Source organism: Coffea eugenioides, chromosome 10 (genome assembly GCF_003713205.1).
Source record: "Coffea eugenioides isolate CCC68of chromosome 10, Ceug_1.0, whole genome shotgun sequence".
In the NCBI taxonomy this organism is placed as follows: Eukaryota; Viridiplantae; Streptophyta; class Magnoliopsida; order Gentianales; family Rubiaceae; genus Coffea; species Coffea eugenioides.
In genome coordinates, this window is record NC_040044.1 from 7284686 (window position 1) to 7426800 (window position 142115).

The 142115-nt window shown below is 34.9% G+C and overlaps 14 protein-coding genes and 1 pseudogene across 25 annotated transcripts in view; 7 read left to right on the forward strand and 8 right to left on the reverse strand.

Annotated features, from left to right (window-relative positions):
* Nucleotides 1-3848: 3848 nt before the first annotated feature.
* On the reverse strand, nucleotides 3849-8719 carry LOC113749857 (amino acid transporter AVT6A-like). The gene is made up of 5 exons (XM_027293725.1): nucleotides 8272-8719; nucleotides 7687-7839; nucleotides 6699-6902; nucleotides 5189-5654; nucleotides 3849-4605 (listed from the first exon to the last, which is right to left on the reverse strand). Exons 1-5 carry the CDS (start codon nucleotides 8687-8689, stop codon nucleotides 4467-4469), a joined length of 1380 nt encoding a protein of 459 aa, XP_027149526.1. The 5' UTR covers nucleotides 8690-8719; the 3' UTR covers nucleotides 3849-4466.
* Nucleotides 8720-10809: 2090 nt separating this feature from the next.
* On the reverse strand, nucleotides 10810-12956 carry LOC113749412. Its single transcript, XM_027293144.1, has 3 exons — nucleotides 12498-12956; nucleotides 12287-12373; nucleotides 10810-11225 (listed from the first exon to the last, which is right to left on the reverse strand). Exons 1-3 carry the CDS (start codon nucleotides 12918-12920, stop codon nucleotides 11076-11078), a joined length of 660 nt encoding a protein of 219 aa, XP_027148945.1. The 5' UTR covers nucleotides 12921-12956; the 3' UTR covers nucleotides 10810-11075.
* A 1113-nt stretch (nucleotides 12957-14069) lies between these two features.
* Nucleotides 14070-14181, forward strand: LOC113750933 (annotated as a pseudogene).
* Nucleotides 14182-22025: 7844 nt separating this feature from the next.
* LOC113748892 (squalene monooxygenase-like) lies at nucleotides 22026-26176 on the forward strand. Of its 2 annotated transcripts, none has more exons than XM_027292480.1 (8): nucleotides 22026-22618; nucleotides 23384-23495; nucleotides 23668-23842; nucleotides 24116-24284; nucleotides 24435-24656; nucleotides 24805-25080; nucleotides 25357-25635; nucleotides 25748-26176. In XM_027292480.1, the coding sequence occupies exons 1-8, from the start codon at nucleotides 22355-22357 to the stop codon at nucleotides 25850-25852; spliced, it is 1602 nt and encodes a 533-aa protein (XP_027148281.1). In that variant the 5' UTR covers nucleotides 22026-22354; the 3' UTR covers nucleotides 25853-26176. The 2 variants fall into 2 exon arrangements, with proteins under 2 accessions (XP_027148281.1, XP_027148283.1); XM_027292482.1 differs by having other exon boundaries at nucleotides 24435-24653.
* Nucleotides 26177-27807: 1631 nt separating this feature from the next.
* On the reverse strand, nucleotides 27808-34183 carry LOC113749646. 2 transcript variants are annotated; one of them, XM_027293466.1, is made up of 8 exons: nucleotides 34062-34183; nucleotides 33763-33936; nucleotides 32957-32998; nucleotides 31608-31736; nucleotides 29603-29838; nucleotides 29333-29369; nucleotides 28434-28491; nucleotides 27808-28318 (listed from the first exon to the last, which is right to left on the reverse strand). In XM_027293466.1, the coding sequence occupies exons 2-8, from the start codon at nucleotides 33925-33927 to the stop codon at nucleotides 28239-28241; spliced, it is 747 nt and encodes a 248-aa protein (XP_027149267.1). In that variant the 5' UTR covers nucleotides 33928-33936; nucleotides 34062-34183; the 3' UTR covers nucleotides 27808-28238. The 2 variants fall into 2 exon arrangements, with proteins under 2 accessions (XP_027149267.1, XP_027149266.1); XM_027293465.1 differs by having other exon boundaries at nucleotides 33763-34183.
* Nucleotides 34184-39165: 4982 nt separating this feature from the next.
* LOC113749429 (probable pectin methylesterase CGR3) lies at nucleotides 39166-44305 on the forward strand. Of its 6 annotated transcripts, none has more exons than XM_027293169.1 (8): nucleotides 39167-39242; nucleotides 39344-39387; nucleotides 39502-39659; nucleotides 39746-39785; nucleotides 40862-40900; nucleotides 41612-41986; nucleotides 42627-42682; nucleotides 43689-44305. In XM_027293169.1, exons 3-8 carry the CDS (start codon nucleotides 39522-39524, stop codon nucleotides 43839-43841), a joined length of 801 nt encoding a protein of 266 aa, XP_027148970.1. In that variant the 5' UTR covers nucleotides 39167-39242; nucleotides 39344-39387; nucleotides 39502-39521; the 3' UTR covers nucleotides 43842-44305. The 6 variants fall into 6 exon arrangements, with proteins under 6 accessions (XP_027148967.1, XP_027148968.1, XP_027148970.1 ...); XM_027293168.1 differs by having other exon boundaries at nucleotides 39168-39242; nucleotides 39510-39659; XM_027293170.1 differs by having other exon boundaries at nucleotides 39183-39242; nucleotides 39339-39387; nucleotides 39510-39659.
* Nucleotides 44306-49678: 5373 nt separating this feature from the next.
* LOC113750311 (1-aminocyclopropane-1-carboxylate synthase 3-like) lies at nucleotides 49679-51653 on the forward strand. The gene is made up of 4 exons (XM_027294306.1): nucleotides 49679-49825; nucleotides 50233-50364; nucleotides 50464-50624; nucleotides 50729-51653. Exons 1-4 carry the CDS (start codon nucleotides 49679-49681, stop codon nucleotides 51651-51653), a joined length of 1365 nt encoding a protein of 454 aa, XP_027150107.1.
* Nucleotides 51654-57674: 6021 nt separating this feature from the next.
* On the forward strand, nucleotides 57675-60764 carry LOC113750094. 5 transcript variants are annotated; one of them, XR_003464625.1, is made up of 6 exons: nucleotides 57675-57919; nucleotides 59534-59650; nucleotides 59858-60071; nucleotides 60148-60229; nucleotides 60333-60445; nucleotides 60537-60764. XR_003464625.1 is itself a non-coding variant. In XM_027294030.1 (5 exons), exons 1-5 carry the CDS (start codon nucleotides 57899-57901, stop codon nucleotides 60362-60364), a joined length of 462 nt encoding a protein of 153 aa, XP_027149831.1. In that variant the 5' UTR covers nucleotides 57675-57898; the 3' UTR covers nucleotides 60365-60764. The 5 variants fall into 5 exon arrangements, 2 of the variants coding, with proteins under 2 accessions (XP_027149831.1, XP_027149832.1); XR_003464624.1 differs by having other exon boundaries at nucleotides 59534-59646; XR_003464626.1 differs by lacking the exon at nucleotides 60148-60229.
* A 5281-nt stretch (nucleotides 60765-66045) lies between these two features.
* On the forward strand, nucleotides 66046-76227 carry LOC113748885 (CSC1-like protein RXW8). Its single transcript, XM_027292472.1, has 12 exons — nucleotides 66046-66261; nucleotides 66816-67244; nucleotides 69566-69712; nucleotides 70620-70683; nucleotides 70797-71006; nucleotides 71794-71973; nucleotides 72971-73269; nucleotides 73657-73948; nucleotides 74347-74625; nucleotides 75398-75631; nucleotides 75716-75896; nucleotides 75986-76227. The coding sequence occupies exons 2-12, from the start codon at nucleotides 66964-66966 to the stop codon at nucleotides 76054-76056; spliced, it is 2238 nt and encodes a 745-aa protein (XP_027148273.1). The 5' UTR covers nucleotides 66046-66261; nucleotides 66816-66963; the 3' UTR covers nucleotides 76057-76227.
* LOC113748886 lies at nucleotides 76109-79375 on the reverse strand. Its single transcript, XM_027292474.1, has 3 exons — nucleotides 79273-79375; nucleotides 76876-77298; nucleotides 76109-76793 (listed from the first exon to the last, which is right to left on the reverse strand). Exons 1-3 carry the CDS (start codon nucleotides 79312-79314, stop codon nucleotides 76557-76559), a joined length of 702 nt encoding a protein of 233 aa, XP_027148275.1. The 5' UTR covers nucleotides 79315-79375; the 3' UTR covers nucleotides 76109-76556.
* Nucleotides 79376-84791: 5416 nt separating this feature from the next.
* On the reverse strand, nucleotides 84792-86158 carry LOC113750312 (transcription factor RAX3-like). Its single transcript, XM_027294307.1, has 3 exons — nucleotides 86023-86158; nucleotides 85748-85877; nucleotides 84792-85584 (listed from the first exon to the last, which is right to left on the reverse strand). Exons 1-3 carry the CDS (start codon nucleotides 86156-86158, stop codon nucleotides 84792-84794), a joined length of 1059 nt encoding a protein of 352 aa, XP_027150108.1.
* A 6117-nt stretch (nucleotides 86159-92275) lies between these two features.
* On the reverse strand, nucleotides 92276-97560 carry LOC113749504 (branched-chain-amino-acid aminotransferase 2, chloroplastic-like). The gene is made up of 10 exons (XM_027293262.1): nucleotides 97212-97560; nucleotides 95896-95969; nucleotides 94744-94915; nucleotides 94479-94655; nucleotides 94227-94358; nucleotides 93996-94094; nucleotides 93515-93631; nucleotides 93149-93244; nucleotides 92857-92969; nucleotides 92276-92617 (listed from the first exon to the last, which is right to left on the reverse strand). The coding sequence occupies exons 1-10, from the start codon at nucleotides 97278-97280 to the stop codon at nucleotides 92503-92505; spliced, it is 1164 nt and encodes a 387-aa protein (XP_027149063.1). The 5' UTR covers nucleotides 97281-97560; the 3' UTR covers nucleotides 92276-92502.
* Nucleotides 97561-110425: 12865 nt separating this feature from the next.
* LOC113750058 (homeobox-leucine zipper protein HAT22-like) lies at nucleotides 110426-111668 on the forward strand. The gene is made up of 3 exons (XM_027293976.1): nucleotides 110426-110878; nucleotides 110993-111072; nucleotides 111221-111668. Exons 1-3 carry the CDS (start codon nucleotides 110426-110428, stop codon nucleotides 111516-111518), a joined length of 831 nt encoding a protein of 276 aa, XP_027149777.1. The 3' UTR covers nucleotides 111519-111668.
* A 6014-nt stretch (nucleotides 111669-117682) lies between these two features.
* LOC113750892 (homeotic protein knotted-1) lies at nucleotides 117683-123033 on the reverse strand. The gene is made up of 5 exons (XM_027294833.1): nucleotides 122611-123033; nucleotides 122393-122518; nucleotides 122149-122284; nucleotides 118005-118258; nucleotides 117683-117886 (listed from the first exon to the last, which is right to left on the reverse strand). The coding sequence occupies exons 1-5, from the start codon at nucleotides 123031-123033 to the stop codon at nucleotides 117683-117685; spliced, it is 1143 nt and encodes a 380-aa protein (XP_027150634.1).
* Nucleotides 123034-140896: 17863 nt separating this feature from the next.
* The window catches only part of LOC113750050 (endo-1,4-beta-xylanase 1-like), a 5911-nt gene continuing 4692 nt past the window's right edge, over nucleotides 140897-142115 (reverse strand). The window contains exon 8 of the mRNA XM_027293966.1: nucleotides 140897-142115. This exon is cut by the window's right edge and continues 105 nt beyond it. Within this exon, the coding sequence (XP_027149767.1) occupies nucleotides 141105-142115 (1011 nt within the window). The 3' untranslated portion in view covers nucleotides 140897-141104.

Consider the following 142115-nt stretch of genomic DNA (forward strand, 5'->3'; position numbering starts at 1 on the left):
TCAATATATATGTGTTAGGTGTAGATTAAGGACATTGGTGCTAATTGGTCATCGTATTCAAAAGCTTAATCATCGAGTACAACTGGAGGGTCGATTAGGAGATCAAGATTATATTAATGTCGGTGCACTAATTAATTTGGCCAAACCATTATTAGTTTCTTTTAAACTGCATTTGCTTACAGCCCGGATGGGGCTCACAGGCCAATGCCCAGACTACATCTTTTGGAGTCTCTTAATCATTAGAGCATAGTAGTTGAAAGAGAAATGTACCCTCTTAATTGAGCAGCTTTTATTCGTCTAAATCTTTCATTATACCATATGAAGAAGTATTTCGTTTAATCATGTAGGATGATTCATGAACAAGTTCATAAATTATCACTTAAATCAAATTATTTCATGGTAAACTACGTGTGATAAAGCTAAAAACATTATTAACTTCGGAGATAATTGTAGCTTGAATGTGTTGTGCTTGAATCAATGTGACCTGACCTATCGCAGTGTGAATTTGAGGAATTAATTAGTACTATTTGTATATGCCTAAAGGGCTGTCGGTGACAATAAAGTTTGTCATGTTTAAATGGAAGCATACGTGTGCAACTTCTTGACGCTAGTGTGATGTTTGCTTCTTTTGCTACTTAATTGTTTCTCTTTCTTGAGCTCGGGGTGTTAGGTTGGATGGCTAAAACTTGAAAAATCAAATCATGCTTCAACCATTTTATCAAATATAAAATAACCCTAATAAACCAACCCAAAATTGTTACTCCTAAAACATGATGATGGCCATTTTGTTTTCCAAAACGTTTGATGCCTCCTTTCCTTTGTTCATCTTACTAATCAGGCCGGAAATTTGGTCATCTCAAAATCAGAGATGAGTCAGTCTACTTTATTTCCACAGTTTATCATCACGGTTAGTCCAGAGAATCTTTTCCATTTACAACGGGAGAGTGTACTAGATGAGGATAGAAAAGATTTTGGTCCTTTGTCAATTGTTTGGCAGGCAAGTTTTTTGCTAAGTTTGTCTATTACAAGTTTTTTAAAAATTTTAATTACAGTAAGATCAAAAAACTTCTTAAAGTTTTTAAACTATATACTTCAAAATGTTCAAAAATTTACACACTTAAAATTTTTTTTAAAAAACTTCTACAGTAAAATTTTAGGTTGTGTTTGGATTGCATTTTCCGTCATTTTTCATGGAAAAATTACTGTAACGATTTGATATATGTGAGGGAAAAAGGTGATAGGGAAATGTGATCACGGAAAACGACAATATTTTCCGACGGAAACAAGCAATCCAAGCATGGCATTAGACAAACACCTAAAAAACTCACTTGGCAAACGAGACAATTATTTAACTATTGTCTGGAAAAGTGCTTATATGGTTACATGTTTGAAAGAAGTACTCTTAACATTTTTCAAAATTGAGTGGTCTAAAGCTTCCTGGTAGAACCATTTCCAAAGGTGATTTGAGAGAAAAAGGGGGCAAAAAAAAAAAAAAAAAAAAGGAAAGAGAGACAGCATTAGAGCACTTATTTTCCTGTGCTAAGCAAGAAAAACCTGATATTAGACTAGACGTATTGAAAGTTACCTGAAAATGGAAGCACCATATCATGTGCGAAAAAAACACAGAAAAAAAAAGTTTACAATTATTAATGGCTTTGGTCTTTTTAGGTTTGGATTCTAATTCTCATTCTCCCTTCCTATTTGTTAAATTCCACTCTTTTCCTACTTTTTTTTTAAAAAAAAAAAAATCTGAATTCCAAATCCATGACCTTAAGGTCCTTAACTAAAAGGTTGAGGTGTAAATGAGTTTAATCAATTTGTCTAATTATTTTAACAAGCTTAATAATTTATTTTAATTTAACTTATTTATTTACCGAACTAAGGTTAAATGACACTTCTATTTAAATTTGAAAGTTATTGAATGTAAACTACTGTTTAATTTTAATTTGATTAATTGATAAATTAAATTTGAAAGAACTCTAATCAAGTCGAATTCGATTTGAGTATCGAATAATTTGATTTATTTTCCAACCCTATTTAAAAATATCCCCGAGTATGATGTGTCCATTACGGTTAATACGTACTTTTGTTTCTTTCTTCTCGAGGAGCCCGCCAAGCTGTAATTAAAAATCAAATGTCAAACCTTCCTCAGGTAGCGCCAGGTGCAACGGATTGATATATAAGGCCTAAACACGGTTCCCACTAACTATAATGACTTTCCAACAACACTTCCATGTGTCTCAAGCCTTCTTCATGATTTTTCAATATACCAACGAAATCTTTCTTTCTTTATTGTGTTTCTTTCTTTTCTTTTCTTTTTTTTTTGGGGTCAGGTGAAGTCATTTCTTTCGAGTTTTGCCGACAGGCCCATTTTGTATTTTGTTTAAAAAATAATTCTGATCAGAAAACAGGAAGCAAATTAATTTTGTTTAAAATTAAGTGGCCTAGAATAAAATTTTGTATGGATTCTCTGTTCCATCAATTCCAATAACGAAAATGATGGTTAAAATGTCAACTGCACGGCCTTTTCTAGGAAGTCAGGCAGAAAAATTAGCATGTGTTTAGGCAGTTAACAAGGTCAATGAGATTTGCACATCAACTTCAGACGAATCTTATAAAAGACTAGTGATTATGAAGAACATGATACCATAAAATGGGACATAATTAATGACGGACATTAAATTTCACACCTCAATTGTCCAGCTGCTGAAAAAGCGAGCTCAACCTCCCTGCAAACTGCATTAAAACGTAAAGCATGATTAGTCCCTTTATTGTTTTTCACATTTATATTAATACAACGAGAGAAAAGGGATTAGGCTTCGATAATGCGAGAACAACTATTTTCTTGCCAGAGCATTTTTTTCCTTGTAGAGTAAAATCTCTCCAACGAGAAAATAAGTGCTCTAGCAGCATCACCAACCTATTTCTAAAAGACTAGGCACTCACCCAAAGAAGTTATAGAATTCTGCCAAGTAAATCTACGAATAAATTTGATGCACTTCACATAAATGCATTTGGGCTGAAATCCAGTTTTTTACAAGTTACAACATTGATTTGTTTAACCAACGGAAAGTGGGTTTCATGCTTTGTTTGACAACAAAATCAGCGCCTGAACCTACGATCAGGTGTACCATTTGGAATCGCGCCTTCTTTAAAGTCGTCAAATATAATGCCCTCAAGAATAATTAAAAAAAAAAAGATCGTCAACCATATAAAATCCCATTTCCCCAGCTATGTCCTATACCATTCAGACAGTTTATTTACAATAATAATTTCTAACTGACCCTTAGTCACTCGACACTTGAGAAAAGAACGACGTGCATCCTCGTTCACTATTGTTGTGTATTGGACCACATCTTGAATGTGGAGGTTGGAAGTTAAAAGAAAAAAAAAATGGTCCCAGAAAGAAAAGGTGAAGAAACAAAGTCAAAACGATGCCACTCGAAATAAAGAAACATACGTCAGAATCGTGCAATGCATGATTCATGCAAACATGGTTGGTAAATGAGGAACAAAACATGTCAGGATTGAAATACCTGTTTGTCATTTGGCACACACATTAATACCTGATACGGTTCAGTATCACAAGCCTTCCAAGTTGAGATTCATTAGCCAAGAACAGTACATCATTGCCAGGAAGAGATTTGCAGAAACAAAGCCTAATGTCTACAATAGGTCAGATCTGCAGATGATACTTGAGAGAATCACTTCAGCAACGATTAGTGCTCATCTGACTATGATTTGCAGAATTTATAATTGATACAAACCTGACTTACTTAACCAAAAAAGAGTAAAAAAATGTTTACGACATTAGGAGCAACAGAAATAACTCAAGGCATCAGACAAAATGTTCAAACAGGTATTTCATCGATTTACATGAAGACCACAATTAACTAATAACTATAGCTCATGGGATTCCTTTGATTTGCATTTATGACGAAAATGGAGCGTGTAACAACAACATCACCCTACTGGGATTCTGCAGAGAGAAGTTTCATCTGGGAAAGATAATCCAAGAAGCAAACCCGTGAAGCTCAGATTTTTCTAATTTTTCTACATGAGTGAGAAAAAACTATGAATTTTCGCCCTAAACTGGTTAACCAAATGTACAGATTAAGAAAATTGATTACACTTCAAAATTTTAAAAAAGCATCTATGGATGGCTGCCCAGCAATTCACCCTACATTTGAATTTTATGAGCCACAGCATCTCCAGAACCAAGACAACACACCCAACTCAGACTGTCCAAGAATCGCTCATTTCTAGTTGATTCTGGGATTCTTTAGTCCTTTAAACGTAAATTAAGGCTTTCATTTTCTCAGGACTCAGATTACCAAGTAGTGTGGCACCGGAAGTACAGGGCAAATACAATCGATGAACCTGATAGTTAGTCTTAAACAATATCTGTAACCCTCTCCATGTCTTCACTGCATGACAAGTCTCCTATATCCTCTCTTCTTTTCAGGCTATGTATCAACTCCTCTACTGCTAATAAAACTGCTGTAGATGTCACTGCAGATAGCCACACTGCTTGAAGACACAGCCAGGAGTATCATGACCCATGACACAAGCCTGTCATTCTTGGTCGCAATGCCATGAGTATCTCTGCACAAGCATAACCACTTAACATGAAAATTCGGAAACATAATACCAAAATGGAAGAATAATAGTTGGCAAGTGATGATTGCAAGCTGAGAAAAAAGGAGAGAATGTTTTTGAAAATTTATCTGTACAACATAGTGTCAGAAAGGTAATGTCTCCTTGTGTCCAATCTGGAACTAACAGTTAAGGACAATAAGTATCCTTCTTTGGAATGGAATTACCGATTTAGGAACATATATAACAAGTGGAGTTGAGTTTAAACAAGCTCATCATTAATTTTACAACCCATCTACATTTTGAACATTCCTAATCTTCTGTTTTAAGCCGACACAAATGACAGGCATCTAGCTAATGTACAGCAGAACTGAAAGCAGAGGAGCAACAAAATACAGTATTCTATCACTTTCAGTCCTGCAGATGTGGCAATTTAAGAAAAATCTATCAAATTATATTATTTATTTATTATTATTTTTTAATCTGTACCGAGCGCATAGCTTGTATACATAAAAACAACTAAGAGAATAGATGTTAGCATGCTTCTTAAGTGTATAATTCATATAATGGAGACCATTAACTCTGTACTCACCTAAGTGCAATGGCAGCAGGAAATATGTAACCAACAGAGACTGTAGCTGTAGCTCCAGTGAACTGAAAAGCATCCCAGATGCTAGGTACACAATTGGCTCCCACAAAGATGAAACTGATTAAGGTTGCAGTAACTGAGAAGAATCTTCTATTATCATAAACAATAGGAATTGCATGATGGAACACAAGGCCATCAACGTTGAGGCGAAGTGAAAAGAATACAATGGGAAATACAAGCATCAGGTGAACTACATAGCTCACTCTCACCACATCATTAAGCAGTAAGCCATATGGGATCCCAAGACTGCCATCAAAATTGGAGAGTATATCATCCATTGTCTGATCTCCAAAGAGGAGAAATCCAAAGAAGCTAGTTGCTAAATAAACAGATGTACACAAAGTGATTGACGTCCTGACTATAGACTTCATCTGTGCGGAGTCTTTTAGCTCATTCTCTATGGGATGAACTGTAACACATGTACAGAGAAGCAATCAGCAAAAACCAACTAGTGGCAAGAGAAGAAAAAGCACTTATAATGCAGCAGAAAATCTCAAACACTCTAAAGATGATAGTAAAATCAATTTCCAGGATCACTTCTCGAGCTCTATTAACTGGCACCATGCCTTGATAGCATTGATTGCACGACCAGGATAATCTCCTCATTTCCACCATGGTAAGTAATAAATTGCCAAAATCAAATTCATACATTTTCCACCCCAATATTTAAGAACATCCCAAATAATCCAACATTCAATCTGCATACACTTAAAACTCCCCCTATTTTCTTTTTGCTTAAAGCTTTCCCCATGTGATGTTTAGAATTACACATTGCAAAGAAAATCACTTAATTGCCCCGGATTTAAACATTTTCCAGCATAATCATTTATGCATAAGAAATGTTTCTAAAACACATGAAGTATCCTTGTAAGAAGGCCATCACTCAGACAAGATAACACAAACATGATGAGGCATTTCCTTGAATTATTAAATAAAAACACAAACCACATACATATTCCAATTTAGACCATACATAAACACACCGGGTACATCTACTGTGACATTAAATTACTTTAAAACGTTTGTAAGTTGTAACAACTTTCAAAGTACACATGATACCCATAATTACACTTCTTAATTCATCATAGATGATAACAATTTTCTTCTCAAAAAACATCAAGGACTATAAATTTTCATTTTGAAAAATCATTAGTTAAAAGTTCCAGACACATCTACACTTGACAATGGCAGTAAAACTATGCAAATGACGAGTTAGAATTGCATAGTGCTATTCTTATTTCAACTTTTCAGTCACTAATATGACTATTTGTAAAGCATTCATTGCCAACACCAAAAGGCTAAAAATGGACTATTTAATTGGAAGAGTTAGGCAACAATGATATGCTTTTCTCCTGCAAGACACCCAAATAAAATACACAAGCGAGTTCCTTGTGCAACAGTAAAATTAAGTAAAACACCATTGTGATTAAATAGATTAAAGACCAGAACTTACCATTGTGATGACAAATATAGGCAGTAACAAGTACAGGAACAACGGTGAAAAGCCTCCAAAAAGATGCCTGATCAACAAGTTTTGGCATCAAACGTGGTATTCCAATGCTGCCATTTATCAGTTTAATAATGGCTATTCCTGCTGTGATCACCACAAATACAACAGCCAAAGCCACCGACAAAGCTGATGTGTATCTCAGTGAATCTAGTTAAGGAAATTACTAATATTAGCCAATGGTGATAAGCTAGCATGTATATCAAAGAATCTAGCTGGTATGATGCTTGTTAGATGATCATGGACAAAACTAAATGCTTGAGCAACTGCTAATCTTCTACTATGTTTACAAGAAAAGTTTATACCAAATAGCCGAAGTTGTACTACTATCTTACCCAAATAAAAGGATTAAACTCAATGGTAATCAAAGGAGTGCAACTAGCGATATGCCACAATCTCAATCCTTTCAGATTAAACTTGGGATGATTTTTTCTCTTTTAGGCTCACAGAGTTCAATAAAGGGTGATTGGATCTTAACCTAGTATCTCTTGTTTTCACACTTCATCTCAATTTAATTAAATCTCTTCAACAAAGAACAAGCTTTAGATTGACTCAATTCAGAGGGATAATACTACATTTCATTGAGGAAAGAAAGGTCAGTTAGATGGGTATTAACTCCATGGGTAAAGTTTTTCATAGGAGCTTTTTCTCCAAACCAAAACGATATATTGAATATAATGGATCCCAAGGGGTTTAACATTTCTAGATAGCTAATGAACCACCATAACTTTCAGAGACGGGTGACACAAAATGAACAACATATCTACACAAATTGGACTATCACTTGAATGTGTGTACGCTGTGATGTAAAATTAAACAAGAATTCAATATCAGGAAACTTCTACAAAACCAGGCACATAGTGTGAAGTTATTATATACAACTCAAAGTAGAAATAGTAAGATTATAAGACGGGAAAGAGTTTTGGATGCTCACCAACACGCTTGAATGATATCAAAGGAGCAAAAACGAAAAGGGCTGTTAGAAGCAGCACGAAAGATCGTCTAGTCCACCAATACTGACCGAACCATTCTTCCATTACACCTGAATGATGCACCCCATCTGACGTAGACCCTGATAGCACATCACCTGTCACCAGAGACAAAAGTTACTTCCCAAAGGATTCTTCGTCATTCAGCATGTAGCACTAATATTATTCCCACTAGGACACCATCTACAGTTGCACTTACCTCATCCTCACCCCAGCAAATACTGCCCCTGGTCTACCAGGGTGGCACACCTAACATAGCTTAGCTCAAATTGAGCCTCGTAAAATTCAACGCCACCAAAATTCTAATCACAAATTGATGAAAACATATCATACTTTATCCCAGAAGGCAAAAAAATGAAAATAAAAACATCAGTTTGCAATGAAATTGGATTTTCTCCCAAAAAAAAAAAGCAACTTCAGCTCATATTAAAACCTAGCTGAAACCAATGTATGTAAGCCCATAAAATTAGATAAGAAAAGCCAAAAAAGGAAAAAAAAGAACAAAAATGATTGGAGCTTAGGACCAATACCTATGATAATCATGTAGACAACAAGAGTGCCGACGTTGTTAATCACAATGCAGAACTGAAGCAAAGTCCGGCCGGCGCTGCCGAATGCATCGCAGGCTAAGCCGGAGTAAGAGGTGGCTTTGGAAGCTTTACTAAACCTTAAAATAATCTCAATAGACTTTTCCGTCAACATTGCAGCGAGAACGATGAAGATTAGCCCCGGGAACATCCCTAATTGCTTCAGCGTTTCGGGAAGGGCCATAATTCCGGCGCCGACGATGGTGGTAGAGAGATTGAAAACGGCGCCAGAGAATGAGGCCCCATCGACGTCAAAGCTGGCGACCTCGTGAAATTCCCCATCGCCGTCGGCAACACGCTTGCTTGGAAGGAGGGGCGTTGATTTAGGGCTCCGGCGATACTTGCGATCGACGTAGGACATTCTCGTAAATTTCTGGTTAGAATTTGTCAGATTTTGTTGGATTGATCCGATTGAATATATCAAACGAACGTAGACAGTGGACGAGGCTCTGTGTTATGAGTTTACGCGGGAAGTAACGTGGACGTGGAAGCCAATTAGATGGTAACAAATCGGCGATGATGGGACCCGAAACTGGCCGTTAGGACATGGACTTTTCCTGTGTCTAAACTCTAGTGTATGAACTATGAAATGAAATGTCTACCAACATATTCTACAGGATAATAATAATCTTGCCAAATGTTAAAAGAGTTTGTTCTTTCCTTTTTTTTTTTCATATCCCCAACTGTCATATCAAAATTTGAACTCTGAACTTAATTACGAAAAGAATTTAAAAAATTCAATTTTAAACCTGACAGGTAGGGGTGGCAATTCGGATCCAATCAGGTTGGCAGGGTCGAGAACTTGACCCGACCCGCCAAAAAATCTGTTGACCCGAACCCGACCCCGTCAACCCATGACGGGTCAGTATATCTGACACGAACCCGAAAATTTTGGATTGGCGGGTCTACCCGAAAATTAATTTTAATTTATTAATTTATCACTGTAAATTCTAATAAAATCAATTTCTCACAAAGTTAATTACATCATCAAGTAATAAAAATTTAAATAAATAATTTCAAATCAAATCCAAAATAAATTAAACACCGTAAAAGTGTTTTATCCCAAATCAAATATAAAATAAATTAAAACGAATTATATTATTTGTCCAAATATAATAATTTTAACTTCACACAAGGTAAATAAATTCATTTAGAATTAAGTAATTAATGTCTTTGAAAAAAAAGAATGATTTAGTTTAGTTAGATAAAATAATTTTTATGTTTATTAAATTATTTTTAATTTGTAAACGGATCATATCGAGTCATATTAGGTCACCACGGGTTGACCCGAAATCGACCTGTTTTCTTTTCGGGTTCGATCCGATTCTGACCCGAACCCCCAAAACTTCAACCCAAACCCATTAATTTCGTGTTAGGTTCGTGTCGTGTTTTCGGGTCGTGTCAGAAATTGCCACCCCTACTGACAGGAGTAAAATTTCTAAAAACCTTCCCTAACTATTGGACTATTCCAAGACGTTAATGATGTTAGGAAGTAAGATAAATGAAAATCATATCCCTTCTTTTGGATAACTTCTAAATTTCCTTTTTCCTTTTCCAGCAGAGAATACTTCCAATTCAGAAATCATCCGAAAGGGCGTACAGTGTATTTTGATTAGTGTATATAATAAGCTTTTACCGATTGTTTTTCATTTTCGATTTTTACCATTGGCGCATGGATTAGATAGATAAAATATTAAGTACTCAGAAGAAGTAAATTATATTTCCCTCTTTTATCCATCATAAAAACATGTGACCTTTCTGACAAGCAACTTTGAACTAATACTGAAATCAAGTTTTGCATCTTTTTTCAATACAAAGTTAGGTCTGCTTAATCAAGTGCAAAGAGTTGCCCAAAGTTAGGTAGATATTTTGGCCAAAAGATTTCTTTCCCAAGCTAAACAGCTTCTTCACCAGACTTGCATTTCCAACCATTAACACAGGAACTAGGCATATGACAGCTAAACAAGTAGCCCCACCCTTTTGGCATTGCCAAAAAAGGTTCCCTTTTAGCAGCTACATCTGCTAAAAAGAAATGATCGAAATGAACTGGATATTGCAGATTGAAGCCAATCTAAATCGTATTAGTTTTATACTCCATTTATTGGCCCCCAGTCTAAGCCGAAAATAAGCAATAGCCCGCTAAGCTACACATATTTGGGTAAATGTATAAGCGATGGCCCAGGCTAATAGTAGTTAATGCATCCGCGACCTCAAGCAAGTGCAACAAGTCTCAAGCAACCCCCTCGTTCTAAAACCTAGTGTTCAGGTTGGCCGTGCTTGTATCAAAGTCTAAAATGAGCAAAGATAAATGCCCCTATCAGTTTAAAACTGCTCTGTACTCAGCTTGTCTGCGCCTTCATCCTTGCATTATGAGGCAATAGGTCATCACGCTCGGAACGATAATCAAAGATGACCAGTTGAGAGTTTGGAAACCAGTAATTATCACCTTACTTTGTAGATTCCACCCCAATAGAAGACCCAAGAGACCACAGAAATTAGCAGTAGATTTATGAGCATTGGTCAGGTTTCTCATATTAGAAGACTGCACAGGAATGAGTCCAAGACCATGATGTCAACCTGAGGCAGAGCAAGATAGACCAAACTGTACCAAAAATTGTCTTGCAATAGACATATTCCATGGGGAAGAAAACCCAAGCTGCACATTACTAGAGTTACTTGGGTATAACGCAGTGCAAGAATTAACTTATGTGCTAGTTAGTGCCAGAATCGGACTAGTTAGTTTCCAATCACCGCTTTCTCTTTCTTTTGGAATTCTTGTCTAAGTCAACCTCAGCAGGCTTTGATGATAAAGCTTTTGACTTGGCAGCTACAGAAGCACTCCACAAAGCCCTCTCAACATCTGATGGTGTGAATAGGTCCTCCTCGCTCGAAAGTTCCTAAGAGCAATTTTTCCATAGATTGCATCAAACAACAAAGATGCAATGTCAAACAGAAAGAGAATCCAACTCACGATAAGATAGCAGTTTGGCTAGGACCAATAGCGCAGTTCAGTCTATATCAAGTCATTCATGTAAACATCCAAATATCAGATATCAAAGTAGCTACATCAGCATGCAAGAAGTAAATAGATGATACACCATCCTTCATCAGGAGTTTCACCTTTCAAACAAGCCATCAAAGATGGTATCAAAACTATGACCTCTAGGCCCTAATGCAGCATTTACCCCAGCCCCTCACTACCCCAACCTCTTCCTGTATATTCTGGGCTGCCATTTAGGATGATCAATTCTGAAGGCTAAAAAATTTTCTGGCAATGTCTTTAAGTGATTGAACCTAGTAAACATTCGAGAAGATTCAGATACCCTCTCTGCCCAGAGATCCAGGAAGAATAAATTGAATTGAAGGGAAAGATGTTCAAGCACATAATTATATTAATAGTAATTAAACATGTAAAAGCACTAGCATTACCGTCGACATAAATCAACTAGTCAAGATGCCAGACGGTAAGCAAGGCCTTCATATTAAAAAAACACTCCAGCACCACAAGGTGATGATTGCAAAGACAAAAATAAACAAATAAATAAAATCATAATTTTATGATTATATTGCACCAAATCTGAAGCACAAGCCACGGGAAGAATCAGTTCAATATGGCAATGCAGGGCAATTGGCAATGTGCATTGTGAAGTCACATGACCACGATGCAGCCAAGTCGAAGGAATCGCATCAATCAGCAAAAACTAACTTGTTGACGAAAATATGTTTTTCTAGAATGCAGTGAAAAACATTTTTTTTAAAAAAATAGATGCAGTAGATAAATTAATTGCAACTGAATAATTTTGAATTCTCATCATTTTCTATAACAGGATACACTTGATACCAAAAACATCCGGAAATATATTAGTTAGCTGCAAAATTCAGCTCGAAGTTGCAATAACAACAATCTCTGATTAATAAAAATAAAACACATAGAAAAAATAAATAAATTCAAACCAACCATTGCCTTGGCTTGTAACTTCTCCACAAAAACTAGATAACTCTTCAATGTATAGTCCTTCGTGTTACCAATTGCTGCTTCCATCGCCTTATTCAACCACATTCGCAGCCACCCAAAAAACAATAATTAATTAATTTACATAAAATGTCTCCTTTATTACTATTATTATTTTCAAGAAAAATAATTCCACAAATTCTCTGAATTTTTGTACCTCGTCGGACATGAATGGAGTAATATGAGGAGCATAGGCAGCGAGAATAGCGGAGGCAGTGGCGGGGCCCACGCCTTTCAAGACGGTGAGCTCCTTAACAGCTTTAGAAACGTCCGGCAACGACTCGAACGCTTTTCGCGAGGCTGATTTGACAACGTCGTCGTTCAGCGAAGAAACGAAGTCCAGCAGCCTGGGCCTCCATTTGCCCCTGCTCAGCTTCCACTGCATTAATTTTGAGAGTTCATCAGTCGTTATATATGGAGTAGGGTTCCTCTGCTTTACCAGTACCGGAAGCTCGTTCCTGTAGAAATCGTCGAGGGAAATAAGGTTTGGTTTGTTTAGGGATTCGATGCTGGACTTGTAGGACGACAGAGCCGCCTTCCATGAGCTTATGTCCGAGCATTTCAACTCCATGGCTGCCATCAATCTGCAACCTTTTCTCTTTTTTTTTTTTTTACGCCATTTCAATTCACAGTTTTTGACTATATTCCTTGTTTGAAAGCGTCCGGGCAGAGTCAAAGACCAGAGGCAACGTCCTAACGGCGTCGTTTGGTTTCGAACATTATGACTTTTTCTTACGTCCAAAGTTTGGATCCAGTGGCGCGGAGGGAAAATAAGAATTCCTTATTCAGCGGGCTTTTGGAATAGTTTGGATCGAAGCCCATAAAACTTAATGGGCTTTTCCTTTCAACATCTACATTTGATCAAAGCCCATTTAAACTCTTGTCTTTTATTAAAATTATACGCGCATAGTATTTCACTCGACGTTCTGTCAATTGGATTGTAGAATTCCCAAGTATTATTCATTAGATTTTCCATTTCCTACGTTTTATTCTTTTTTTTTTTTTTCTGACGGAGGGAGTATCCGGGTCATCGGGTAAACTGGACTCGACTAATCCTCCACCAACACGTTAACCATGGGACTCGAACCCTTGCGGGAGATTGGACAATGGCTCTTAAGGAAGATGCCATGACCAAACGAGCTGTCCATGAGGGGCTCCTACGTTTTATTCGTTCACCAAGTATTATTCTTTTTCATATAGCATACAGCATCGAAAGTCTGTCTGTGTGAGCAAAGTTCAAGATTGTCCCGTGATTTTATGATGATTTTAACATAGATCGCCTAAAATCCAACAATTTTCACAACTACTAGCTCAAATTTGTAATTAAGTTGTTAGTCATAGTTGTACTTCATTTGTTTTTTTTTTTTTGTACGAAAAAGTTTGGATGGATTCGACTCTGGTCATCACTACGGGTCAAGACATGCTTCCAGGATCATAGATCACTTATAGATGTTCTTACAAATCGTCCACTAATACAACCATTACATCGATGATGGAATTCGAACACGCGACTTTTTTGTAAGAAAATAATCTGTTCTTTTCAACTGAGCCAATTTGTGTTCGCGTACTCCATTGGTTATTTTGCTGCAGTAACATGCATAAAATCCAAAGAATTTTGCTGCAACAACAGCCGAGTCCCAAGTCCCGACTCAACTATTCACTCATTAATTGCATCATCGGGATACAATTTATTACTTTTGTAAATTTCTAAAATGGATTAGATTAAATATGTCCCTCGGGGTCGGTTCGATAAAATTGGGACGAAACAGACAAGATCAGCATGGCCCCCCTGCACAAGGATGACATGCACAAATCGAAGATCAGATTAAATATGCATTTTTCAGAAGAACAACAAACAAGCTTGCATATAGAAACTTCGCAGTACAGGTCGTCCCTGTATCGAATCTTTTCATGGAATTATGTGAGAGGTACCAGTTATTGTCTTCGACTTTTAAGCTTATCCAGGCCTATTACGCGACATAAAAGTCATCACTTGTGGTACAATGTCTTATTTAGACAGTAAATTTTGTTAGTCTACGTGATGAATCTCATGCAAAACCCTGTCCAACCTAGAGATGCAACTGGATATGTGAGTACATTGTATACATACATTGTATGTATGTGTGATTGTGTTCTTCTAAGTTAAGGTCCGGTACATTGGTTAAGGATAACCCAACCATAAGATTCCTTTCATCGCGAAACCATCATTAATATACAACCAAGAACAAAGATACACGGTATCCTTTTTTTTTTTTTTTTTTTTTTTGAGAAAATGCCAATTTATGGGAAGATACTAATCAGTTACAAAAATAGATAATAACATAATCAATCATGCATGTCGGTCACCTCACTGCTCCGAAGAGCAAAATATTACCCGATTAACATTTTTTTCCTTCACATAAAATTAATTCAATCATGGCCAAAGACGTCATATCAATAAAGGATATATTAATGGTCTTATTGTACAAGGAATGAACTAGGATTCAAAAGCAAGAACGGTTGTCAGTTACAATTGTTCCCAACAATTCATTAGCTCCAATTTACCAAGAAGGCAAAATTTGAATTATAAAGATCAGAATACGTAAAAATATATAAATCGTTTACACTGAATTATAACTTGTTGAAGTGTTCTTATACTACTGTTACAAAATGATTACATTAGTAACCTTTCCTGTCTGTATCCTAAATGAGCTCTATTTATAGGGCCATTACATTTTTTTTTTGACATACTATGTTACTCTGCAGGGAAGGGGGAACTCGATTGACTTGTATAAGGGGGTTTGTGCAAGGGACTTGAGGGTGGGCAGGCATGAAAACTAAAGGGGTGTTTTGATACACTCTTCGATTTTTTGAACGGTAAGATGTGAAGTTTGAATATCTGACCTCCATATTGAGTTTCCATGAACTCATGTTCATCACAGAGGACAAATCCTTTTTTTTTTTTTATTTTCTAGTTTGGTTAAAAAAAAAAGAAAGAAAAAAGATGACGAGGACGACAACAAGAAGCCTTGGCTAGCCAGTTTTGCAGATTATATGTCCTTGCAGCCATGTATTACATGGATGAGGGGCAGGAGCGGTCATCAGATGGACCGCTCCTGAGCTATTCACGGTCAAGATTTGGCCAAAAAAAATTATACGATCCAAATTACTTTTTGTACCTCTTTTTTAATAACGTGTGTGGGACTCACAAAAATTTGCACCTGCAACCGCTCTGCCCGTGGTCCGTAATACGGAGAGAACTAGAGGATCTCTGTGCGCCTTCAACTGCGGTGTTGCAGAGTGTCATTAATGAACAATGATGCATGCAATAGCCTGTTGTTACGACTTGGAGGGGAATTAATGGAGACAATGCTAATTGGCAACTTTTAGTGCTGTCCAAAATAGTCTTAAGTGAGTTGATCACAAGTCGAATCAACTAGTTAAAACTTATATATTAAAGGGCGTATAATAATGTACTGCTGTGATCTAAACGTGAAAAAATCACTCATTTTAGCTCTCTTGGCTCAATTCAATCATTCCTTAAATAAATTGGAGTAGAGTAGGAGTAAGAGCAATACAAAAATTGATGATTGATTAAAAATTTTTTTGATCAAAAGATAATTTTTCTGCTACGTAAGCTGGTTGTTATGCTGAGTGTATTCGCCTTAGGAAAGCTGCTCATTTTGTACATTTATATGGTCTCCCTTTAATATAGCATTTTAGGTTCACCTAAAATAATGTCATAACAATAATCAAATGAATGAACTTTTGTCCTCTCGAAATATTTTTGTCATATCCAGACACATTTCTCTATTCCTAAAGATATCTGATAATCATTTATTTAATGTTATAATTAGAATGCCAATCACAATACTGATATGCTTCTGAAAATGTTTGTGGCCAATGAGATACTTATACAATATCTTTAGATAACCAAAAAAAAAAAAACAACATGGTTGCACCACACCGTCTTCTTCATCTACCAACCATAAGTTATTCACATGAAACTGTGCCAACAACCAAGTGAAAGTCTTTTGTTTTTTCTTTTGGTTTCTGTGGCTGAGGAAAGGGAGCTTTTCTCGATCGGGGCGACATTGTGGAGTCCATGTGCACCAGATATGGAACAGGGTAGACCACCTAGCTAATACCTGAAACTCTCATTCCCTCTTCTTCTTCTTGATAGTTGATAGTACTAGTTGTCATTTCTCGATCGTCAATGAAATTCACTTTATGGGAAAATCGTTTAAAGTAGATTTGAGGATCCCTCACGTTCATTCAGTTCGTGAATCGTGAGATGTCCAAATTAACTCTGGAATCGAATTTGGCATCATTCTTCATTGTCCTTATCTTGAGCAGAGTAGACTAGACAATATGATTATGTACGAGTCATCAAAACTATTGCGGGTAAATTGATGGCGATGTAATTTTCAGCAAGAAAGGTGTAATTTACTTTGACTGTCAGCATCAATTGGGGTTACAATTGTCATTCAAATTCGCCATGCAAAATGTGAATCACGTTTTTATAAAGCTTCTTTTTTTTTTTTTTTTCAATCGTATTTATCTACTTTAAACCTACTCCTAATCGATTTTAAGGGAAGGGTCCAACTAACCGTACGGAGGAATTAACGGGAATTGAATTACTATTGAATCAGACGGATGCATTACGCACTCGTATGAATTTAAACCATTTAAGTGTTAAAACACATACTATGGTAAGTGATAGGAGATAAGATTTAAATTCTTAATCTTCCATCCTACTAAATCTTAAAGATTTTGTTGGTGACCAACAGCCATTACTGTGTTTATATAAAGCTTCTACGTACGCATGACAATTATTGGATTGAACGTTGCAAAGGAATTGTGTGTACGCCCGTAGCAAGTCACAACTACGTGCATGCCTCAAAACGAAGAAACGACATCAAAGTTTCAACAACAAATGCAACGAAATTGGCGCCGGACCTTGAGTCGAATTGATTAGGCCATGTGCAACCAACGTCCATCAATGATGGTGGCGTACATCCAAAACGACTCCTGCTACATAGCCGCCCCCTTCTCCCGGACCAAAGAAAGGTTTGAAGATGCTCGACCAACGGGAGAGGAATGAAAGGAACGGTTTTTTTTCTTTTTCTTTTTCACATGAGTATAAAGTAAGTTATTATTAGTCAAGAAATATTTATTGATACGTCGTTTTGCAAAATTTCGTAGGCTAGTATCTAATCTAGCTACAAGCTAGTAATATTTAAACCCATTTTTCCATTCCGTCCCCTCTCCATTTTCAGATGAATTGTCCTATCCGACATGCGTACGTGAAAAAGTAAAGTTTAATACACTCAAATCGTTATGGGGTCGAGTTCGCACATGGTTGTAATGGGCTAATTAATCTCAAATTAATTCTGATTTTTGTAAGAGCTGATTTCGAAAAGAAAAGCAAATATCTTTGAACTTATGGTTTTGGTTCCCTTTTTCTAAGTTTATTAAAAAAAAAAAAAGTCAAAATATTAAATGAAAAACAGTTGAGACTATCACATAGAAATGTTATAAAAATTAATTAGAAGTTAAAATTAATTCTTAAAAGGAAAAATTAGTGGAGAACAAAACTAATGTCACCTTTAGAATTGACTATAAGCGCGAAAAAGAAACGTAATACATCTTCTGATCCACGTCCCTCAAATGACCATCCCGCTTCCCATATGCTCCTTGCGTGCTGCAGAAAAGGTCCGGTAGTTGGATATTTCTTTCTCGTCAATTGACTATATATTTTGCTGCTGTCCTAAATTTCTTAGTTATTGGGTGGCTTTTATCAACCAATGAATTTGTAGTTGATGAAGTAAAGTTCAAGCGCAAGAATAGTAGGGACAACCCACAATATTAATATTATGGGGCTGGCATTTTTCCAGGCTGCTCGATCAACTACTTAACCCTAGATTTTGGTTAAATGTAGAAAATGTTTGACATTATTTTCGTGTTTGCAGATTCAAGAAAGTCTTCAACAATGTCGTAGATCGTTTTGATCTGATCCCTCAGAGTTTGATATAGCCGGTTTTTCAAGCTATATGATCTTCTTCTTTTTCTTTTTTTTTTTTTTCTGCTCTGGTCTGATCCAACAGTGGCTATGTCTTTGCAACTTCTTGTCATTCTTGGGTTGTATCTTTGTCGAGGATGGAAGACTTGTCATTCTTGGGTTGTATCAATCAATGATCAGTGTGTTACTTCATTCCCTTGGTAGATGTATAACATGATATTTCCATCATTGGTTGGGTTTTCAGCTGAAGTTAACTTTCAGTAATTCCATTAATGCCTAAGTCGTAGCTGATGATGACCTAAATTATTTGAAGAAGAGATCATGTTTCGTCTGCTAAATTGCATGCTCGCAAGGTTGTAATTTGTGAAGTTTACAAAGGGTTGGACCAGTAGTAATTATAGTAGTAGTAGTAGCGGCAGTATTTGCAGTAACAATAGCAATAAATTGAGTATTATTAGTAAATTGACTCGACGAAAAAAAATATGAAAGCGGCTCCGTGGGCACACCCACGAGAGATGAGGGCAGGGGGATTGGAATCTGCGGATAAGGCGGCGGAGGTCGGAGGAGTTCTCTTACGACGCGGTGGGGAGGATCTCTTGTTCCATTGTCATTCCTAACTTGATGCATGGAAGAGCTCTAAGAGACTCTCTGACTAGTTAGATTAAAGTTCAGCGGTTGCCTTCTCCAAATGTGTTGAACTATTGAGACCAAAAAAAAGTATAATAGGACCGAGTGATTTAGATAGAAAATTATTTGGAATAGTTTTTTGAAAAAAATAATGTAAAACATTTTTAATGTGATTATTTGGAATAGTTTAAATTGTATGCAACCAATTGAATCTCTAATAGTAATGATGATGCAAATTTTGTTATACAAAAATAAATGTAATTAATTCTATGAGATATATCAAATATTAATATTTATAATATTCTACAATAGCAATTTATTTTATAGATAAATAGTAAATTAATATTCAGAAATTTGTAAAATAGCAATTTATTTATTCTGCAATGGTAAATTAATATTCAAAAATCGATTGGGTGTGATAGCACTATTTGAAATTTGTACAGATAAATAATCAAGTGATTTAACTAGTATCTTTATAACAAAGTCATCTTTTACTAAATCACTTCCTTTCATATTCATCCACCACCACTTGCCAGTCACCTCGTCACCAGTATCTTATTCGATTCGAAGTATTTTTAAATTTTTTTAAAACTTATGATTGTTTTAGAGTATCACTAATTAAATTTATTTTTCTAAAACATATCATCTAGATAGTATTATAATCGTAAGTTTTATTTGTGCACGATAATTCAAGAGAAATTGGACGAAACTCGATTGAACTTGGTCCCCTTCCTCCGATTAATCTCCATGTTTAGACATGAATGAAGATCATCAATTTGATTGCGCACGAATGGTTTCCATCATCTACAAAAGTGTTTTACTTTCTTTTTTTCAGATAATTGGTGACACTTGCGGTCGAGGAAGGAACGACAAAAGCAGCTGTGGCTTTACACGCTTTGGCGCTGTCGAGCACTCATTATTGTATTACCGTTCCACGAGGCCAATAAAAGCGTTTGACTGGGACCAAATACGCTTTTAACGGCTCTTTCGTTATTTTATGCCTTTCTGAGCCACGAATACAGAAAGTTCCAAAACCAAATCAACGAAAGTTACGTATTCTCTTAAAGATTACTCATCCTTAACTAAAATTTTTTTATCTTTTTATCGTCACATAACGTACAACACAATACACCCAAAGAGCACCCAACACTTTTAACTCTTACATTTTTTAGCTTGCCATCATACGATTAGAGCTGTTAAATGGAACGAACAGCTCGAAAGCTCGATTGAGCTCGACTCGACAAGACTTGACCTCGACTCGTTAATTATAGTAAACGAGTCGAGCTCAATCTCGAGATATACTCGTTTAATTAACAAGTCGAGTAAGCTCGACTCGTTTGTTATCTGAGTAGCTCGATTAGGCTCGATAACTAAGAATATATATATCATTTCACAATTCAAAAGTATAAAATTTAAAAATTTTAGGTTTTTATTGGGGTTAATTTGCACGAGTTAATGCAAACTCGGCTCGTTTGTGATAAACGAATCGAACTCGAGCTTCCATTTGGCTAGTCGAGTCCGAACACATTTCAAAGCTTGTCCGTCGAGTGTGTGGCTTTACACTATGAGTATATTATATACAATAACAGAAAAAAACTCGTGTCACGAGTAAATATTTAAAGTTTATATGTGATTATATATTACAAATTAATCATTCTTACATTATTACCGTGTTGTATACAATAACAAAAATTGACTCGTGTCACGAATAAATATTTGGAGTTTATATGTGATTACATGGTTTGCTTATATGTGAGTGCCTTTATATCTTCAATACCCTTCTAAGTTCTAACTTGATTTCATCTCCAGAACACGAAATTTTAAATGGAAAAATGAGTGCAAAACAATTGTTGCAATTCAACCCATTCAGCCAACCAACTCTCTCTAGAGGAATTGGCCATCACATTAATTGTGAGGTGAGAGGTTAAGAATTCAAACATTGCATCCCATCAACATGTCTTTATATTAGAATTGTTATAAATTTATACAAATATGTGATGCATTCGATCTGATTTAATGGTAATTCAGTCCCTATCAGGTTCCTTGGTTAATGTTAGGCTAAATGCACCGTTACCCAAAAAAAAAAAACATTTAGACACATGGTAGATTTATGAAAGCACCGACGTGTTTTATAATTACTGGACAGAGGATTCTAAGTGCATTTGACTCCCTGTCAAATTGAGATTTAGTTTACTACTGTTAACATCGATTAATCATTTTGTGCATGCCGCCTGTCATGCTTTCCCCAACCCCACCAAAAAGCAGAAGCCGAGAGGGAAAAAAATGCTTCAAATTTTTGTATTTTCACGATTGATTGGTCGTAATCACTTTCTTAAAATTTCAACAACTTTTCCATTTTATATGAATGATTAAAGCTACCTTTATATTTGAATAATCGATAAAAGCATATATATATATATATAAAGCACTTTCATTCGGACATGAGTGGCATATATCCGTATTTATGATTGAGCCTTAAATTTCAGCTTTGTACATGTTCTGTTCTCGTTTGTTGTAAATTTGTAAAAGTTAATTACTGAGAATAATTAAAATCAGCTAAGGTTGTTCTCGAGTAAATTCTAGATTTTATTATTTTGTCATTAGAAAATCTAAAACTTAAATGAATAAATATACAAGAAAAATCAAGTAAGTATCCTAAATAAGTATCTAAAATTAGGTGAAACAATCGCACGAGAACAGGTCAATAAAGAAATTGTAATAGCTCACATAAAATCTACGTCCCAACCAACTCGAAAGTATGAATTCCCTTAAGAGGAATGGCACATCTTTTTTTTCCCCTCCCACCCTTCCCTCAATCCATTCTCATTTTCTACTGTCAGATTCAAGATTCGAATTCTAAATTTAACAGTGGAAGGGAATGGCACAATTTTAAATCTCTTGTGGATCAAGAACAAGAGATATTTGCACGGCAAAGGAAGAAATTGAACCACACTAAGAAGAGAGAGAGTGACGAAGAAATTGTAGTGTGTGGTAGGTTGGAGTTGGGCCCTATAAAAAGAGTTGGGGAGCAGCGTAAATCCTGAAATGTCTCGGGGACACAACTCAGCAGCCTCACACAGTCACACACACTTGGCGCTTGGCTGCATTGTTCCCACATAACCCCAAAATCGCCAGCGAAGCATTTAGTGGAGAATATATTCCGGAGAAAACACATTTAAACGATCAAATAAAAAAATACAAAAAATACAAAAAGATACAAAAATAAAAGCCAAGCACCGTTGCTTTCTCTCCATTAGGGAGAGAGAGAACAGAAAGCAAGCGAACAAGAAAGGGAGAGTAGGCCGCGGAGGAGGCTGAGGACTGTAACAAAAGGAGCAGAGACGCCGTTTTGATTCAACGTCGTCGGCGGCATTGTTGTAATTCTCATGGATCAATATGTTTGGGAAACGATTTTGGCGGTGGCGTTAGGTTTTGTGGCCGTGTATGGAATTCTGGCCAGAAATGCTAATGCTCGCCGGAAAAGTTTTGGTAAAGGTGGGGCGGAGGATAGGGAGCCTCGTGCCACCGCCGCCACCACCCCCATTGATGGTATATTTAGATCCAAGAACAACGACGCCTCCGACGATGCAGACGTCATTATCGTAGGCGCCGGCGTCGCTGGCGCCGCTCTCGCTCACACTCTCGGGAAGGTAGTTTGAAAATTTTCCTCGTCTTCGTCGCCTTATGTTATAGAATTATTGTTATATATGTGTGTGTGTGTGTGTGTGTCTGTATATAGTACTGCATGAATTCAGCGATTTTTGTAATGAGAGTTTATTTGAGTGCGTGTTTGTATTTCAGGTGAATAAGACTGTGATATTGATGACAAAAATGCATGTTAAAAAAAATGAATGAAATAGGAAAAGGAAGATTATAGATTGATCTAGGAGTTGCGTTACTTTTTTCTTTTGCTTTTTTTTTTCGTGCTGTACATTTAAGAATCTAAACACTAATTGACTATATTGTTTATTAACTAATTTTTCTGTTGATGCAACTTATCTAATAGTAGTGTAATTTTTTTTAAAAAAAAATTATTTGTTTTTCAGGTGCGGCCGTTGTCAATCTCATTTTACGGGTTTAAATCTGGTTTTCTTCTTTTCATTATTCGTTTCAATTTTATTGATGTTTGGGCTTGTGATCAGCGTTGTTTTGCGAGTTTAACTTAGCAGGACAAAGCCTTCTTTAGGTTTGAGATCACATCTATGATTGTTGATTATCACATATTTGCCATTTTGTGGTCTTCTGTGCATGCGTGACGTCAATAGGTTTTTGTAAAGCTTAATTATATTTCTTACTGTGGTCCTTTTAAAAAAAATTGGATGTAAAACATTGAACTTTGAAGTTTTGTCATGGGCTTAAAGGAGGAAGTAGAAAATTACCTATTAAGCATATTCACTTTTCATATTGGCCTGCAGGATGGACGTCGGGTGTATGTAGTCGAAAGAGACTTGTCAGAGCCTGACCGGATTGTAGGAGAGCTGCTCCAGCCGGGCGGCTATCTCAAGTTGATTGAACTGGGACTAGAAGGTAAAGTTTGCAGAACTAATAGAAAAATGTTGTCCTGATATTGAATTGATTGTAATGCTTTGAGCTAAGTAGGCTCAACTACTGCAACATTTGACATTAGAAGCCTCATCTTTGCCCATTTAGTGTAGAATTACTGAAGCAGATTCTTTTTTTTTTTTAACCTCAACTACAGATTGTGTGGAGGGAATTGATGCACAGCGAGTCTTCGGATACGCTTTATTCAAGGATGGTAAAAGGACTCGTGTGGCTTATCCCTTGGAAAAATTTGACTCTGATGTTTCTGGCAGGAGCTTTCACAATGGCCGTTTCATTCAACGCATGCGAGAGAAAGCTGCATCTCTTCCCAAGTATACTCTACTCTTGCTCTTGTACTTGGTGGTTGTTTAGTATGTTTCCTGCAGTTTTAGTCATAAAGTTAGAAGTGGCAATTTCTGTATGGCTGATTGAGGATACATGCGCTTTAAATTCAACAAGAATCTTTAGAAGATCTGAATACATGAAAAATGATTTAGTTAAGTTGGTGGCTGATAGCACGGAAGCATCTTAGTATCTTAGAAGTCTTTTTCACCCTTTTTTTATGGTTTTTTACTTTTATGGATCTGATTTTAAATATCATACAGTGTTCGCTTGGAGCAAGGAACAGTGACTTCTCTTCTGGAAGAAAAAGGGGTTATCAGAGGCGTGCAATACAAAACAAAATCTGGTGAAGAATTGATCAAGTATGCACCTCTCACTGTTGTATGTGACGGTTGCTTTTCAAATTTAAGACGCTCTCTTTGTGATCCTAAGGTGTGGATGGCTTAGAAGCTCTCTTTATTCTCATTTAGTTATCAATAGCTGATTAGTCTTCTCTGTCTTTCTCATACTGTGGATTACTTGAGGACAACAAATCAAGTTGGTTGGTGTTTTACATTTTTCGAATACTGATGTCTCTGCCAGGTAGACGTCCCTTCTTGTTTTGTTGGCTTGGTTTTGGAGAACTGCCAACTTCCTTTTGCAGATCATGGCCATGTTGTTCTAGCAGACCCGTCACCTATTTTGTTCTATCCAATCAGCAGCACAGAAGTTCGCTGTCTGGTTGATGTACCTGGTCAAAAGGTACCATCTATTTCAAATGGTGAAATGGCCAAATATTTGAAGACAACAGTGGCTCCACAGGTAGCAGTAGGATATAAAGTTTGAATTTTATTGCTGTTATTTTTTTTGGGTGTACAAGCTTCAGTCTACTCTTATCACAAGGAACAATATGCTATATAGATTGTGAAACTTCTATCATCTAACTATTCACTTTCTCACCATCTTCTTGTAGGTCCCTCTTGAATTGCATGATGCATTTATTGCTGCAGTTGACAAAGGAAACATTAGGACCATGCCCAACAGAAGTATGCCAGCAGCTCCTCATCCTACCCCTGGGGCTTTGCTATTGGGAGATGCATTCAACATGCGACACCCTTTGACTGGAGGAGGAATGACAGTGGCTCTGTCTGATATCGTTGTACTACGTGATCTTCTCAGACCTCTTGGCGATCTGAATGATCCACCTACCCTTTGCAAGTATCTAGAATCATTTTACACCTTGCGTAAGGTACATTTAATTAAGTTCAGGACTTGTTTTGGTCATCAATATGGAAAACAATTGAGCAATATTGATCCAATGAATATTGAGTCTTTCCATAATATTCAAATTTTTCCTTAGTGATTTGATTTTGACATTGAACAGAGGAAATGCATTTTATGACGTTTTCATGCATTTGTCTTCCCACACCCGAATTTGAGTTATCCAATTTTTTTTAAAAAAAATTGAAATGATTGTCTTGTTAGTTTTATTGCTTATATCCTCTTTCAATGTTTTTGTTTGCAGCCTGTGTCAGCCACCATCAATACGTTAGCTGGTGCCCTCTATAAAGTGTTTTGTTCATCTTCTGATCAAGCAAGGAAAGAGATGCGTCAGGCATGCTTTGACTATTTGAGCCTTGGAGGTGTTTTCTCAAATGGACCAGTATCTCTACTTTCTGGTCTGAACCCTCGCCCATTAAGCTTGGTGTGCCATTTCTTTGCGGTGGCGATATACGGTGTTGGCCGCTTGTTGCTGCCTTTTCCCACACCTAAGCGCATGTGGATTGGAGCAAGATTGATATCAGTGAGTATCTGATTCTTTCTGTCATTAATTTCTCTTAATCGATTAATATATCTGATTGAAAACTATTTCTATTCTGAATGCCATATTCTAAATTTCAAGCTCACCTCTGCAGAGTGCATCGGGAATTATTTTCCCCATTATCAAGGCTGAAGGAGTGAGGCAAATGTTCTTCCCCGTTACCGTTCCTGCATATTATAGAGCACCACCTGCTAAGTGAGGTTGTCCAGCAAATGCTAAAACACTAAACTCCTCAATTGCAATTATCACATTCAAGTTTGTGTCTGCGTTTGCAATCCGATGTTCAAAGTTAGTGGAAAGCGGATGCTTTTATAAACTGGTGTGAATTGTGATATATTTTTTGCTCCTAGGTCTTTTTGTATCTCATTGTATTTGTCCTTTTTTTTCTCAACCGTCTCAAGTAAACAGAATTTTTTTTAGTGTTTTTTGGTTCTCTTTGGCGATTTAATTGCTTTGTAAATAACTGGGATGATGTGAGCTTCATTCAGATTGTAGTGTGAAGAAGTGAAAATTTTCCGAGTCACTGCAATATTAGTTTTAGTAATGAGATTTTTCTGATGGTTAGCTTTGGAAAGCAAACGAGTATCAACTTTCAAGCTAATAGTCTGGGATCACATATTATTCTTTCTGGGGAGTTACTAGGGTAAAATATAGAAACTCCCTTGAGGTTAAGCGAATATATAGAAAAATCCCTTATAATTGGAAACAAAAAAAAAATTATATTGATATATCCATTATACCCTTTGAGTTATAATATAAAAAAACTCCATGTGATTAAGCAAACCTACAAAATAAATTTCTTATGATTTCCAATCATACAATCTGGTATCTTGTGATTTGAACTAATCTGAAAAATCGACAAAAATCACTTAAATTAACAAGTTTGAGGTTGCATGACATGGAAAATAATTTTTTAAATCAAAATTTTAGCTGATATACCTATTAAAACTCATAAAATTTTCAAAAACAATCCAAAACTCCTAAATATAACTCACGTTATTTCTATACACAAATAAAATAAATAAAAACTTCCAAATACAACTAATCTTATTCCCATGCACAAAATAAATAAATAAAAGCAACATATAATCATAAGGAGTTTTTCCGTAAATTGGCTTAACCATAAGGGGTTTTTCCATAAGTTTGCTAAATAGGATGGTTGTTAGAAAGTCTTTTATTACTTATATATAGTAGGGTAATTGTGTGTCATTTCATCCACCTCCGTTAGTTTTGACAATTTCTGTTACTGTTTCAAATTAATTTAAATTATGAGAGACTGAAATGTATGATTTGAAACTATAAGAGATTTTTCTATATGTTAACTTAATCACATGGAACTTTTTTGTATTTTACCCGAGTTATTAAGATATAATAGACGGAGAAAAGCAGATCGATGGTTTTGGCAATGAAATTGAATATAATCATGTCACACAATTTAAATTATCAATTCTTGATAGGTGTCTAGTGAGCGCTCATTAGTAATTTAATAGTCTCATAGGTTAATTCGATCCCAATAGTTTCTTGTCAGCTTAACACATTGAAAGTTTGGCATTTCTTCACTCTGTTTAATTCAAAGGGCGATGGACGGAGAGGAAATGCGATGGTAACGACAGAGACAAGCAGAAAAACCGAGGATGTACGCACGGCTAGTAATTGAATAATTGAACTGTACCTTTTCACGCTCCCGTGAGGCTGTGAGCTTTCCCCATTTGTAGGCATTATTACATGGTCAAAATCATGTCAATCCTCTTGTTTTTCCTTGGCAAATTTTAACGTTTTTCTGCACTACTAGTTGTCCAATCTTTTATTTTCTTACCAAACCAAAGAAAAGAAGAGAGATCTATAGCTGTAGGTTGATTTCCTTCCTCTCGTCTTCTCGCTGTTCACTTCCCAGTTCTGAGTTGTCATCTCACCATACCAAAGATTCGAAACCTTAATTCCCGTCGCTGAAAAAAGTATACCATTTCTTACCATATTGTTCCAAATAATTTCACGAAATCAATATTAATCTTGAAAAAAAAAACCAAGAAAGCCAATATGCTTCCTGTCCATAGAAAAGACCAAGAAAAAAAAAAATAGCCATACCTAGAGTCAGCCTCGCAGTATGCGCACCTAATAAAGGGGACATATGCAGCAGACAGTAGTTTATAGAAGTAGCTCTTTCATTTCATTCGCGAATTCTTATTTAATACTTCAAATGAATGAAAACAACATATAGTACATCATAGAAGAGCGATCGCCAACTTCTTGTTCCTATTCCTTGGACGCTACTGGATAAAATACTCAAAATTGTTATTTGGATACATGTACAAGTGAGTGAGCATACGATAAGAGACTTCTAACCATCGAATTGTCGATTAGATAGGGGATGCTGTAGGCATAAGCAAGCTCTGTCTGAGCTTTGTAGAGGACAACCAAAAATTTTGTCGGACTTTTCAAATCCCAACTGGCCGCTACAAGTGAAAACCAAACGCTGACGGCCTCCGTCATGTATGAAACCTTTTTACATTCTTCGAAAATACAATTGGCAGAGTATGGGAAGGTGAGATGCAGAGACACCCAACCAAACTAGTTCAAATCTTTCGTCAGTTCTTCTTGTTATTTCTTTCCGTCTTTATAGCCTCATAAGATATCATAACTTCCTTAAACTTTGCTTCAGCAAGCTCTGCAACCAAAGAGGAACATTAGAAGTTAGTCCACAGGCAAGAAAGTAACCTAGCTAAATGTCATACTAGCCCAGAGATATAAATGTGCGATTGAGAAGAGTCATGATTCCATACGTTGATTATCCTGATTCTGATCAGGATGAAACTCCATTGCTTTCGCCCTGAAAGCTGACTGCAATGCAAATAAAAGTGAAGATACATCAGGTCAACGTTTTCAATTATTTAATAACCGACAGAAAAAACAAGAGCAGGAGCACATAATTATGATAGTTACGACCGATAGCTTTATGACGTACAAATACAGTTTTACAATCGTGTCGAGTGGATGTTGCCTATGAAAGTTTGGAGCAGCTATAAGAGAATGAACTCAGTCCATCTAACAGAAAAAACAGGTTTACATGTACCCTGATGTGAAAATGATTGCGAGTCGCAGCTAGTATCCATGGTTCTCAGCAATATTAGATCGTATAACATAAAACTACAACTGCCACGTTCAACAATTACACAACTTCAAGAAAAAGGCATCGTGAGAATCTACTGTAGCTTTAGAATAAGAAGAACAAATTAAAGAAAGTGAGGAATTAAAATTCGATTCCAGATTATCCTTTTGTTCTTGTGAAAAGAGGGGTGTTTTTAGCAGATGTAAATCTATTTGTGTTCAACAGAATTGAAGAACTGGTCTACATTTTATAGATCAGATTGGTTACCTCCTCTCTTTTTACCAATACATAGTTGTCACTGAAGTTCCTTTAATTTCTTCCTTCTACCCATAAGGAGAAATACAAGGAAAAGAATTTTCCATTTATTCTTAGCCTCACTTCTTTTCATTTATGTATGTATAACTAAGGGACAAGTTAACATCACCCCTTCACCTTCCCATATAGTTTTGCTAGCAAACTATGACTCAAACCATCACTACATGCTTAAGGAAATACAAAATATCAAATGAAATATCATATGAAGATAAAATGGTAATCAGTTATGTGCAATAATAGCCACAAGGTAAATAGTACCTTTATCTCGTCATCTGTGTATGGTTTTGCTCTTGCCCTGTTGCAAAGGAGACAATCCATGTGTCAAGTCTCACACATTGAGTCTTTCCACAACATATAAATTAAAATTTCCTACACTAGCCAGAATAACATGTTGTGGAAATGAACAAAACCATTCTAGAGGATATGATCTGAGAAAACAAATTTTTGGCCAGGATAAGAAAGAATTTAAAAGTTAGCATAATAGCTTCACTGACAAAACAATATCTGATATGTAATACAGATTGTCACCTGTCAAGACCTAAGACTGAATAGTGATGTGATAATGGATAGCTTGCACTGGCCCGAGGAGCCTCCCTGAATTTAGCCCCTTGATCTCTATATGATGTATCGCCCTTCCAATACCAGTCATTTCTCTGAAAATGCTGGTGATATGCACCCTGACCATTTTCTGCCCAGCTCTCGTAACTCCTTTTATACTTATTTCTCTCTCTATTGAAGACACTTTGCATGCGTCGAATCCGCTCCTGGACAGATCAACCATGAAGCAATGAGTTGCATATGGCCGCAAACTTCCAACAAAATTAGGAAAAAAGATTTGTCTGTAACCCTTTAAAAAGAAGCTTACATGCTGCGTCACATTAATTAGAGGATAAGTCCAGATCAACTCAAGTTCTTTTGGAAGGCAACAAGAAGGTTGTATCCATATTCAAAAGGTCAAGGCTCCGTTTGGAATAGCTGTGTTTGGGGTTGTTTTTAAAATATTTTACTATAGCAATGTATATGAAAAACTTTTACCGTAGATGTTTTTGGTGGTATTTTTGAAATATTTTGGGGATATTTTTAAAGTTTAAAAACTTTTAGTGTATTTTTTAAAAATTAAAATTACCACTCACCACCGCCACCATCGCCACCCCCTCCCTCCTCCTCTCTCTTCCTCCTCCTCCCCCTTTCTCCTTCCCTCCTTCCCCTTCGTCCTCCTTCTACCTTCCCCTTCCCCTCCCTTTTCCCGCCACAACCCTGCCCAATCTAGGCACGGACAGCACGGGGAGAGGGAGACGGGAGGGGCGGGGGTTGTGGCGGGAAAGGGGAAGGGAGGAGGGAAGGTGAAAGAAGGGAGGAGAAGAGGAGGAAAAAGAGGGTGGGAGAAGAGAGTGGAGTGAAGGGGATGGGGGTGGGGGTGATAGATGGAAGAAGAAAATGGTGTACATTTAATTTTTTTTTGTATAGTTGGAGTTGTTTTTGATATACTGTATGGATGTGGTGTTTTTAGAGTTATTTTTGTTTGTGTATTACTGTAGCATTGCATATGAAAAACTTGTTGTTCAAGGTAATTGCTTATCAAAATATTTGTCAAATAAGGCTACAAAGATAGACACTTGATGTGGGCAGTCAATTGCTTATTCACAATCCACTGAAAAATCCTGCCTTTGACAGCTTCTCTTTCTATCAGAAGTACACATCCTGCTTTCTACCCATAAGAGACAAATCACACATAGTGACCATCTCTAAAATCAAGTTCCTTGTTTACTCCAAAAGATCCATTTCAAGAAGACAGGCTAATACATGCTTAATGTCAAGTATTATCTGGAGATGATGACAAGCCAAAAACAACAGTGACTACAAACTTTTAGCCACTTCAAAATGCAGTGATACATGTCTTACGGTTCTTAGTTTCTTAAGCTTGAAATTTTGGTGACGAAGTAACATAATCATTTCATTTTGCACCAGATGTTCTCTTGTAAGATGCTTATATGAAGAGTGGATTTAATTGGAAGAGCAATTCTTAAGGAATTAACAGAGTTATCATAATCAGGTTCCACAAAGACATCTGTTCAGTCCTTTCAATCAGAATGGCAATTTATAACTTTCATGTCATCCCATCTGAGTCAGATATCTCAAACTTGTCATATCATGCCAGTAATATGGGTTTAACGCTCTCATGCAACTAGCCAACTAACATTCAAAACACCCCCCCCCCCCCCACAACACTCTTCCATTGATATGAAATCACAAGTATTACATGCGTGACCCATACCATGGGACAAAACCATTTACCTTCTTTAGAGAGGAAACCAATGAAAATAAACAGAAGCACCAGAATAGTCATGTGTGTAAAACAAATGCACAGAATGTAAAGAAAAACAACATTATCATCTTCATTAAATTGAAAAAAGAGTTGCAGAAAATTGTCACATCAAAACGTTTCCAAAAAGGTCAACAAAATTGTAAACATTCGTCTGCTTCCTGAAATGAGATGACTATTAAGCATTTGAAAAAGGAAGATGAATCTCACCACTCTCTCCATTTCTTCTTCATACTCTTCCTGCATCCTACGGTTGTATCTTTTCCATGCTTCCTCCTGAAAACTTGTCCTGAAAGTTTTACCAGAAGCACTTTTCCATGATGCTTTTGACCTGGTCAACTTTTCAGAACGACATCATCTATCATCAGTTCAACATGCCTTCATGTTTTCTGTTCTATGGCATTATTAGCGAGAAAATCCACCATTGAAGAATCTTAAGAATCAATAACTAATGTGTTCAAACATCAAACAATATGCCAAAATGTGTTCAAACATGTTCAACATGCTTTCATGTTTTCTGTTCTATGGCATTATTAACCCAGTTTCCAGCACACATGTCTTCAAACGTCAAACAATATGTCAAAATATTTACCAAACATAATTCTTTCTCTGCTCTCCCATCAGTATTGGGAAAACTTATTCACAAGTCAAGATAAAGTAACTGTTGCAAATATTTTCAATTTTTATAAATTAAGTCACCAAGCAAAAGCTCGGTAAAATACTTAACAAAAATTGTTGCAGACATATATCTGCGAACTATATTCATGTTAGACCATTCAGCCAGGAATTGCAAAGCTAAAGGCTTCCGTAGTATATTTCCTCCACTATCCAAGAGAAAAACTAATTGAAGGACACGAGCGATTTTTTTTTTCTTGTCAAAGAGGTACACAAGCATTTAATTCATCAGTTTCAAAGATTTGGGAGAGAGAGAGACTTTAATTCCCTAAGGAATGGGAACTAAGCAGCAAGAAATTGAACAAGTAAACAATTTTTCCCTGGCCTAGACAAATTAAACAATTTTTGCAAGTACATCAGCTTGTAGCATTATCATCAACTTCAGTCACCTGTTTAACAGTATCAACTTAAAGAGATGTGGTGCCAAAAATCTAGTTCATGCACCAGATCATATTAATTAAATCTCACATTTGAAATAATTAATATTTACATTAAGTTTGCAGCTTCGTTTTCCATATGTGCCCCACAATCTCCACTCTCCCAGAACCACACCTCCCACAGAGCTATGGCCCACTCAAGACCAGCAGTCCTAAAACTTGGAATGCTCTATTCTTGTTTCCATTTTTGTTTATTTCAGTCTAACTTTCTTATAGGTGCAAAGTTTCCTGTTCACCTTACTCTACCAGAAAAGCAGAAATATTTTATAAAAGCTGAGCATCTGCACATCTCACCATGTTATTCATAAAAGAATTTACAGAACTGGAAAGGAGCATCATTCAAAGCAACATGACATCATCATAGAAACTGAAAAGTAATTCTATAGTGATGCTAAGACAGCTCATCGCAATCCCCCAACAGGAAACAAAAAGAGCACCAGTAACTACCTGAGAGTAAACCCAATCAACAGATCTTCGCAATTGAGTAACCTGCAAAAAATTGCAACTGGTGTGATTCATCCACCAGAAATGGACCACAAAGAAACACCACCTGAAGATCTACTAGCACAAGTTTTAGCAGAAACAACAATCAAATACATTTTAAAAATTCAATGAAGAAGAACATAAATCGAGTTGTAAGTCCCTGACATCTGCTGAAAACAGTAACGGATCAGATGTATCACTCCCATCTAACATCTAAGGCAATCAGTCTACTTCTTCAGCATTACTTCAACATTTAATCTCAACCATCCATCCAAAGCAACAGATCATTCTACTTCCAGATTCCACAAGTGTGTCTGGGCTTTACCAACTGTTCAATGGCCCCTTCGCAGAGTTCTTCTGAACTTCTACAATTACCCGACCAAACATGAGAAAATTCTCCCCATACCATAAACACCACCAAGAACCGCGCAAGGAAATCAAACCTTTAATTTGGTCCAACTCAATTCTAAGACAAGTAATTGCTAAAATCATTTCTTCATCAATAGCACTTCTCATGTATTAGTTTAAGTACAAATGCTCAACTAACAGATATTTCTCCAACAACTAATATTAGCAAAACTAACTAAATCTCTTCCTACAAAGTTCCAGTAATAATGTGCGGGAAAAATATCATCGGAAGAAATAAATGCCAACTAAATTGTGTACATAATTCATTGGAATTAACCTAAAGTATTACAAAAAAACACAACTTGCACAATCAAAACGAGAAAATTGAAAACTGTAAAAGTAATTAACCAAGAGAAACTTACGGCAGCGGTGGTGGCGGTGGCGCCAATTAATCCGAAAAGTAGAATTCCCCATATTTTCATGTCTTTTTCACTATCTGGAGAATAACCAGGTCTGCTTGGTTGCTGCGGCCATGGATTATTAGGTTTAGGATTTTTATCCGCAGCAGCATCATCTTCCTTTGCCATCTTTATCAACTTGTAGAATGAAATTTGGGATTTTAGCTATCCAGAACCTGGATTCGTTTATTATCTCTTCTTTCTTGAAATGACGATTTGGACTTTGTCAAGTTGCAAAACAGCCTTATTAAAGCGTAGATTACCTTATTCCTCTGTGGATTGAAGAATTAATTGGGAAAAAAGAAATAGAAAAGAGCTCTGGGGTCTGGTTCTGAAGAATTTGAGAAGACAAATGACTACCTGAAGAAGGAGATCGTAAATTCGAAAAAAAAATGGAGATCGTAATTCTTTTTTTTTTTTTTGTATATAACATTTACCTCCCTTGAGGTTTGACCAAACTACTAAATAAACCTTGCAGTTTGATCCCCCCCCCCCCCAAAATATGTAACAGCGTTGAAACTCCACTAACTCATATACCGAAAGGACAAAAATGCCCTGACCTAAAATATTTGAAAAACAAAAAACTAAACATCATAATTTAAAACAAAGAAATGTGTAAAAGGAAAATCCAAAAAAAACATAAATTAATAATTTAGGAAAAATAATAGATACAAAGAACCAATATATTATTATTAAAAACAACTACATGAACATGTATACAACAACATAAAGGGGAAAATGAAGAAAGAAAGACTAAGAAGAGACAGGAAAAAGTAAATAAAAAATTGCCTAGGAAAAAGTGAAAAAAAGGGGAAAGAGAGGAAAAATGAAAAAAAAAAAAGTATGATGAGACAAAATTGGTTTCCTTTTCTTCTCCCATTGTCGATTCCAATTTCCTCTTCTTTCATCACACCAATGGCATTACCAACAACCACCAGACCTTAAATTATTGATTAATTTGTAAGTCCATCGCCACTCTGTCCAACGAAGACAAATTGTGATTAAAATTGAGCGCAAAAGTCAATTAAATTACGGGAAAATCAAGAATAAGCTCCACTCAATCATTGAGATTTAACCCAAAAAGAAAAATCCATGAACAAACCACAAAAGATGTTTTCTCTTTCCCTAAAATCCCAATTCGCTGCTTTCAATAGTTTCTCCTCCTTCATGTGCTCAAAAATCCCAAAAATATATTTAGTTTGATCTTTAATTTCTTTTTTTGGCTACTTGTGTGCTGATGAAAGGAAAGAAAGAGACTAACAAGGAAAGTTGATGGGAGCAGATTGATCATATAGCAAAATATGCATAAAAATGATCATTGTGACGGTCCCACGAGTGGAGAAATAGAGTAGTGGCGGTAGAAGGAAATTCATTGTTGGAACTAGAGAGTTCCATTAGATCCCCATAGGCAAAAGAACAGTGGCTAGCTTTCAATCTTATACCTCCAGTTCTTATTGGAGCTCCATCAAACAATGACATTTTTTGAGGTCTGGTTTTTTATTGCTAGCAATAAAAAAGAAAAATAATTTTAGGTTACAGGGGTACTTTAGGATTTCCGTTAAATTTGGTGGCATCGTTAATAGTTACAGAGTCAACATCACGTGACTAACTGTGGGAGTGTTTCTGTTATAACTTTATAATACTTAAGGGTGTTCTCGCAGTTTAATCAAACTACAGGGACTGTTTTGTAGTTTGATCAAACCCCAAGGGAGGTAAATGTAATTAATCCTTCTTTTTCTTTGTTTATGAAAAGGGCATTTTGGGCATTAAACAGGGTAGTCTACATGTTTTGGGCCGTGTCGATTCTGCCAATTTTCAAAGCGTGATTTAGGCTAACACGATGCATGGGCCTGCCTTTCATTGTTGTTACTTTTCTTTTTGTTAAAAAAAAATTACTTTTCTTTTTATTAGGGTTAGTTTCATTTATTAATTAAACGAAAATCATAATTTTATCTTATAGTTTTTTGAAGCTAAAATTTTGTCCTATAGTTTGCGTTCATTGTTTTATCTCACTGTTAGCATTCCATCCATGAAATTAGGTCGTGATTGCATATACATATTTTCGATCAATAGTACGTGGCAACTAACTAATGGTCAAAAATGAATTGGGTGGTGCGGAGGAGAAAATATAAGTGAAAGATCTTAAATTCAAGACCTTCCACTTACATTTAAAAAAAAACCCAACTTATCAAAGGTAAATTAGCCACTTAAAGGGATTTAATCCCTATAATTAAAAAATTGCAATACTATGAGGATCGATTAGATAACTAGTTTCATCCCATTTCGGTTCCCCTCCCTTGTAGCCCAAGGTAGTATTGGTAGCATAAGATAGTATTGATATTGCCAATTGTTAAAAAACAAAAATTATGTGGTGTGGATTTCTTCATCTACAGTATTAAAAAAAGTCAACAACTAAATCTCATTCCATTTAGAAGAACAAAACTAGAGGTGGCAAAATGGCGGGATTTGCTTGGGTTTGAGATGGAACCGAGTCATATGAGTTTGGACCCAACCTTACCCATATGTGTTTTGGGACTAATTTGGGCGGGATCCTGGGATGGGTTTAGATTGATCCCGCCCAATACCCAAATCTATTTTCTACATATTTTTTTCCTTTAATTCATTTTTTATTTTTTATATAATTTTAATATTTTTGACTTATTAAATTTCTTTTAGTTTTATTAAATAAACATGCAAGTGCTTTATACTCAGGATTCCCGCCAAAAATTGGATTAACAAATAAAGAAAAAGATAGATATACAGCCATATTCCAACATATATCAAGATGACCAAGATATTTAGGGTGTTGAATATTTATTCTCATCATTTTCCAAGAATGACAGGTCTAAACTGACTGAAATGCTGGAAATTCTTGTGGATAATGACTAGGAATACTACTAGATTATATTTGCTGGTGTGACTATAAAAATTGTTAAAGATAATTTTTGAATTTAAGACTCCGTTTGGATTGACTATTTTTTCAAAAAATAAAATTTTCAAATACAATGTTACAGTAATATACAATAACTCAAAAAACATCCCATCCATATTAGTATATCAAATATTTCAAAAAAAATTTATAGTAAAAATTTTTCATATACACTACTACAATAAAGTATTTCAAAAACACCCCCCAAAAATAATTAATCCAAATGGAGCCCTTGCTATTTGAGCCCAATGGGTACTCAAGTATTTCCCAAAATTTCCCATCAATTAATGGGTACAATTGGGATTTGTCCCATTTTAAACCCAATATCAAATTTTAATACCCATCCCGCCCAAAGTTCCTATGGGTATGGGTAACCCATTGGGACTTGGGACAAATTGCCACCTCTAAACAAAACTAATGAAAGTCAACTTACTCATATGAAAATGCACGCTTCGGTACCATAGTTGTCAAAATCGCGATCCGGATCGTAGGATCGTGCGATCCGGATCGTACGATCCTACGATCCGGATAACCAAAATCGATCCGGATCGTATTCAGAGTCGCAAATCATATTAATCTATGTAGGATCGCGTAGAATCGTAGCAGGATCGATAGGATCGTACGATCCTACAATTTTTTTGTAAATTTGTGAAATACGAAGCTCCATTTTGCAAGTAAATGAAAATATTTGTGGTATATTTGTAATTTATCAAAGAATTGCAACCTTTAATTGCAAATCCGATCCTGTGAAACTAAAATCGATCCTACGTAGGATCCCGATTTTACAAACCTTGTTCGGTACTTGTTTAGGTAATTAGCTTTTATTGATCCTTGAATGAGCACTCGTTGATATTTAAAAAAATAAATAAAGTAAGTAAAGTATATAAATATAAGGCAGTGTAATAACTATTAGTGTATGCATTTAAAAAATAGATTGAACGTAATTTAAGTGATTGATTTGGAGCACCCATGCAAAAAATCCTAGTAAAAGCAAATGAAAGTCCTTGTTTTCAAGAGTCAGCTTGGTGATTAATTGGGTAACTAGTTTTATATATACGTTAATTGGCTATATCAAGAGCAAATGACAATCTTTGTCCCAAGATTTATACTTAAATTGGCAATAATAAGAACAAACAAAAGCCTTTGTCTCCAAAATTTAGTCTCGTTTAACAAATGAGCTTTTTTTATATTTGTTTAAAATTTTACTGTAACTTTCTATAAAAATTGTAGAATTTTTTTTTAAATGAAAAACTTTTTTTTTTCTTTCCTCTCTTCTTCTTCTCCCTTCCTCCTCCCCCGCCACCTCTCCCTTCCCCCCGCTAGAAATTGCAGTAGAAACAATTATTTTTTTTTGCTTTATTCTCTCTTTCTTTCTTTTCTCCTTCTCCCTCTCTTCCCCCTCCCCCTCCCCCAGTCACAATTTGGTTGTGCGACCGGGGGAGGGGGAGCATGGCGGGGAGAGAGAGGGGAGAAGAGAGGTGGCAGGGGAGAGGGGCGGGGAGGGGAAAGGAGGAGGAGGAGGGAGAGGGAGAGGGAGAAGAGGGAAAAAAAAGTTTCTCTCTGTCGGCGCTAGAAAAGGTGTCGATCAGTGTTGGCTAGCGGTGAAGGTGGTGGTGGATTGAAGTGGGGAAGAAAGAAGAAGAAAGGAATAAGGGAAATGTGTGTTTTTGGTATTTTAAAATGTGTAGTTTAAAAACTTTTGAGAAAATTTTTGAGATTATGTAGTTAAAGTTGTTAAAAAAACTAGTAGAAAACAAAACTTGGACAAAAACTCATTTGGCAAACAAACCCATAAATTGGTATCCAACTCAACTTGCGGAAAGATTAACGAATGATCATGAGGTTTTACCTCAAGATTTTTCGTTTACCCTTTTTCCTAGTAAAACTTTGGAGAATGCATTATAAAAAAAATCTTCAAGCTATCAGAAAACTCATTTTTCTAGTAGATATGGATAAAATTTCTTAAAATTTATATTAAAAAAAATCATGCCATCTAAACCAGCAATTTCTATTTTTGTGTAGTAATTGAAAAATTAAAATTGAGTACTTTAAGTTAAATATATAACTCAGTCGATGGTTTCTCGTAAATTACCGGTGCCTAATGCATACCCAATATGTGTGCAATCAAAAAATATATTTACGGTCATATGTTTTAAATGAAATTTTTATTACTGAAGCAAATTTTAATCTTTTAAATATTTTCATAAAATAATTTTATATTGATAGTTATAAATTATAACTTATAATGTTTAGGGGTAGTTATGTTGAACATATATTTAAATAGTTAAAAGTAAAAATAATTATGAATAATTATAGATCATTAAAATAAAAATAATTTTTATAAGAATAAAAGAGAAAGTTTATAAAGCCGCAATGTTAACTTCAAAGCCTTTTCATATACTATAGATATAACTCTCAGCGTAAGGGTGTCGGCGTACACTATACACAACTACACAACCGTCAAATAACAGGCAAAACCGCGCCATTTACAGCTAATCCCCTCTTTCCACAAAAAGTAAAGTCATTTCTCCTCCCAATTTCTTCCATCCTCCCCCAATTTCATTCATTTTCCTACTGAACAAGAAATCAAGTCCAACGCCATCGTTGTCAGGGCAGATCTAAACAAATGCGGATGAGGTTGATTTAGTTGCTTTTATCAGGTACCAATTAATTAATCATTTTCGACCCAGATATAAATCTTTCGGATTGGTTGAATAAAATTTATGCATGCTGAATATGAAGAATTCCTGAATAATAGTAGCTAATTGGTTTAGGTGTTTAGGGTTTAAGAATTATGGCAATGGCAATGTCAAGGAGGCCGATAAATCCATCTAGACGAGTTGCAGATATTGGAGGAGCTTCTCCAGTTCCAACCTCACTTCATTCGAAATCTCGATCTTCACCATTTCTATCTCTTGGACTTATTGTCGTGGTAATGTTTATGCTAGATTCATTGTTAATTCTCCATAAATACTTTACTTAATCTCATTTCTTGTTAAATTTGATTTTTATTTTCAGGGAGCAATCCTTCTTATTGGCTATTTTTATCGTGGCTCAGGTCCGTTCGACTCAGTTTCCATTTGTAACTACTTGGTATTTTCTTTAGTTGATAATTTTTGCGTATAAATTCACCATCCCATAGCCAAAGTAGCTAAGTTTTATTTGGAAAGAAAAAATATGGAGAATGGTGCAGACTTTGGCAGGCCAGATTATACTTCCCTAGCCAGTAGCTGGAACTTATGCTGATTGAAAATCTGGAAAGAGTAAGGAATCAATATAATTAAGCGTTATTACTGTCAAATAAACAAGTGTGGTTTCTGACCTTTCTGATATCAGTGACTGTTAAAATGTGGTATTTTGTGATTTCCTCTAAAGGCAGAGTGAAATGCCTATACCCCAATTGGAATTCATGAGTCTGTGGTAGTACTAAACCTGGAGATGATTAATACAAATTCAAATCAATCAGGGGTTTCTTAGAATAAGTGAATAAGTGACCTTTGTTAAGGGCACTATACCTTGGACACAAAAGTTAATGCTAATCACTTTTCATCAGACACTTCGGTTTTCCTCTTCCTCAATGCTTGGACACAAAAGTACTGTGTTAGAGTCAATGAGCATCTTTTCTTCTTTATGTATCCATATTATTCCTGAGAGCTCTCCCTCATCCATTTCTTGTCTAACATTTGAAATTAATTGTATGTTGCATCCTATTTCCTTACTGAATTTTAACTATATTGCTAAGCATGCCCCTGAGACAAACACAACGTATATTTTGTTTTTCTCCTTTATTTAAATGTGGAACATTAATTTGTTTCCACTATAAGAAATTGTGCCTGATTTTATGGGTTTCGATAGTAAGCTGGAGTATCTACTCTGATGTAGACTATGGAAGGTGCAACTATCTAAGTTGGTACTTGGTTTGCAAAGTTATTTTGACTTTGCAAAGTTATTTGTTTCCACTATGAGAAATTGTGTCTGATTTGATGGGTTTCGATGGTTACTTGGAGTATCTACTATGATGTAGACTATGGAAGGCACAACTATCTAAGTTGGTACTTGGTTTGCAAAGTTATTTTGACTTGCTGCATTTACTATCCACTTGTCTATTCACTGAGAACCTATTTTGCCTGACAGGTGGCTTTGGTCATATAGGAGCTGTCAGCAGGGTTCAAGGTAATTCATCTCTGATTCATTCACTTGAGTTCTGGCTTTATTTGTGTGTCCTGTATAACTTTTTCAATTTGCCAGTCTTGCTGGTTGATACATGGAAGTTAAATGTAGACTTGGCTTACATTATTGACGAGAGTTGAAAGCTTTGGTTGAGACTAGAATTTTGAATTGTCTGTCTCCTAATTCCTAGAAGATCTCGGGGTTATGAAATGGATCTAAAATATGTAAATGGCTCCTTGTTTTGTGCTTGAGGTCCTTGAGTTGTCATCTGATGTTAAATCATGAACCATGAAAATTTTGAGTTCTAGACCTGCTTCTTGTTGGTAACTAACTAGATGATGGGCCGTCTTTATTTTGGGTAAACATTTAAACAATTAAACATGTGAAATGATATTGGGAGTGATGCTCTTCAACAATAGAAAATATGCAAGATTGGTTCATTAACTACGAAAACTGTAGCCATTGTGGAGATCTGAGCTTTGCATAATAAACAGTCCCATGCATAAAAACTGCCTAAGTTGTTGAGGCTATCATAACAGTTAATCATTTTATCACTTATGCAATTCTCTAGTGATTCACTATTTAGCATGTTGACTGATTAAATTTTATTTTTGATGCTTAGAGGTGGAGACCCCTATCTGAAATTAATATAGATGTCAGTGTTTGACATGCAGTCTTCCATTTAAAAATCTTGGACTTCTTTATTATGTGCAGGGGATTTCTCATGTACTACAGAGGTTCAACAGGCGATTCCTTTTCTGAAGAAAGCATATGGTGACAGCATGCGCAAGGTGTTGCATATTGGTCCAGATACTTGTTCGGTAGTTTCCGCACTATTAAGAGAGGAGGATACTGAAGCTTGGGGACTGGAGCCATATGATATAGAGGATGCTGATCACAGTTGCAAGAGTCTTGTACATAAGGGTCTTGTTCGTGTGGCTGATATCAAGTTTTCTCTTCCATACAGGGCAAAATCATTTTCTGTTGTGATTGTCTCAGATGCACTGGATTATTTGTCCCCAAAGTATCTGAATAAAACCCTTCCTGAATTGGCAAGGGTATCAGCTGATGGACTTGTTATTTTCACTGGTAAGTTGAGGTTCTGCTACATTTCGCTAGTTCCATAAAATTGTTAAATGTTCTGGGAAAGGTCCTTTTTTACTTTTCTACTAAGTTCCCCTTATATTGTTTTTCATCTACCTTTATTATGCTTTACTTTTTACCTTTCCTTTTAGATTGTAAGAAATCTTAATCCTTTTAGGTGAGAATTTTGTGATCCTTGGGAATAATTGGGATAGAAACCAAATGCTGCGATATTGTGCTTATTAGATGAATACAAAATCTGCTATCTTTTAATTTATTTTGAGATTTTTTGCTGAAATCGAAGTCAGTATTTCTTTTCAAGAAGTTTTCTGCAAATATTTTGTTGCCTTTGCTGGTCATTGGTTGGGATTGTTGCTATTGGTGTCTTTCCTCCTATGTTGATCAATGTTTAGAAAGATGCAGAAAACAGTCTCATTGCCACTGTCAGTGGAGCATAATTGCCATTATGTTTTATGGAATTAAAGAAACATTACATCAGTTCCGGCAAAGTGCATGCAATTATTTGGGATTGGAAAAGAGAAAGCAGGCTGTGAGACATTTTATGATGACACATATTATCTAACTCTCCACCTGGCTGCATCAGTATTCCCTATTTCTTATAGAATCTGATTTTACAACATATCAGGTTTTCCACAGCATCACAAAGCAAAGCCCACGGATAAATCCAAATTAGGGCGATCTGTAAGTATCTTTGTATCCTATGCTACATTTGTTTTAGTATTCATTGTTGTCTATTTTGCTTATGTTCACCTTTTGGAAATAAAATCCATAGTGTCTAAAGTTTACACAACAGAAGGTCATATTCTTTCTGATCAATGTTTGAGTATGTTAATATCGTCTCACACTTGAAGCTTTTTTCAATTAATATCATTGTTATCAATTTTTGGTTGTGTTATTTTTATCTCTCATGCAAATTATTCCGAGTCATATCCTGATTTCTCAGGGTTTTATAGTATGTTGGCCATAATGTTCATCTGTGCAAATTCAGGTAGATTTTCAGAAATGGCACCATCTGTACAAGTCTTTTTGTTTGTTATGATTGCTGCTTAAGGCTTCAGGTTTAAATAATGTTGTAGCAACACAGATAGAAGCATACAAAATGTCTGTAAGAGTAAAACTGAATATGAGTAGAGAGTTAAGTCTGGAAAATGGTCTTCTGGGCTTGACATATCTAAATGGATTATTAATTTCCTGGGGGAACCACTAAGGTGCTGAATCGCTGGACAATAGCAAATATAAAACAATGAAAAACGATGTGATTATACAAGGGCATCAAAAAGAGAAACTAAAGACAGTGACTTTCAACCACCTAATTCCCTCCCTTTGATGATTACAGAAACAATTGAAAGCTTCTTCAATCTTGTTACGCTTGAAGAACGCAGGCATGTATCATTGAAATTTCAAACATAACATACTTACTAGTTCTTCTCTTTTGCTGGCACAACGCTTACTTTCTCTTATGGAGAAATAAGTATCACAATTCATGATTTGTTTTCAAAATTTGTGTGATGATTTATGTTTAAAATTAGGGACATAACATACTCCAATATATTTTATCTTCTTGCTGATAAAATATTTTGTACCTCGTGATGTTTCATCATCAACTTAGGGCTGAAAGAATTTTTCCCCCACTCTTATGAATTTTTTTTTTTTTTGGGGGGGCTGTTGGGCATGGGGTGGTTAATAGGCTAAACTAAGGAGCGCGACCTGGTGGGTTCGACATTTTGTTCAGACAAGTTTGGAAGAAAATGAAGCTGCCGTGAAAAAGTTTGAACAAGCTGCGTTGAGAAGATCTTACAAGCCAAGTTGCCAAATATTTCACTTGAAGTCATATCAATAAAGTTTTGGAGTTTTGTCGGCTGAAGTGCCTTTCCAGTTTCCTCGACCCTTAAGTTACAACATTTATTTAGTTCCAAAAGGCCATTGGACCAGTAACTCTTAGAAACGATTTAAACAGTTGAGATCTTTGGGGCATTTATGGACAAAATAGGCCTCTGCTTCGTGATGAAGAGGTTGGATTTTGGCAGATTATTGATCAATTGTAAGCGGGAAATGTAGCTAACATCTGGTAATGCGTACCTATTACTAGATTTCGATGATTAAAGCAGCTTACTATAGCTTCTCATTACAATGGGCAATGGTCGGATGAGAACATCACGGTCATTGTTCAAAGCATAATCAATGTTACTGCCGTAATATTAACTGAAAATTGACAGAATCTCTTTTCTTTCTGGTCCTGAAACGGTGTAAAGGATGTTGATTTTACGATGTTCTTCCTTTCATGGATTCTCTTTTGCCGGAATCTACTATAAAATACGAGCCATTGTGAAGTCAGTATTTGTTTACGTACGGGAGGGACATCTAACATGTTTTACAGCATCCATCTTGTCTTTAATCTAGCAGAGACACACACACACACATATGTGAAGTCTATTAGAAATGCCAGAGAGCCTATTGATTTTACTGCCTGAATTTGGTTGTAATCCTCATTTGGATTCCTGTAGTTCTTGATTAACAATAATATAAAAAAAAAAAAAAAAAGATTAACATGAGTGTTATCATAGCACAGGACGTATGGTTAGGGACATTGATAACTGATCCGAAAGGGCTCCAAAAAGCTTATGACATATACTCAGGAACATTGATAACTAATCCGAAAAGGCTCTAAACAGTTTATGCTTGGGAGAAAGGGTAAATGGATCCGGCCATTTCTTCTCTGTCGTTGCAATTCAGAGAAATTATCTTTAAATTCCAGATAAATGACTGTCTCCTCTTTAAATGATGAGCGACCATATTGTCAACCCATGTTACTGTTCTTCTTGTGCTGCTGCTCTCTTTTATGCTAACATTGAATGGATTGAAGTGCCCTCCATGGATGACTTTCACACTGATATGACTTTTCACGTTGATGAGCCACAGAGGCTGGACCTTGCAGCCGTTGTTGGGTCTGATGTGTTGATTATGCTTCGGTGGGGTGGACAGGCATCGCAATTGTCAGCAAGAAACACCACTAAGCTAAAATTCAACACATTTGTCCCTCACATCATGGACTAAATTATCCGTCAACTCCAAATTAAAAAGATGGGGTGATTATTGTGACTAAAGTAAACAACCGAGTTCTTGTGTTTATGCTAGTTATGATATCTTTGACCTACCCAGAGAGAGAGAGCGAGAGAAGAAGAAAAAAAACAGAATAGTATAGTTTAGAATTTGTGAGTGAGCCTTAATTTAGTAGTACATTTGATGCATGCAACTTTTAATGCTTTAGGAACGAAGCGAATACAGTCAGTTTAATAAGAGTAGTGAAATGGTTAGTCTTACTTATCGAGTACGTACGAGTATTTGATTGTCATATTCTCCATTTTCCTTTCCCGGTTTCATCATTCCTCTCCCATTTTCCTTACTTTTCATATACTGATGGTTGAAGAAAGAACACCAATGCAATGGAGCCATCAAGCCATCAAGAAAAAGATGTTTGAGCTGTAAGTTCAGCTAGTCAAGTTTACGCTCCATTACTGCCATGTAGATGAAAGACAGGATCCAATTATTGGTTCCATTTGAGCAGCAGAAATTTTATCCACTTACCGCCAATATTATTGAATCTCTGATAGGCCACTCACCCCTTTTGCTTTAAACTGAAATTACACAAAGCACAGCTGATCTTTTGTACTTCTGCTTCCGTGTTTGCCATTTTGGTGAAGGGTTGCGTGGAGGGCGATGGAAGTCAAGTGAAACATGCAACGCATTAAATTTTGGATAGCTAGAGAGTATTTTTGAGTTTCATTATTAACTTCTAGATATATGCTTTCTTTTTATCACATTTCCATGCATGATGATGGTCGACTTGTAAGCTGGTGAAAAAGAAGAACTGGAATTGACAGCCTCCTCTGCCTACTACTCCCAGTCCCAGTTCAAGTTCATCATCAAGTCTTCTATTGCGATTTTTCTGTTCTCACACATGGATGCTGCAGCAAATTGACTGAAATGTACTTTTGGACGGATTGAATACCACCAAAGTCCTACTATATAGTGTGTGTCTTTCATCTTTTTTGACTTTGCGTTTTCCTGATTGTCCTGGTTGAAGCTGTGACCAGTCATGCGTTCCACTTGCAGATTATTATTTTTATTTTTTTCATTCCATCATTGGAGATTTAGTGCTCGTTTTTTCTTTCATTTTTTTTTTTGGGGACTATGATTATTTGCCTCTGCTTTTTCATTGAAATAAATAAATATGTGCACATATTCCGACACAATTTCCGTATACAATCAAGATTCGTAACTTGAAAATTTAGTGGTTGTGAGAGTTCTCAAAACTGTTGCAGAGGCAAGATTTTTGGAGACAAAATTGGATTGGCTTGCATTGTCGATCGCGGGTGAAAAGCAGTTGTTGTTATTATCCGAAAAACGATCTCAAAAGTTATCTGCGGGTTATCATGTTTGCACTCAAATGGCAAATTTTGTTCTTGGGATTGAAACGTGGGCTTAAAGCATTTCGTGGCCATTCTAAAGACACCCATCCGTTCCTATCCAGACTTTCTTAACTTGGAAATTTTATCTGTTAAAAATTTAGTAGGCCAATGTTATTTTTTTTCTCTTTGTTCTTTCTCCTCGCCGACAAGTATATATTACTACTTCTTCCGTCCTATATTTTTTGGAATGTCCCAAAATATTTATCATTTTTTTAAAATCAAAATTACTTTTAATCTTTTTTTTTTTCTCTCTAATGTCATCAGCACCTTTAACATCATGAGCACGCCATAATTTTTTTAAAAAAGTCAAAATTTCGAAATGCAACAAATAATTTGAGAAGAGGACTAGAGGAGTAGTATTTTAAGTTAGCGACTACCGAAAGGTAGTTTCCATCCTTTCCTTAACTTAGTCACACCCACCTACCCAAAATACAGAGAGTTTAGGGGTGGGGTAAGGAGGCAGGGGGAAGAGGGGGATTAGATGTCAATGGAATAAGCAATGTGCTCCCAAAGCTTCATCTTCAGGGATGGGGTGCCGGCCTTTTTGGTGAAGCACGAATCATGGCCTAACATGCATATCATGTCGTATGTTACATTATACAATATCTTGCAGGTCCCCAAAAGGATCCAACTTATTTGTTCAAAATTAGTGGAGGATAACCTTAAACGCGGAAAACATTATCTACTATCTCTACAATTTAATTTGCTTTTCATCACTATACAAAAAATAATTCCAAATATTGCCGAATTTGTACTACTGCTGAATGACTAAAGATTTTACAATGTATAGCCATAAGGCAGCATGCATTTGTAAATCTTTTGCGGGGTGTAACCTTTTGGTTTGGCTAGGTAAAGCTGGAAATAAATTGACCACAAAAGAAAAAAAAAAGAAGAAGATGGAATTGAATTTCACAAGTTGAGACTTGCCACATCTATCAGTGGCTATTTTTCAGACACAAAAGTGCATATGAGAAATGGCAGACATGCAACTGACATAAAACTTTAGAACCAGAAGAGGAATGGATAGTTGTATGGGACAAAGTGACTCTCATAAGGGTTGCAGTTCTACGCTCTAGCAAATGCTTTTCGAAAGGATTTTCTTTTTTTTTTTTTGAAGTCTCTTCCAATGTATGGAAAGCCAAACAAGACTACCCAGGTTGTGGTCATGGACCACCTTGGTTTGGGTTTTGGCAGGACACGTAGTAGAACAATTGCTACATCAACAGACAGGAAATGCATAATATGAGCGCTGTCTCTCCTTCCTGTACTCTTGAAAATTTGCATGGCTTTTCTACCCCCCAAAAAGATTTTTCTTTTTTTGTTGTTGTTGTTGTTGTATGCCTTTCAAATTCACTGCAAGCAATGATGATGTCTATTTGTTTTATTTCTCTCTTTCTTGTTCTTCTCAGAATTTGTGGTTGAGGATCGGATCCAATACGAGTAGTTGAAAGTAGTGAGGATCAGGGACGAAAATAGGTTCCTTTGGTTGGAACATCAATTTCTTCATTCCAAATGAAGAAACTGTTTTTCTTCAAGTGTCCACTTACGGAAAAATATAGTGTCTAAATTCCGTAGTTTCTTAATCTCTCATGAAGTCACCAAGCTACTGTTCACATTTCATCTTAAAACTAACAAGAGATTCATTGCATTAAAAATTTAAATGGGACGCTACCCATTATATATCAATCAATCAAAAATATTTCTAGAGGGTATACAGCTGTGTATCAGGGCAATTACTAAGCTGGCTGTGGCAGTGTGAAACAAGTACTAAATGATTGATATTAGCAAGAGTTACCATTGTACTGCATGGAATTTAGATACCATTCAAATTCCAAAAGGAGGAATTGTATTGTTGCAGAAACTTTTTCAAGTCCTGAATTGACATCCTGTTGGTACAAACGTGCAAGCTCACGCCATAAACCAGGTGACCTTGAGAATTTAAGTTGATGGCAAAGGACCTAGGCAGGTATGATGATGGTCTGAAGCAAAGCAATCATGTTTGATTATTGTACTTTATTAATATGGAATTTACTTATGCATAGACGTTTTATAAGATCTGGTGTATTCACACAAAATTCACGCATTTAACAGGTTACCTTAAACTGCAAAAATTCCTTCCACTGATGTTACCGGACAGCTCATTTCATGAAAGTTATGTACTCGGGTAACATGGTACTGCGCAGATGTTCATACACCCGACTTTGTCAATATACTTAGGATATTATTGCTTTAATTTGGCTTAGTACTGGCGGATATTCAGTTTTAGATCGATAACGAATTCTACCTGATATATATAAAGATTCTTTGCTGTATTGAAGACATACGAGTTTGCAGAAACTTTCTCAAGTTCATAATCCGGTCCAGATTTGTAACCTCATACTTGTAAAAAAATTATGGGTTTGTTTGGATAGAATATTATTTGAAATAATTCCTGTAGTACTTTTTATGATGTGATGTATGCGAGATAAAAAGGTGATTGAAAATATAAAAAGGTAAGTTAGAAAATGTGTGGTACGCAGGTTGTTTCTTGGTAGATGAATTTATGTCTTCTTTAGTACCATCGCACCATGCACAGAAATCAGATCCAAAGAATTTCCTCTCATTGTGTACCTATGTATTAGTTTGAAGGGATACATGATATGCTAGGAGAATAGGCTGAATCCATCCCAATCTCCTTCCCCCACAACAACCCAAAAAAAAAGAAAAAGATACATGATATGCTAGGAGAATAGACTGAATCCATCGCCACCCCCCCCCCCCCGGCCCCCAACAACCCAGAAAAAAGAAAAGTGAAAAAGGAAGAAGAAATTAAATTTGCAGACAGCAAATTTCCATCTCTTTCCGTTTAGGGACCCGCAGGGAGGAATGAAGGACTTGAGTCTTCATATCATTTAATCACCATGGACCCGAGAAGTGATCTATATATATTTTTCTGATTTTTTATATATCATTTTATCGTAAAATACCAAAACTGAACCATTTATTGGTCGGACAACAATTTTGATCTGTTTGGTCAAAGAAATAATGAACACCGTCCACTACATCCACAATACCATGTTATTCTTTGTTTATTCTCACAGATGGATCCTATAAATGAGTGCCAATGTTGCAATCAAACCCTACTCGACTCACAATCGTTTCTCTTCTAGCTCTGCATTTGTTTCTTCACTTGAGTTCAAAACAAACTGGTAGACTTTGATAAACGAGCATGGAAATGTTGTCCAAGAAAGCTACATGCAAATCGCATGGGCAAGACTCTTCCTACTTCCTGGGATGGCAGGAGTACGAGAAAAATCCGTTCAATGAGGATACAAATCCATTGGGGATCATTCAGATGGGACTAGCAGAAAATCAGGTATGTAAAACCATAATTCTGTCACAATTATTGGAAAGGAGACTAAAAAATAGAAAATTTCATGTGTATTATATGGCCAATTTTTTTTCCTTTTAATTATTTTGGTGAAGTATTATATAACTACAGTTCTGAATTCGTTGAATAAAAAGGAATGGAATTTAAGCACAGTATGACGTACGAAATACATTCCAACCATGCATGCTTCCGAGTGCCATCTGTTGTATGTGGAATCTGCTAAATTTCCAACCTTACCAGCACACAAATGGAATATACTCTTCGGAAATGTCTGACCACAAAATGTTAAAATATGAATTTTCTTTGAGAACCAATGTTAATTGAGAGCAATTTTCCATGCATGTGACATGTCGTACTTAATTCCCTTTTTCTTTCTCTGTCTCTAATTGCAGCTCTCTTTCGACCTTCTTGAATCATGGTTGGCAAGAAATCCAGATGCTACAATGTTTGGAAGCAATGGAGGATCCATATTCAAAGAACTGGCGCTTTTTCAAGATTATCATGGCTTGCAAACTTTCAAGACTGTAATGATTATCATTTCACCACATTTATGATTAATGTGCTATGTACTTTGTTCCACTGTACCAGATTGTTTGTCTAAAACTAGGCTCCGCCATTCTCAGGAGTTGGTTGAATTTATGGCCGAGATCAGACGGAATAAGGTAAGATTTGACCCGCAAAAACTCGTACTCACAGCTGGTGCAACTTCAGCAAATGAGACTCTCATGTTTTGCCTTGCCGAACCTGGCGAAGCTTTTCTTATCCCTACGCCTTACTATCCCGGGTAATGTCGTCAAACAAGCCAAGAACTTTTTTGCAGGAAAATGATTCAGCCAGTTCCACCTATCAACTGTTTTTTTAACCCCTTTCTTTTTTCCTTATGGTCAGGTTCGATAGAGATCTTAAATGGCGAACCGGGGTCAAAATTGTTCCTATACATTGCTCTAGCTTGAATGGTTTCAGAATTACCAAGGCTGCCCTGGACGAAGCCTATGATGAAGCGCTAAAACTTAATTTAAGAGTGAAAGGGGTGTTTATCACTAACCCTTCGAATCCATTGGGCACGACCATGAATCAAGACGAATTTAATCATGTTATCAGCTTTGCGGTGTCCAAAAATATTCATATAGTTAGTGATGAAATATATGCGGGAACAGTTTTTGATTCCTCAAAATTCACAAGCATCATAGAAGCTGTAATGGACCGGAACCTGGAAAAAACCGATATCTGGAGCCGAATTCATGTAGTTTCTAGCCTGTCAAAGGATTTAGGCCTGCCTGGATTCAGAATTGGTATGATTTATTCCAATAATGAAACGCTAATAGCTGCTGCTACAAAAATGTCAAGCTTTGGACTTGTTTCCTCCCAAACTCAATACCTACTTTCCAAACTTCTTGGAGACAAAAAGTTTACCAGGCACTACATCCAGGAGAATCAGAGGCGGCTTAAAAAGAGACAACAGGTGCTGGTCTCCGGCCTTCAAAGTTATGGGATCCCATGCCTAAAAAGCAATGCTGGATTATTTTGTTGGGTAGACATGAGAAATTTACTGAGTTCAAATGCATTCGAGGCTGAGATGGAGCTTTGGAAGAAGATTCTTTATGAGGTTGGCTTAAACATCTCTCCTGGATCTTCTTGCCACTGTACTGAACCTGGTTGGTTTCGTGTTTGCTTTGCAAACATGTCACAAGAAACATTAAACCTTTCGATTCATCGACTCCAGGCATTTGTCACTTCCAATGGAGATGGAAATTATCAGAATCAGAAGCTGTCCACAAGAATCTCTAGAAGAAATTCACTAGTGGTTAGCTGATCATTTTTCGTCAGTTGGGGTCTTAGTAATACTGCATGAACATGTTACATGCTTGTATGTTTTTGTAAATTTCTGGGTTAATTTCACATACCTCCCTTGAGGTTTTTCACAATTGCAGAAAGCTCCCCTCCAGTTTTAAAAATTACACCTACATCCCCTATTTTCACTATTTAAGTAACATTCTAGGCCCAAAAGGCTATACTTTTTTCAAAATTCCTATAATACCCTTGAGTTATAATTCACAACCAAATGATTCAGTCTCTATTTCATTTATCTTTACTTGCTATCATTATTACCTACCCATCAACACCTAAATCACCATTAAATAAATATTTATCTTTGCTCTAATGTTCCTTTTTTACCTAAAATTTTTATATGCAGACTATTGTATCAACTATAAACGCTACATCAGATACCCAAAAACTTACCTACAATCTCATATCAATATTAGATTTTACTTAATACATAATAATATTCATCAATATCACTAAATTTCAATCCCATGACTGCCACCTTTTTAACACAAAATAATTTAAACCATCACTACTAATATCAATATCCAATATATTCCATTTGCACAGAGTTCAAAATCAATCAAATTCTCTCTATAGGAATAATATCAATAATTGTAAATCAAAAATAGAAACATAATACAGTTATAAATATATACCAAGAACAATTTTTTTTTCATGGCAACCATAACAGTATAACCTATATTTAGTTCCTATTTCACTTCGTATCTTTAATTTTTATTTTTTATCATTGTCACTATCTTCATCTCTATCTAGTTTGGTAATGAAATTAGTACTCAATTTGTCATTTGACAATTTCAATTTGTTAATGCCTATAAAAAATTGGCAACAAAAATGGACGCAAGGAAACTATTTAATGATAATGGAAAATTCTCGGAATAGATACCAAGACATGTAAGTATTGATGGTTTGGTGTGAATGGTAATTTTACTGCCGGTGATAGTACACATTTGGTTGATAATAATAAACGAATGGGTTTGAAAGAAAAATAAATGCAGGAGGAAGATAATAGATAGTTAAATAAGAAAAATTGTAGTTTGAATTATTGGTTGATAATAGATGAGAGAACTTTAATATTTAAAAGAGTTTTTCAATGAGCTGACAATTAATGAAGGGCATTATTATCTTTTTATCACACCAAAGGAGATTTTCATAATTATGTAAATATCAAGGGAGCCAAATGAAATTATTAAAATTTTAGAGGAGGTTTCTGAAATTATCCCTAAATTTTATTTTCTAGTAGTTATCAATAATGTACATAAGAAAATAGCAGAAGAAGCTGCCTTGTTCGACTCAATGATTATGATGGACCATGACTTGTTGGTAATAGTACAGCCATGAGATCCGAGTAGCAATTTCTACTTGGTGACTTCATGTTTCTTATGTACAAGAATAATTGAAGATATCAGAAGAACTTCGCGGTGGATGATTCCTATTGGGCATCTCGTTTCCATGTGTGTCACGATATATTGCAATTTATTCTCTTGGGTATATATCTTCTTCTTTTAGGAAGAAAGTGAAGTGCACAGCCCATTTGTTTGTTACAAGTCAAATACAAATTCAACTACGCCACGACAGCATATGACTTTGTAAGAAAAATAAGTAAATCTATCCCTTAAAGAACCATAATTATAATCCTTAAAGAAAAAAAACATTAGAACCAGGTCCATATCGGTGTGTTACACTAGGAGGACCGATGGATTGGGTGGTTTAGGGAAAGAAGATTAATTATTACATTGAGAGGAGGGATGAACTGAGTGGTTTAGAAAAAGAAGTGTAAGTGATAAGTTTCGAGTTAGACCCCATTCCACTAAAAAAAATTAGATTAATTATTATCTACAATTACTGGGATGTATAAGAGACTTTTAGATATAATAGAATATAACAGTGGAACCCAGACACATTTTCAGTGGAGGCACAAATAAAAGGAAAACCTTTTTACTTTTGTAAATAGATGCATACAATTTTCTATAACCTATTGGAAAAAAATTGTATTAATCCTAAACATGTTTTCAAACAATCCTTTCATATCACATACATTATACAACAAATAGTGTTACAACGAAGAATACAAAAAAAAAAAAAAAAAATCCAAATAATGTTAACTCCAACGCTCACATTAATGTTCATCTATAGGAATAGCAGTGGGTGATCAAGTAAAATACACTACCCAAGGATATCCAATCCAATAGTTAATCCGATTAGACAATCAATGAATTATCCATTAGAATTTGATATTGATGAGGGATTACCAATAAGTAGGCAAATAAAATTTGGTAAAAGGATTTCAAGACTCAATACCTGATACCTAATTATATATATATATATATATATATAGTTTGATTCTTCTTTTGGATATTTGCTAAAATTGCTAATAGCCAAAGATATATTTTAATTAAAAGTCTCAAATGGAGATTATTATTAGCAAAAAATGAAAGAATGTTGATTTAATCCTTTCAAATGTTGAATATTTATCATACAAGTTCTATGGATCCATTTAAGTTTAAGACTCAACATTGCATGTTGATTTAACATGAAATATGTGTCAATTTAGTTGGATAAAAGTTAATTTCCTTTTCTTGAACAATTCAAATAAGGGAATAGAGAGTAGCAAATATATAATCCGACCCCGTGAGCAAGAGAGTTTGATAATGGAAATCAAAAGCGGTAAGGTTGATAGGATTTGGTAATAGGCTTAGATGAGTAGATAGGGATTAATAAAAGACTTTTACCGGAGTATCCAACCCCGCTACGATTCCTATTCACGTAGCAAGTAACAATACACACATTGGGCAAAAAACCTCAACTGCCATTGAATTATTGCTCGTATCGACTTTTGATCATCAAACAATTTTTCGTGTCAAATTGGCAATTAAACTAACTAATTAGCACAACCGTGGCCATTTCATGGATTTTGGCTCTTAGCCTACAAAATAATCAAAACGCCTAGGGGTAGTTTTATCCACAACTAAGTGTTAATTATATTGAATGAATTTTGAAGTTGCTGAAAATACCACATGCACTAATCTTGAAGAAACTGCAAGAAATAGGATTAGATACATTTAGTACTGTTTATTTGGAAAGAGGAAGGGTGCAACTGTTGTCCCCAAAAAAAATTTAAAAAAAAAAGCTATTTTGCTAGAACTTAATAGAGCAAGGGCATAGTATCGAGTTAGTGGTGGACAAAAATACCCTTGGGTGTTTTGATTATTTTGCAGATTAAGAGGCAAAATTCATAAAATGGCCATGGTTATATTGATTAGTTATTTCAATGGCCAATTTATGATGAAAATTTATTTTATGGTCAAAAGTCGATGCGAGCAATAGTTTAATGGCTACCGAGATTTTTTACTCTATATATATTTAGTACATAAAATAATAGGACGAACCACATGCTTTACTGCATAAAAAATCTCATTGTTGGACTAAATGAATTATTACTGAGTTAATGAATTATTTCCATTGGAAAAATTATCAAATTACTTATGAGGAGATATTGAAATTGATTGAGAGTAAAAAGCAAATTTTTCTTTACCTCGTGGGGACAAAAGCACAAATTATACGAGTGAAATCAAATTTTCTTGCAAACACTATACCTAAAATAGTAATTTCATTTGGCCAGTGCCACCTTTGGGTCGCAAGTAGCTCCGCCCTTGACAGAAGAACTATAGCCACTACGTAGAGATAGTAATCCAAAGTCAAGTGACTGTGCATTTGATAAAACTAAATCTGAAAATTGAAATCTAAAATTTGAATTCATTACATTATTGAATGGCTAAGTATTATATCTAATAAAGTTGAATGTACATCACATTCAGTGATAAGTGAATAACTTATCACTTATTTTTGGGAGTAAGTTTTGTTTAGGAAATTCATTGCCACTTCATTAATTCAGATGTTCAATTTTTTATTATCAAACACGTCTAAACATATTAAGATTTGAATTTATTAAGTTTAAGTGTTGAATTGAATTATTAAACGGGATTTAAGTATAACAAGTCTTCACGACAACAAAACAAGCACGTGCCAGTTACATGCTACTAGCAAGCTTTATGTCTAAGAATGATTAAAATAATTTAAATTTTAGAATAAAGTAGAATTTTGTACATTTAAACTCATGTCTCGTGCTACGTAGAGATTCAAACATTTGAACTTAAGTAATATATAATTATCACTGGACAGCATGAATTTATAAAAATTATTAAAGAATAAAATAATAAAATAATCTTAGAAAATGACACATGCCAGAGTATTGAAAAAATATCTTAACCAGTGAATACGTATATAGACAGATTTCCAATCTCTAAAATTTAAATTAAAAGAAATTATTGAGATAGTCAAAGCAAAATAAGAATTACAACCAAAACCCTATAATTTCCTCAGACATGCTAAACATCTATTCCTTGTATTAGAGATCTGAATAGTCCTATCCTCATCACAATAGATTTATGCACATTAATCCAAACTCTATTATTTGGGAAAGTGACCGAGAGAGCAAATTGCTTAGATTTAATTAGATAGTTTTTATTTTTAATTTAATTAGATAGTTTGCAGCGCTGTGGTTGTGATAAAGAATTTTTGTTAACACAGAGAAGCAGCAAATAGTGTATGATTGACACATTTTTTTTCCTCAGTTTTCTTCTTTTTTTGGTCAAATACGAAGGTGTTTTTCTTTTTCTGCCCTTAAATAGATATCATGTATTGTAAAGAGGTTAAAAAAATGTGAGAGGTCAAAAATGAGAGTTGGACCACTTTTAAATTTGTAAAGGACTGAAATAAATCATTTTAAATATTAGAGACCAAAAAAGTGAATAATCTCAAAATTTAAAGAACCATTTGTTGAATATTTTTCCGCTTTAGAGGGACTAAAATATTCTGGAGTGTAGTGTAGTTTTAGGTTTGTTTAGGATGGTCCAAGTTTCCAGTGTTTTCTGTCTTGTTAGACATGACAATTTGACTACGTGACGCATCAGAAGAATGTGTCACTATCGTTCATTTTCATATGATTAATAGTCTGGCAAAAACAATCTAATAATATGCGCGATAACATCAAATTCACCATATTATCGCCTACATCTTTAGGTACCATGGATAGAAATTGAACTAGGACTTCAACTAGTAGGTTGTGTTTATTAAATTGCAGATTTCTAATTTTTAATACATGTTTAACTTATCATTAGGATAATAATATAAATTAAATCGTATTGAATGATTTACAGCAATCTCATAATGAAATCTGCTTTATATATATATATATATAAAGTATGTGTCTTCTTTTGATTAGAGACGCGGATAATCCTAGCAATAACTAAAGCATTTTAACCTTTTATTGTTCATTAGTTTGTTCACTTGGAATGACTTGCGCTAGATTAGAAGGATTCAACTTTAAATTTCACAACCAACCATAATAAAATACCTGAATCTTTTCGATGCCCCCGTTAATTTTCATAGATCTCATTTGACTAACATAGGATTGAATGGTCTATAATTTGCACCCTAACACATTAATGATATACTACTAAATTGTGATGCCGCAAGCCACGTGCTACAATCCCCAAAGTCTTCCTACCTAAGGGACCTTGTAGGTTCAACAAATAATGCAACGACCGGCATTACGCACATAATCAAGGACAGTGCTACAGTGCCTATAGTTATGGTAACGATATTAGGGAAACCTGCTATTATAGGTTTCTATTACCTTTAGTGACAGATCAAATCTTTTAGTGACTTTTTAAATATTATATTAAAATAATTAATATTAACTTTAGTAAGTTTTTAATTAAAACTAGTAAGTATATGCCTGAAAGATAAGATTTAGTCAGAAATAGAAATTTACACTTTGAGTAATTTAATTTACTTATTATTTGACAAAATTTACTTATGTTTAAATTAAACTTACCAATACTAAAAGTAAAAAATGTACATATTTAAGTAAAAAAACGGTTTTGGGTATCAACCTTTCTCTTTAAAGTTATCTACCTTCTTCTTATTCAGTTCCCAGTTCCAATGATACGATTGAATTCCCAGGCAAAGGTTTCCACTTTGATCCACACTTTCTCTTTGTTACAATTGAATAAATCTTCTCACTTCAAAATTTTCATCTTTAGTTCACACTTTGCTTCTATCCTTTCTCATCGTTCGGTTGGGTTTGAGTGCTGCCATATGCAAACACAACAAAAGGGTTAGCGACGGTGGTAGCCAGCCAAAGAGCATATGAAAAATAGCAGTGACGAGGTTAGATCATCATGTTCTCTTGAAATCGTTTGATTATATTGCTGTAATTTATTTATATTTCATTTGTTTTGTTTGTCAAGATTTTCTTGGGAAATCAAGGCTGAGAATTTGAAGATTTTATTGCAATTTTGGGGCCCGAAAATGTCCGTTGAAACATCTAGGAAATGGTTGTAGTTTTGATTGTCTACGGGTAAAATATGTTTAATAGCCATGTGAAACATCTAGGAAAGGACTTGAGACCAGGCGTTTAAGTTAAATGTGATTAATTTGTGAATGCATATAAGATGTTTGGTGAAATGTCAAAGAGAAATTTGTATGTTGTGATTGCTACTCTGTGCGGGTGAGAATTACTAATATATTAGTAACTCAACATGAGCTTTATAACTTGAATTCTTCAGGCAAGAGAGGTTTCTCCCGTTTTGGAATTCTAAGTTGATACGCTTGATGGAGCATATGTTATTGAACTGAACTGATCTAGAATCATTGTTGCGAATCTGTTGTTTCTATGGAAATTTATTATCAGCCTCTTGAATTTTTTACTCCATTGTAACGTCTGCAATGCCACGGAAATTTGGCCATTATTACTCTTGTAAATCTGTGTTGCAGAAGCAATTCTTATTACCATCCTATGATACATGTAGATTTTGTAGAATCACATCTTCCCTCTTCTTCAGTCAGGAAAGGAGAGAAAATTCATAGAACAGTTTCCGACCATCAATCAATTATGGTGTTATACATACTTCATATTTTTGCATTTTTTTGTTTATTTTTCTTTTGAATGGTGTTGCATGGGGCAAACCTGCGGAATCCAGTGGTCTTTGAGGAAAGGATTGTCAAATGCTGGTTGTTGATACATATAGACACAATCAATTATATCACCGTCTTTGCTCTGTCATGAGAAAAAATTTTGAATTTCATTGTAAAGAGCCAAAGGCATTCAACATAATCTAATCTACCTACCCGCAAATTTGTGACTTTCATTGAACTAAGGATTAGATTATGCTGGTTGTTTCGATATTTTGGACATGTGAATAACTCATCTCCCTCCTAAAAAATTACTAATACGTAAACCCTTATCGGGAGAGTCAAAATAGCTTGTTAATGCCATTGCTATATCATAACGATTAGACTGGAACATAAATCTGTTGAATGGGTTGATTGGAACAAAATTCAGATGAATGGTTTATATGAGAATTGAGGTTTTCAATTAGTTTGATGATGGTTTGTAATATAGAGAGAATGGAGTTCTAATCATAAAATACCTAGCAAAGAAACGGGTTGCCAAGTCGAGAAGATAAGTAAGTTTTTAATTCAAACTAGTAAGTATATGCCTGAAAGATAAGTTTTAGTCAGAAATAGAAATTTACACTTTGAGTAATTTAATTTACTTATTATTTGACAAAATTTACTTATGTTTAAACTAAACTTACTAATACTAAAAGTAAAAAATGTACATATTTAAGTGAAAAAATCACCGGGTTTCTAAAAATGATTTTGGGTTGCTGAAAACGGTTTTGGGTTCCTGAAAAACTTTCGGGTATCACCTATCTCTTTAAAGTCATCTGTCTTCTTCTTATTTAGTTCTCAATTCCAACGATACGATTGAATTTCCAGGCAAAGGTTTCCACTTTGGTCCATACTTTCTCTTGGTCCAATTGTTGTTGCTACAAAGGGACAAAAGGCAAAACAGTCCACTCACAAGCGAAAGCGAAGACGATGCAAAAATTGCAAGTAATCACCTACTCTTAAAATTGACTTATTCTACGGTTAGAATAGCTTTGCAAAACCAGATATGAATGAGCAATGCTAAATTTCATCCACTCATTGGCTTTATGTTAGAAGGCCAAAAATGTTAGTTATATATGTACACTTCATATACGCCTTTATAAATTCAATCTTATTGTTTATGGATTGTGCTTGGCAATTTTTTTCCCGCAGGTCATTTGGACATGATAGACGAAAATGTACTAAAGTGTGCACAGATGCATATGAAACTCACAATTATGATCATGTTGGGGCACCCAATTATGTTGAGAATGTAAATTTGAATCTGATAGGATCATCCGATGGCCTATTGCAATCAGATTCACAGCATGGATGCAATAAGGAATTAATGGATAGTAATTGGTTTCAGATCATTCCTCCTGGTCAGGTAATGTATAGCTTGCTTTTATTTATTTTTGTGTGAAGGCATGAAATATAATGGTGCTCTATTTGCATTTGTATAGGCATTAATGTGGGCATGCAATCCTTCATTAATCCAAAGTCATGTACAAAACACTAGCTTGTTAGGAGATGAAAAGTATTCAGGTACATTTTTCCTTCTTCACGCCTAAGTTTTATGTTATTTATTTGCTATGATTATGTGTTGTTGTGGCCTTTTTTTAATACAAATCTTGTGATGGTTTTGTAGTGAATGAACCAGATTTCAGCCAAGACCATTAAGGAATTTTATTCTTGAGAGAGTACAAATGTTTTTGCACGTCTTTGCTCAAAGCTTTTAGGATGATTTAAGTTTCTTCGAAGGTAGTTTAATGCGTTTTGATTGTAAATCTGAACATAATCTCCTTAGTTTGCAATTTCTGGTGTTTACTTGTTTTAATGTGAATAATTTCAGCTTGCTTGGAAAAAAGTTTGGTGATCAAATTTCAGATATTGTTAGCATCCAAGTGCTCTTGGGTTTGTAAACCAGAAATGTCAATCCAAACTGAAGCTTTTGATAGTGATATCAGAGCCCTTGATGCTGGTGATCAAATTCTCAAATCAAGTTACTAGCCTTTTGATTGCTTCAGATTTCTGAAGCCAAAGTCTTTGTGCTCTAAATTCAGTTCTTGGCCATGTAATCTTGTCATGTTTAGATAGCTATATCTAGTGTCCTGCCAGCTTAATTTTGATGCGTAAGTATCAATTATTAAAAGTTAGATTCATTCTGATGCTCAAAATGAGCCGTTTTCTCCTATTTTGAAATACCAATTTCATATCAAATGTCTTGTGCATGTAGATTTTGCTGTTTACTTCAAATTGGACTGGCTTACTTGATGAGCAGAACTCGAAAAGCAACTCAAATACTCATGTTATACAATACTCAGCACACGGTTTTTTAGGCTTTAAAACGTCATTAATGAAAGTTACCCATTCGGTTGTTTAGGAATGTTAGGAGATTCGTCAAATTCAAATGACGATGCCTGAAACTTGTACTTATCCCCAAATTTGTGTTATAGTACAGTATCAAGATCTTGCACCTATTCCATTCACCTATAAAAATTATGATTATCATAAATGACATTTTATAATAATTTACATACTATTTGCCAATTAAAAGCAAGTTTCATAAAAAAATGTGCATGTAAATCCATATTGTGAATGATACGAAATATATTTGAAACTCACGAAACTTAATATATGGGTAAATTTACTATAATTTTAAAAGATTACGCTACATTAGATACGATCACTTTACCTTTTATACTTGTGACCTAGAAAATAAATTTATTAAAACACATAACATTTATAAATGATGCATACATTTATTAAAATGCTTAAAACGCAAAACATTTATGAATGAAACATACAATCATTATTATACATTTATGTTACCAACAACTACTAACTATAATATTAAGTTTCAACCATTAATAAAAAAATCTTAGCACTAGTTTAAATAAACTTCTTAATACTTGTTTCATATAAGTTTCTTTAAGTAATATAGTAAATTTATGCCACAAACTAGTAAGTTTTGATGATTAACCAAATTATTATTCTTTCAACAAGATTTACTATTAATCTATAAAAACTTACTATTACTTGAACTAAACTTACTCCCCACAAAACTAAGTTTCGAATGTAGAGTAGTAATTTAATTTTTAAAAAAAGTAACTTTCATTTTTATTTCGATTTACTTTTTGAAACATAAATAGGATAACACTTATATGACCATTTTCGATTTATTTTTTATTTACTTTTAGCGGCCATTTGATTATTTGATAGGCCTATCCACCTAAATAGGATAACACTTAAAAATAAGAAAGTAAGTTTTCCATCTAAAATAGTAAGTTAACAGTAATAAATTAGTAACTTTTATACTTCAAAATGTAAATTGGAATAAATATTAAACTTACTTTTTAAATAAATAAATTACTACTTTATATCCCAAACTTACTTTTTATAGTGTAAGTTTAATTCATGTAATAGTAAGTTTTAATACATAAATAGTAATTCTTACTGATAACATGGTAAAATTGATTAATAATCAAAATTTACTGATTTATGAGACACATGTACTATTTTACTTTAAAACATATTTCAAACTAGTGTTAGGGAATTTATTTGAAATAACGATAAGATGTTTTATTAATGATTAATTTTTAGTACCTTAGTTAGTAAGTACTCATAATATACCTGTATAATACAAGATTATAGTTAACATTTAAAAAAATTTATTTACATATTTTAAAATACTATGGAAAAAAGTTTGACTTTTCACATAATCTCGTAAAATATGTAATAAAATTTTGTCGTATTATAAGTTTTTAATTATTTTCAATTTTTGAAAAGTTTGAAAGTTTGGATAATAATAACAACAAATCTTCCTAGTTATATATAGAATATTACTTGTTCATATATCAAAATTTTTATAAATTAACACCTATGAATATAATAAGATGATAAAGTTTTAATAAATTTACATCTGAGACACAAGAAATAATAAGAGTAAAAGCCTAAACAAAATGAGAAATAATATAATAACAAAAATTATAAATTTAGTATAACAATTAATATAAGAAAATTAAATTAAATTTAGAAGGTAAATTAAATAACAATGTCAAGGTTAGAGGTCATGGTAAATGTTACAAATTTTAGGAGAAATTATGTACTGTAAAAATGGTTTAATAATTTTCTATTAAGCATAACTATTGCATACAAAAGGAAAAGATATTTGATTTTATTTTGCTTTGATTAGAAGAACTTGTACTAGTAATAAAAGAAATTTCAATTCAACAATCAACGTGTACATGATTACAGTAATTTTTTAGTCATTTAGACTAATATGTGTCATAAAGTAGTCAGATTTAGTCGTTTGTGAATTCATAATTTTAACAGTTTACATAAAATTCATCTATTAAAAATTATGATTATTATAAAATGCCCTTTTATAATAATTTACTTACCATTTGCCAATAAAAAAAGAGTTTGATAGAAAACATATGGATACAAATCCATAATGTAAATGATACAAAGTATGTTTGAAAGTCACAAAACTTAACATATGGGTAATTTTACTATAATTTTCAAAGATTATTCTATGTTAATACAACTTTAATTTTTATAATTGTGACCCAGAAAATAAATTTATTAAGATTTTACCATTTTATTAAATTCATAGGCATTAATATATGAAAATTGCGTACCATTTTATTATATTCATCGGTGTCCATATATGGAAATTGTGATGTATAGATAAGTGCAATTCTATATATAACTCAAAAGATTTTTTTTTACTGTCATCCAAACTTTTTAACCTTTTACAAATTCAAAAATAATTCAAAATTTATAATATGACAAATTATTCTTACATATTTTATAAGGTCATATGCAAAAAAAAAGTTTTCATAGTTTATTTAAAATGCTTAAAACATATAACATTTATAAATGATACGTACAATTGTGTATCATACATTTACATTACGAGTAATTACTAACTATAATACTAAGTTTCAATTATTAATAAAAAATCTTAGCATTATTTCAAATAAACTTCCTAATACTTGTTCCATATAAGTTTCTTTAAGTAAAATAGTAAATTTATGCCATAAACTAGTAAGTTTTGATGATTAACCCAAATTTACTATTCTATCAACAATATTTACTATTAGTCTATAAAAACTTACTATTATTTGAACTAAATTTACTCTCCAAAAAGTAAGTTTTAGATATAGAGTAGTTATCTACTTCAAAAAAAAAGTAAGTTCCATATTTCTTCAAATTTACTTTTTGAGACATAAAAGTTACTAATTTCTTGAGTTAACTTACTATTTTTAATGTAAAACTTACTAACCATATTTTTAGGTACTATTGTATTTAGATGACCAGTATAACAGGTAATCAAATGGTCGCTAAAAGTGTTTTTACCTGTTATATCAGGTAAAAACAGTTTCGTTATCATAACGCTCGTTACTTCAGACTTTTCCCATAATCAAAATCATACTCCCTTACTCCCGTATATTTAGTGATGTTTAGGGATATGTGATTTTTATATATGGTACACTCTACAAAAAAGTTTTTCTTTTTGTTTCATTTTTACCCTTGATCGTGCATTGGTCAAAGTAAAAAGTAGAAAACAATCGCATCATATTTGTATTTATGTATCATTAATGAAGGGTATAAGGGAAATTTCAGAATATAAAGTAGTTAGAAATATCAAACATGACAAATATTTTGGGATAGTAAAAAAAGGAAAGTATGACACTTTCAATGGGACGGAAGGAGTACTTGTTTTCTTCAATGGACACTCATTAACAAAGATTTCCGATGTTAGTTTTATAAAAAAATAAAATCAATTTGACAAAGTATTTAAATGAGAAAAAGCTATAAATAAAAATGCGTGCATTCACATAATAAATTAGGTACAATTCAAACATATAAATGAGTGATCACGACAAAAATTCCTTTTTTAACATAATTTTCATTCTCTTAGGCGTGGAATCGAAATTTTTTGCATTGTTTTAATTCATCGACAATTTATCTTTTTTTTCTCTCTCTCTCTCTCTTTAATGTTTTAGTTTATTAACGATCTATGGAAATGAACTAGACGGGCTTTCTAATGTAGCATATCTTTCATGAAGTAGATCGAGAAGGTACCAACGGAAATGACAATTTGCGTGCTAAAGCAGAATTCGGAGCAAGCCTTTCTGTCATTATGCTTGATGGACACCGCTTTGTCGGTTGCAAAATCCACGTAAAGGCGTACACATGTGTGCTACTTGTTTCTCTAAAACATCTTTTATCTTTTATACTATACATAAATTGATTGATTGATTGATTCATTTAAGAGTGCACTTATAATTAATTAATTATGCAATTGAGATTTATCCATCTGTTCTGTGAGTCTCCTACGCAACATCACAGACTTGATGTATTAAACAGTGTGTTGATGACTTCCTTAAGTAAGTAAATAACTCACTAGGGTTTAAATTGTTTTTCATATTCAAAAAATCAGCAAATACAAGAGCGTAGTTCAACCGACCGAATATATGAGACAGACAAAAGATCAGTCTTTAGCAACAAAAGATGACTGTATCTTGATATTCAGATTTAGTTTGAAGTGGTTCATTCTGAAAACTTGTTCAACATGGTTCTCGTATCTTGGTATATTTTCAATATCTCCGATTTGGATTGTTATTTTTTGAAGTTTTTATGATAAAAAATATATTGTAACGATTTGATGGATATAAATTAAAAAGATGATTAAAAAATGTAAAAAATTTTTGAATAAAAAATTGTAATCCAAATAAGACCGTTGAAAGGCACTTAAACTCTCAATAATCTCAGTTGTTTGATCTTATCTAATTTAATTATTTTTCACTTAAACGTGTTAAAAATTCATCAGATGTTGTGATTCTTAGTTGATAAACGGATACTTGTTCTCATCATACTATAACCTTATACAACTTCAACTCTAATTTTTGTTTCTGAACACATTTTTTTAATTATACTTTCATATCTCCAAGCATTTTTTCATCTAAAAATAAAAAAATTACTTTCGAATAATCTTCAATGGAAATGCTTTCTAACTAAACTAGTCATACTGTGATAAGTTATGTATAAATTTCAGACGGGTAGGACTATAAAAGCAGCATTTGGCATGATTTTTAAAAAAAAAACAAAAACTGAACTTATCATCAAAATTTTTTCTTGGGGAAGAAAGGAAAAACACGGAAAAAAAAGAGTAAATAAAAAGAGACAGTTGGAGAGGGCAGTTTCTTTCACTTCAATCGATTTCGGCAGTCCACTCGCTTATTCATTGGCTTCCACGTGGCGCCTCCGTTGGGCCCGCAAATCCTCTACCCAAAATAAATATTCAGTCGACAAATCGACGCATTTCATTGTTCGTACTGCATGATTTTCATCCCGCGCCGAGACCCCCGAGACCCACATTCTCTCTCTCTCTCTATCCTGGCTTTCTCGAAAAGTTTATTGGAAAAGAAAAATAAATTCAGATATTGTGCGTAAATTTGATTCTAGGGTTTCCATTTCTCCAATAATTCACGCATTTGTTGAAGTTCAAGCCAAGTCTCTCGTTCTTCTCCTGCACGGCTAAATTTCCTGTCCAATTCCGGTTACAGGTAATAGTTGTTTAAATCTTTGTATCTTTTTCTTCGTTTTAGTCGGCAACTTCATCACGATTTGAGCGTTTTTCATTTTTGGTAGCTTTTTCTACTGAATTTTTGGTTATGCCGTTTGCACTGCTTTTTTGAATTCTTTTAATTTATTTATCAGGTAATGTAAATTCTATGTATTAGAATCGAAAACTGCTTTTTGTGTAAAATGTTTTTTTTTGGTTCTACACAGTTATGTTAGAGTTTAAAGTAGAGTTGAGGAACTTTGCTTGAAATTTGCTCAGGAATGAATTTTTCTTTTCTGCATGAATGTAAAGCAGAAGCAGAACTTACTCTGTTTTGTGCGTTTTTATTAATGTGACGTTAATTATATAATTTATGCGTATTCTGAAGCCGCCATTAGTTGTTATCGTGCAAAATTGTGATATTGGCATGTGAGTATGAATTTGAAGCACAATGCTTTCCTTTTTTTGCTTGGTAGTTATTCATTTAATTGAAATCATAAGTAGAATTGTCGTGTAAAATTGTGATGAGATTAGCACTTTTTCTCTTATTTGCAGTTTGGAGACGAGTGTCAGGAATTGCTTTGATGACCTTATTTGTGGCAATTTTGTTCTGTGGGAACATTTTGGAGCCTAAGAGATGGTATCCATTTTATTGAAGCTGGGAAATGAGACACGTTTCTGTATTTGGTTTTATTGACTGAAGATGTACTTAGCTGCTCTATTGACTTCTGCTGGAATTAATATAGCAGTTTGCGTGGTGATTTTCTCACTGTATTCTATTCTAAGAAAACAACCGCGGTTTATGAATGTCTACTTTGGTCAAAAGCTCGCTCATGCAAAATCAAGACGCCAAGATCCATTTTGTTTTGAAAGGCTAGTTCCTTCCGCTAGTTGGATAGTGAAAGCCTGGGAAGCATCTGAAGATCAAATTTGTGCTGCTGGAGGATTAGATGCTCTAGTATTCATCCGGTTGATTGTTTTCAGGTGAGCACATGTTCCCACATAATTTGTTGTGTTTGAAGTTCATAAGATTACTTTATGGATGACATATGCTGAATTCTTGTCAGCATTTTTGTTTGATTGATTCATTCAAATCAGTATTTGCTTAAGCTACATTGAAAACGTGGATTCAGATTTGTCTTAAGTAATTTTATGAGCACGCTTCTTGTTTCAAATGTATCTATGAATGTGAAAAGTCCAAAGTTTGTTGATCAGTGTAAATGAACATGACTTGAAATAACACTGTACTCCTGATCTGATGGCAAAAGAACTTTCAGATCTCAAATAAATTTGATGGAAGACAAGGAATTAGCACTGCTTCATATATAATGATGAGGATTTGGACTTCAATGTTAAATTTATGCAACTTAACTACTTTTGTAATTTGCACATAGAATATTTGTTTCACTTGTTAACCGCACGTGTTCTTTGGGATGCCTGAGCCCTATATTGGAAAAGAACTTCTATACTTCATCTGTACAATTGTATTACTTGGAGATACTTACATCTTTTTTGCTAAGAATTTAGCTTCTTGCTGCATATTTGTGCTTTGATCCAATCATTCTCTTGATTTTATGAACATGGTTAACTGAAGGATTAGAGGTAAGTGGTAGACTGGAATAATGGATGTCCAGCTTTATGAAGGAGGACAAGTGATGAATGTGCCCCTTAACATTATATGCCTCAATTGGGCAGCACAGATTTACATGGTCACGAGTCAATAGTAAGTAGAGTTGGCCATATTTATCTCAGAATGATTGACATTTCAAATAAACTTTATGCGCTTCAGGCTTGGGCCATGAGAAAGTAGGATAATATGACTTTTTATGTAGTACATTGTCATGGTGATTTGAACTGAAGGCCGGTTTTTTGAATTTTGTGCACAATAAGTGGTCTTCTGATATTTTGTGGTTGGTTTTTTTTTTCTTTTTTTTTTGCTTAGATGTCATTGTTTAATACCTTGAAGCAATACTATTTGGTTCATAGACAGGGTGTGATGGGATCATTTATACCAAGATTAGCTTTTTTGAGATTATTTCATCTAAAGTAGTCATTTTATATTGAAAAATCGTGGATTATTCAGGGGATATCCCATGGGTAGCCCAATATTGTGTTTGCTAAGTATATGGTAGAAATGAATTCGATAAAACTAAAAGCATTCATAGCATTGCATTTGTTTATCCCATCAATTTGTCATCCAAGGATAAATAGTACCACCTTGCCCTGGGATTATTATATTATTACTTGGATTAAAGAGGATAACTTATCCATGTGTAAATTTCAACCCAACGAGGGAGGACTAGGGTTAGTAATCCTATCACGTGTCATCACTTGAACCAAATGGATGTTATTGCTGATGGTAATCTCATGTTGAGGATAAGATGTAAGATGCAACAATGAACCTGGATAAATTTAGTTTTTGGTGGACTTTCACTTCAATGCTTGAAATGGTAGGACAGAGTATTTCCTTCGTAGAATAGCCAATAACTAAGTCAAGTTAATGTTTTGGCAATTCATGAAACTGAATATATGCCAAACATACTTGTTTTTGCTGCAGTAAACTTTTGACTGTTTCTGGAGAATGCTGTTTACAATGTGATTTCTGAAACTGTTTCTGGAGAATGCTGTTTACAATGTGATTTCTGAAAGGTTAGGTCCGTCAATTGCCTATCTATGGTGACAAATGGGTTGTGAAAACTATAACATCTTTTAAGATTTTGGCTCTTCATTTAGGAACCATTATTCTACAATCATGCCTGAAAAAGTAGGTGATTATCTTCTTTTTATTAATTGTGTGTTTTTTTGCCTTTTTTTTTGTGTTTTAAATGTCCAAAAGCTAGTCAGCTATGGATGTTTAAATGGGTTGGGTCATTGCAGTCTAAGTTCTATGTGCGATGACGGCTAATTGGTATCACTGCCACATGTTTTTCTTTTGAATTAAAAAAATGAGGAATTAGCCTTTTTGCAGTTTTGTGCTTTTACAGTACAACCAATCTGTCACCGCAAGGCATTCATTGATGAAGGAAAAAAGTTCAATATACGTGATGAATCATTTTGATCATGATGTGTCGGGGAATGACAAGTATAATATCCCTGTTTTCTTAATTCCAGTTTATATTTGAAAAATTGTTAAATTTTAATAAAACTGTTTTGAATATCATAAAAAATATGGGATATTCTTCTATTCTCAGGGTAGAGATCAACTTCCTAGTGGTTTGTGATTTTAGACTTTGTCATTCTTTGCATGGAGAATTTGGTTTTGTTTTCTTGGATTATGTGCTTATATGTGCTTATTTATTTTCCAGTATCAGGATATTCTCCATAGCTGCTACCATATGCATCTCTCTTGTGCTTCCACTTAACTATTATGGACACGACATGGAGCACAAAGTCATTCCATCGGAGTCGCTTGAAGTCTTTTCCATTGCAAATGTTCAGAAAGGATCAAAAAGGTACAAAAGATACTTCAATTTTTATGCAATTAGGATTGCTTGCTCGTATTAATACAGATGCCAAGTTCATGATATTGCATTCCATAATGTTACCATTATTCATCAGTAGTTGACAGTGATCCAGAAAGCAGAAATGTTCATGCTTCGATACAGTCAATACTGATGCTTGATTATAGACGGAGTAATGCTCACTTTATTGTTATCCTTCTTCTCTTGATGATTCTTAGAGATTGATGGTCACTATTGGGGAAATTGCATATGTACCAACTTTAGCTCAAAACTTGTGTTCTTGCAGTTATATGAAATTGCCTACTTGATGCTGGAGCCTGCATCCAGAAGGCTTGCTTTTCGTCCATATTTTTTCTGAATAGGATTTTCTTCGCATTTGCTTGGCAGAAAGTTCTTTTGTAAAACTTTGGTCATACTAAGGGATTGCACTGGCTAAGCAGCTTGTCTTAATTGGAATTTTGGACCTTGATTGAATATGACCTTTTCTTGATCCATGATACACTTAGTTTCCTGACTAATTTATCTATACGCAGAGAAAGAGATACACATAAATTTTTCATGCTTCAGAGTTATTCTCAATGGTGTTCCTGACTAATTTATCTATACGCAGAGAAAGAGATACACGTAACTTTTTCATGCTTCAGAGTTATTCTCAATGGTGTTCTTCACCCAATTATGATTTGTACTGTTTTTGTTTGCTTATGAAACTTTTGTTGCTTTTTATTTCGATACAGAGCTTCTGACTTCTAGTTTATATCCATTCACAGCACTTGGGCCCACTATGTTGTGCTATACATCACAATCATGTTTTTTGTGCTGTAATTTTATGTTTAAGAAATGTGTGTTGCATTTTATCCTAATGTGGAGTATCTGATTTCAAGTATATATCCATTTTCAGGCTTTGGGCCCCCTGTCTTGCACTATATGTCATTTCTTGCTGCACTTGTGCTCTTCTTTACCATGTAAGGCTGAACAACATAAGTAACTAGTTATTTGTGGGATTACTTAAAAGTTTGTTCAATTGTTTCCTTGAAATTCTAGCTTTTAATCAAAAGCTTCCATGTTTTACTTCCAGGAGTATAAAAGCATCACAAAGTTGAGGCTCTTACACATTACTGAAGCTCTTTCTAACCCGAGTCACTTCACAGTTCTTGTTCGTGGCATTCCGTCGTCTCAAACTGAATCATATAGTGAGACAGTGGCCAAATTTTTTAGCACATACTATGCCTCAAGTTATTTATCGCATAAAATGGTTTATCAATCTGGTACAGTTCAGAAACTGATGGTGAGATAAAAAGCTTCAGTATACTGAAAATTTGAATATTGTTTGTAGCTTTTGAAATACATACCGGGCTTTCATATCATTTGGTTGGTGCAAAAGGAATATGGAATGTTGATTAATAACTTAGCTGTTTTGGAGTCACCAAAATGTTTTATTTGCTCGTATGTATATATATACTGTAACTTCTGAACTAGATAATGCCAAAAATTCATAATGCAAATAGGCCTTCTATGGTTCTTCCAAACAGTTGATAACGAATTCCACAAGTGCACTTTTTTGTGTTACAAACTCTAGTCTCCCATCCTTATATTTCTTAGCATTTTAGAGGGTTTGATTTTGTACCTTTTGATATGTCCATGCAAGTTCTTTCCCTTACTGTTTTTGACCTTTAATTAGCAAGAGAGAAGTAGAATGTGCATTTAGAAACCACACAGTTGGAACACATTTTTCACGAATGTAAACTTCAGCACAAAGAAAATATTGGACCAAAAGTATAAATAAAACAAATGGATCAGTATAATATTGTTTTTTTTTGGGGGGGGAGGGGTGTGTGGAAGAAGCTGTTGTTGCAGGAAGACATATAAGTAGGATACCAACAAGAAAGAAAATGCTATTAAGATTTGGAAATTTGTTTCGTAATCCTACAATATTATATTTATATTGGCATTTTTAACATGCATTAGTGGTGCTGATGATGCAGGCTCGTGTCAGTCACTTACATCTGCACTTGTATTATTCTATACTTCTCTATTCAATGCTCAGTTTTGTTCTTTGCCCTTTTTACCTGCAGAGTGATGCAGGGAAGATGTACAAGATGCTCAAGACTTGTACCAGAGAACAACAATGTGGCCCAAATTTGATGAGATGTGGTCTTTGTGGAGGGACTACATCATCTTTTAAGATGCTTGCCATAGAGTCTCAAAATGACAAGGGGAGAAGTGACTCTGATGCAGCAGATTTGAGAAGAAAGGTCCAAAAATTGTACTTTAAACGGATATCCTTGGTGCTTTGCGCCTGTAGATATATGGTTAAGACAGAAATAGAAGGAAAGAAGACCTTTAGTTTTGAATAATCTTTCAGTGTGGTGATACCTCATTTCCATTTTTTTTACCCTTTCGCTTTCCTAAGTAGTTTCAAGACTCCTGGTAGAAAGTATACATTCATACATTTCTAACTTAGTTCAGTTTGAAACCTAACAGAAATATAGCTTGCAACTACCAAATCTTGAAAGATTTTGTTTTAACCATAGACAGAGATCAAGCGAACCTGCAACTGTGTGGGCTTGTCTATTTACAACGAGGAAGATAAGAAGAGTTTGTACATGTGGAACTAATTTCAGGCGGTCTGAAACCTGGCATAAACTTAGTTTGCATTAACCAAAATGTTTGAGAATTCTATCTTGAACAGTTTGGTTTTGAAGCATAGGTAGAGATTTCCTGGAAGATTCTTGCTTAATGTACTTTCTCTATGTTGATGAATAGAGAACAGAAATGATACATTGCATGATGTGCATCCAGCTTTGTTCTTTATGCCTGAAGGATTTGCTAGTCTACCTCTCTACTTTGAATAAGCCCCTGTTTATCTATTCCTAGAATCCATTTGGGGCTCCATAAAATAGAAGGAAACCGAGTTGTTTATCCTGTCTTCCCTACTTAGGATTCTAGGGTTTAATGATGCTTCATTCATGTAGAATTTGGTCCTTGTCGTGGGCCTGGTCTTAAATCTACTGGGCTAAGAATTTAGCCTGGCCGGAAGTATTCCTCTTCCCTCTCAGTAGGACTTTGCTTTCATGTCAACCTCATTCTATGGTTTTTTTTTTTCTTATTGTGCTGCTTTCTACTATGTGTAGTATTTTGTAATTTATGCCATGACATGCTTTTTAGTCCTTGTTTTCTTGTTGAAACTTAACTACCAATAGTTTGGTTAGAACTACATCGTAGTCTGAAGTATCTCTATCTTTCCTGCAGGAATGTGGTGCTGCATTTGTTTTCTTCAGGACCCGCTATGCTGCCTTGGTTGCCGCACAATCTCTTCAATCACAAAATCCCATGAAATGGGTGACTGAGAGGGCTCCAGATCCAAAAGATGTCTATTGGACGAACCTTGGTCTGCCTTATAGAATCCTTTGGATTCGACGAATAGCTATTTTTGTGGTCTCCATTCTTTTTGTTGCATTTTTCCTCGTGCCTGTTACACTAACACAAAGCCTTGTGAACCTTGATAAGCTGCAGAATACATTTCCATTTCTGAAAGGAATTTTAAAGAGGTAGGATTTGGACTTGGATTTGGTTTTCGTATACTCAAGTTACCAGCTGTGCATGACGGTTGTTGAAATTCTTTTAGTACAGCTAGTAGACATATAATGTCTGTTTGTTGTTTGGAATCTGAAATTTGTGATAGGCTGTGTATGGCTGGAAGATATATGAAAATGAAAATGCAGGTTGACTGGAGATGATCAGTCAGTGGAAATATGGACGTGACATCATTGAACCAGCAATTTGTGCTTTTAGTGTTTATTTTTTGGCCTTTTACTTGGATATAGATAATGTTAGCTGTTATATTTCTCATTTAAATGTTAGAAGAAGGGTTTAATTTAAAGGATTCCTAGAACATATAACGGATGTGACTTCTTATCCTTCACTTGCTTTTGCAGGAAGTTTATGAGCCAGCTTGCTACTGGATATTTACCAAGTGTCATATTGATGTTATTTCTGTACATGGCTCCACCACTTATGCTTTTTTTCTCTACCATGGAGGGTGCTGTCTCTCGCAGTGGCAGGAAATTGAGTGCTTGCATCAAGCTTCTGTACTTCATGATATGGAATGTTTTCTTTGCAAACATTTTAACGGGAACCATTATTAAGAATTTGGTCGGCGAAGTTGCTCGGAGATTGCAAGATCCAAAAAATATTCCAAACGAGCTTGCCACTGCCATCCCAACAACGGTGATTTTCCATTGTTTCTCTGTTTCTTAAATTTTCTGGCCTTTGTAAAGGTCAAGTAATTTACCTTGGTCTTGGAAAATCATTATCTTATGCAATTAAAAGAGTAATTGATTTGTATATTTGTTTATGCACTTTTGGGCCTTGGAGATGAGTGCTTTTCTTAATGCTTCTCATGATGTAATTGAGATTGGTCTTGATGAAAGTATTTGCTTGCACAGATCGACTTCTCTTTCTAGAACTATTTAGTTTGTGGAAATTGAATTGATATAATAGCTTTTGTCATCTTTGTTCAGAAATTTAAATCAATCCTAAGAATATATATAATCACCTTAAAGATATATCTATAGATTGTGATCATTGATAATCATCTTAACAATATGAGATTTGACATATTGCAGGCTACCTTTTTCATGACTTACATTTTGACATCCGGTTGGGCAAGTTTGTCATTTGAGATTCTACAACCATTGGCCCTGATATGCAACCTTTTCTACAGATATGCTCTCAGAAACAAAGACGAATCAACCTATGGGACCTGGACTTTTCCTTACCACACAGAAATTCCAAGAGTTATCCTTTTTGGAGTTATGGGCTTCACCTGTTCCATAATGGCACCTTTGATCTTACCATTTTTGCTAGTCTACTTCTTCCTTGCTTACCTTGTGTATCGCAATCAGGTTAGCTTTCCCTCTTAGTGGACTAAGGAGTAGGCTGTCTCCGGTTTTCACTTTGTGTGAATTTTCAGGTCTACACTCATGTGTGAATGATTTATATGTGGAAGTTGTTTTCTCTATTTATTCTTTTGTTATCAGTGAGTAAATTGATACTTGTATAGATATTAATCTAAGATTTTTGTAGTGTGCATGCTTTCTGTCAATTTCTTTGCAGCTTCCAATGCAAGTTATTTAGCAGTTGTCATTACATGCTTGCCGCCTGCCCAACTATTGCACATAGAGCTGTTTTCTAATGTTTAATGCAAATTCAAGTTATCAAATCACTGATTTGGGTAATGTAGTAGGACTATGGTCACAAAAGAGTGTTGAAACGTAAGCTGTAATTCATTCTTTAGAATAACAGCCTTTTTTTAACCTGAAGTTCATTATGTTTCTGTAGAAGCAGCTAGTCAACGTTATTCTGAGGTACAAATTTTTGGTTTGTCAAAAAAATGTTCATGGATGGGCATGTTTAGCGGTATAATCAACTTTTCTGGTGAATCTGTTTGTAGTTGGATGTGCGTTACAGATAGATATGTTTATTGAGCTTTGATTTCAAATACCAATGATTGTTTAGGTTTTATAAAATGCTTTAATTCATGAATTTGAGTGATGGGCATAGAGCTACTCGTTTTAGCTCAATTGCTTTGTGATCTTTTTCGTTGTTGCCTTTACCATTTCATGCTTGGATTATGACCATCTAATTAGTAAAATGCTGTAATGATATACCTCTCAGATTCTTAACGTGTATGTCACTAAATATCAAACTGGAGGACTCTATTGGCCAACTGTGCACAATGCTACAATATTCTCATTGGTGCTGACGCAAATAATAGCTTCCGGAGTCTTTGGAATTAAAAAATCCCCTGTTGCATCCAGCTTCACCTTTCCGCTGATCATCCTTACACTACTGTTCAATGAATATTGCCGGCAAAGGTTCCTCCCGGTATTTAAGAGGAATGCTGCAAAGGTAACTTGTAGTGGTTGAAGTTCATTTTTAGAGATGCTCATGTCCTATTAGTGTTGCGTATGCTAATATGTGGTTAATCCAAAGGTTCTCATTGAGATGGATTGGCAAGATGAGCAGAGTGGAAAAATGGAAGAGACTCGTCAGAAACTGCAATCAGCATATTGTCAATTGACATTGACTACTCTTCACCAGGATGCAACCTTGCACGAGCATCCCGGCGAAACAGTTGCTAGCGGGTTGCAAGACCTAGAAAACTTAGATTCAGGTTTGGTTAGCTTAATTAGCACCATACCACAATCAAGTCATTTGAGTGGCTCTGGAAAGGTATTTATCGTTGTCCTGTTCGTCTTGCAGGAAAGACTCAGACATCTGGATTATGGGCTGGGCATTCCTCACCAGAAATCAAAGAGCTTCATGCGATGTAGATAGACGTATTTCTTGGGTGTACATTAGTTGTTTGTCATGTACAAAATGATGTTCATTGGAAGATCTATACATTGTAAGGCAAAAAATATAGGTGTTTCTGCTGTAAAGAGCAACATCAGGTACTCGAAGTTCTTATACATTACAACCAAGAAACTAGCACCATTTCTCAATTAGCAAACTTGTCCTCGAGAAGATACCTCACTTCCTTGGGTTCTACTACTAGTTGTCACAAAGCTATCAAGAAGCTACTATTGATAATAAATCCTACTTGTTAACTCCTATTATAACATCAAGTTCCAGCGTATTAGTCAAGCAGTTTGTTATAACTGAAACTCAATGAAAAATTATCAGTAGTTTTACAAGGCAAAGATCTACCACGCTCGATGGTTGGGTGCAAAAGCAGAACTGAGATGTAGATCATCCATATGTAGAGCCCGATATTTCCATTCAGAAGTGTAGACTTCGTGTATAAGAATTTAGGAATTGAACAACCATTTGATCAATCCGATCTAGTAATCTGCACCTCGGAAGAACAACCATCTTCCAAAGGAACATTGTTTGCATCATTTCCCTCAGGCTGCAACGAAGTTCTCCATTGCCATAGGATTTGCATCAACCCACCATTTGCAGCATGCAACAGAAATGACTGCGGCTCAACTGCGATACATATGGCAAAGATCCTAACTAGAACAAAGAAGCAACCTATAACCAACAGCTGCCAATTCTTGCCCCTCTCCTGTCAAGCAGATGGTCAAATAATAAGCAGCATATCAAAACAGGCAGAGAAATGATAAAGTTATGAGTTGTGAATCCATTACCTGGGTGGAACGAATAAGCTCGTGAGATGTTTCGTTTAAAAAGTCAGCCACTACACAACCACAGAAAAGACCAAAGGGAATGACTAGCTCCTTGTTTTTAGAGATAGAGTATATGAAGTCAGACGCAGAACTTAAGATGAATAAAGCCGTAAGAGACCACTTCAATGCCAACTGCCCTAAAGCTAGCAGATGCTGCAGAGCAGCATTCTCTGCTTTTGCCCATGGAAAATTTTGGACCGAGGGAGGGATGAACTCAGATAGTTTCTTCATAGCATAATCAATGTGCACCTTGAACTTGGCAGGCTCATTGAACCATTCCATTCGGAACGATTTCACTGGATTACAAGCAGAAATTCGGCAAATGGATACTTGTCTGACTAATGGGCCTTGAAGTTGACAGGGCAGGCTTTTAAACAACATAATCTGATTCAAAGAAGAAGATGCATTATGTAGTTCAGCTCATTCAAAAAAAATATTTGATTCAACACCTAAAGGATTCAAATACAAAGATCCTAATTGTAAATGAAAACCACTTGATACTACCAAAAGAACACATTAAAAGCACACATTCACTTGAAGGCTCTCTTACCTTTTCCATTATATAAATGTAGGAATTCCATCCCAAATGACATACAGATTGCATTATGTGAATACTTTCTCAATTCTGAGGTTGCATTTGGATAAGTCATTATCCTATTAAGGTATCAGAGTGGGAATGCAGGATCCACTAGTAGCTTTATCTTCTTAACAAATTTACAACTAGACTATTTTGGTCATTACTCACTTATAGTCAAAACATCTGAAGCAGATATCTACAGCATCATTGATGCTCAATTTTTGGCACACTAATTTTTTTTGGGGAGCAAAAGTCTTAAAGCTAAGAGAGTTTCAAAAGTATTGTGTGTCATGAAACATTCCCAGTTTAGTAGAAAACTACATCTATGCTAACTAGTTTCACCAAAACCAATATACAAGTACCATTACTAATTCTTACTTGGTTTAGACATACTACACAACCACGCACAAGGACACGCCAACACACATGTATACAATCTCCTTAAATTTCTTTTCTAACAGATGTAAAGCTAGACTCATTTACATAATGTTATTATTCTAACCAAAAGCTGTAAATTTATCCTTTTACTTGAGTTCCACAAAAATAGAGAAATTGATCTCAACTTTTCAATTGATTCCCATATCCTCGTCTCTCTCCCTCTCTCGACCATATCCCTCAACAACAGAACCCTCATTTCTCCCTCTATCATCTGAACAAATGCCCTTCCCATTCCTCAAAATCCATCTTCTTCTCCCACGCTCCCAGATTTAATACCAAAATTCAACCAGAGCCTAAGTTCCTCCACCCAGTTCAATAACCACATGCTCAAAATATTTATTGTAGAAAGCATCCGTAGATACAATTCAATCATCAAACTAAGATCAAACCAAGACCAATGATCAAGAATACACTATTGGGCTGAATAGACGCTACAAACTAAAATGTTAAGATATATATATATATATATATATATATATATATATATATATATGGCAGCGGCACTCTGACGCTGTTAACAATGAATAGGTGATAACAGCAGCTGATTTGTTATGGAGAATTAATAAATAAGAGAAGCCTCAAATTTTACAAGTGAAAATTAGTGTCTATGGACCTGTCTGGAGTTCTGTTTTGTTTAAGAAGAAGTCAATATTAATATTGACTTTAAAGTCGATTTTCACATCTCCTTCTATATATTAAGAAATCAAATAAACTTTCAATATTTATTTAATCTCGAATTATACACAAAGTATTTTCATAAAGAACCCTGAAAAGCAACATAACATGAATTCAGCAAGCTATCCGAAGGTAGGAGCAAATTAAGGTGAACGAGAGTTCAATCTCAACATGACTAACAATAATAAACGTGTCAGAAAGAAATACAGAGCATGAAAATGGTCAAAAGCCTCACAGAAAACAGCAATGTCAATATTTTTTTTCACTCCACATTCTAAAGAACCACGCTTTCTCTTCACAAGAAAAGCATCACAAGCTACCAAGTATCAAGAAAAACATAGAAATTACATACCAGAACTCAAGATAAGAATGCAAGTCGGGAATTTATTCAATTTCCTCCAACACACACACACACACAAAGTTGGACAGAAAACTGAAAGAACCCACGAAATATTTGAGCTTGTTTTCCGAAATTGAAAATTGGAGCATACAAAGAAATGCTCAACCAGTAGAACTTCAGCATATAGTGCACCATTTCCAGCTGTTACAAAATACATGTCTTTTTGACTACCTAGTCTGTCGAGCCCGAAAAATTAAAAATGCTAAAAATAAGTAACTGAAAAAGAATAAAAACCAAAAGCACTCATAAGGGAACAAACTAGTTTTACCGGGCAACTTGACGGAGTGATTGCCGCCGTCGATAACGCCATTTTTGCTGCTATCTCCGCTGGTGTTGATCAGGATTCATTAGCGGCATCGTTCTCACACGGTATTGTGGAGTATTTGTCTATTGCAACTACAGAACTACTACATCTTGCCTTTTTTATGTGGGCCAGAAGTTGTTCCCTCATCTTTGACCCAAAAGGTGTTCTGTTTACATGATGAGATTGGTCGGGTCCATTTTTATCTTTGCAGTTGTTGGCCTTGACCACTCTGTAATCTTCGACCCGACAAAAGTCTGGGCTTGGTACCTTACGAACAGGCCATTCTTAAAAGGCCCGGCTTTTGCTTTTTGCGGACCATGAACATTGGATTGGGGTTCGTCTAAAATACGGCACCGGGCAAAATTTGTAGATGCTAGGTTACAAGATTGTGACCTGAAAGTCTAATAATATTCCAATCTATATTTTTAGGGATAATTTCAGAAACCTCCCTCAGGTTTCTAACAATTTGAATCATCCCTGCTAAAGTTTGTAGAATTACATTAACCTCTCTAAATATTATTAAAGGGCTATATTATTAACCTTCATAAAATCACGACCAAGATTTTTATAGAAAATTAAAAACAAAAACAATATCTCCTACGCACTTTTTTTTTTTTAATATACTAAACACCTCTTTATAAGATGCAAAAAAAAAGAATAATTTTACATTGATCATCTAGTGATTTTTATCTACAACAAGCAACTTTCAAATCCCAACCATGTGCTCATCCTGTTAAATTTAACCAACCTATTATGATTTTATTAAACCTCAAATCTGCACAATTGATTTTTATTCCCAATAATCCAATCATCAAATCCCATCAATTTTTCTCTCTTAAATGGGGGTATTTTTTTCTTTTTACAAAATATTAACCTATTTAATTTCTTTAAGAAATGAGATGGGAGTAACATAAGGTATTCATTAGATTATTTGTGTTTATATCATCAATTGTTACCTAGCCATATATTTTAACGTAGGTTTCTATAATTATTGAAATTAAATGCAGAGACTTAAATTGTCAAAACCCTCAAGGGTGGTTTTAGAAATTAGCCCAAATTTTTAACACAAGAAAATATCTCAAACCCTAGTGCAATATAGCCCTATCCATTTCTTTCAAATCTGATGTGCAGTGTATAGGTCTGGATCTATTGCTTGGATTACTCTGTCTGACACCATACGGATAAGGGTTTTTATTAGGCTAGCTAGTTTGAATGTACACAACATCTGAAAAGAAAATGATTTGATATTGGAATAAAAAGAATCTTTAAATCAGTCATCTAAGAAAGATTAATCTTTTTTATTTTTTCAAATTAAGGATAATGAAACGAAAAAGAAAACATCCGTGAGAATACTGGACAGAATTATCAACCAACAGCGCACTTTCAATTCCTAATTAAATAATCTGAGTCTAGACAATAGAATAGTAGTTTTCTCTAAATAGAATTCAGAATTTTCCCTAAAATTAAGTATTTTTAAGCTTAAAAAAGAAACAAATTGAGCTCTTACAATTTTGACTAGTACCGGCACTTATGCCACCCATGCTTGCCACTACCCTTGCATGTTCCTCAAGCAAATCCTCCTTTACCTCATCGCTCTTGTTTTGTTTTGCTTGTATCATTACCTCTGTTCATTATTTTAGCATAGCCCTTAAATTGCTTTATTAAAAAAAAAACACAATCTACAAGACAACAATGTATCATCTACATTGTTCAATACAATATGCTACTTGCTTTTGAGGGGATGAAAAGTTTATTAGCCAGACAGACCGTCACGGAACTGTATTGGAAATGCATGATTGCATAAGCAGTGCTTTACACCTATAAACTATGGAAATCTCAGTACCCTTCGTTTGAAATTGAGTGAAGGCCATTGACGGATATCTTCTTCTCCTTGGAGAGAGAATATAGGCCAATTCTTTAATCCGTTTTAGGTCCTTTCACTGCATTTTTATTTGATGAACCACTTTATCAGGTCCAAGAATAGGACAAATCTCAAGGAATTTCTCATCTTAGTGAGTGTCATTATCATAAAATAAACTAAAAATTCTACAAAGATACATTGCTTAGCATCCACTAATTTAAAACTAGAAAGGTGGTGGGCATAGTCGTCGTTTGCCTCTTGTCATGGCTAGGGTAACCCTGCTCATATACCTCTATCAAGAGCCTTAATTTGGTTTTTATTACCGTCACCAAGTTGCCAGAATGTGCCCATCAGTAAAGTCAAATTTTGAAAATTTGGTCTTTTGTTTAAGGCTCTTTCTGTTCTGTTCCTTCTTACCAAGGGATATTCCTTGTCACTTTACGGAAATAAGTGTGTTTTGTTTGCATATATATAGTTAATTGTAAAGAATTTATTTTTCTGGTTACTTGCATAAGCGATGCTTTTTTCTTGGATGTTTATGGCAGCTTATCTGTATTCCTTGGGGTTTCTTGTCTGGAAAAATTCTATTTGCTCAGTATTTTAAGCAATAAAAACAAGGCACATGACTTTCTTGAAGATAGGAATGTACGGTGGAATTGCAGAATATGAACCTGCTGAATATGCTCAATATTCCTGGATTTATTGGAACGTGACACGGGGACACATAGGACACATTCTAGGGCTTCCTCTAGCTTGATTCTTTCTTTGAAAAAAATTTTTTTTTTCCAAGAGACTGCTACTGAAGAAATTAAAGAGCCATAAAAACATTGGCAGCAAAATATCATAGCCTTTGCTACGAGGAATTGTGTCTCATTATGTATGGGGTCAGTGTTCATGGAAGCTAGAAGTGTAAATTACCTACCAGTTCTAAATTATGTCAACAAGTTTCTAACAAACCGTGACAATTGCTTACCAAACAAAGGTTAGTAGCAGCAGCAAAGGTCAGCGCAGGAAATACATATTTGGTCTAAAGTGTTACAACTGTAAGCAATTTTCTTGATTGTTTTGTCAGCCATACAAAGAATCCATGTAAAAGTTCGCTTTTAAGACCTCCTAAAGTTTAGATCAAGATGAATGCACAGGACATTTTCTAGAATTGCATTATCATGAAGAATCTAATTGCCTTTTGAATGCGAAATGAGCTACTGTGTGATGCCTTTATTTCATGCTTGGATCTCTTCTCAGTCTTTGTATGGCAAGAATGAAATAAAAGGAGTAGGAGGTATTTTGAAGAGGAAAATGGGAGAGCTGAACTAGGAAAGAGATGCTGCTTTAAAACAAGTGCAACTTTATACAGATTCTAGAACGCATGCTAGTGTTGGGGATTAAGACTGAAAGCAATATTATGTGATCATGAAATTTATCAATCGATTGAAATCCCTCACTCGCTAAAGGATCTAATACATGTTGAACTTTGAGTGAAAGGGGAATTAGATGATATATAGTTCTGTTCAAGATTGTGAAGACTTTTTTTTCCTTCTTCCAGCAAAGGTTGAATCTGTCGCATATATCTTACACTTTTTAACAAAGATTTAAAAAAAAAAAAAAAACCACGATAGCCATAACGCACAAACGAGGAGAAAATTTAGGCCTACAGCTTGTTTTTTTTTTTTTTTTTGTGTTAATAACAAAATAATAAAAAACTATGTGAAAGTGGTGGGATTAGGCATAGATTCTGACTTGTTTGTTAAGACGTGTAAAAAATCTCCAACATGCTTCATATCAATATCAATTCTCGTTAATAACTGCAATGTAATTTGCAATTTGGAAATTAACAAACACATATATATTGACCATGCTCTCAAGCATAATGGGAAAACCTGTTTCATTGAAGCAGTTTAATGTTGGTAGAGCTTCTGCTTCTTATTATATATTCTACTTATTCATACTCCTTGTTATGCTTACCCCTCGTTACTTTATTACACACCGTGTTCTTCTTCTGGATATTGCAAGTCGCAAACACGTATGATAACCTTCTGGACATAGCTCAATTGGTGCACAATTATACTCGTCTAAATCTTAATTGATAAGCACGTTACTGGCGTCCTGTATGCATTTGTATGAGAAAACTATATAAAGCCATCATGTCTCCATTTCAGCCTCGCGAATGCATGGCTGGCTGGATATACATACATGTTCATGCCATGCAAGACCTGCTACACACAAAATCCAGTATTCCTAGCTGTGTATTGTAGAAAGGAATTATACAACATGCAAGTAACTCGAGGGTTGTACAAATTAGGATTTTAGCAACATCAAATAAATCTGGAGACGAATATGCACAGTTTCATTGTGTTGGCCTGATACGGACAACTAGCAAGTAACAACTATATGTCAACCTAAGTTTAAGCTAGCTGGTGAATTTCTTCTCCATCTCTGAATCATAATATTCTCCGGAGCTGGTCAATTAAGGGATTATTCGAAGTCATTAGGATATGTACGGAATTACACTCAGGGAGAGAGAGAGAGAGGGGATAAGGCAAAGCAAAGCAACGCGACATTGTTGACCTTAGGGTTGAAGCTGGATTAGTGTTATGGTCCTAGTATCTAACATAGGATTCTAGGTTGTACCTCCTAACTCCATGTTAGCCTAAAGGACAAAAAACATAATTTACTTGGTAGTCTAGCACTTATCAGACTCCATTCACATGTTAGAATTCCTGCCTGCTTATTTAATTAAGACAGGTTGAAGATAATAATTAACCTCAAGATTCTCAGATGTCTTTGTTCTTCTCAAGGGATTGCTAGGTTATATATATATATATAGATACGTGACCATTTTTCTTGTGAGAAAAAATAACAAATTTATGTGAATGAGTCCCGATAATCTGATAATAGTTGAATCACCTGAGTAATACAAGAATGATTTAGTGTCATACAAAAGAAAGGCAAAGTGAATTTAAAGACTGAGAGGGCTACTTTCATAGTACAACTCTACTACATACTCTTTGAAGTTACAATTAATCAACGTATAGACTTTAGAATCAGGTAATATTCCAATTAATTCTACAACATCTTTTCCAAGTTCCAATGATTTCAAATGATCACAATCATTAAATTTCTTCTAAGATATCATAGAAACAAATGGCACTAAAATAATGAAAGAAGTTTGAAAAATAGCCTACTCCACAAAGCTCAACCAAGTTGTTGCCAAAATGTCAAAGGAATTTACTTTACTAGTTAGGTTCATTTTGTGGAGGCCACAATGGAAGTTTGTGGGATTTTTCAGCACATTTATGTCGAAGGAAAAACCAGCACTAATTAATTTGCACTGCTAGCTTCACCATATAGTTCAGCAGAAAAAATATACTCCCAAGCAACTTTTCCATAAGATACTTCAGCTGGAGAACCAAATAAAAATCAATTATGCATCCTGATAAAACGATCCTAGCTTCCAAGTCCTAAGTTCTCCCATTTCAACATCAAGACAACTAGATAATTTTAGTCCAAATGGAGTAAATGAAAGGAAAAAGAAGTTTATTAGGGTTTCCGAGACAATTAATCCAAATTCAATCTCTCGTCTAATAACACAAATTTACAAATGAAATATGCACGAACTTTATCATGGTCCAAGGTACCTCAATTGATCAATTGCACATTCTTGCAGCGTCCCTTGTTGAAGACCCTCATAGCCGGAAGCAACAGCAGGAAGTACCAGAGAATTCATCTCCCCCCAATCTGAACTCCCTCCACAAGTATTCCCGGTCCTATGATTGATCAAAATATCTCCGCATAAGAACTCAAGACCATCTAATCTCTGAGGATTGTTACAGATCATTTGCTCGAGCCCAGCTTGAAAGCTGTTTTGTCCTTGTAAAGTTGACAAATCTGCTGCATCAATGGTGTATAGCGTTTCTGGCAAAGATGAAGTTGTATTCAAGACATCCAGGGGGGCAGAAGATAGCATATTAATCTGCTGATCATAAAGTGGTTGAACTTGCACCAACGAATTGGTACTATCCAAAGGATACTGAAGATTGGTATTCATGGTGCCATTTGTTGGTTGATCATCATCGTCAGAAAACCTTCCTCCAAGTTTTATCAACAACTTTCTAATAGAAGCGTGGTCATTAAAGCGTGGTTCTTCGTTTGAGTAGGGTACTGGAGGCAGTACAGGCAGCTCAGGCCAATAGGGACTTTGGTTACTGTTATAATCAGAGGAAGAAGAAGAAACCATATGATTAATATTTTCCCTCATCCCCTTTCGCAGCATTTCTTGCTTTTGGCTGGCACTTTTTCGAGCATGTTGATCCTTTCGCTGCTTCCCAAGGAGCTTCTTCTTCAGCCTTGTGTTCCAGTAGTTCTTTATGTCATTATCAGTTCTTCCAGGTAATTGTGCAGCAATAATTGACCACCTGTTTGTGCAAATCAAAAGAAATGTTTAATTCGGTAATGGAAGATACTACTTGCTTTACTCAACCCTTGTCCTAATTAAGAGGAGGAAGACTACGGAACCTTAACTATGTCCAATTTGGAGTAGTTAAGAGGTTGAAAATTGTTAGGAAATATGCGACTTACCTGCTTCCAATACTAATATAGAGGCTGCATATGATGTTGTCTTCTTCTTCAGAGAATCCTCCGTGCTTAATGTTGGGACGAAGGTAGTTGAGCCATCGAAGGCGACAGCTCTTTCCGCATCTCTTGAGGCCTAATTTTAGACACAAAACTCGTACATCAAGAAGATCATCATATGCATTAGAAATTAGAAAATCCAGTTAAGCATATTACTGTACTGTACTTAGGTCCAAGAAATTAAACTTGAAAATCATTGAAGATCTTTGCTAGCTACGAACCGATTTTCTGAGGCAAAGCAATCCAGTTGCCTCCAGTTCCATGCTGCTCAATATAGGACTTCAGCTTAGCATCTTCTTCGGGCGACCATGGCCCTTTCTTCACGTTGGCTTTGTCACAGCATGGAGCTCTTCCCATTTCTTTTGACTTCTGCTTCTAAGCCTAACCCTTCTCCCTTCTTCCTTCTTGGAATACTAGTTTTTGTGTTTGCGTGTGTCTGTGAGAGAGAAAGAGAGCGAAGAGAGAGACTATAATAGCTGGAAAAGGATATACATGTTTCCTGGAGCAGCCAATATCATTCAGAAAATGAGGTAGCAAAAAGGATGAAAAGATGGATAGAAAAGTATATGCCCAGATAGGAAACCAGGGTTTTTCTTCTTGTCTTTCTCATTCAAGAATCATTATGTACATTGACTGTAAAAACCAGTGGGAATGTGCGCCCCATAACCTTAATTACTTGCGTTGGAAAATAATTTACACGTTATAGGATGTGTGTCATGGTCCTAACCACGTTATATTTATAGCTTTAAGGAGATATGGTGTATCCACATCTAATAACAGCATGATGTTTACAATTACATAATCCTTCCAAATGGAACAGTAATGCTCTCATTCTAGTCAATTTTACAGCGATCTTAACTCTTCTAGCTTGTGTAGATTTACCACAATAATTAAGGTTGACGAGGGCTTCCTAACAGTTTCATGATGGATGGTCCCAATTGGATGCGGAAAGATATATCCAGCTGCAGATCTGCGGATGATAAATTTTACAAGAGCTTAAAGCTGGATTGTTTTGTATTTTGCTGTTATCTACATATAGTGCACCAATTTGTAGATGGTAAAATAAGAAGTACATAAAAATATTCTTTTAAAAAAAAAAAAAAACAAATTAAGCCTTGACATGTACGATTTATGCAATTAATTAATCAAACATAGTACTTAAAATAAGTACTTTGTATCTTTGGGATCAGATAATCATAGCTGCTGGTATATATTCTTCCTCAACGCACAGAAATCTGCAGAAATGCGGGATTATTCAATGTAAATGTGAATCTCTTACGTAGTAAAAGTTTACATGGTTGCCCAAGTCATCAAGGTAATTACGGTATTACCCACCTTCCATCCTCCCTAGCTAGTTTTTTAGAGGAAAAACTGGGAAAAGGGATTGTACCACATTGCGACATGGTTAATGATAGTCAAACATTGATAATTTATTCTTGATCATAACAACATATTTCAAACTCCATCGGAAATGTGAGAAAAAGCATGCCAATGAAACTTTTCTCCAAGAGTCAAAAAAATGTTCTAGAACCAAAAGGACGAGACTTGAACAAGTGGAAACCAAAACATGAAGCAAGAAGAAATTGCCCTTTGAGTAGGTGACCAGAGATGACCTGCGAAAATGGAATATTACCCTATTAGAAAAGTTGGCTAAGTCAAAAGTAGAGGACGCATTGATGCCATATCTTGATATGGTTCATATTTCTTCTTTCTTGTACCCAATTAAACACCAAGCCTAAAGTTAGTAGTTATCACTGTTGAGAATGTGTGTTGACGGAAAATCATACAATCAATGCCACATCTTGATACGGTTCATATTTGTTCTTTCTGAGCAACAGAGCCTGGAGTTAGTAGCTGACTCTGTTCAGATGTCTTGGCGAAAAATCATACAATCAGATTCTTTTATTTAGTATGCTCTGATGAACAAATTGTCTTTGGTGAAAAAATAGTTTGTTCGCAACGTTCGAATTTTAGTTGTTAAAGGCTCCAAAACCCCCTATATCGAATGGCAAAATCCACCCAAAACAAGCCATTTGAACAAGGTCTTTTTCCTTTCCCAATTTTGATTATTTAGGAAAATTCTAGAGTCCCTTTTAGATATCATGTTCTCAACTTTTATCTCTCATCAAAGATAATAGTTTAAACTTTAAATATTTTAACAATGTTTAATCTAAAAGTCAATAACACATTTTTCATCATCACCTAATGCTGAATTTCACTTATGAACATGATACCTAAAAGGCACTGTAGAATCTCCTGGTTATATATCGAGGAGGAAAGTTAAAAATAAATAATCGACTTGCGGATGAAGTGAAATAATGAAGGGCCAAGTGAAGTCCCACACGGGCACTCAGGGAGTAGGGGTGCGGTGAACTTAGCCGTTTTGAGGAGCTTATTGTCACATCGATGCATTACATAATTGACTTTAACGTGGGTGTTACATATGGTCTCCAATTCTTGTCATGCCAGAAAAATCTGCAACCATCAACGTAGAGCTTCACAAAATGGATGTTTTTTTTTTTGCTTTCTTTTCGTTGGTTGGTCTCCTAACCTTCAGGCTGAAGGTTTTCTTTTTCTTGGTTCTTTTCTCTTTTCTTTTCCTTTTTCATTGCCTCGATTGCTGGAATCTTTTAAGATGACTATCCCCCATATGATTTGTAAAATGGGACATACATGGTAAGGAATTAATTACATTATTTAGCAACTTAAATGGTAAAATGTAAATTACATCCTATCTAATCATCCACTAGAAGAAACATTAGTACGTTTAGTGATCGTATGATCACTGACCGACTCTTTAATCTCTCATTTCTTCTATGACCTTAGGAACCGCCCTCTAACCAAAAAAACTGTATCAAATATATCTAGACCTTTTTTTTTTTTTTTATTTAAAAGTGGCCTCAATATCTCAGTTAGACATAACGTGATACGTAATATAATTGAATGCCCAATAATCAACACATCTTTCTAATATTATACACTTTTTCCCCTTGAATGGGCATTGTGCCTCTCTTACAACTGCTGTTGAAGACTAATTAATATTGAAGTCAACTGATGCTAATTCCTAATGCTCATTTTTGTACGAGTCCTTTCGAGCAACTTAATCCTACGTACCTTCATAAAGGCACGGGGACTTGGTCGGCAAGCTAAAGAGTTCAAAGTCAAGTTCTGTTTTGGTAGTACTCCAGTTTTTCTCCCTTTGCGATTTCTCTCTGCTTATAGCGTCATATGTCTCGGAACCTTATAATAAAAAGAAAGGGGGAAGAAGAAGATTTAAGACTTAGATTAAAGAGGTTGAAGTCATCCTGGCTAATGTCCCCACTAATTATCATCTTGGCTAATTAATGTCCCTACTAATTATATACTGTATATTGGTTCTTGATGACTATATATATAACATCCATGATTCTGAAACTGTTCTTACCGTTTCCAGACTGCTATAAATTTTGACAAACGTAGTCAAGTAATTAGCTGTCAAGACATGTACATTAAATATTTAACAACCAATCAAGACTTGTAGCATTAATAATGTTGTTTATCACTTGATGATTGAAATTGACGAGAGAGAAACAGGATTACGAGAGAGCATCTTTCAACGACAATGCTAAAGTCGTTGGCTTTTCTTTATGGACCTATACGTTTGAAATATATCTATCAAATTGACCGAGTTAATAGTCCATGACGATTTCCATCTCCAGGCAGTTTTAACTTTTATCATCATCTTTTTGTAAGTTGTTTACATGAGCAAATCTTTTACCAGTCTTTTTTGTTTTTCAAAGCTGATCAACACTACTGCATTTTCCGTGCAATCTCTACTAGTAAAACTTTCGATGACTACCACTACTTTTAAACAGATACATATGTCATCATGCTCACACCCTGTGTGCCCTGCTGCGTGGACCTCATCAAAAGTTAAAAGTAGTACTTGGATTGATATCCAAGAATTTTTTTTTTAAAAAAAAAAAAAAGATTAATAGAACTTGATTAGCAAGTTTTACCTTTATTATGCACTAAATCGTGTATTTGACAAAATATTGGGTCAATTTGACTGAAGAGAAATTATACATATTGAAGGCTTGAACTCTATGTATAAGCGTTTCTGAGTTCCGCAGGTATCATACACAAATCTAGTATGTAACGAGGGAGGACTGAATTAAATGATAAGGCAGAAGAAATGGTAAGTAAGAGATACTGAATTTAAGACCTTCCGCGTACAAAGGAAAAAAAATTCAATATGTAAATAATATCTGTGGTGCGTCAGCTAGCGTCACCAACAGACAAATAAGGGGGAGAAAAATGGAAGTACTACGTAGTATATTATCAGAAGAGTAGGAAAACATGAAAAGATTTTAAATGAAACGAAAACCAAGAAGGGAAAAAAACAAGAAAAGAAAAGCACATCAGTTGTAGTCGAGTACAAACTACTGGATCTGAGAGTCTAAGTTTGTTCCAATACTGTCAAGATTTCTGTTATGGTTCTTAATAGCAGTCACATTCTTACCAGCTGTAGTGAGGGATCATGTATGTGGGAGTACTGCAATCAATCATCTAATTTTTTAGCTTATCAAAGAATGCCACGATGTTGTGGATGCATCTTTGCCATATTGAGAACAGATCATACATCACCAGTTTCTCAGCCATTTTTCTAATGGTTGGTGTAAGTTCGGTCGATTGGGACTATTAGCAGTGACAATTTTCTGATTGATGGATTATGATGGAGACGGTTGCTAATTGAGTATTTGATCCCTGTTTTCTTTCTTTTTCAATGATAAAAAGATAAGCTAGTGCTGCAAAAATCACGCATTTTCTTCCTTTACGTCGTCATTAATCGCTCTCCTTGTGCTGGGAGATGATGTAATTAAACTCCAAAACTAAACATGCACGTCAAGTTTTCTGCTGCACTTTTTTCTACACGTAAATTTCCTTCTTTCTCCAAAATTATTTTTAGTGGCTTTCGCAACTTGGTGTTCATCATGATGATGTCAAGAAAAAACAACCCTTGTACCATATTATTCTCTTACACCAAATTTGGATCCACCTAAAATATAAAAGAAAAACCAAGAAGTTACGCACTCTTGAGAGTTTGAAAGTTACAATTGTTTTTTGAGTTAATCTTATACGCACGGACTCTGTACACATTATTACAATTAGATTCTTGACCCATATGCAAAATTTAAATTTCAAATTTAAATTCAAATTATGTATCATACATTTAACTGTGAAAGTGTAAACACTGTCACTGTATAGAGAATTAATCCTTGCTCTTAACCACTAATTCTCTCCGGGTTAGTGTTTTTGTGGAGGATGATTTTGGTTCATGATTTTTTTACTGTACCTTTATAAGTAACAATTCTTAACTTTTGTGGCTGATGACTTTCATTATCTTTTGAGGTGGACACAAAAAATCTGGGGTGTGGGCCAATTTTTGGTTTTAGTCTATTGGCAAAACTTTGGGCTCCAGCCTTGTGTAAGAGTTTTCACAAACTATCATGGTTTGATTTTTAGCAGCTGAACCAATGAATTTTGGCGCGTCCAATCTTAAATCTCCAATTTCCATCTGGATTCAATCTCAAAAACTATTACTATTGAGAACGACGGATCCTGCTTTTAAAAGGATGGCCAATTTCTGTAGATCATTCATGAAATATTCCAGAGTCCATGGGCCTAAAAGTTTGAAGCTTAGCAAGAGTACGGGTGTAAAGTGTAAACAGGTCAGATCTGCAGATTCTCAATTCGTAGTTACATGTCAGGGCCCGTCTGGATCCAAATCCGGTCAAGAATATATGGACTTTGAAATTAATTTAATAGAATTATTTTCCAATAGTTTTAAAATTTTAGTTGAACATAAAATGTATAAATAAAATATTACCATTTTACAGATCTTTTTCTAGTAGAAGATAAGTGGGTTTGCAATAAATTTTAATGAAAAAATTTCTATTAATCGAGTCCAAAATGGATCGAAACATGTAAATCCATTTCCGATCCATTTATAGTCTAAGTAAATGAACCTATTACCTATTCCGAATACAAAATAAAAAAAATAAATAGGGTCTACATCCAATCCAAATTAAACCTAATCCGTTGACAGTCCTATGCTAGACGTTTATCCTTCGGGCATGGAGTGCTGATTAATATTTTGTAGCAATTTATTTAAAACTTTTCTTTTGTAGATTTTCAAAAAAAAAAAAATACTCCAAGGGGAAGAAATGGGAGCAAAAAGGGAGATTGGTGACGCATTTTCTCCGGGATCCACCAGATTTCTTGTGTAGCTCAGCTTAAAATTGTTGCTGTGAGATGTGACATTTGGCCTCAAATCAACCTAAAAAGAAAAAGGAATGGTGAATTGAATAAATGATAATTGGACAATTATTCTAGAGTAAACAAAGATGGTTGAATATTGGGCTACATCTAATTTTCCTACAGATTTGGAGCAAATTAACCAATTCATTTTTTGGTAAGATGGCCAGCGAAAAGGGTTTTAAATCCCTTTCTGGGCTTTCTGCATAGATTAGGAAAGAAGTTTAACAGGGCAGTCTTATCCTTTTAGCCACTTGAATAACTCAGCTCAAAGCTGCAGAGTTACTAGAGACTGTTCAAGTATGAAACAGACATTTTTACAAATTAAATAAAGACTAATATCTGCTGATTCGATGATTTACAGCAGAATATGTCAATAAAGCAACCAGAGTTGAACATATCTTTTAATCAATTTCGACAACCCAGCCCCTATTATCCTCGACAGCACCACTTTGAATTCCTACGAGCCTCGAGTAAAGTTTCTTGCAGACAAGATCGGGGCTGATCTCGTATTCAGTCCTGCATAAACGGAAGAAACCAATTACTGATGACTCTCTATACCTTATTCATCCAGACAAAGTTGTGAACCTTGAGAAAGCAAATTAAAGTTCAGAAAATGTTCCTATAACTCTTGAGTAACTTCATGGGGGGTTAGTCCTGCTTCATCTTCTGCACAGCACGACCTTTTCACAAGATCATACGCTGGGATGAAACAGTGTTGGGATAACACTAGAATAAGCATGCATGCTACTTATTACCTTTTACCATTGTATGTGATGCTTCCCACAGCGGCAACACCAACCGCAGTTCCTGTGCAGAATACTTCATCAGCATCGATTAGTTCGTCCACCGGAATGGTACGTTCTTCAACCTGGCAACATCATAGAAAAGGCTCAGATAGCCCATAGACTGCTTCAGTCACATTAGAGTGGCAATAGAACACTTCCAAACCTTAGCATGATGGCAATTATGTGAGCCAATACCACGAATTCTCTTATCATTTTTTCAACTGCCTGCTTAATTAGCAGCTAATACAAGTTTTTTGCTTACCTGGTATCCGAGATCCTTTGCAATTTCCATCATGCTTTTTCGTGTTACACCTTCAAGGATGGTGCCATTAGTTGCTGGAGTTGAAAGAATATTTCCCTGGATATATGCATTGGAGTAGTAATAAGTTTAATGGTCCAAACCCTTCAAAATCTAGCTGCAGATTGCGCAGGCTGCACTAAGAACATTATAGAGCCCTATATCTATGGTTTCTACTTATACTCTCACATGAACAAGATTTTTCTTTTTGTTAAAGCTTTTGACCTTACGTCCATATTGTAACCCAATATGTCCGGGTTGTATAGAGTTGTTATTTGTATTAACATATCAGCTACTGAAATAGTTTGATGAGGTAATGGAGTAGAATACCTTGACAATGAAAATGTTACAAGAAGAGACCTCCTCAATGTTTTTCTTGTTCAGTGAATCTAGGTACAAGACATCAGAGAATCCTCTATCCTTTGCTCTATGTATTGCTTTTAAGACCTACGCAACACAAAGTAAATGTGAATCTGAAAGGAAACAACAAGAAGGTAAGCAAAAAACAGAGCATTTCTGGTTGGAGGAAATGCGTAGAAAGATTAACTGGCTAACAAGTTCCAAATTTTTAGGCAACATAATTAATTTACGAGTTTATTCAACAAACAGTAGCTTTATGATATCAAAGGTTAATAAGAAAATTTAGAAAATAAAATATGTAAACAAAAGCCTTTAATTGGTCTTCTTTGACTTCCTTTGCCATCAAATGCAAGTTTAGATAGGGCCAATATTGCGGTTTAATCCATTTCTTTGCATTTTCTGGGGTTTGGAGATTGGGCTGAATAGTAACATGAAGGATCATTTAGCTTACTGGAGCATAATTTGTTATGCTTTTGACTCCTCCGGCTCCTCCACGTGAAGCGCGATGAAACTCACCCTCCACATATAAGTTTAACGCTGCAGTTCCTTCCTGTATAACCACAACTCAAAATAAACACATTCTTCTTTAATGACAGAGAAATGGACAACTTAGGAATAAGAAAGAAGAACATGAAGTGTTTATAATGACAGGAAAGAAGCATATAAAGAAAAAGATCTGAACCTTGAAGTAGTTTCCAACAGGCGAAGCATAGACAAGAAATGTATATTCAGGTGATGGAGCCAAACCAAGTACAGGTCCTGTTCCTATGAGCAGAGGCCTAACATAAAGTGATCCTTTTCCTGGAGGTGGGATCTGCGCAAACTCAAAAGAAAAATAGGTTACACGAAAGAAAGAAAACACACAAAACAAAAATTTTGTTACCGACTGACAACACAATTGTACTGCAAGAATTTGGGGACTAAAAATAATTACCCAACGCCTGTTAGCCAAGGCAGTTTGCTTCACTGCATTGATGAAGTGCTCAATGGATGGAGAGGGCATGCACATTCTTTCAGCACCAATTTGCATTCGGATGGCGTTCTGATCTGGGCGGAATAGATAGAGGCCTCCATCTTTTTTCCTGTAGACTTTCGTACCCTCAAACAATCCCTGTTTCAATTTTCACAGACAGAAAGAATTAACTTACAGTTTATGTGAGACGACCTGTAGTCCAGATGTGATGAGGAACGGAACGTACCTGTCCATAATTTAATACCCCTGCTGAAGGGCTTAACTCAATGTTCCCATATCGGCAAAGTTGGCCTTGCTGGAAATATCCATCACTCGGACACTTCATGATGTACATATAGTCAGTTGGCATAACACTGAATCCGAGACCATTCCAATCAATATCAGCATACTCGTCATTGCTGTCAATTATCAACATGGACAAAGAAGTGTGGAAGAACAAATTAGAGTCGGGCATGATAATTTGTCCCCATCGCTCTTATTACCATTGCAACGAAGAAATAGTAAATGCTTATGATACCCATACAAAACATATTCAACTGTCCTCATTTTCCAAAAGGACATGTTTAGCAATGAGTTTTCGATGCAGGCAGCTCCTTATACTTCACGGTTTCCACTAAGACAGCTACATGGGTTTAGCAGTGAGCTTGCTACATAAAAGTGTGGGATTGTCCAGGGATGGCTGCTCTGGTTGGGCAGGTGGCTTGTTTCCACAATACTTCCATGCCTTTGATGATGCCGAGCGTTTTATGAACAGAAGCTCTTCATTTTTTGTAGACATTTTGAATCCAGGTTGTGTAATCTCTTTCGTTTATTTTTCCTTTGATCTGTGTATGCTTTAAGTGGCTTTCTCAATAATTGGATTTACTAACACAAATACCACTGAATCATGGAGTTCACAAATGAAGAGACGCAAAGCATATGTAGCTCTCACCCAAAGCATATGAAGCAATCATAGAAGACATACGACAAGGCAAACACGAAGATGGACCATTGACAAAAACTAAATGACATTTTGTTATTTTCTCAGGTCGATGAGGGAAGATCAACAATGGAATGGCACATTCTGGGATCAGCATGGTTTCTGGTGGTGAATGTAAAGGACAAATAAATCCATTCAAATAACATAAGTACAATGTACAATGTACTTCTTACATTGCACCTTGCTAGGATCCAAGTAAACACAGTACAATGTACAATTCATTGACAAAATTAATCGAACAACTAAAGCAACCTGCAGAAGGGGATATGATATTTTTGCATGAAGATTCTTGATGTATAAAATCCATGGAGCAAACTACAAAATCTTGTAGAACCAAATGATTTGACTTGCATGCATCAGGGAATTTAGTTAAGCAGATGAAAGTCGATTAACATTTACCTATAGGCAGATGGTGGATCACAGGCTTGCTGTAAAGAAGATGCAGCCTGAGTTGCATAGCTGCTAGCTCCCAACTACAAAACAAAACAAAACAAACAGTTTATTTTTTGGTCGAGTAAATTATCATGATGCATGTAGATCACGATTTGTTGTTTTTAGCTAAAATTCATCAATCCATCCTACTTTTTTTTATTAAAAAAAAATCCAGATTATGTATAGTAGCAAAATATAAAATTTCCTTAATTAAGATCTTGTTTAGTCGCCAAAAATAAAAAAAAAATATTTCAAACATATTATTCTTTTCTTTGGATGAAGTGTATATCTATGTAAATCTGTTTCATTACTATTTATTCAACATCCTTTGTTGGATTATCAATATTTGAATCCATAACCACCTAACATATATATATTTAATTATTCTATTTAAATCTCCTAAATAATTTTTTTTTGGGGGTAAGTAAGATTTGTAAACAATGGAACACGTGAAATTATTCTACTAATCCTATAGTTTTTGCTCGTCTTTAATTAAAATGGATGAACTGTATAAGATAGAAATTGCTGACTTTTTTTCCTAGTGGGTTTGGATCTGCTATCCACTAAAATTAGGAAGGGATTGAATTTAAAATAATAAAAAGCGATAAAATTGACCACACATCATTATCCCCATTCGAGCATCTAACTGTCACTATATATATATATATATGACTACACATTTTAGTGAGAAGTTTTGCTAAGTTTTAAGCAATAGTGACATTTTGTCCTTGCTTTTTACAATGATATCAATGCTGAACCTATTAGCCTGAAAAAATGTGTGATTCACGCTGGTTTTGAAAATTTCTTTCATAATCCACCAGCTCAACCTAATTTACGATAAAGGGCCTAAACAATTGTGGATACGAAAATCATTTCATCTATTACTAGCATCAGCATTCTTTTGCTGTTAGAATAAATTCGTGAGTTTTCCAGACAAAAACAAAATAATAATGTATATTTGATATCTTTTTATATCAAGAAAAATAACGGCTGTTATCAACATTGCATGCTGCTCTTCCAAATATTTGGAGGATCAAACTCTTTCACCTCTTTTTTTTTTTTTTTTTTTTTGGGGTCCGTCTTCTTCAACCTCAGATTCAATTCTATGTTCAAGAGAGAACAGGACAACTGCTCTAGTTTCTGAAGCTAGCCAGATTTAATTTTTTTTTTCCCTCAGAATTCAAAGGGATCAAAATAAGTAGACAAAATCAAAGACAGCAGAAAGAGAAATGAATTCCAAACAAAACAGAAAACAGAAGACAAAGAAGTTCTTTGACTCTAACCTTTGATATAAGAGAGCTTAAAGCCGAAGGTTGAATCAAATTACGAATGCTGGTGGTTTTATGAATCATCTTGCTCTTCTTTTTGCTCAGTGCAGAACTTCAAAGAAAACCCGTCAGTTGTATTTCCGGCAAACGTTTAGAAAACGGGTAAAGATTACAAGTGACTATTCAGAAGAGGAAGAGCAGAAAGAAAGAACAGGGACAGAAAAATGAAGATGATCGAAGAATTGCATATATTAATGTTTCATAATGATCACAAGCAGCGGTGCTCACATATGCAGGCATGCAAATGGGAACTGGCAAGAAAAGGCCAAAGAATTGGAGAGGTTGAACACGGAACCATGAGCACTTCGACTGCTAGGATATGCATCAAAGCAATTGGACAGATAAAGAATAGGAACAATTGTATAAGAACTCCTTTACATTTCAAGTTATTCTGTTCTAGTCCCTTATATTTAAATTGACACATTTTCATCTGCAACATATTGGAAATGGTGATATTTTGATCCCAAATTTCATTTTCTCTTGCTTTTGTTCTTGAAAATTTTTCTTTGATTTTCTGTACATTATGATGTATATTGAAGGGAAAAATTTAAAATAGATGATTCCTTATATTGAGGGACAAAATTGAAAATAGACAATTATTACGTAAAATATAGTATTTCATATTAAGGCCCCATTTGATAACTCACTTAAACTTAATGAATTCAGATTTTAATATGTTCAAACGCGTTTGATAACCAAAAATAAAACATTTGAATTAATTAAGTGGCACTGAATTTTCTAGACAAAACTTGCATCCAAGATTAAGGAATAAACTATTCACTTATCACTGAATGTGATATATATTCAAATGTATCACTGAATTCAGAATTTAGATTTCAAATTTCAGAATTCAGTTTTCAGACTTCAATTTTATCAAACAGAATTTAGATTTCAAATTTCAGAATTCAGTTTTCAGACTTCAATTTTATCAAACGCATCCTAAGTTAACAAATCCTGTTTGGTGAAGAAGGAAGAAGCCACAACAATTACACCAAGCATGGGATAAGAAGTTACACACTTCCTTTTTTTGTCCCTAAAGAAATTTGACCGGAAATAGAATTCGGGCTTATAATTGAGATACACTTTGAATAGGTTAGGGTTCAAAATGTATAATTTAAATGCGAAGGACTAGACGATGATATTTTGTGAATGGAGGGTTTGATTTGTGCAAAACTCCCAAGAAAATTTAATACCATCTAGTTTTGATTTTAAACGGAGAGGCATAGTGTGTGAGTGCACATGCGTAGCATGAGTGAATCCAGGCCGACAATTCCACGTCAGTCACCTCCGAGCGATGATGATTCCTTCTCACCTACCCTTCATTTTCCTTTCGTGACAAAAAAGGAAAGAAACATATGTATTACTATAAAATAAGAGAAATGCTTGTTAATCGCACATTCACGATCAATTTTATAATGCAATTTTTTATTTATTAGACTATATGATAAAAGAAATTACTGAAGTGCGATTAATAAAGACTGGAATGCGATTCATGATTTTCTACAATAATTAGTCATAGTTTAATTACTTGTGTTATGTTGTGAAGGCTTTGGTTCATGAAAGACACAAATAAACTTTTTAACTTTTTATACTCCCTCCGTCCCACTTTGATAGTTCTGTTTTCCTTTTTCGTCTGTCCCAAATTGTAGTCCATTTTCCAATTGAAAAATGTAGTTGTATTTTAATTTTCCTAAAATACCCTTATTCAATGTAAGTTGTTGTTACTATAAACCAATCCCATTTAATGAGAATTGATTCTTTTTTTATCATCAATTCAAGTTCTCATAAGGTTGTACTCTAATTAATGTGAGTTATTTTAGGAAAATGGCTACCTAAATTGATTGTTCCAACAAAGTTAACTACTTTTTATTAAACTGTGTGAAAAAAGAATCAGGACTATCAAAGTGGGACGGAGGGAGTAGCATTGAATTTGAATTCTATCAGATAGGCTCTCATAGTGTGGTAACAAGTATATCCAATTAATCATTGTATCGTGCTCCTTGGATTTATTCATGTTCCTAATTTATGTTTTCCAAAAAACTATCCTATGAGACAATACTTGTTGGATTAACCCATTGTATGCTGCCTTATTTGGATTCAGTTGAGATCCTCTGTGTCACTGTTCGATACCAAATTTAATGTCAATCCCATTTATCACGCTAAGGATAGAAGAAACTTAAATAAATAACATATGACAAGTTAAATAAACAGGTCACTTGATATAAATATAGAAGTGACGCAGAATTATCACCACAAAAGTAGCACCGAGGATCCCATGTAATTTGGATTACCATTTTTTTTTAAATTTTTTTTTTAAATTTTTAAATTATTTTTTATTTCACATAAACAAATTGCTACTGTTCATATTTCTATAAAAATTTCAGAAAATAGCAATTCAAACGGGAATTTAAATGTGCCAGCTAACATTGTGGGGCCAAATCTGCACGATTTTGATAGTTATGGCAGTCTACTCACAGAATTTCTCCTCAGCTAAAATGACATGAGACCAGTCTTCGGGAACGTGATTTTTTTTTCCTTGTTCAAAGTTAACCGACGTCCTTGCTCCAAATTAAAGTGATAGGACTAAATCAATTTAATAATTAAAGTTAAGAGATAAGGTTGTCCCAAATTAAAGTGGTAGGACCAAATGTAGTTCAAATTTTTTTTTTAAAGAAAAAATTTGGATGGAAGACTATTTGAGTCATTTGCCCTAAAAAAATATCAATCTATGAAATTGATTTTCGAATTTTCAAAAAATCAAGGAACAATTTTGGTCAAATCTACTCGAGAACATGGCCTGGAGGTTGGGAAGGTGTACCAAGTCGATTTTTTTAAAAAAAAAAAAATTTCCCCCCTCATCCTGCCAAACGATACCAACTTAATTGAGAGAAAGTATGCCCCACTACTATTTTAAATGAGGCATAAAATACACTATTTCATTGGATTTTTTTTCTTGTTTAAATAGAATTAGAAAGATCTGTTAACGGTAGGTGCAATACAGACAATCTACAATTACAATATTACAGAACGTACAAATGGTTCTGCACTTATTGATTTCTGTCAGCAGGTTGTTCGCTTTCAAGCAACAACGCATCAATGGTAGTAAGTGGCGCTGATTATAATCAATTTAATCAAGTAAACAATCTTTTGTAGGCGTGCAAGTCTATCATACCCAAAAGTTGTACAACCAAGGATGCATTTGAGACGAGTTGAGACTTCGAGTAATGCACTACTTGAGCTCGACTCGAGAAAAAATAATTGAGTTGAAATTCAACCTCAAACTCGACTTCAATGTATCTTAATTGGATTTGAGTTTAATTAAATCTAATCTAAGTCTAATCAAACTCACCTAATAAAAATTAATACTTTACATATAATTTTAAATAAAGGATATAATTGATATTTCACAATAATAAATATATAAGATTAAAAAAAATATACTATAAAAAAACTTGATTAGGCTTGTTGAGCCTCCGAGTACAAGAATTTGGAACTTGAACTCGACTCATGAACTCAAACGAGCAGCTTGAACTCAAGTTCGAGTTCAATCAAAGCGACCTCGAACCAACCTGTTGACTGAGTAGATTGTGACTTCGAATTGAGCTAGTTGATTCAGCATCACCTCTAATATAACCAAAGACAATCAACTACATAAAACAAATGAAATGGTTGATTGTCATGAAAATAAAAATTGGGATCTACAAAGAAAATTTTGTAGAATTTTTATCAGCTTAAAGTTATGAAAATAACTTCTTTCATCATTTTCGTTTTCTCTCCTCCAACAAGATGTACAATTCAGTCCAAGGCACAACCGTGCTCCTTCTATGCAAGCATCCTTTTTTTTTGGGTCGTTAATAATAGATTTCTGCCAATCCGCAGGGTAGCAGCTGCTACCCAAATTTTGATGTTAATCCTCATCCCTTAAAAGAGCGAATTTACATGAGGCAGTGTTGGTCCACAGAGTTACCCTATGTTAGCCTCAGGCCCAGCATTCAACTGTATGATCGATTGTCAGTGGACCACTCCTGGTGGAGACTGGTCTGACAAAATTGGGACCGAGCGGCTCTATTATTGGACCAACAGAGCTGAAACCCAAATATACACCACAATTCAGTCGTCATCTGTGTCTGGGCTTCATTAGGCTAAGTTTTGATTAAACCCTGGTTTGGAATTATTATGTTTAAATTTTAAAATTAATAGATAATTGTAGAATGGTGTATAATGTTAATATATATTATATTATATTATAGGTTAAGTCGGAAATAGATCCAGAACCTACAGGTCTTTATAAGTCGAGTATGGAACTTACAAAATGGCCTCTAGCTCGTGCCAAAAGATTCTATTTGTTTTTTGAGTCGAAATTATGTTTATCAAAACTCAATTCAAGAAACCCAATTGACAACCTTATTTGTGTAATTAGTGAATTCCACCACAAAACTCTTGCAAACCATATATGTTGTGACAATAAAGGTCTTTAGGTAAGATTAAGCCTAAATTTATGAGTGCAATTAAGCCAAGTTGAATTCAAATAGTTCTAGTGGACCACTCAACCTCATTTTGAGTTAAAATGCTTGAACTCGAGGTCGAACTCGTTGAACTATTCAATTTTACCTTAATCTAACTCAAACTCAAATAGATCTAATTAAATCAAGGTCAATCGAGTATAAATGTTATAATAATGTTTTATATAATTTTAAATAAGGAACAAGATAGACAAATCCCCTACCTTTCCCTACTTCTTAAATCCCACCCTTCCCCTACTGAAATTTTTTTAAAATTAAAAATACATGCTCCCTCCATCCCAATATTGAAGTCTACACATGCATCTATTGAATTTAAAATATTTCCATGTTAAATGTGTATTGAGATTTTAAAAAGTTGCTTTGTTCAAATGAGAAGATTGGAAAGCATGTATTGAATTTGAAATGGTAATTCTTATTTTGAGACACTCAACTCGAACTCCATCAATGCAGAGCTCGAGATCGAATTTTGATCAAGTAAACTCGCAAATAGTTCAATTAACCTCGACTCTTCTGCAGCGCATGTCTGATTAAACTAGTATCTCCTCGTTCGAACTCATTTATATTTTGTTAAACTTTTTTTTCCCAATAAATTTCATTTCACTTCTTGGCGAATTTTTGTGCCTCGAAACTTTTACTAGAATAGGGCATCATGCTTCGTTGAATGGAAAATGTTTTAGTCCAAAACCTACAACCTGGAATGCAAACAAGTACACAGGTATAAAAGGTTACAATATCCCATCCATATAGTTGTGTAACGGGGACTTCTGCATGCAACATAGTAGTATATTAAGTCAACAAGGAGGTGAGAAGCAGAAATTGCTCTCAAAAGAACAATACCCAAATAACGGTGGCTTTATTTTCATAGCTCTGCCAATTAGGTACAGACTTTTTTGGATGCGGATTTTGAAAGGCCAAGTGAAATGCAAATTGGTGACATGGAAAAGCCAAAGACGAGAGGATTTTCTCAAAGAATAGTACAATAGGAGGAGGAGGAGGAGGAGGAGGAATTTTCAGAACCACCATTGGCTTTAACTCCCGGCCAATCCTTGCACTGACAGTGTTTGCCTTGCGGAATTCTTGCATACACAGATGCTACATGCTTCCCGCAGCCAACCCAAGAGGTCTTACCACATCTCGAGCACTTGTCTTCGTAGCACATTTTCTTCTTCTTTTCGGCCTTCGTAATTAATCAATCAATCAAATCAAATCTGCCTGCCCCTTTGCTCTTTTGTTTTCGGTGTTAATATGTAGTGCAAGTTTGCTCATGAAGCAATGATTTTATAGAGTAATTGGTACTTTTAAAATCATCCATCCATCCTAGAACATAACGAGATGGTAGGAAAACATTTCCCGTCGATGCCACCGACAATCACTCGACTGACAATATTATTATTATTCCAAAAGATATTCCTACTTTGGTACAAACCTACGACGATAACTAAGAATGCCTCGTGATCAAGTTTTCGGCCGCTTTGGTGGTAATATTTCTCCTCAGTTTGAAGGCGTTATTATCATACGCCCTGGAGCAACTTGTTAGAGTTCGTCAGTCTGGGCCTCCGATTTCAAGAACCACTGGTGAATTGGGCCAGCATGTCAGAGTAATGGATCGTATGCCAATGCCCAATTTGTGTAGGATTGTATATGTGTATATATCCCCCGCGTGAATGGTCCAGCGGCAGCGCCTCTCACCAGTGACCCTTGAGGTCACAAGTTCGAGTCTCCGCTACACTGGATTCCTCCGCGCACTTAACGTGTTCGGGCCGGGTTGGAGCGCCGGGCCCGGGCCGCAGGGGATTAGTCGGGCCCCGTAAGGATTGACCCGAACACTCCTGTGTCGACAAAAAAAAAGAAGTATATGTGTATATATGCCCCGATCTCATATGTTTCCTTATCTCTCTTCCCCTCAAACATTTAATGGAGAATAATAATAATTTAAGGTTTCGAGTCCAAAGAGGGAAAATAGGTTTAGAGTCTCTCATTGAACCGAAAAAAATAATAATCAACAACTTGATCCGACTGACTTTTGATACGACCCCACGGGCCACTTCAACATAGAAAAATTAGTAGGAAAAAAAATGAGAGAGTTCGACTGTTAGATATTTTTTATTTATATATATATAATCAATGCTATATATATATATATATATATATAGCATTAAGAACATATCTACATTAAGAACATTGTAATAAGTATATCCAAAGTGTGGTAAGTACATTAATCAATGTATATATATATATCTAGAGTTTTTATATAAAAAATCACTTCAATATATATATATATATATTAAGAACATATCTAGAGTTTATATATATATTTTTTTTATTTTTTTGTTCCGATTTATACTTAATTTTAATCACTTAAGCAATGTTAGTAAAACCACTACTCTTTAATGGAGGACCTGCTATTGTTTTCAATTTGTCAAGCTCACCTCAATTAATTTTGAAGTATCTTATGTTATAAAAAGGAACACCAACGACATAGCCTAAACCTCTCAACATGACAATACATTGAAAGTTTTAGAATAACGGCCTATGTGTTGTGGGGAGCATGCATTTATCAGGCTGTTCAGTTGGGTTTTACAGTAAAGTAAATGCTAAAGTCATATCATATATGGGAGTTGTGATTCCAAAGTTTCGGCAACTTTTAGATGTCGGCTTGGTGATGACCAGTGCAAATCGTTGAAGATAAATGTTGAATAAGAATTTCGAACCTAAGATGACGGCCAAGAATAATCAATAATAGCCAAATAGTACATGTTTTGTACAATGACATGAATTAGTTGGAATTTTGGGTAGGTAATATGAATTGGCATTTTGGTTTCTGAGAATCAAACATTATGAATTATCCCACAGTCATGACTTCTATCAAACGATAACATATTCTCTCTGCTGATGATTAGTAGGGGCATCTATATCTCTTCTAGAAAAGTGGTTAATTATGTATACATGTTATTGCGTCGTGAGAGCCTTTTTGGGAAGAGTATTATCTTATCTTGTCAAGGGGAAAGGCTAATCAACTATTAATTAGGTGCGACACTCTAGAAAACAAATATTTTACCACGTATCGTATTGTTGTGGCAAAAGTTCGTTTCACATATAGATGAGTAAGTTTTTTTTTTTTATTTTTTTTTATGTACTGTCACTATATAATTTTTTTAATATATAAATAGATTTAGATCATATCACATAATATCAATTCAAATTCGAAATTCAAATCATGCACGTTGACATACATTCATATCTGTCATCGTAAAAAGATCACTACACTACACTGTCAGTGTATAAAAAATTACTTCTATATATACACTGAAATGACATCAATTATTCCACAAGCTAGCCGGCACATCAAAAACTCATGAAACAGGAAATTAAGTACCTTAAGAAAAACTTTTAATACATGTCTCTAGATGTTTAAGAAATCATAAACGGCTGCAATTGCATGCATGCTCAATCAAGAGGTGGATTAGTGGTGCATCTATCTTTCGCAAAATTCTTTATGAAAGTTTGACTTTGTAATAGTATATTGCATTCAATCAACCGAATTTCAAGTTGCGAGTTGATAAGTGCAGGTGTAGACGGTTCAATTTTTCTCAAGAATCTAAAAGATGCCAAGAGCTGATACAGTATTCTGGATCCTCTCACAATGTCTGCTTAACTTGAAACGTGGAACATCAAAGATTCTAGATACTCGTGATTTTCCAATCATATAGATATGTGGCTCGAATCCACTTGTGTGCCGAATGATTCTCTGAAGTCAGTCTGGTTAACCGAGTGTGGCTGATTTCTTTATCATCATCAAATCATATCATAAGGAGGTCAAAATCAAAAAGGCGCATTGTCTAGTAGCTAAAGCAAACATATTCTTCATTCCTCAGTAATGTATCCTCAAGCTGCGTTCACACTTCACACTGCATACATTAATCCCTTTTGCTTTAGAGCAAAGCTTCTAGACGTACGTACATAATTATCAGATCCAGAGATACACATAAAGACAGAACAGGCCAAAGGAATATATCGGACTTGAGGTAGGTATGGCTGTCTTGTGTCTTCTGGTTCAGTGTTATACATACATCATCTACATACATATCGCACATAACTAGGTCATGAAACCATAGTCGTACCTGCTGCCCTAACTCCAAACATATCAATATCCAAATATTCACATCAAAATATGGTCCCGAAACCTTTTGCTTTAATTTCTTTCTTCTTCCTTGTATCTTTGATCTTCGGACTAAGGGGTGAAACCAAAAGGGTTGAAGCATGCTTTACCCATACAAGACTGCTATCATGCACGTATCATCCCACAGGACTTGTAGTTTCTGGCTTCCGAATTCCAAGTTCCAGCAATCAAATATGGGGTTTATGGAAGGTTGGGGCCCCTGCGCCATATCTTCGAGACACTAAACCACCCGATTTGGCAGCAGCACAATAACCCTTTGCACTCTCCAGGACCAACAGGACATGTCACCCTAAGCTTGCTACATATATTACATTACACCATACTTAGTGAGGATATGATTGTCACTGATTTTTCTCATCCGTATTGGTTGTGGGCCAAATCCACTTAAATAATTAATCACTATTTTTTTAGCCTTTCAATGAAGAGTGAGCTGACACTCAATCACGAGGAGGTTTATTCATGAATTTCCCACGAACTTTCATGGAGTTCAACTTTTTTAAATTTGTGTTATGATGTCTCCATAGAGTGGAAGACAATCTCTGTGGGGTAGAGTAGGTTTTACTTTTTCACAAAGTCGGTGTCTTGCTGATGCTTTCTCTTGGAAATAATAATGAAATCAAGGAAGGTATCTCATTTCTCATATCAGATAGAATGTAGCTCTGACTAGACATTTTTTGTCTAGATGGAGCTTATTCCATCTTTTGTGAGTCTTACATTCAGCATTTCTATGATTGTGGAGAGAAATTTGTTTCACTAATTCTTTCTTTACATCTAGTCAGTGGAGTTAAATCCATGGTGATTAAGGTATAAACTTTCACATTGAAAAATTGCGAAAATGGCTGTCATTTTTATTGATTCGGGATACACTCACGTGCATAAATTGACGCTCAATAATATAAATTAAGATGCCGACAAAGCAAAAATTAGAACTTGTATGCATAATGCCTTCAAAAACCAAAAGAGCTTGCAAAAATGGCTGCCTCAATATTTAGTTCAAAGGGTTCTTCTGTTCTTTACTCAGGATAAGAGATGGATCCAGTATTTAGTTGTCTGCTAAAACTTAAATTTTTTTTTTTTTTTTTGGTTAAAGCTCTCTCAATTCAAGGGGTGAATGATAATGTTTAAAATTTATTGTGGGCACACCCTCTATATTTTGTGCGCTTATCCTGAGCTCTAAGCATACAAAATAGAAAAACCCTATTTCAAGTAAATGATTTCCGATTCAAGCTCCACGAATTAATAATATATCTCTCGACACTTCTTGTTACATTAAAATATTCAATTTTCATCTTAGCTTTTAGTAAGGCAGAAAAAATAAGAAAAAACCTTGGAGTTTGGCACTGCTGCTACTGTATGATTTTTTAGTTTCTGAAATATTTTCTTAACATGTATATTTCAATTCTCTTCTTCATCTCACATACATCGCATCGCATCGATGCATTATGATTTTCTTTAAAATAAAAAACTCCCATAAACTCCAATCCAAACGGGACATTAGCATTGCATGGTGCGATTGGCTATAGGCTAAGTTACAGCATTATTATTATTAACTTGTATAAAGCGGAAAGTGGGATGCACAAAAGCCAAACAAAGAGCACAAAATCACACCAGCAGTAGCAGTGGTCGTCTGGCCGTAAAGCCCGGAACACAATTTGAAACCTTATCTCCAACATCATCCCCACCCATCATTGCCAACTTGTACGCTCAATAATCGTCCTCCTGATTCCTCAAGAATCAAATGCCCATGATGCCAAATCATTGGTGGGCTCTACATGCTGCTCTGAGGCTTGTCCTCGCAGCATCAGCATTTGCTGTCCACGTGTCAAGCAGAGAGGCTTGACACGTATACGCAGGCCCACCGCCCATACATAACATAAATGGGAAAAGAATTTGCATGCACATAATGGCATGCATTATGAGGAGGAGATTACAGAAGAACATCTTTTTGAAGTTAGGGATATATACTTACTATAAAGGAGTAATCAGATTTCTGCTGCTTTTGCTGTTTGTTTAAATTAATTGTCCTTAATTTGGCTTGGCTAAGGTGGGATTAAGGAAAGATGGGTTTACATTACAAGCATGATGATTAGCTTTGGTATTTGATTATTCTGAAATCACTTACAAACGTTCGATTTTATCCACTCTTGTCGAAGTCAAATGTCTATCTATTGATCACGTAAGGCAAACTTGTTAGTTAAGCTCTGGATAACTCTATTTACCTTAATTTAATGGTGCTCGACAGCTTTTCATGGCCTAATGTCCTGACCTCATCTCTTCTACTTTTCATCTTGTCCGCGTTCTTTACAATTTTTTTTTACTGTTAAACCATTTGAAAAAGAACAATTATTGTCAAGACAAAATATATGATTCTGCAATTCTGTATAGATCAATGGTTGCAAAAGCCTCCAAGACATGACCATGATTGCATTATCCCGATCAATGCTGAATTATAACTAGTGGATGGAAATAAATCGTCGGTGATGGATAAGCCGTGACAGATTAAGCATATACCTCATTCGGTAATTATCTTCATGGCAAAAGATGTTCGTGAAAATTCAGGTTCTCTTGTAACTTGCCATTCAGAAATATGCTTGTTAAAAGAGTATGTGACAAAGACAAATGTTGCACCGCATTTAATCTCAAGATCTACTTACCTCTCAGCGAAGTAATTGATCTTGGATTTAATGAAAGGGTGGGCTAGCTACAAGAACTGAGATATATCAAGCGTAGAACTACATGTTATTTAATTAAAAGTATACATATTTAGTAAATCTTTTTTGGTTTGCATTCAATAGGTAGAAATTGGTATGTAATCAAACACGACCTAAGATAGTATGGTCTTAAAGAAAAAGGGTTATAAAGTCGTAAAACTCGATGGATTGATTAATCTTTCTTACGCACAAGTCTGATCACTGACAAGATTAAATGAATACCATATCATATTAGTTCGAATTTTGAATTCTAAAATTTATAAAAGTCACGACCATGTAGATCTACTAGTGTATACATTGAAAGGATTTACCCTAAAACTTATGATTAGGGTAAACTGGTTCTGTCCAAACCGGTCAGTTGGTGTACCCGAAAACTTAAAGCAGAAAAGGAAAAGTACATGAAAAGTGTGCTAATTAAATTAACCTTTAGAAAGCTGCCGTTGCCTGAACTGAACAATAAAAAAAAAAAAACGAATTAGGGTACTTCAGCTGTTACGTGGGATTCAGTCCTGGAGGATAATCTCATCGCATAAGAACAATACAAATCTGCTATTCAATAGACGCCATGTTTGTTCAAACAGAGATTTATTAATGGGGCATGGTCCTTGAATCGGTCGATTGATTTGTTTAATCAATAATTGAATAAAGATAATTAGCTATAATAGTGCATGTAGGGTATGCTACATATAGCTCCGGGAAGCAACCTACTCGAATCAAAGTTAGAAAATTATAACAACCTATGCATGGGATGGGATATCACTATGATTCACATCCAATTCAATCTGATGAAGCTGGATTTTTATACTAATAATAATAATAATTAATGCCGGAAATCAAATAATTTACTATTAATTAGTAGTACTTAAAGATGGACATTTGCCAGACCAATTCATTTGGGTCCTATTAATTGCACAAGGTAAAAGCATATAATTAATTTCAAGCCAACTTATAACTAATTTACATGTCAGTAGTGATTATTGGACTAAATTCACACTACTCCATTTTAATTTCACACCTTTAACGTATCAACATGCAACTTCTACGATTAGTATTAAAACGTTTGTGAATTTAAAATGAGGGGTGTGAATATAGCCCTTCTCAGTTAAAAATATAATGAAACGGAACTTTCTTGTTTGAGTAGGATTACACATTTTGGAACAGGAACTGCACAGGATATACCAACGACAAGAAGTCTAGAATGTGTACTAAAGTTGCTGCAAACATATATAATTCACAAGCAAAGGGAAAAGTTGTATGCCCTACTTCAATTGTCTCCTATTCTTCCATTACCAGTATTAAATGTAAACACTAAAGGTAAAGGTGGCGAACCATTCTCTTCCCTTGTGTTCTTGTGTGCACCCACTTTTTTACGTGATTCCACGTACCACGAATGTCATCTTCTCTACATACATCATCTTATTACAGGATAGATTGGTTTGATGCAGACTTCAACAGAGAGCGCAAGAGAGGGGGAAAGGGGAAAGAGGAGGTGGGGAGGATATGGTTCTCTTATTTAGTCAACCTAAGAAGACAAAGGGAGATGGTGATTTTCATAATGTCAGAGTCTAGATTCGTTTTCCCTACTCATTCCTTCCTTTGATTAATAAGCAAATAAGGCTATCCCTCCACTGCCCTCCATAAAAAAACTTCATATATTCGATTCTCCTCCACTGATATCAGCAACCAAACCACCCCCCTTGTTTATATATCTCACCCCCGTGTTGCAATTTGACCTCAAATATCTTTCAATAAACCATGGTATTTGATATCAATATTTGCAACACCAGACTTAGTCTTGGCCTAGGCTCCACCTTTACTACCAGAAATAATGATCAAAATCATCTTCCTCAGTTTGATCATCATGAAGAGTTCAAGAATAAATCATCACCCAAAATTGATCACTTTTCTCTGACTTTAGGCTTGCCATCAGAGCTTGAAACCATTAGTGTTGATGCTGGTGCCAAAGGTGATCAATCTTGTAATATACATGGACAGCAGGCCTCATCAGTTAGTGCGGTTTCATCATTTTCCAATTCCAGTGTCAAAAGGGAAAGGGAGGCTAGCGTTGAAGAAGTAGAGGAAGAACGAGTTTCTCCAAAGATTTGTGAAGATCAAGACGAAGAGGGTCCGAGGAAAAAACTTAGATTGACAAAAGAACAGTCTCTTATTTTAGAAGACAGTTTCAAAGAGCACAGCACTCTCAATCCTGTAATTTTCTTTCGAACTCTCTCCTTTTTCTCCATTTATCGGTATTTATATTTGGGATTAGTCTTTAAAGGTGAAACCTTCTGATATGGAACCATCTTTACATTTTTTAACCAGAAACAAAAGCAAGCCTTAGCAAATAGGTTGAATTTACGGCCACGACAGGTAGAAGTGTGGTTCCAGAACAGAAGAGCCAGGTATTTCCTCGTTAACTTCCTCTAATCTAATCATTTCATTTTTTTTTTTTTTTGTTAAATGAAAGAAAAATGGTTGAGATGAATTTTACCAAAGAGAGAAAAAAATCCCTTGACCGGATTTTCTTTTTTCTGTTTAATCTGCAAACAGGACGAAGCTGAAACAAACGGAAGTGGACTGTGAGTTATTAAAGAAATGTTGTGAGACACTAAAAGAAGAGAATAGAAGACTAAACAAAGAATTGCAAGAGCTAAAAGCAATGAAGCTGGCGGCGCCACCGCCGTTGTACATGCAGATACCGGCAGCCACTCTTAGCATGTGCCCATCTTGTGAGAGGATAAGCAGTGGTGGTCATGTTGGTGAGAAGTCTTCTAAAATTTCTTTCTCCATCGGAGCGAAGCCTCGCTATTATAGCCCCTTTGCCAATCATCCCTCTGCAGCTTGCTAGACAACTCAGTTAATTAGTCACTTAGGCTCCAATATTATTTGGCCAATACTCATATATTAAATAGATTGTATATCCTTTGTGCCTATGTGAAAATGTGTGAAAATTGAGTTGTCTCTTTCCCTTCAACCTTACCGGAGCTTTTGTACATAACATATATTTGTGAATTTTTTTCCATTAGTAGTTTACTTATGGTTATGGTTCCTTTAACCATGATGGATTAGATCAGGATTCCAATTCATTTTTTTACGTATAAATGGGGTTTTTCTTTCTTAAGAAATATTAGGACTAAAACAATTGTAATTCCGGATCAAGACGTACGGGAGAATTTTTCATCAGGCGGATTTGCAACTGCAACTTCATTAAATATGCGAGTAATTTTTAAGATGATTCTCGATGTAATCATGCCTCGGGAATGAATTTTCCCAATTTATAAAGATTATCATGTGCTTCTTTTCCAATTTATTTGCATTTGGCCGTATCTACGTAGCAATTTGTTGGATTGAGGATTATCTACAAAACATTTTTTTTCGCTTGTATAATAATTAAGTTTTTTTTAATCCTTTTTCATTTCAAATACATTACATCACAAAATTATTTTTTCCAAATAATCTCCTGTCGCGGAATTTGAAGATGGACATTGGTCAGGATATCTATATATGCAACAGCCCTCCTATGGGAACAACATGTCAACAACACTAATGTTTCAAGCAAATCCACACTTCTTCTATGCTAGAGAAATCCCTTATTTTCTTGGGGTAGCATTTTTGGCTCAAAGATGTCTGTATGATTTTGTTCAAAGCATCGATCTTTAGGCTGCCATCTTTTTGAGCATGCACATATTGGTTTGTGGATTGCTAGGGTTGTTGAAATTATATCGTTAGGCTACCTATCTTTTCTAAATCTTTGTCCTTCTCTAACCCGTCTTTAATATTCGCCTTAATTATTTGCTGTATCGAATAATAGAAATAGAGGTCCTCATAATGGATAAAAGATAACTGCATGCCTAAAAGATAATTCAGAAGCATCCAGATTTTAGATTTTAAGTCATATCCTGCAGTAGAAAATCTTTGACAAATGCTTTTGGTGTTTTGTTTGGAAATTTCTTCTGCACCGCTACTATATATCTAATTAATAGTAAAGAGATGAGACCCTGACGAGGAACTGTAATACCAATAGGCAATAACAAAAGATATGATTTCAGTACTACTGTCTGCAAGATATCACCTCTCCAAGTTTTCTTTCTTGGAACCTAGGAACTAGTATTCCAAAATTTTGTTGCCCTCGAGAAGTTAATTAGCAAAAAAAAAATCAAATTCCTAATTTGTCATTGGATTAATTATTGAAAATTATATTTATGATACAAATAAAATACTTTTTGTAATATGATATATGTGAGATAAAATAGTAATTTTGAACATAAAAAAATTATTGAAAATTATATTTATGATACAAATAAAATAATTTTTACATAAAAAAAAGTGGGAATCCAAACACTTGAATTTTTTGGGGCAAGTTGTGTAGAAAATCCAATATGATAATCATGCAACTTGGTAGCATATGCTTGGATGTTGAGAATTAATTCAATCTACAACTTGATGGCGATGATATTCCTATCTAGTACCTCCTCATTCATGCTCTCAAGTCTCAAATAATGTACTACTTTTTCTAGCAAATGTCCATCTAAGTCGTCATATCGTGTTAGCACCAAACTAACATTAGTGTTAACAATCATAGAGCCTGTCTTTTTAGGTGATCATTATCATTTTATCACCAAACTTTTCGTCATCATCCACGTCCAAATGTGTCTGTTTACATCCGGCAATTGCACGCCTCAACATAAAACAAATTTCTCAAGTAAACTGAAAAAACCTTAATTTTAATCACATAAATGTTTTTGTTCTCAATTCTTACTTGTGTATTAGGGAAATGATTAAGTTTTATTGTGCTAGTTGATGAAGACGAAAAATAATCTATAAAGAAGTAATAAAAATCTTCTTAGATCCGTTCTTTATTATCTGTGTATGATTCATGATGTAACTTTGGCCATTAGTGCAGATATTAATGAAATTATGATGTTCATTAAAAAAAAAAGTTGATGAAGACAAAAGCCTTGTTTGATAATCCAATACTTAAATTTCAGATCTTATTCAAAAGTGTTTATTAACCAAAAATAGAACATCTGAATTAATGTGATACTGAATTCTCTAGGTCAAATTTATTCCAAAAACTAAGTAATAAATATATTCACTTATCACATAATATAATATATACTCAAACATATTAAATTTTTTAATACTTAACAATTCAGAATGGATTCAAATTTTGCAATTTCAATTTTATCAAACGCACCTAACGTGTGCTTATATAAATTGACATCCCACTTGAACATAATTAACTGTAACATGAAAGGCACGTGACTCAATTAGCGACAAACGTGGTTTGACCGCTATGTTGATAATTTCCATTAAAAAATTGGAAAAGTTATTAGGATTGGATTTCAAACATTTAATATGTAAACCACATCAGAATGTAATAATTGCGTACTAAGTTAATTGAGTAAATCTAAATCACGAAGCATCAGTCTCTCGGAATTCAATAAATAAGTTCGAGTTTACAAATAATTGTCGGCTGCCCCGCCACATACCAACACCACGCAAGTTATTTTTAAACACAAAAGATAATCCTATTGTTAACATCTGATACTTCTATCAAGAAGAATGTTTTTTTTTCTAATTACTATATAAAAAAGGGTTGATTCTCTCTGCTTGTGTTGTCCCGGCTTAGCATTAGTTTGGTATTATGTATAGAAACGATGAACATTTTGTCCGGCCCTGGGAGAGTCAGGTTGGATAGTAAGGGGGAGGAATTGTACGGAGAAAATTCTAAATTCAAAACTTTTTACTTATTTTATATATATATATATATATATAGCCCAAAAACGAAGTGTACAAAAGTCATATTAATCTTGCAATTTTTAATTCCATTATAGTTGTATCTTTACCTTTTTACCAAAAAAGAAAGAAAAGAAAAACGTTACTTCCTACTTCATGCGTTGGGGATCGCAATTGATTTTCTATCCCACTTCCTGTGTCACTTTCTGTCCTATTTTTATTATATTGCTATTTCTCCTTCATAAATATCATGTTTTATTTCATTTTTTTCCCTTAAAATCCAATAACTATTAACATAGTTAAAAATAAATACAACAGCCTCAAAAAGCAATATATAATAGAAAATTTAAAAATACAATAGAAAAAATCTCATTTTTTTATGCATTTTGGTTTTTTGAATTTGTTAAATTTTGTGCATTACTCAGTTAATAGCTATTGGATATTAAGGAAACAAAAAAGAAATAAAGCATGATGTTTATGAAGGAGAAATAGTAATATAATAAAAAGTGGGATAGAGAATGGTACAAAAAAATGGGACAGAAGATCCATTGCAAGCTAATACTAAGTATACTAGTCAATAATTTAAATATTTGTACAACTCATAACCTTCATTGGTTTTTTAGCGAAAAAAAATCTGATTCAATTTGGATCATTATTTCTCCAAATCTGCTAATTAATTGTTTATTTACTTCTTTATGCAGCGTGAGGCATTATGGCATTTTCCTTGTAATTTTTTTGGGATAAATTTCCTTGTAATTTAGAAAACCTCAGATTCTTTGTTTGGGAATCAATCATGTATCTATCCTGGTGTGAGGTATCATATCAGGGCTAATCTCATTTCTAATTTTCTGCACAGAAAAATCAAGTTCTAGACATCCATCCAAACGTTGCCATTAATTTTGTGATTTTGTTCTTGACCTTTTAAAATGAAACGTTTACAGTTTTCAACTTCCAGTCTTTTACTAGCCATAAAATATGTTGGAGGCCTAGAAATTTGAAGCTGGACCCAAAATTATGGCAGGCTTGTTTCTGGCTTACTTTCAACCTCTGGTTGCTGCGCATCCTCAGAGGTTTTAGACTTATGAGCTGCCCGCTATGGAGTAGGTTTTCAACTTTCCTCTCTCTCTCCAAGGCCGCAAACCAATCAAACCGCTCGCGAGCGCTCTTGATTCGATTTGATCAAAACTTAATTTGAGTTCAGTTAACATCGAACTCGAATCGGATTCAAGGTCAACCGCAAAAAAACTTAACTCGTTAAATCGCGAATCATTTGAATATATATATATATATATATATATATGTATGTATATATAGAGTAAAATTACATATATATTTCTAATATTTTATTATTTGTTAAGAAAAAATTACTATTTTATTTATTTTTAAAATAAAATAATTATTTGTTATTTTTTTAAGCTCAAGTAGGATCGAACTTGAATTTGACTAAACTCGAATTTGAGGTCGAACTCAAATTTTACATTGAAAGTTCGTCGAGTTCGAGTTTGATAAAATTGAGTCAAGACTTAACTCGATTGAGCAAAACTTAACTCATTTGCAACACTACCTCCTCCCCCTCTAGTGTTTTGGAAAGAGACTCCAAAATTCATGAGGAGAAGAAAAAAAGGGCACAAAATTAACATTGGAACCAAGAATTGCAAAATTAACCGTTAATATCCCTTCCAGTTGAATTGAGTTAGGCGTTAGTCAATGAGGACACAAAATCAACTGGAAATCATTGAGGAATAGCTATAAATCCGCGAGCGTTTGGTAAATAGCAAGCAGCTTTGAGGATGGTCGAGAAAATATGAAGCGGACTTTAATGTGCATGCAATTGTGGAAACTGGTCGCACCTTCTCAGCTACGAATTTGATTTCCTAAGTTCAGAATCTATGGAGTTTCGTTCCAAGGTTCTGCGAATAGTCTCAATGAGGAGAATGCAGGCAGTAGTAGGCCAGGATTTTTGTAGGAGCATCAATGGCAAGACTCAGGTAATAGATTTCAGTGAATGGAAATAAAGAAAAAGAATTAAAGACCATAACACATTGTAAAATTTCATAGGTTAATACTTGAACTATGACATTTAAGCGGTAATCCAGTTTCAGTTTTGCTCTGGACTACACTTTCAGTTCAGTGATTTCAATCTAAAATTGAAGAAATAGATGCTTAACATTTAATTTGCATGAACTTTCTTGCTATTAAATTAATTTCTGTCAGATGCTAATTCTACTGACAAAGCAAAAGCCATAGAAAGGTTTAAGAGTCCAAGAATCCATTTAACTTCTTGCAAGACCAAATTATCCTCAAGTTTGACCACTTGATGCTTAAAGTAATTATCAAATCCAATCTAGTAATAGTCTGCAATATCATAGTATTGAAACATGAAACCAACTTTTCCATTTGCAAAACAGATAGCAGGCCAATGCCTTGTCGGATCATTCAAACTGCACCAACCTCATGCTCTATAAGTATGCCTTTCCGTACCAAGACAAAATTATCAGATGATGGTTTTGTAGCACCTATTTTATCTTTATCACTTATTTATAGAGAATTTAGTCAATCCGAGCAAACACGCCCTCGATTTCGCTCATTTCTCAGCAACGTTTGGCAAAAATTTGTCATAGCATCAACACCAATCATACAGCAGAGAAATGAGCCATTTTAATCTGATCATTTTCCCTAATCGACACAATGCCTTGAGATGCTATTCAAATATTCCAGCCACACGTTGAAACTGTGCGTAGCTAATTTCGCACTAGTACTTATTGCCAAGAACTTCAAAAACCCTCCTCCAGACAACGAGAAAACAACAATAACAGCCAATAGCGATGGAGGAATATAAAACAAAGGACCAAAATCCATGTTTACAAGTCATAATCACTCTTAACCATATACACTTAACAACTAGATGATAGCTTGCAGAGACCTATATATTACAACAGTGGAGGTGGCTAGCCACCATAAGCAATTTCCTGGATGCAGACGCGTCAAGCGCATAGATAATGCATTCCAGACCCTCTAAAGATCAGGCAGAATGGGCACATTCTAAATGCACCTAGATATGACCTTAAAGAAACTACCAAATGTTGGTTGATTTGAAAAAACACACACACAAATTACCTCTTTCGTACTAATAAAAAGAGCTCTGGCTGTCAAGCGGGCTTTACTGAATCTTGTAACGAGGAATCAGACAGTGTAACTAAGAACTTGCATTCTATACTGAGAGCTTAACCAACCTGAATTTCTGCAACCTTGGAAACATATTCTGCACATGCATCACGGCCCCAATCTGTAAGGGCCTTCGCCCATGTAGTGGCCTTCCATATAGAGTGCTGTATTCTGTGCATGGAGGCCATCCATAACCATAAATTGCATATCTTCAGAAGGCTTCCAATGTCTTTTCCTTTGGTTAATGAACCAGTTATTAATCTGTTTTTGGTCCAATCCAGTCGATTCAGCCAAGGCCACCTTCTCTGTCTCCTGATTTTTGTTAAACATTCGGGAAATAAGAACAAGAAGTGAGTATAACTAACCTATCCAATAGAATTTCCTACTCCTTTTAAGTAGACGGGATGATAGTAATGTAAAATAAGCATACCGAAGGATATGGCCATTTATAGTGCAACTCCCACCAACTAAGAAGCTTTTGCCGAGCATCTTTAGGAAGTTTCCCTTTCTTTTTTTTCTTGGAAAGCTCTTGCTTGAGACTGCTTAAGTAGCCACTATACTTCCTCAACAAGTGGTTCTTTAGTTCCCGGTCTTCTGCACGTGGATCAATCTCAGGCAGTTCTGTTTCTCCACCACTATTGTCTTGGTCCTCTTCAGATGATCCAACACCCTCACATTTCTCATCTGCCAATTTCTTAGTTTAGAAAACACAGACTAGCAAAAGAGTGCAAGCGAGTGGTACTTAATATTCAAAAGATGAATGCATAGCACAATTGCATAAGGTGAAAGAAGAACAGTGTAGTTGTATTACTTTCCAAAGACAAAACAACAGTGATAAGGGACAGTATTTGTGTTAAAAAATTGAAGCCTATTCTTTGCATTCTACACATATATGCAAAAAGAGCAACTCCTTCATTACATACCTAGCCAACAAGAGCAAAGGAGAACTAATTCTTTACTCAACAGAGAGATATACAAGTATAACAAGAAAGGAAGTAGACAAAGAACATTATGCAATTGTGTAAGAATTTTGCAACTGGTTCAAGACACACATAATCCATCACAGAAATGACCTCTTCACTCATAGGCACAGCTTTCATGTCGTGTGGAAATTCATTAGCTAGGTTGACAAATACGTGGTATACAACTGCTTTTTAAACTATGATGCAAGAAATAATAATGCCATATAAACCATACCATGATGATAGACGTGTACAGCACCAACACTTCTCAAATATGGATTAGTAGTTTGGCTTTTATTATGTCTTCCTAGACTTTCATCTTAAGTAGATTCCTTAAGTGATAATAGTAGAACAAGTAAAAGGTTGAATCTATGCACAAGAAGATAGCTATATGAAGATAGCAGTCTCAAGCAAATTATACCGAATTAGTCAATCAATTTCTCAATGTATTTGGCCAGAATAATTGGAAAAGAAAAAAAGGAGGGCCATCTCGTCCTCTACCACTATTTTTACATATATAAGAGACCAAAATTTCTACAAATCTGAAATTAGCTAACTAAACTCAGTGAAGATTGTAATTAGCTCACATCAATATTAATTCCTTCACACAAATCACAGTAAATAAAGTATAATCTCTGCTTTGATTTACTTTAAACCATTGTGTTGCATATGATATCGATCATTAGACAAAGGAAAAACAAAAGATTGAGCAAGCATTAAGCAAACGCACCGCTATAACCAAACTGTTAGATTCATGAGTAAATAACTATGTCCCACATTAGTTTGAGAGACGAAAAAAGAGCGGTTAATATGTAAGTAAGGACTCAAAACCCAGTAGCTTAAACTTTCAAGTCAAAATTGGGTTCCTGACTTACATATTGGGCTCTTTAGTGGGCTCTCTCAAGGTTTTTTTCCCTAACAAGTGGTATCAAAACTATTGGTTGCGACACTAGGCTACTCGTGAGCAAGTCGATTCTTCTCAGAGAAAATTCTCTTCTTGGTGATGGACCAAAGTGTCGGCAGGGGTCCAAAATCTAGTTTGGATGTTGAAGAAGAGTGGATCGATGATTGAAAGAAGAGATGACCTTAAGTGTTAAGGTGGATTCGCAGAAAAGCTTGTAAACTTGGGTTCAATGTAAAAGGTTACTCATGAAGGGGAGATTTGACAAATACTTGTAAAAGGTTACTTGGATTCCTACTTTACATGTTGGATTCTTTGAAGGGTTCTTTCGACATGTTTCCCTCTAGCACCAAGTGGGCTCTTTGATGGGTTCTCTCGACCCAAGACCTAATAGTTTAAGATTTTGGGTTAGAGTTGGGATCCTGCCTTACATGTTGGGCTCTTTGATGGGTTCTTTCGACGTGTTTCTGCCTAACACCAAGCGTGCTCTTTGATAGGTTCTCTCGAGGTGTTTCTCTCTAACATCAAGTTGGCAAGAAGAGAGCATATCTGTGAGTTATCCCTTTAGATTAAGGTCCAATTTAGGAGGAACCCCCATGAAACGTCATATCAAATTCAACAAAATCATTTCAGTCATTGTTGAATAATTTAGGAAAAATATACAGAGAAAAGTATAGGACATATCATATTTGCTCACGTACAATTTATGTAAGCTACATTTGTACTGCATGGATGGCACTATTACTCATGATACCCAGTTAACTCTGCTTGTAGAGTCCTTTTTGAAGTTTAGTTCTTTTTAGATTATAAAAAAAAATGCTGAAACATCGTTTTTCTTCTCAATTTCTTGCATGTTGTAACAACTAAATGTCGACAATTATTAGTGAACCATATGCAATTATGCAGTGTCATAGAATGTACACTACTTTCTTTCCCATTTTCATCAAAAGCTAAGAATCTTGTGAGCAACGACATCATGTGATAAAATAAAAGTTTCTTCTTGATAAACTAGAAGGGGACGACAAAGGGCCAAAAAGAAATCACAACCAAAAAAATGACCATGCAATTTAGAACAGCAAAAGATGACTTCACATTCACAAGACAGCAAACTAGAACGGTAGAGTAGCCAAGATTTACATCCATGGGTCAATTACAATTGGATGAATGGCAACTAATCCTGTACGCTAGAATTCTCAATGCCATAAAAATGCAAAAGCAAACTAACCAGAAACCCCAAAATATTAGGAAATTTTCAGTTCATGCATTCAGCCTTAAAAGTACTGCTGAAGCTAATCTACATTGACATATGATTAAATCTCTTCTATCAAATCAAGCAATGGGAGAAGAATTTTTTTTTAATCCGAAGAAATAATCTTACACGTTACTAGACTTAATTCTTACATTAACTATTGTAACAAAACCTTACCAAACACATTCATGGCCAAAGTAGACTGCCATTGCACAGATCAAAAAAATTTATAATGAAGCCCTATAAAATATATAGTGGAAACAAATCAGATGATCATGGGAAGGTGTTTTTTCTGTTTGGTGGTTTGGAATGGTTCATTCTGTTTTTTCTGTTTGGTTTGGTTAAATATCAGCAATTTTCATATTCCTCTAGCATCTTAAGGGTCAAGCAAGTAAGATTACATTAAAAAATTCATTAGTACAACAAGAACAAAAATAGTTGGAAGGAAAATGCACCTTTACAAATCTACTGTTCATAAGAAAATCAAACGAAAACAAAGGCCATAAAAAATTAAACAGTAAGAAATAAATGTGAACAGAAATCTGACAGTGTCCATACAGAGCTACATGAAGTGGCACTGATATGAACAGCATCCTATGTGCTTCATATTTCCAAGGCCTAAAAGGTACCCAAAACCAAATATAAATTGTTCCCACCGAAAAAGCAAAGCAGAATCGGAAATGACAACAATAATTTGATATTTACTCGAGGTATCTATACACATACACATCACTGACCACCAGACAGAGAGAGAGAGAGAGAGAGAGAGAGAGAGAAGTGGTTGTGTAAAGGATTATTAGCATTGGGAATAAACCTCATTAAGAATGATTTTGTCAGAAGACTCAGAAGCAATACACAAAAGCTAACTGATAATAGAAGCAAACCCAAACGTGCGATTTCATCGTTCTTTTTACACTAGAAGATCTATTATTTGTCTCTGATCCCTCCTCGCAATCTTTATTGCCAAAAAGGAATAACATCACAAGTATCTTCTTACTGTAGACTCGTGATTAGGGTTTTTCCCACTCTAACAAAATTCCTCCTCTCTTGCTTGGAAGAAGCATTAGCAAAGGATAATGTGTTGTTAATATCGGTCAAACTATCCCTGGAAATTGGAAAAATGGCACGGGACAGCATTGATTGCACAAAAATCTGGGCAGGCCTAGCTAACAAAGTGGTAAGACCATCAAAAGAGTTAAAGACACTCACCACATTCGTAGTCTCTCGACAGCTGAACTATCAGTTCCATACTGCACAATGAAAGTTAAACCGCACCTATATATCAGACCAGCCGAGCCCCCCAGCTACTCTATAAACAATACTGGTGAACATTTATTCTCCTAATATCCCGTGCAATCCCTTTGATTTCTTTCCTTGCTAGGCTGGACGATAAAAATGGAAACACTCGTCTTCTATCCATTTCAAAGACTCTAAATTGATGAAGAATGAATGAAAGTACTACCAGAGTTGAAGATCCGGACGGGACCATTTCCAAGCATATTTAGCTGTGTTTCGACTCTTCGCATGAACTCCATAGCTTCTTGTAACGGTCGAGTTAGCTCCTCTCGATACTTCACCAACATGTCATAGTAAGCTTCCTAAATTTCAAATCACTGATTATGAGATCAAACCCATGAAAACCCTTTACAAAATTTAGAGAATATTATCGAATTAAATTAGCAAAAAGTTAAAAATAATGATCACACCATGAATTGGTCTAGTTCTGGATCCTTATTAACATCTCTACCGGTCACCAAGGAAGCGCGTTGCCTTGCTTCAAACTCCTGCCTGGCTGCCGTGAGCCGTGCAACCACCTCGGGCGGAGCTCCCACCTAAGGTAAACAAAAGTAGAAAATCGATTGAAAAAATAAATTACAAGAATGAATATTGGAATGACATTATTGTTTCAGTAAAGTTGTACTACCTTTTGACAATCCATGTAAGCTTCCAAGAGGTTAGAATACTGAGGATGAGCAATAATCTTTGCTTTTATAGCTTCTGCTTCACCAGAAATTTCGCTCTCTTGATGGTGTGGTTGCTGATGATGATCTTGGACAGTTTGATGGCTCCTGATTATGGAAGGATATTGAAACTTGTGTTGTCCGTGTTGGTGATGAGAAGAGGCTCCAGCTTCTGTTTTTACGATGGGATGGTCTTGGCCTTCGGATTGCTGATAACATTCAGCACTTGATTGAAGATGAAAGCTACTGATTGGTAACTGATTGTTAGAGCCGCTGCTGGCTCTTGCATACACTGATGAGCTTGGTGCTGCTAGGACTGGGCCTCCATACAAGAAACTTCCCCTTGGACCAGTGTTTTCTCCCAGATGATGATTATATTCTTCCATTTTCTCGCAGCAAAGTTTGAAGCTGAAAATAAGCTACAAATATAGAGAAAACCCCCTGAACCCTGAATCAAGAACTCAAAAAAGAGTTGGAAAAGTTAAAAACCCTAAAGAGTGAAGAAGGAACAAGTTTCTTTTTTCTTTTTACTATCAAATGATAAGAAGGTTTAATACACTCATGAGTAGCGAGTGGATGTTTATATTTGAATTTCAGGTAAAAAGTCGATGATGATCTCTTCTGTTGAGGTCAAGGAGGCCTTGAGCTGAGCTTGTTGCACTTGAACTTTACCATCATAAAAAGGATCCTGAGGCACTAATAGAATTGTCTGTTCCATGGTAGGGATAATAGTTACATGGGTGGCAAGAGGGGGGCTGAGAAGGGACTGGCGGCGTTGGCTTTGGGGGTGGCTCTAGGCCGGAAACTGTGGAGGCCTCTGAGGCTTGAATGAGTGACAAGACGTTGTTTGTTGTCGAAGAATTAAAGAAATAAATTTTCAGGGTATCGTACTCCTGAATAGTATAAAAAAGCAAAGAAGACCACAAGATGATAAGGAAACCAGTCGGAGTCGGAGTAGATTTTTCCAATTTCTTTTCTTGCGGCCTTTTTGTTCTCTTCCCTTTCCTCCCATTACTTTAATGGGGCTTTACATCTTTCACCTCAGGTCTGTTTAATTACTTCCTTTTTCTGATTGTTCATTCCCTCGGTCTCTCTGACTCTCTTTCCTTGAATTATTTTATTGAATTGTTTAAAAATAATTTTCTACCACATGAATTGTAGTTAAATTCAGTGGAGGATAATGAAGAATCTACCAGCATCATGGGGTAAACTTGAATCGATACTCTTAACACACGCTATTGATATTAATTGTGGATTAAAAAAAAAGATTAATTGTGTGATAGACAAACCATAGGTAATGTGGTTATGAATCTACAACCTTTGACATAAAGTTCAATTTGGACATGATTATCATCATGACATGTAGTTTTGATCTGGTCAAATATTTCAACATTAAAAATTTTTTTATTCTTTCCCTAAACATATTATTGTTTAATTTTTTTTATATTTTATTTCAACCACATTTCCATTCTGTAGTATCACATAAAAAAAAAAGTGCTATATTAAATAACATAAAAAGAATTTTGAATAATATTCACTTTGATTTGTGAGACAGCAAAAGAAACTTAAAAGTTTTTATTGATTAAAAAAACTTAAAAGTTGGAAGATTTTACTTCTTTTTTCACTTACGTTTGAGATATCTATCAGACTGTTGACAACATTCATGCTTTTACAGTTTTGTTTGATCACAGCTACTTTAACATAAGAATATTCTAACATCACTAAGCACATCTATGTCAGATGGAAGCCATCACGAGCAATTCTTATGTTGACAACTTGTGTTTGGATTGCATTTTCCGTCATTTTTTTTATGGAAAAATTACTGTAGCGATTTGATATATGTGAGGGAAAAAGGTGATAGGAAAATGTAATCACGGAAAACGATAATATTTTCCGAAGGAAACAAGCAATCCAAACAAGTCACCAAAGTAGCATTCCATTCCATTCCATTTATTCCTCAAAATTTTGTCTTTTGCAATTTTTTTATAACACTGACTCCATTATTAAAAAATCATGCTTAGTGTATAAACATTCTAGTTGGACAACCTAACTAATTTTTGTGAATTTTTACAAAATTTCTAGAAATACTTTCTTGATATATTTTTTAATTAATTTTTTTGTTTCATATATATATATTATAGTATAGTATATTTTTATACGAAACCTCCCAAAACTCCAATTTATTAAGCAAGCTCTAAAACTAATAACTTTAGATGAGTGAATTGAAAGGGCCAAGATGAAGTTTGGCTTCGTCAAGTGCTTTGGGTAGTTTGTTTTACGGGGTACCTTTACGACCTTCCATATTACTAGGAAAAGTACCACAAATTTTTTTTATTTAAACATATAACCAAAGGTCGTAGCAAATGTCGTCCCAATTAGCAGCCCTTTAGAATCTTTGATTTTGACTTGAACCAATTGGCATTCCATTTTACCGGGCCCTTGTCAAGACTCCAGACGTGTGATGTATCCATTTTTCCTCCTTTGCTTTTGTCTAAACCAAAACAATTCATTATTAAATCCATCCATTAACGAGGAGCAATCTAAGGTTTAGCAAACCTCTCTATGACTGAGTGCCCTTTTAGTGTTTTAATTAAAGAGTAAATGATTAACACGTTTACTTTACTCAAGTTGGAATTTGATTTTCTGAAATTTATTTCATTCAAATCTATATCTATGTAAATTGCAAAAGGGGTTTTTAGAATGATCAAGTGATAGTGCTTCCAACTATTTATTATTTCAATAAAATTTTGATTTTTTTAATTATTAAATATCCCTTCATGCCTTTTAAATTTAAAAACTAAGAAATGACTCCACTAATATAGAAATTTTTAGTTTGAAATTTATTCATCGGAGGATAAATAAAGATGAAGCATCCTAAGTCCTACTAAAGTAAAACGGTAAAGAACAAATATTTTACTCTTCAACTCAGCAATACTAATTAAAAAGGCAAATTATATAAAAATGAAAAAAATCAATAATGGTACTATTCTTGAAACCTAAATTATGAAATCACTAAATTGAAAACAAAGTCCTACTAGCCCTTCAAGGGAAAAAAAATTATTTTTGATAAACAAATAATAAAAACAACACCAACCTCGCCAAAAAAAAAAAAGTAACAATATAGTTTAAGATAAAGATCTAAATCAATTTGTACATATCTGATTTAAATTTGACCCAACCACTAATATTAACCTTCAGCATTAATGATTATTTTGTATATTTTTATTATTTTTTGCGATTATCGAATGTATTATAAGATATTATCAGTTTTTTATTTTGTACTTTCAAATGCTAATACTTGCAGCCATTGTGGTCAATTCTTGGTTTTATATTGTGAAAGGTAAAGTTAAATAATATTCCAAAAATGTTAAACCAAATTGCGGGTTATGCGTTTTTCTTTTCTCTTGCTTCAAATTTCACCTTTAAATTTAGAGGATGAATACGGAATCAACTATAAACTTTTTGACACCATTCAATCCAAATTTATATCACATTATTTATACGTTGTTCTTTTATTTTGAAGATACAAAAGTAAGTATATTTTAAAAGTGTAAAATTAAATTGCAAGTTATGTCAGGATGCCAGTGGTTCTAAAATTGTTTAAAACCGAAATTTTCTTTCTGGAATTTGACGTATCATTAGTGTAATTAAACACTCTAAATCCAAATTTGCACTGGTACGACTATTAACATCTAGCTCGCTGGTTGATTCTCATTGAAATAATTCATTCGGACTGTGACAGACAACATGCTCGAAGAAGCTTGAAGCATCTAGATCCTCATCAATCCCAACCAGAGTTTCTGTTCATGCAACTCCATCATTTTATTATCATTTCATTTCTAGTGGAATTATCCGTCTCATCTTGCAAGCCTAGCCTTAGCTAAAAAGACGGTTACACGCTATTGATCGCAATATCGCACTTTCATCTCATCGCATTGTTTCTGAGTTTCGGATTGGAGTATCAACTATCAATCATTTGTTTCAAGATTTTAAAAACTAGAACCTGATCATGGTGTCCCCCAACGGAAACATATAAAATTCGCAGCTCTCAAGTACTAATATTTTGGTTACGAAGTCAGTCCAAATATTTTTGTATATAATTACATAAGAAACCATTTTAAATCAGTCCAAATATTTTTGTATATAATTACATAAGAAACCATTTTAAATAGTCTTTACTAATAATTAAAAGAAAAACAGAATTTAGCTTCCATACATGTATTTTTTGATGTTTTTTGAACAGGGTATAGGCGGGTCGATTTTAATAATCAATATAGATTGGAGTCTTCTGTTTTATATGAGCACTGCACAAACTCTATACAATCACTTGCACTAATCAATTTTAACGATACATATGTCCTACACCCGTCTACCCGACAACCTAATATACAATAAAATGCATCACTTTCTCGTGCCATTCATTCGTGTTATTGCAAGTAAGACTGCATACGAGTCGAGCCATTAGCAAATCGATTGCAAGCAACTCAAGTTCGATCAATATCGACTTCGAATCGAGTTCTAACTGATCAGATCAAATTCGAATTCAAAAATATTCAATTCGTTAGCTCGCGAGTCTCTATAAGGAATTTCATGAGGCCTTTATGAGAATTTAGAAATCCGGCATTTTGATTTTTTTTATTTTAATAGTGAAATTACATATATATATTCATAATATTTTATTATTTGTTAAGAAAAATACTACTTTATTCATTTTTTGAAATAAAATTAATTATTTCTTTTAAACTTGAGTTCGACCTCAACTCAGCTTTAATTTGAGGTTGAATTCAAGCTCGAGATTTACATTAAGAGCTCGTCGAATTCGAGATCAAATCCGAATTTGGTAAAATTAAGTTAACACTTAATTTGATTAAACCAAAGTTTGATTTGACTCGAATCATTTGTACCCCTAATTGCAAACAAAGTATGGACAGGGAGTTGTAAGGTGGAGAGTAACAATGCAAAGAAGCAATTAAGAAATAAGCTAATTCTGGAGGTAGAATTATTTCTTAAAATCTTTTTTTTCTTGTCAAATATTTATTATCCCAAAGGGGGTTGGTTCTAAGATTTTCAACCCGCAAAATAAGATCAGAAAGAAAGAAAGAAGAGATATGTTACTGTGAAAGAGGACTGACTCTCGGAGGCAGTAGTGTTTTAAAAACCTTTGTCGAAGGCTTCGTCTTGAGACAGTCATACTTGAAATGCCCCAAGGCAATCCAATGCTCTCAAACGCCCCAAATAATATAGAGAAGTTTGAGACTCAGATTAATTCGGTTTGTTGCAACGAGAAAATGGAAAAAAAAGAATTATAAAACCTCACAAGTAATACAATGATTAAGAAAAACCTCACAGCTTTGTGGTTTATTAACCTATACATTTTACGACCTTGTTTGGATTGTGATTTTTTGAAGAAAAATTTTTGCTCATTCTATAAATATTCTCTCTATTTATTTTTTAATTACTTTTGTACCTCATATACATCATATCTTTAAAAAAATACCAAAAAAGAGTACTGCAGGAACTTCTGAATTTTGGAAGAGTTTCAAGTTTCTTCTCAACTTTGATCATCAATTTGTTGATTAAAATTTATATAATTAGTTGATATTTAATAAGTATCGGATTTTTATGAAACATCTTATCTAATTATCTGCCTTTTTAAAGCCCAAATCTCACGGTAAGTGAAAAGAAATTGTAAGACCTAAAACGTGGTGGTACCTTGTACGTAAGTGTGAAAAGCTAGCGGTACTATTGAATAAGAAGTGGAGACAACCAGTGGCAATGGGGCATGCAATTATACGTGGTATTAGTACGACAATTTCAACGGTTAACAGTGAAAAAAGGAAAGATCCAGACTGACCTTGGGTATAATTTCAAAAACCCCCTTGAGGTTTTTCATAATTTCAATGACCTCCCTTAAAATTTGAAAAATTATGTTGATCTTCCCTGACAGAATAAAGGACCCATTTGCTAACATCACCTAACATGAAATTACTCATGTATCCCAACACATAATCTGAGACTAGAAACTAAAATTTGAGAATTAAGTAATTATGGCACAAATCAATTAATTAATGGTATTATCTGTGTTAATAGCATGAACATTAATGTGGAATATACAAAATGGCGCAAATTTGTTAGCAATTGGTGTCATTTTATGATTGACAGAACTTGACATGACCATATTTCAATCATATTCAAGAAAGGCTCCAGTAGAGCAAAGGAAGTACAGAGAAAAGAAATAAAAAAACAAGTTTTTTTTTTTAGCATTTTCCCCCTTAATTTAGAAACCAAACAAATAGCCTTTGTATTAAAGTACTTTCGTGGAAATGGCCAAGAAATGAGGTAGAAAAAAGGCAAAATTAGAAATTCTTTTCTATGCAAAATCACAAAAAACATAGCCTAAATTAGGTAAATAATCTCTACTGTTATCAGTTTAATATTTAAAAGTTATACTTTAAATTGAAAATCATGAAATTTTTTGAGACAATCATAACTGTAACACACCTTGACTGATAATTGTTTTTGCTAATACATCTTGACCAGATGCATAAAAGGGACATTTGTGGAACAAAATTTCCATCTCTCTCCCGAAAGTAAATTTTTTTATTATACTAGACTAATTTTGTTACCAAATCATAACCTCAAAGGAGGTTAATGTAATTTGTCAAACTTCAGAGAAGATCAACGAAATTATTAGAAACCTCAGGGGAGAGGTTTCTGAAATTATCTCCAGACCTTATTATACAAAAAACTGTACAAGTCCTTCACTCAAACTGCTAGGAAGACCACCTCCAAACAAAAAAAAAAAAAGCGAGGAAGACCAGGGACTTCAGATTATCTACTCAGATTGAAGACATTCACGTTTGAGCTTGTTGTTTCAGAAATGCTCATTGTAATAAAAAAAAAAATGCTCATTTTGTCTGGCCACCAACGAAAATTTAGTCAAGTGGAAGTAATTTGATAAGTAATTACGATTTTGGCATACATCATGAGGAGAAATGGATTAATTCTCAGTGTCAAGAGTACACTTTTTGTTTGGTGTGCTTGAGACTTTGCTCGTTAAGTGTAAAGTTCATGTATTGATATCAACACTTCACTCAGTCACTGTTGAGGATAGCCCATGTTACAGAACAACCACGTGCGCACAGACTAAGATCAGAGCCAGTGGCAGTAGCAATAGTGCCAGGCTAATAGTACTTGTTTAGTGCTAGTCCCCAGGCCCTGTTTGTTTCAAAAGAGAGACAAGAATGACATATGAAGCTGGATGACATGCCCTCTGTGGCTCTCTCCCGGCTTTTTGAATCAAGAAAGGATATATAGCTGGCGGCGATGACCATTACCAAACTTTCCCCCACAATGTTTTTCGATCATGGCAACAAGTACTTCCGCATGTAGCTGCCCCCAGGTAAGGAAAGGCTGTATCGGGTGGGGTTTTGGTACGGCAAAAATTTTAAATTTAGCAGCTAAGATCCAGTCGAGTTTATGTTATCTGATTAAAGCCGTAAATTATACTTTGATTGCAAATGCACAGTTTCTACAATTTAGATTGAGACACATCTTTGGAGGTGTATACAGGGTACTCATTTCACATTATGATTGATTTTTTGAAGGAAAAATAGGTGTATGGCTTCATCATGGCCAAGAGTCTAACTGTTCAAACCCAATCTCAAAAAATAACGAGTGACAGAGGGAGTGAGAGAGCACAATGAGCGTCACATAAGTTCAATTTTTCGATTTATAAAGATGCAATAAAGACAGGATTTTTTGTTTTGCTGGTCCTTTCTGTAGGTCCAAATAAAACTTGGCAAATTTCTTTTATAAATTTCTAAACTAGATTTTTAATTTTTTTTATGCAAAAAGAATGAAGTTGTGAATTTTCTTTTATTATTGCGGCAATTTTGGTGCAAATTATCCCCTACCATCCTTTGCAAATATGCACGTATTAGTGATTTTTTTAAATCAATCTATCAAGTTTATTTGAATTTTTTAATCACCTAACACGAGATTCAAACTCCCAATGTAAATTTTCCGATATTTGATGATTGCATTGAGTCTCAACTTTTCCAGAATATTGAGCATTATTAGATCTAGAGATAATATCGAGCCAAATCGAATTCGGGTATTACCATACTCAAACTCGAACTTGATGCTCTATTGATATGCTCAAGCTCGATGAATATTCCAAGTCGAGATTGAGCTTGACTCGTTACAGTTCGAAAGATTTTCAAATTATACCAGACTTGAGAACTCAAATTTAATAAAGAGTTATGAAATATATGATAGCTAAATACCGTAAAAAATAAATCTAAATTAGCAAATTGGGAAATAATAATATAAGAATTAAACATTTAATGAAAAACTCAATGGAGCTCGTTGAGCCGTGGAATCTGCAAAATCTGTCCTCAAATTTGATCAATACCAAATTCGAGTCGAGCAATTGACCTAACTGCTTGTGAGTTCTAGTCAAGTTGCTTTCATTAAGTATCACTCATAATTGGACCTCTTTCATAGGTGGCTCTCCTAACATTTTATTTTTACAATGGGTAAAAAAAACTTGGGGTACTCCTAAACTATCGCTATTGCTACTTTTGGTTATTTATCTAAATTTTGTTTTCGATTGATGTTTGAACAATTAAAACTGCATACTTTAAGGACCTTTGATGACTTTAGACTTAAATATAGCTGGATTTAAAGGACATTTTTGTCTATTCATAATTGAAGCATCGAGACAAGTATAAGAAACCCTAAAAGAGGTAACTCTTCAATTTTTTAAGCACACCAATAGATTTTTCTTCATAAATCATTTAAAAATTGAGTTTTATCCAAAGGATTTTGATAGTGAAACTTTTAAATGATTGAAAAAAGGGTTAATCACATTTTATCCCCTTAAAGAATACCCCATTTCTCAGTTTACCCCCTAACCTTTAATTTTGCTCACTTAACCCCCTTTAGGACAAAATTGCCCTTGCATTATTTTGACTTTTCATTTACCTTGTTTTCCTTTCTTTTATTTCTTTTTCTCTTTCTTCTTTATTTAATTCTTCCTCTTTCCCACAAAAATCTTCACCTTAATGATTGAAATTAAAAAAGAGGAATTGCAGAGATCTATCTTCTCCTTAAATGATTAAAAAAATATTCAAATCACTTTCCTAAAATACAATTTTTTTAGCCTTTCAATTCTTTTAATTTTGGGTTTTCCTCTTTCCTTTCTAGTTTCTCATTTTATTCCCAAGAAAATATCTTAAGATGAAATTGTGACCTGATTAATAATCATCAATTGAAATTTGTGACACGTGGCATCATACAAAAAATCAAAATTAGTTTTTGATGCCTTTTAAACCTTCACCCAGAAATATGCAATTACAAACTCAAAACAAAAATTTTCGTTGAAATGGAATTTCTATTGGGAAGGATGAAAGAGAGAAGAAAGAGAAAAAGAAATAAAAGAAAGGAAAACAATTTCATCTTATGATATTTTCTTGAGAATAAAATGAGAAACTAGAAAGGAAAGAGGAAAACTCAAAATTAAAAGAATTGAAAGGCTAAAAAAATTGTATTTTAGGAAAGTGATTTGAATATTTTTTTAATCATTTAAGGAGAAGATAGATCTCTGCAATTCTTCTTTTTTAATTTCAATCATTAAGGTGAAGATTTTTGTGAGAAAGAGGAAGAATTAAATAAAGAAGAAAGAGAAAAAGAAATAAAAGAAAGGAAAATAAGGTAAATGAAAAGTCAAAATAATGCAAGGGCAATTTTGTCCTAAAGGGGGTTAAGTGAGCAAAATTAAAGGTTAGGGGGTAAACTGAGAAATTGAGTATTCTTTAAGGGGATAAAATGTTATTAACCCTTGAAAAAAACACCACATGCAAGGCATGGTACAAGGATTTTTTCTTACGAACGGACACAAATGCCCTTTAAATCAGGCCAAATTATACTTAAAGTCATCAAAAATCCTTAAAATATACAGTTTTAATTGTTTAATGATCAATTAAAAATAAAATTTAGATAAAAGAGTCAAAAGTGGATAACGGCAATAATTTAGTGGCTCCCCACAATTTTTACTCTTTTACTATTCGCAGAACGCGAATTTGAGACCTTAACATAGTTTTAATAAGTTGATTCATTGAATATTCATTTTTTGGACTGATAAATTGATGAGGCCCATATCATTCATGAGATGACACGATAAGGAGCCGAAGGGCCAACGAGAAGGGGGACCCTACAAACTCTGAATACGCCCGGGATACCCGCGCTACAAACGGTTGTGGGGTGGGGTGTCCTGTGGGTTTTCCAGTGAATTTATTTTTATTATTTAGGACTGTCTATCAAAGCAAGTTCTGTTGAAAGAGAGATTGGACGTTTCCAACGCAGACCAACAGGTACTTCTACAACTTATGTAGCCCCAGCCTCACTTATGCCCACATTCACTTGTCACTCACTGTCCGTCTGACAAAACACTATTCCAATCTTTCTCTCCGTATTGTGCCTCAGTTACTGCTAATTCTAATCTTAGGCAGAGTGTGTAAAGATTAATAAATAAATATATCCAAAGTTAATCTTATGTGTATTGACACAGATGAAAGACACTTATGTAGTGTCAATATATTAAAAATTAATCTAAATATAAATGTGCATATGTTTATTATACAATCGTAAAATATATCACATGTTTAGCATTTTTCAATTTTAATCTTCAGCATATAATAATGTCATCCATGCAATTGTGATAATATATAAACTATCAGTGTATATAAGATTAGTTCAAATATAAATATGTACAAAATTTATTATACGATGGTAAAATCTATCACATTATTTAGCATTTTTCAAGTTTTAATCTTTAATATATAATGTCATTCATGCAATTGTAATAGTGTATAGAACATTAGCTCAAATATAAATGTGTACATATTTATTATACGATCGTAAAATCTATCACATTATCTAGCATTTTTTCAAGTTTTAAATTAGTCTACCTTACTGCTTCCCTTTAAATTCATTAATTCCTGATCATAACAATCCAACCTATAACAAATTTAACAGCGTTTACCTTTGGTGCTATATATAAAAAAAAAAAAGGGAACTGATTTTTTTCACGGAAATTGATATTGCCAAGATTAGATTTTATTTTCAGCAGCAATTTCCATTAAAATGATAAATTACTCTTTTAAAGTCCATTCGAAAACAGCAAGTTTGGCATTTTGTCTAAAAGTTGTGTTGTTGAATCGAAAAATATCAATAACAAAACGAACCTCCAAAGTTCAAATTATAACAAGTCCCATGAAAAGCAACGTGCGCAGCAGTCTCATTTCATTCCCAAATTTGATTGATTTGATGATTTGACGAGACACTAAACCCACCAAATTCGAAAAAGAACTAATTAAAAGAAAGCAAGAACTAAAAAGAGAATGAAAGTGTTTGAAAAGAGAGCATTATCTTTAGATTCTTTAGAATACATTTGAAACTGGATACTTCTTTGTAAACTCCGCAATACAAATACCCAAAGTGAACAAAAGCCTTCCGCACCGCTCTCATTTATTTATTAAGTATCCAACAACGTTCCAAAAAGTTGACGAATCTGATAGTACAAATCTAGCTGACTAATCATCTGCCTGCACATATTTTCCCCAAAGTCCATATTCAGACTGGCAAATCAAACTAGCGTGTGGTGTGGTCTGCCTCCAGTTTTTTTTTTTTTTTTTTTTTTTTTGTGGAAAATCAAACCCTACGGCCGGCCGGCTACTTATAGTTCTTGGGGAGAATTTCCAACAAAGATAGGCAGGAAATCGCGTTGCTGTTAATTTGCATGTGCATGCAGCAACGAAGTTAGTAGGTGGAAACTGAAAATAAAACAGTGCGTAGTTTCTTATCGTGACAGAGAGGCACAGCCAAACAAATTACTTACCTAATTTGCGTCCACAAAATGCCACTTCATTAGCAATAATCTATCTGATTGCAATCATTATCACCTTTTACTAGTCAAGATAATAAAGGAGGGTTAGTCGTTAAATACATTTTTTTATCTCATGGGAATGCAATGAACCACCACCGTGGAAGATTATTGGCGATACCTCCAAAAAGTCTTTTGCTGCAGCCAAGCCATGCAAGAATATTCAAATGTTTAACACAGAATAAAGTGGAACCCTTTTTTTTAAAAATTTTTATTTTTTAATCCACTGTAATTTTTGGTCAACTCGATTCAGTTAGATAATTAAACCTACCTAGTCGCAACCTTTTTATTTAGATATAGTTTAATTTTTGTCTCTTAAATAATGATGGTTTAAGCGACGTGGCAAGCAGCCATAACAGCAAGAATCCAAGGAAATCTATGATGCTGTATTGAAGATCAATAATACTAGTCTATAAGGTAAGAGGAGCTACGTGGATTATCATGGTTCATATGATTATCTTCTTCCACTAATTATATAGTAATTGACGATAATCCTCCTTCCAGCTGCCAAGCATTATTATTACTACGTATCAAAGCTAAAGCGAGGACAACTGTCATTCGCTTTAAGATAATTTGGTGACACAGTAATTAAGAAAGTTACAGAATCATATAAGTCAGTCAAAAAAGTAGCCTTTGCCTTTGCCTTTGCCTAAGGAAGGAAGATTTGTTAATCACATCAGGTCTTGACAGGAAAGTTTATCGTTTGTGGAAAAAATTGGCTCCAAAAGTAAGAATTAAAATGTTTTATCTTCCTGTTTGTTACACAGTTAGGACCAGTAATTTCAAGACATTCACCATCAATTTGTTGCTGCCCCCTTAGTCAACAGAAAATTGAGGGGTCAGTCCTCGTGGTATAGAATCACATATATTATTGAAATCTATTTTGTGCATTATATCTATCTGTCTATCTTCTGCAGTGCAGTTCGTTCCTTCTTCTTCTTCTTTTTATTTTTTTCTTCTTGACAAAATTCATCATGTTTATCTTCTTCTTCTGCAGCCATATGTTACATAAGAGCAAAGAATTATTATCTTATTTCGAACTCAGGTTATTAATTTCAATTAATTTTTTATATATCGACAGTGTATAATTACTGAACATAAATGCATGTTATATACACACAAAAAATCAAAATTCAAATTAGAATTAAATGACACGCAATCAATCGTGCATTGTATATATATATACACAAAGATTAACCTGATCATCAATGCATCGACCTCTGTAGATGTTGAGTGACGTGAGGCACCCACAATTTGACTTTCTTGGGAGCAGGTCATGGCAAGAGATCGGATCCTCAAAACGATCCTATCCTCTCATCCCAGAGAAATTCGTGGTTTGGATGGATGAACTGAATCCCGAGTATCCTTTATTAAATATACGAATCTTTGTGAAATGAAGCAAAAGCTTAAGCAATGATTCTTTTGGAACTGCATGAAAATCTTTATAAACTCAAGGCAACCAATTGGGCATGCAGTGTGCTGAATGAAACAAGGATTACGAAGAAATTGAATTAGATTAGATTATATTATTACTACTAATCCATAATGCTCCACTTAACTTTTTGATAATCTGTTCGCCATCCAACTCAACACTTGGAAAGTGCGTAATTAGAACCAATTGGCCCTAATGACGGCCAATATCTCAACCAAGAGAATCTTAATAAGTAGCGTTGTATGATTTAAATATACAAATTGAGTCATATTTTAAGTACATATAGACACTTAGTCCGACAAAGAATTGTCTGGCTTTTCCCCCAATTCCAAGTCATGGTAACAGTAGTGTAGATTATTTTTGGCCAATGACTTTTAGATGTCAATTCTTGTACTAAGTTTGATGTGCCTCAAATTTTATTTTATTTACTATAATTTTTTTTAAAAAAATAATAATGTTGGTATGTCGCAAAGCAAGTTAAAGGGGATGGTAATCTACTTTTTTGTCCTTTTTCGGTTTTATTACAATATTCTTTTGTTTAAAAAAATGTCAAATATCATAGCCTCAAATGGAATGTTTACACGTGAAATTGATGGACTGATGTTCAAAGATTATCTTGAAGGCGGTGCACCTGATTGGAATGTCAGTCCCCCGATGATTCGATATTCAATTTCACATCATAATATTTGATCTCTTTTTTTTTTCACTTGGGATACGGTGTTGACACTTGACATCCTACTCCCATTGAATTTCCTTGATCCATTCGAAAAAGAAAGAAGTTTCATTGATCCAAATTGAGAAAACAAAAGGCTTTCATTGAGTCAAAAGTTGTTAGGTTCTACGTGACAGCGTTTGTCTTGATTCTTAAATTTTTCTCTTCATCCGGCATCTGTAATCTCAAGTTAAAAGTATTAAAACTGGTGTCAGTCAAGTCAAGTGGTTCCAAAATTGGAAGCTGATAAAATTCAACCTCTGTTTCCAGCATCAACAAAAATATTACTACGTACCAGGTATAGCGGTGCAATGGTATCACTACCGAGAGAGAGCTAAAGCAGCTGTATACTACCATCCACCACTACTTGCTAGACCCTGGAATTGCATGCTGATAACTAAGAAAAATCCCTTTTGTTTTGTTTTTATGAGAGATTCTTATTTTTTTTTTTATATAAAAAAAAAACAATGGGCAATAAAAGAGTGTAAAGAATGAAATCAAAGATTCTGCAATCACCTTATTAATTAATATCCTACCAAGTAAGTAATATAAAGCAAGTCGATCTTTAGTCTACTACTCGGTAAACAATTATTGGAAGCCCCTTTCTAAGGTTGATAATGGCGGTGACTTATGCAGCATGGTTTATTGGTTGATTGTTCAGCCTGCATCCACTCCCAAAGCCCCACGAGGCCATGAATGATCAGACTTTTTTTTTTTTTTTTTGATAATAATAATATGAATGATCAGACTTGCCGAGAGGGTATATATCTAAAATGGGCAAAAGAGCAGTAGTAGGTGTTAGAAACTAGCTGTGAATGAATGAATGCTGCATGGAAAGTTATACTATAATTTATTAGTAATCACACATCTGTGTCATATCATACGCTAACAGTAGTAGATAGAAATACTGCGCATCCAACCCAATGGCAAAAGGCAGAGTGTTGGAGAGGGAGGGACGCATGGTCTGAGACCAGAGAAATCTGAGATTGGTTGGAGGGGTTTTAAAAGGAGGGACCCAAATGAAGGGTGTCGTATGGTTCAGGGCGCGCGAAAACAGCGCGGGAGCTGTTTCCCGATGCGCAGAACATAGACACATCATTCATCATCCTCCTCCTCCTCCTCCTCCTCCTCACACTCAATACTCACTCACTGTCCTTTTAACTTTGTCATCAGTCACCACCACCACTCTTATGAGTCTTATCTCTCTCTCTCTCTCTCACACACACACAGAGATTTGTGTGAACCAGTTTCATTTTGCGACCCTCAACTTGTATCACATTTTTATTTCGCACTCTATATTTTAGATAATTTATGTTCCGACTTCTTAGATTTATCCCACTCAAATCCAACTGATAATATCAGCAGTATTAATTGTTAGCAAACTAGAGGACCGTACAAATGTATGATAATAATTTTTTAAAAGTGATCAGAATGAGCAAAAGGATCACAACTAGAACAAAATGATGAATTGTAATATGTATACAGCACAAGCTTAGAGGTGCGAAGTGATCTTTATTCCTGTGTATGTATTTTTTTATCCAAAGAAGACTCCAAACTTTGACGTAGAGAAGAGGGAAAGGGAAATGTTTGAGGGTCCAATGAGAAGTCTCGAGTCCTCCTGACTAACGTCTCTTTAAGTTGAGTCTTGAGAACAGATGTACATACCATCTCTAGTATTTATTCTTTTATTTTAAACTTTTTGAGATATTATTGATTCTATATTTGTATGTAATGGATTCCATCTCCGTAGTCCCAACCAATAACACATTAATTAACCCGAATCTTCCTTTGATTCTTCATACATATATTCTTTTACTCGTTTGATTACAACTTTCATGTGAAATACAAGGGAAGTAACTAAGTTGCTTAATCAATTAGGAATCATTTCGCAATTAACTAAAATCAAGCTTGGTATGTTGCTGAATAATTTCATCGGGATACTAAAATGTTAGTGTAACCTATCTAAGTTGACATGCATAAACGTACTACTTCCCTCAATTGTAAAATACAAATCTACGCATGCCCGTAATTCTATTGACAACAGAGTTCACGTGAAATCTCTTTTTCCCCCCTTTTCAAGAAGATTTCAAGCTTTACATGAAAAAGAAAAGTTTGATGATCAAACCAAAAACATCATGATCATTTGATTAATGTCTCTGTCAATTGAATTGAGTACTCAAATGTGAAAATTATAAATTAAACTAAAAAAATAAAATTTGGTGGGCTTATCAATAAAAGTACGTAACTTTTATTAATCCAATAGGACACATGAAAATTTATTATTTTTTTTTTTTAAAAAGTAAAAGTATATAACTTTAATTAATATCCAATATATAGGAGTTGTGAAAATTAAAAACTTTTGATCCAAGCCAGTTGGTGCTAGTGCGGAGGAGGTCCGGCAGGCAAGGATGCCATGTAGCCATGTGAGAGTAGGGTCAGAGGAACCAGGGTACAAGAGACACGGATGAGACTGTGCCTGGACAAGGTAAAATGGGGTCCTATCATACCAGCAGATGGTGGGAGTCTATCAATGGATGTGATTTGTAGGTCCTTCCCATGTCTTTCTCAGGAGTCCATGGGACCCTAGCAAATTGCAAAGGTGTCAAATGATTGTTGATAACAATATAACATAATATGCTCCGTGTGGGGAACTTAGGCTGGAGATCCAACTCTGTCCATCTCCCCATTTCCCATACTGTTTTTAGTTAAATCCTTAATAATACCTTTGCTTTTTGGAGCTGCTTAATCACTCATCACATTTGTCCCAATACTATATTTTGCAGCCTCCAAACGCCATCAGATCATGATTGTAAAAAATACTAGCTGTTAGCAATTAAGAAGGCAGTGTTAATTGATTCGCCATGAAGCTCTCTTACTTGATCACAGTAGTTCAGCCTTTAAGGGGACTGATTAGATGGATAGCTTCTTCGGTCCGTTTATTTTTAAACCACGTCTTTGGACCACCTAAACCCAAGCAGAATCTTCAGATAATCAGACCACAAGCGTCTAATCTTGCTCGCTCATTTGTGTACTGTCACTAGATACTAAGATGGTCGACAAACAAATGCCGCTGTTCACACCTTCGAAGCATATGATTTGTACAAGTTCATGGTGTAATTATTGAACGACGCTACTGTACAGCTAGTTTCTTGAATTTTCGAGCTAAGTTTTTAAGTGGTGCACCCTCGCATTATTATATCCACGATTTGACCAAACGCTCAGAAGAAAGCATATTCTAGAGATTACATTACACACCCTTCTTACATTAATCACGAATAAATTAAACCTCATCTTTGACGTGTTCTAATGGAGTCATATTGTGGATTATAAGGTTTCGGGTCAGTTTGGTAATCCTTCATCTGACCTGAACTGGCTAGAATGTTGGCAGATATGACCCTTCTCCCCGTACAGTCCAAGTATTTTTCCTATACAGCAAGAAAATTTTGTTAAGCCTCATGCATGGATCAAGTATTAGGTGGAGATCAGGAGATGACGCTACAATTAGATATATGATTAATGAGACGTTCGGCAAATTCTGGGCCTGAGCTTTGTGGCCCTAGTCCCATGTTTGTAATGAATTCTTGCAAATGTTGTAAGCATCAACCATCCATCGCTTTCAACTTTCAAGACAATTTCAGGATAGTTATGTCTCCATCATAGAGAAATACTGCACTTCTTGGCCCAACAGACGCCCATAATCATTATATAGGAGAACGGGTTACATGGATTGGAGGACACTGCCAATATCTTTATCCAAGGTTTCCTTTCGCTTATGTACTGGGCCAGGTCCAGGGTCGGAACAATACCTCCTGCAACAAAATAATTAAGCTGAAGGTATAGCCTGCTCCAGCAAAAATGTATTAGCTCAACCTGTCAATACCATTTACTATTAACTAACAGAAATTCCACAGTTAGCACTTAATGAGGTGGCTTCTGCTGTTCCTGGTACTTTGAGAGCCATGAAAACATATTGCAGCGTTGAGGATGGATTTAAGATTTAGTCTCTTAAAATGATTCTTGATTAGGCAGGAGATGTTCTTCTTTACAACAGGCACGCGATTCTGGCAAAATGTGACCCCCAGATCCTTGCCTAGTCTACTTGATATTCTCGACGAGAACTAGCTAAGTAATTTTGATGGAATGAAACTGTGATCGTGCTAAAAAAGAAAGAGGAAAAGATAGATCTTTACTCATTTATTTGACTGTAAAAAGTAGGAACAGAAGCAACATGTCAAACCTTTGCAAAAGGAACATTTACAACCATTTACAGACAGCAAGACCACCACCACATTTTTGTACTTTACACCACAGTATTACAGTATTACAAACACAAGCAGTCGTTATCTTAATTGTCTGAATTAGTAAACTATAGGTCTATGGATATTATCAGCGGTTCCTCGCCCTTGTCAACAGCAAATGTCTTGATGACTTTTCCTTTGGTGCTGAAAATTTCCACTTGATATGATCCCTGAAATCCTCTGAAGGAGAATTGTCCCTGTTCATCAATATGGCCGTGAGCATGGGACAACCACTCCTCCTTAAGGGCAAGATATCTCCGACCCGCTTCATTTAGGTCACCTTCTGCATTCACTAGATGAGAGTTTTCCCTGCTCGTGAACAGTTCCCAGAATCCCCACAACATAACACCATCTACTGCTGGATGAGCAAAAGCTTCCCGAAGCATTACTTCCAAATCGTCGGCCCTAATGTGCTCGTTGTCAGAAGACACATCAAGTTCCGTGAACCAGATTGGAAGCCCAAGAATACCTAAATCATTAAGTGCAGAGCAGACAACAGGTCCCACTGGACTATCTATATGCCCCTGAATACCTATTCCTCCAACAGGTGCACCCTGCTCCTGGAGGTCAAGTATGTGCTCTATGTACTTTTCTGGTGATGACCGGGTGTCGCAACCATCCTCGACATGGTAATCATTCACAAATAGGATAGCAGATGGGTCTAGTTGGTTTGCAGTCTTGAACATGTCTGCCCGGATGTCTTTGCCCAACCGGTCTTGATAGAATGAGCCATGCATCATCTCATTGTTCACATCATAGTGTCGGAATTTACCCTTGTAGCGTGTAAGAAGCCCTGTAAGACGGTTTTGAACGGCAGTCTTCAAGTCACTTTGACTCAAATTGCGTATCCATTGCTGAACTGTGTTCTCAACCTCCCAGAAGATGCAATGCCCACGGACTTGAATGTTGTGGCTGGTACAGAGGTTCAAGAGTTCATCGGCATCCTTATAATTAAAGTTTCCTTGCTGTGCTTCCGTCCAATACCACTTCAGTTCATTTCCAAAGACTGCCCAATTAAAATGTTTGACAAAGAAATCAACAAAGTCTTCATTGTCCATATTTGTTCTCATCAAACATGA

Coding starts and splice junctions, on each gene's coding strand:
- LOC113748892 (XM_027292480.1), top strand. CDS start 22,355: ATGGATCAATATGTTTGGGAAACGATTTTGGCGGTGGCGTTAGGTTTT. Junction 24,285..24,434: donor GCTCTCTTTGTGATCCTAAG/GTGTGGATGGCT, acceptor TGTCTCTGCCAG/GTAGACGTCCCTTCTTGTTT. Junction 25,081..25,356: donor CATTTTACACCTTGCGTAAG/GTACATTTAATT, acceptor TTTTGTTTGCAG/CCTGTGTCAGCCACCATCAA.
- LOC113750311 (XM_027294306.1), top strand. CDS start 49,679: ATGGAAATGTTGTCCAAGAAAGCTACATGCAAATCGCATGGGCAAGAC. Junction 50,365..50,463: donor GCTTGCAAACTTTCAAGACT/GTAATGATTATC, acceptor CGCCATTCTCAG/GAGTTGGTTGAATTTATGGC. Junction 50,625..50,728: donor CCTACGCCTTACTATCCCGG/GTAATGTCGTCA, acceptor CCTTATGGTCAG/GTTCGATAGAGATCTTAAAT.
- LOC113748885 (XM_027292472.1), top strand. CDS start 66,964: ATGTACTTAGCTGCTCTATTGACTTCTGCTGGAATTAATATAGCAGTT. Junction 71,974..72,970: donor CAGCAGATTTGAGAAGAAAG/GTCCAAAAATTG, acceptor TCTTTCCTGCAG/GAATGTGGTGCTGCATTTGT. Junction 74,626..75,397: donor ACCTTGTGTATCGCAATCAG/GTTAGCTTTCCC, acceptor TATACCTCTCAG/ATTCTTAACGTGTATGTCAC.
- LOC113750892 (XM_027294833.1), bottom strand. CDS start 123,033: ATGGAAGAATATAATCATCATCTGGGAGAAAACACTGGTCCAAGGGGA. Junction 122,519..122,610: donor CTTACATGGATTGTCAAAAG/GTAGTACAACTT, acceptor TGTTTACCTTAG/GTGGGAGCTCCGCCCGAGGT. Junction 118,259..122,148: donor CGTCCGGATCTTCAACTCTG/GTAGTACTTTCA, acceptor AGAAATTGGCAG/ATGAGAAATGTGAGGGTGTT.
- LOC113750312 (XM_027294307.1), bottom strand. CDS start 86,158: ATGGGAAGAGCTCCATGCTGTGACAAAGCCAACGTGAAGAAAGGGCCA. Junction 85,878..86,022: donor TGCTTTGCCTCAGAAAATCG/GTTCGTAGCTAG, acceptor GTCTAAAATTAG/GCCTCAAGAGATGCGGAAAG. Junction 85,585..85,747: donor TATATTAGTATTGGAAGCAG/GTAAGTCGCATA, acceptor TTGCACAAACAG/GTGGTCAATTATTGCTGCAC.
- LOC113750058 (XM_027293976.1), top strand. CDS start 110,426: ATGGTATTTGATATCAATATTTGCAACACCAGACTTAGTCTTGGCCTA. Junction 110,879..110,992: donor AGCACAGCACTCTCAATCCT/GTAATTTTCTTT, acceptor TTTTTTAACCAG/AAACAAAAGCAAGCCTTAGC. Junction 111,073..111,220: donor TTCCAGAACAGAAGAGCCAG/GTATTTCCTCGT, acceptor ATCTGCAAACAG/GACGAAGCTGAAACAAACGG.
- LOC113749857 (XM_027293725.1), bottom strand. CDS start 8,689: ATGTCCTACGTCGATCGCAAGTATCGCCGGAGCCCTAAATCAACGCCC. Junction 6,903..7,686: donor GATATCATTCAAGCGTGTTG/GTGAGCATCCAA, acceptor TTCCTTAACTAG/ATTCACTGAGATACACATCA. Junction 5,655..6,698: donor CTATATTTGTCATCACAATG/GTAAGTTCTGGT, acceptor CATGTGTTACAG/TTCATCCCATAGAGAATGAG.
- LOC113748886 (XM_027292474.1), bottom strand. CDS start 79,314: ATGGCGTTATCGACGGCGGCAATCACTCCGTCAAGTTGCCCG. Junction 77,299..79,272: donor TCACTCCGTCAAGTTGCCCG/GTAAAACTAGTT, acceptor TCTTTGAATCAG/ATTATGTTGTTTAAAAGCCT. Junction 76,794..76,875: donor AGCTTATTCGTTCCACCCAG/GTAATGGATTCA, acceptor TCTGCTTGACAG/GAGAGGGGCAAGAATTGGCA.
- LOC113749646 (XM_027293466.1), bottom strand. CDS start 33,927: ATGGCAAAGGAAGATGATGCTGCTGCGGATAAAAATCCTAAACCTAAT. Junction 31,737..32,956: donor TTGATTGGGTTTACTCTCAG/GTAGTTACTGGT, acceptor CGTTCTGAAAAG/TTGACCAGGTCAAAAGCATC. Junction 28,492..29,332: donor ACACAGATGACGAGATAAAG/GTACTATTTACC, acceptor TTTGCATTGCAG/TCAGCTTTCAGGGCGAAAGC.
- LOC113749412 (XM_027293144.1), bottom strand. CDS start 12,920: ATGGCAGCCATGGAGTTGAAATGCTCGGACATAAGCTCATGGAAGGCG. Junction 12,374..12,497: donor CTCCATTCATGTCCGACGAG/GTACAAAAATTC, acceptor TGGTTGAATAAG/GCGATGGAAGCAGCAATTGG. Junction 11,226..12,286: donor AGTTACAAGCCAAGGCAATG/GTTGGTTTGAAT, acceptor AATTGCTCTTAG/GAACTTTCGAGCGAGGAGGA.
- LOC113749429 (XM_027293166.1), top strand. CDS start 39,522: ATGGCAATGGCAATGTCAAGGAGGCCGATAAATCCATCTAGACGAGTT. Junction 41,987..42,626: donor TGGACTTGTTATTTTCACTG/GTAAGTTGAGGT, acceptor ACAACATATCAG/GTTTTCCACAGCATCACAAA. Junction 42,683..43,688: donor AATCCAAATTAGGGCGATCT/GTAAGTATCTTT, acceptor GGTGGTTAATAG/GCTAAACTAAGGAGCGCGAC.
- LOC113749504 (XM_027293262.1), bottom strand. CDS start 97,280: ATGATTCATAAAACCACCAGCATTCGTAATTTGATTCAACCTTCGGCT. Junction 94,916..95,895: donor GATCCACCATCTGCCTATAG/GTAAATGTTAAT, acceptor GATAATTGACAG/CAATGACGAGTATGCTGATA. Junction 92,618..92,856: donor ATCACATACAATGGTAAAAG/GTAATAAGTAGC, acceptor CCGTTTATGCAG/GACTGAATACGAGATCAGCC.
- LOC113750094 (XM_027294030.1), top strand. CDS start 57,899: ATGAAAAATAGCAGTGACGAG. Junction 60,072..60,147: donor AGATCATTCCTCCTGGTCAG/GTAATGTATAGC, acceptor GCATTTGTATAG/GCATTAATGTGGGCATGCAA. Junction 60,230..60,332: donor AGGAGATGAAAAGTATTCAG/GTACATTTTTCC, acceptor ATGGTTTTGTAG/TGAATGAACCAGATTTCAGC.